The 144,179-nt window shown below is 39.2% G+C and overlaps 4 protein-coding genes across 7 annotated transcripts in view; 3 read left to right on the top strand and 1 right to left on the bottom strand.

Moving 5' to 3' along the window:
• LOC113970095 (aromatase) overlaps positions 1–17,723 on the top strand; it is a 22,751-nt gene extending 5,028 nt beyond the window's left edge. Inside the window, exons 2-10 of the mRNA XM_027688622.1 lie at positions 2,330–2,497; positions 4,126–4,276; positions 6,690–6,844; positions 7,438–7,614; positions 8,302–8,416; positions 9,873–9,987; positions 10,591–10,753; positions 12,053–12,294; positions 14,233–17,723. Of these exons, the coding sequence (XP_027544423.1) occupies positions 2,353–2,497; positions 4,126–4,276; positions 6,690–6,844; positions 7,438–7,614; positions 8,302–8,416; positions 9,873–9,987; positions 10,591–10,753; positions 12,053–12,294; positions 14,233–14,484 (1,515 nt within the window). The 5' untranslated portion in view covers positions 2,330–2,352 and the 3' untranslated portion in view covers positions 14,485–17,723. The remainder of the gene's footprint in view (positions 1–2,329; positions 2,498–4,125; positions 4,277–6,689; positions 6,845–7,437; positions 7,615–8,301; positions 8,417–9,872; positions 9,988–10,590; positions 10,754–12,052; positions 12,295–14,232) is intronic.
• A 22,261-nt stretch (positions 17,724–39,984) lies between these two features.
• Positions 39,985–86,485, top strand: TNFAIP8L3 (TNF alpha induced protein 8 like 3). Its single transcript, XM_027688248.1, has 2 exons — positions 39,985–40,212; positions 83,497–86,485. Exons 1-2 carry the CDS (start codon positions 40,014–40,016, stop codon positions 84,057–84,059), a joined length of 762 nt encoding a protein of 253 aa, XP_027544049.1. The 5' UTR covers positions 39,985–40,013; the 3' UTR covers positions 84,060–86,485.
• AP4E1 (adaptor related protein complex 4 subunit epsilon 1) lies at positions 83,931–110,406 on the bottom strand. Of its 3 annotated transcripts, XR_003534975.1 has the most exons (23): positions 110,244–110,406; positions 109,858–109,929; positions 108,880–109,003; positions 106,679–106,752; positions 104,459–104,580; positions 103,483–103,642; positions 102,811–102,977; positions 102,133–102,206; positions 101,038–101,160; positions 100,843–100,952; positions 100,423–100,562; positions 99,014–99,126; positions 98,754–98,872; positions 97,753–98,055; positions 96,881–96,995; positions 96,380–96,515; positions 95,219–95,471; positions 93,934–94,509; positions 92,424–92,608; positions 91,557–91,714; positions 90,962–91,104; positions 87,967–88,824; positions 83,931–84,016 (listed from the first exon to the last, which is right to left on the bottom strand). XR_003534975.1 is itself a non-coding variant. In XM_027688246.1 (22 exons), exons 1-22 carry the CDS (start codon positions 110,403–110,405, stop codon positions 89,977–89,979), a joined length of 3,456 nt encoding a protein of 1,151 aa, XP_027544047.1. In that variant the 5' UTR covers position 110,406; the 3' UTR covers positions 88,936–89,976. The 3 variants fall into 3 exon arrangements, 2 of the variants coding, with proteins under 2 accessions (XP_027544047.1, XP_027544048.1); XM_027688246.1 differs by lacking the exons at positions 83,931–84,016; positions 87,967–88,824 and adding an exon at positions 88,936–90,003; XM_027688247.1 differs by lacking the exons at positions 83,931–84,016; positions 87,967–88,824 and having other exon boundaries at positions 88,936–91,104.
• A 4,778-nt stretch (positions 110,407–115,184) lies between these two features.
• Positions 115,185–143,598, top strand: SCG3 (secretogranin III). Of its 2 annotated transcripts, none has more exons than XM_027688628.1 (12): positions 115,185–115,388; positions 116,064–116,116; positions 116,671–116,716; positions 116,811–117,026; positions 118,068–118,210; positions 119,401–119,562; positions 119,880–120,057; positions 121,917–122,033; positions 133,283–133,366; positions 133,953–134,081; positions 136,117–136,185; positions 140,311–143,598. In XM_027688628.1, the coding sequence occupies exons 1-12, from the start codon at positions 115,304–115,306 to the stop codon at positions 140,427–140,429; spliced, it is 1,401 nt and encodes a 466-aa protein (XP_027544429.1). In that variant the 5' UTR covers positions 115,185–115,303; the 3' UTR covers positions 140,430–143,598. The 2 variants fall into 2 exon arrangements, with proteins under 2 accessions (XP_027544429.1, XP_027544428.1); XM_027688627.1 differs by having other exon boundaries at positions 115,186–115,388; positions 136,117–136,197.
• The last annotated feature ends 581 nt before the right edge of the window (positions 143,599–144,179 follow it).

Below are 144,179 nucleotides of genomic sequence, written 5' to 3'. Positions count from 1 at the left end.
TATGTCGAGAGTATAAAAAGGAATCAAATTTAATTCATTGCCTTTAATTCTTTTATCTACATGAGAGCACAATCCAGGATATAAAACTTCAATAAATGTAACAGCAAGGTGCACACTGATGTATTGGACATACCACAGAAAAAAGAAAAATTCTTTTACTAAAATGATGAAGTTGGGACAATCTAGAACCTAAAACTCAATCCATTCCTATCAGTATGTTTTGAAAAGACAGAAACCTGCCTCCATGTCTCTGTCAAAACAAAGATAAGCTTCAGCTGTGAATAACTAAGAACTGAGCAAGATCAAAACTCAGGGTTGATTTTCAGAAAACAAAAGGGGGAGTCTCATGCTTGCAAAGTACACCATGCAAACATATCAGGGCCTTGACCTCTGGCAGGGCTCCACCTACGGATAGAATATTGACAGATGCACATTTGGAGGAATGAAATTGGTTTATTTCATAGCACCCAAATGCACAACCAACTACAGACTTCTCTTCGTAGGGAACAGGAGGCAGAGAAACTACTGTACACACAACAGGCTCTTGGAAATGAAAAAAAAACCAAAACAAAAAAACAACGCACATCAGAGCCCATCCGTGTCAATGGAGTACAAAGATGAAGGGGATCCAGAGAAAAAACAACAAAAAAGTGAAATTCTGTGCCTTAAGTGCAGTTATTTCCTTCTATAATGCTGTAAGCTCATATTAGGGAAAGGGACTGAAGGTGATAAAAGTATTTACATATTCCTGCAGGCGTGCTTTTTTTTGTGATAACAAATAGCATTCAAGGAAATCTAAACTAATAAACACCATAACACGATAAAAAATACTTAAATACTTTTGATTACAAAACCTTTTTGTTCACAACATGCAAGACAGCATAACAGCTGGATGTGTACAAGATGTACATGAACACTCCCAGAAGAGCAGTAGTGCTATATATTGGAATACCATGATATTTCTAAAAGGTCATCTGGTAGATTGGTAATTTTGGATCACAGCAATCAGCCAAAACACTGGAGCAGGGCATTCACCTGCAGGTTTCAAGCCACTGTTTGCTCCCCTCCCCAGAGTTTTGCCTGTACTCAGTACATTGTCTGCTTTGACCATAAACAGTCTCCTCACTATCTAGAAAACATCTCTCACATTCTTGGCTTAGTTTAATGTAATTATAGCAGGGATAATCACTACAAAGCAAGTGTAATCGTTTTTGCAATGTGAGACCAAAGCACAAGACAAACAAGAAAGCACTTGCTGAAAGTAAACTGTATCAAAAAGCTTCCTGTTAAGTAAATATAATCCTTCAATTTTGAAATATAGTTGCAGAAAGAAACAAAAGAAATCTGTTCTTGCCAGGGTAGATTCAGAAGCTGTTTTATTAATAAAATACTGGGCAGATGCAAGCAGTATTCTGTCTTTACGAGTTCTCACCCACAGAATAACATCTTCCTTATCAGGTACAATTACCTCTTATATTTTTTGATTTAAGTCAAAAAGATGCAAAGCAACTTGGAATGAATCCTTCTGCTCCCTCTATGCATAACAGACCTGTCCATTTTCTTGGATTTTCTTCCCTGTGCCAAGTGCTGGTTACTGCCTGAGGAAAAATACGGTGACAGATAATCTATGATCCTGTTTGTTGTGGCATATACTATATTTTTCAAAGTACTTAGCAGATGAACTATGAAGAAATGCAATACATCACATTACACTCAAAGGTTGACAAAAAACCCCCAACAAACAAAAAAACCACACCAAAACAAAACCAAATAAAAAATCCACCCCACAACATGTAATAAGTGTTTCAAACAAAAACATGAGGTTTATCTGCATCATTAAAAACTACCATAGTTATTCCGTAAATTCAAGAACTCTGGCACTACAGGCCTACAAGAATAGGAACAGCTAAGCAACAGAGGCAAAAACTTGCAAGTGAACTCATTCAGTGCTTCCACATGTGCTGAAAGTTTAATTTCTTGTGTTTTGGTTAGAAATTTGAGAGGAGTGAACCTCAGTATTGGCCAGCCAAGTCAATATCAGAGATAAAAGGTCTGTCAGCCAAAGTATCCAAAACTATGCTTCAACATCAAGGTCAGAAAATCTTTGTTATTCCCAAGCAAAAAGAGTGTCTGCTGCATGTCTGCTTGGGCTGGGGATGAAGCCTGTCCTGGCAAGCAGTCCCAGCAGTCACTCTCGTTATAAAATAAAGCTTCGTCAAGAGCTAATTTGCTCATTTATAAGAACTACAAAGGGATTGAGAGGTACCTACTAAAACTGAACACATCTGAGCGTTGACAACCTCTGCCTCTTTCCCGTCTCTCTCTAAAGCAAAGCAGAATCTCTTGGAAAAGATGGTCCTGGAAACTCTGAATCCAATGCACTACAACATCACCAGCCTTGTACAAGATACGATGCCAGTGGCCACAGTGCCCATACTCCTTCTCATGTGCTTTCTGTTTCTAATATGGAATCATGAAGAAACTTCATCGATACCAGGTAAATTAACTTTAGCTCTAGTGCCACCTAAAAGCTGTCAGAGTAATTTTTGTTTGTTTCTCAAATTTAAGTGAGAAAGTAATGGTGAATAATGATTGTATGACAACAAAATTTATTATGAGCCAGTTTAAATAATACAAATTTTTAAAGTAACTGATAAAAGAAGTCAGGCTCATTCTAACCTCAGAGCTTCCATAGTAACTCTGGCTTGACCATATAAGTATATGACATTTAGTTTTCACCTTTATTGTGTGTATGCTAGAAAGATATAATAACATTTTACAAACTGTAGTTGTTCACATTTTCATGTGCGTTATAAATTAGTTTTTACATGTTTTAAAGTTTAAATCTTTCTAAATTGTCTTTACTATAAAAATTATTATCCAGGAAATTATTCAGATTTTAGTAGATTCTCAATTTTTTTCTCCATGTTTAGCACTGAAGACCCTCCAGAACAGAACAACATCAAATGGCTTCCCTTTCCCTTCTGTGATGTTTTGGGGGCTCATGGTAGAAATCCCTGAGTCAGCTTATTTTTCATCAGATGTAATGCAATGACCTTCTGCATGAATGAGAACAGTGCACACATCTCCTGAAGGTGTTTGACAGGAATAACCCTAAACCAGATCAGTGACTCCTGATTCAAATTCTGAGAAAAGACCCTTAGCAAAGACCCTTCAAGGAGAAAGTATTCAGGGAAGGTTGTGCATTCTATTTGAATGTTTCATTGTATCTACAAGAAGATAGAATTAAGTTAATATGCTTTAAGTTTTCAGGTATTTAAATAATCTGGGGTCTTGTAATGCCTATTAGCAAAAGTTGAAACCATAAGCAACTTTTAAAATTTTTAAACAGTATACAAACTTGAGTAAGTACTTGAGGTTTTTTATGGAGTCAGATTCATATTTTACAGACCAAAGGGGCAAATATAGCTTTCCCTGAAGAAGGAAACTTCCTTTTAAAGGTAATTAGGGGCAAATTTTCTCTTGCTGTCTCCACTTTGTCCTTTTTGTTGTAAGAGAGAAATTTGTTGCTGAATTACAGTGGAATGATTTAGTTGAGAACTTTGTTGATTAAATGCTTATTAGTACGTTCTTAGCTCTTACTTCAGCATGTTTTCATAAGTTCACAACAGTACTCTTTCCTTTAAATATCTGTTTTCTCGCTTTAGTTTAAGTGACTTTAAAAGAAATATAACAACTACATTTAATCAAACCAAAAGGACACTGACTTTTGTAGGTGTTACTGTGACACTTCTAAACAAAATTCAGTCAAGATCACACAAGGGATTTGTTAAAATCACAAATTAATATATCACACGCATCTTTTCTAGATCATTTCTTCTTTCTAACTGTTGTCCCTCCAAACATATCTTTAAAAAGAGCAGCTGGAGGTTGGACAAGGAAGCAGTGACTGTCACTGAAAGCACTCCAGACTTCCACAAATATTAAGGGAGACTTCACCAATGTAGGTGCAAAGTTCCTCAGGCAGTTTCAGAACAGGATTGTTTGTGTGAACTGCCCAGTGCAGCCTGTGACTGCCACGTTAAAAGGCTCCTTTCAAGAGGGTGATGCTCGGGGATATTTTCTTGCCAGCTGAGACCAAACCTTTCTTCCCGTGTTCCTTAGGGCCAGGATACTGCATGGGAATCGGGCCCCTCATCTCTCATGGCAGATTTCTCTGGATGGGAGTAGGGAATGCCTGCAACTACTACAATAAGACATATGGAGACTTTGTGAGAGTTTGGATCAGCGGTGAAGAAACGTTTATAATTAGCAAGTAAATCCTCTACTTTCTATCCTTAATAACTTGAAAAGCTTTCTCATGTTTTGCAGCCTTTTCGCTACTTTTTTTCTAAAGCTGAACTGATGTTATTATTTTCAAAATTTATCCTAACATAAACCTTTTACTTTTTGCTATTCACAGATGCTTTCCCAATCTTTTGTTTCTTTAACAACTCTGCTATTGAAGTTTTGGTGAATTCTCTTAAATTTTTTGTGGAAAGGAAGATTAAGCACTGTGGCTCAGTCCTAAAAATCATTCATTATTTTACTATTCAATTTAATATGAGAATTACATTCTGTTCAGGAACCTAGACTGACTGCAATGAGGGATTAAGTCAAATTTTAGTTTCCTGTGTTCCTATTTCTCCTTAAAGTGGAAGTAATGCTTGAAGGTTATGGCTCCAATTCAACAATTTAATTAAGCAAATGCAGCTTTATGGGATTGTGAGTAATTCAACTCCAATTAATGGGATTATTCATAGGCTTCAATTATACACAATATTAAACATAATGCTAAACTGTAGCCTATCATTTTATTAGCTCCAGTGGATGTTTGCTTTCTTCTTGGATCTTCTGGATGCTTATGAGTTATACCATGAAAAAGAAAAGGAAAAAAAAGAGTGGTAAAATGTTTACCATGTGTAATCAATAAAGAATCACAACCTTTTTATTAGCAATATCAATCAACCCTTATTCAGCTTCCACTCTGTAAAAGCTTTTGAGAGACAATGCAGCACAGAGAACTATCACAGAATTTGCCATGTGATGCAAGTCAGCTTTATCTCTATTTTAACCTCTGCAGAAAAAGGTAATCGTGACAGGAAAACTATTTACATTCCTACCCTACATAGGTGTTGCAAATATCAACTATTGCAGTGAAATGTTTTGATAATTCTATGAATACTTTGAAAATACTACAAATTCTTACTTCTGCCTTTCACTGTCTGTGCTACCAATTCATCAGAAACAAACCAGGAGTGCTGACAAACAATGCCAGAGCTGTATCAGACTTTACAGTCAATACATTGCTTTTTTACAGATATTTTTTGCTTAAAATCATTGACTGTACATAGAAAACAAGTATTTAACTTTTTTTAAAGAACGTAGAAGAAAAGTTTTCAGCGGATCATAAATTCACTGCAAAACCAAATATAACCTGAATTCTGTAAAAGGATACTCTTTTCACTAATGGCATCTGAATTTTTAGCATCAATTCTAATATTGAGATGCTAGTGCACATAGGGAAGGACTTGTAGTGTTGGTTAAAACAGAAAATGTGTTTTGGAGGACTTCATTAAATAGTTTCATGAGGAAAATCTGCTTATACAAGGTCACTTGATGAAACCCTCCCTTAAAACATGATCCGTCTCCTGCGTAGAGATGTGTGGGATGGAAGGAAGCAAAATGAGCCTGCTGCACCTTTTCCTTCCTGGAGACAGCTGCTATAATTCAATAACATCTTCTCATGTTCAGGAAATTACATATGATGTCCCTTGATGTGGAAAAAACCTTTAAGGTTAACTTTACCTCTGGGTCACACAAAACCAGCACAAAACCCAGCACTGCTGCAGTCAATAGCAAAAGTCACATTTACTTTTCCTGATGGAAAAAATATGCTAAACCCATGTAAGAAGGCCGGGATTTGGTCCATAGGGTATGATACCTGATAAATAAAGTAGCACATTGTTTCATTTCAATCACTCTTCTGATTTTCTTTCTTTTTCTTGGAGTTTGTTTCGTTGGGTTTTCATCACATCCCCATTTCTGAAATGCTGGCTCCCTCTAAAGGAAATTGTATCTTAAAGCAACAATGCTGGTCACAACCTGTCTGCCAGCACCTGCAAATCAACCTGGCCAGCTGTAAAAAGAATTATACATATCAGGGATCTCCCTTACATATCTATTTAAGAATATTTATCTCACACATATCTGCATATTATGATGCTGCATATTTAAGTGAATCATGGATATTTATGCTTTCAGTATGTGTCTGGAAATTACCTAATAGCCACAAAAGTAAATACGTAATTTAGTCCACATCAAATATTTTACCTTATCCTCTGACATGTCTGACTTTGGTCACTGCCTGAGTGTATCTTACATACCTACATATTTCTATGTATACACCCTATTCAGTTTAAAATCTTGGTAACCATTTGCATTTTAACAAAAAATAGTTTTAAGTCTAAACAGAATACATTATTGCTCTAATATAAATTCTGAAGGTATTTATCATCAAGATTTTTAACTATGTAAAAGAAATATTTCACGTTAAGCATTATACTTTCTGCTAAATTAAGAACGCAAATCCACATTTCAGAGAAACTGTAAAATGTCAGAATAAAAATGCTGTGTACAATCTACGAAACGGTGGTTTTGTTTTGGGCTTTTTTCTCATCCTCTCCCAGATCCTCAAGTGTATTCCATGTAATGAAACACTGGCATTATGTGTCTCGATTTGGAAGCAAGCTTGGATTGCAGTGCATTGGCATGTATGAAAATGGGATCATATTTAACAACAACCCAGCACACTGGAAGGAAATTCGACCCTTTTTCACCAAAGGTAAATCAGTGTGTGCTGACACACTGCACCACTGTAGCACAGTCAATCTTTTCTGAAATGCTGTTCTCTCCCCGGGTTCAGTATGTCCCAGTGACATTAGAGGTTGCCAGCAGGTTGCTGCACAGGTACAAGGCTGTTTCAGAGCACCCAGGAGTTATAATTTGAGAAATCTCCACCATCCTCCCCACAAATCTCCAAGCTCACTTCCCTGCTCAGTGTCATTGCAGGCAAATGAGACGGGACATCCACAGAGCCTGTGGTGCAGATGAGGCTGTGGATACCCTCCCAATCAGAAGGGCTGCCCAAATTACGCCAAATATCTTTGCATGACATGGCACAAACCTGGCATAAAATGTGTGAGGTACAAAGTGGATGGATACAAGCAAAGTTCTGGCTTTGGGTTCATCGCCGTTTTAACTCAAAATGCTTTCATTTTTCTTTCAGAGGATGATAAATCAGTTAAGTTTCAGACTGATTTTATACCAGCCACTGACATGATAGCGTTTGCCATTTTATTGACACCGCTATCACCAATTGAGAAGTTATAAATAAGGTATTTTGAATTAACAAATCATTTTGCACGTGTGTTTCAGCTCTGTCCGGTCCTGGTCTGGTTCGGATGATAGCGATTTGTGTGGAGTCAACAGTGGAGCACCTGGACAAACTGGGGGAAGTGACAACTGAACTAGGAAACATCAACGTGCTGAACCTCATGAGACGGATCATGCTTGACACATCTAACAAGCTTTTTCTTGGGATCCCTTTGGATGGTACTAAAAGCTTTATTTTTATGCCTTGTGATGAATCTAAAGTGCTTGCCCAAGGAAAATTCACTGACATCACTCAGAAGTATTGTTTCAAAAAACAGAGCAAGAACAGGCTCTTATATCACCATATAATTAACTGAGAATGATTTATTATCGTTTTAGTTAGAAAAGAGAATTTTATATGACCAAAAATATACATTAGGTTGTCACATTCACCTTAATGAATAGTACCATTTAAAGAGATTTTTATGCACTGAGTTGGTACAATCCCAATATTATCTGCATTAAAGAATCTGAAACCTTTCCACCAAACTAAATTATTGCCTTTAGAAGTTCACCTAAAAATTTATGTCTTCTGCTATTTCTTCAGCCTCAAAGCCATATGAGAGAAATAATATTATCAGGATGTCTAAGTTACTTCATTTCAATATTCTGCAAGCATTCTGCTCCTGCTCTCCTGGGGGAGATTATGTGGCTCTGGTTGACACACCAATATGTCCTTTTAGCTAGTTACCAAGAGTTTTCACAACCATCTATTATACCTTTTCTACAGTGTGCTACAAATATTACCTACCAGTTGTTTATCAAATTCCCATGAAATTAGAGTAGGGAACAGGACCTTATTGTTAATTTTTCAGAATTATTTGTGTTCCCTGACTATTGACTTTTTTTGTTAATATTCATTTTCAGAAAATGCCATTGTACTGAAGATTCAAAACTACTTTGACGCTTGGCAAGCACTTTTATTAAAGCCTGACATATTTTTTAAGATTTCTTGGCTGTGCAAGAAATATGAAGATGCAGCGTAAGTATCAAAGTTTTACAAATCCTTTGCATAAGACTCTTTCTTTCTTATGAAGGAGATATTCCTCGGTGCTTTTCTCTGCCTTTTAGAAACTACAAGATGGTTGCTGAAGTCCCCTGTCCACAGAGCTAAGGTAGAACAAGACTTGCCACTGATGCTACAAGCAGATGATCTCAGGGGACAATTTAAAGTGTCTATTCAGTTCCAATTTATTCACTAAAATATTAGTTAATGCCAACTCCAATGTGAAACTCAGTTAAGATCACTGGTTCAGTTCAGACAAAGAAGAGCCATCATAGGGGGTGAAGTTACATTTGCTGCTTAGTTGAGGACAGTCCAGTAGTAGGTTACAGCTCATCAAAACAAGAAAACCCATCCACACTCAGGGCACAATCCCAGAAAGGCACAGATCTATTTATTGGTTATCTCAATGTGCATTTTTGAGTCAACAACTCAGTTCTGAATTAAACCTCAGTGCTCAGTGTGATAAACCTTTTCAAGGGGTTTTTCCTTAATAAGGAAAAAGTACATTTTGTCATCTTGTTCTTTGCAGAAACACAAAATGTCTCTTTTATTTTTATGATCTTGTTTGCTGTCTTTTGCCAAAAGAGGGCTGGCTCTAAAAAGAACTGGTAATCATTTTTTTATTTTGGATTTGTATTCCACCTAATGAAAGAAATTGCTACTTGGGAAGTGTGTGTAATAAGTTGTTTCGATAGTGCTATATAACATAAAGGTTTTAAGGGAAAGATGGAGGTTCATCTAAAGTAATTGACAGTTCTTGTGAACTAGACACAAGATTTGCCTTCTCTAACATTTGCTTGCTAGTTTTATTATGGCACTGATTGCTGCTTTATCCTGTAATGCAAATAATAGCCAAATGTTATGGCCCAGTTATTACTAGAAAGCCCCTGCAAGCAAATATTGATATTTCAAAAGCTATCCCATTAAAATGGATTTATTCATAAATTTCTACTACAGAGAAAAAAGATAAAGATTGCTGGACTTAAAGTAATGCAAAGAACCATCACAGGATATGAAGACTTCTAATATTCTTCTGATAAATTTTGCAAAAAGGACCATTTGCTTTTTCTAATACATAAAAGATGTTATAAATACTGAGAACTTTACAGGGACTGAAGTTTTAAATGCATTTATACCTACAGACCCAGTCAAAATTTTCTAACAAATGCAAATTAAAGCCTATAGACTTTATTCAAAACCTTTTCAGAATACTTTTTTTAAAAGAATTGCCTTCAAATCTATCTATCTATATATAAAATATATATTATTATTACTACTTCACAGAGAACCATATAACCATTCCTAGGAATACTTAATTTCTGCCATTCTTAGATGTTTTTCCTGGTATAATCTCTATATTTCTAGTCATTCCCTAGTGTATACTAGAAGTCTGCAGATATTTATCAATATGTTTGGTTTCATCTGTTTTCAGCAAGGATCTTAAAGGAGCAATGGAAACCTTAATAGAGCAGAAAAGGCAAAAGCTTTCCACTGTTGAAAAGTTGGATGAACACATGGATTTTGCATCCCAGTTGATTTTTGCACAGGTATTGGAAATGTACTCAAAATATTTCTGAAAATCAACTGATTTTTCTGACATTCTCCTGAACACAGGTTTTGCAACTTAAACTTCATGTACCTCTCTGAAAATCATGTCATCATAAAAGGATGCCATTTATTGGTGTTGTGAAGTCCCTAAAAATGATTTAAATATGAATGCTTATATTTTGTTATCAGGTGCTTATTGTATTTATTTTATGGCTTGAATAACATCCTTAAAACTCTTGCATCTGTCCCTGAATGTCCTTCTGTCTTTCTCTAACCTCAGTGTTTTATCTTGATGTATTACCTTTTGTTTGCAAAGGTTTCAAATACTATACAAATCCTGTCTTGTATAATCTCTGCCAGCTCACAAACTGTGAGGAAAGGCAATAAACTAAGAAGAATCTGAGCTAAGAACAAACCCCTGTTTTTCTGTGAGATAACACACACCCATCAAAACATGGGTTTTCTATTTTTCTCTGAAAGACAAAAAACAAATGTTATTTAGCATGGGATAGACTGTCAAGAATTTGTACAGTCTGCAGGACCTTCGCTGGCATCAGAGGTCAGCAATCAACATTTTCTCCAAAACTTCCATTTTTTTTCAGAACAGAGGGGATCTGACTGCTGAGAATGTGAACCAGTGTGTGCTGGAGATGATGATTGCTGCTCCTGATACTCTGTCTGTGACTCTCTTCTTTATGCTAATACTGATTGCAGAGCACCCCACAGTGGAAGAGGAGATGATGAGAGAAATTGAAACTGTTGTGGGTAAGCAAGAGCTGCAAAGTCAGTGATGTAGGACTATAATTTTGCTTCTGCAGTGATCTAATTTCAATAATTCACAGCCTGAAAATTTTAAGTGTTTTCTTCTAACAGAAGCATTGGCTGTAAAACACATGAACTACCATTATATGCAAAAGATTTTATTCAAGATCAAATGAAAGAAGATGTGCAATCTGTAAAATAAATTAAAGTAGGAATCATCAGAATTGATAATCTGTTAGAAAGAATGTGCTGTATTCTCTCCTCAGCAGCAGCAGTGGAAATCAACATTCACCTCATAAGTTTCTTTGAAATTGCTTTCCATTTACCTTGAAATAGCAAAAGGGAACACTCAGTTCAAATACTTCTAATCACCAATATTTTTCTGTGATAAAATACAGAACTTCTCTAAGTTTCACTATAACTGTAGAAGGGAAAGACTAGAGAAAATTAAAATTATATTCTGCTGTCATCCATTTTGATCTCAAATTGGTCTTCTCAAAGTACTAATTACTAACTATTCAAAACACAATCAAGATATTCCAAATTTGTATTCTTTCCTTTCTCTAGACTTCATTCAAAGCCTGACACTGAACTAATATAGAAACTAATTTCATCCACTCTTATTAGAGATTTACTTCTGGTCTGTTAAACACTGGAAAATGTATAACAAGTCCTTTACTCTTTTTCAAAGGTACTTTTATTAAACCTTATTTTATTGTCCTCATGAGAGTTGAGTGCTCAGCTTACTCCTTTTCCCTATTTCTTTCTGATAGCCTTCATCTCTTAAGGCAGTAGAATGTTGTTGCCTTTTCCTTCAGCCAGTAACCAACAGTGGGTAGCAAACTTTTATCTTGCAAACCTCCTGAGCTGCACATCCAGCCAAACCCATCACGGGGTGAAAATTTAAGGTCCCCACAAAGTTATCTCCCACCTCCAGACTATTCCCGAATTCTGTTGATTCTGTTTGCTGTCAGCTGTTGGAAGATTTATCTGTGTCCTGTTGCTCCCTCATACAAAAGCCAGGGAAGGACTTTCAGAGTTCTGTTGCTGACACGAAAGGAGAACAAAGACTCAGTGTATTAACAAGAAGGTGAGAGATCATAAAATAAACTAGGGTTTGTGCTGATGAACATTATTCAGATTTCCTGAATAACTAAGGCTACATAAAACTCCTTAAAAGCTGTTGGATCCTTCCTACCATTTCAGAACCTGAGAACCTTCCAAAAATGTTTTGATATTTCTATAATGAAGTTATCGCATTAAAACCAACTAACATCTTCACCATCTGCTTTATTCCTCAAGGTGACAGAGACATACAAAGTGAGGACATGCCAAACTTAAAAATCGTGGAGAACTTCATTTATGAGAGCATGAGATACCAGCCAGTTGTGGACTTGATCATGAGGAAAGCTTTACAAGATGATGTAATTGACGGATACCCCGTGAAAAAGGGGACAAATATTATCCTCAATATCGGTCGCATGCATAAGCTTGAATTCTTCCCAAAGCCAAATGAGTTTTCTCTTGAAAATTTTGAGAAAAATGTAAGTTTTCTACCTCATTTCTTATGGAACATTGGGTATTGTTTACTGTTAATGTCTCTTCCTCTTATTTTGATCAAGAACTTCGTGACCGTAAGACTGTTTTCCCTTTGTCTAAGTGCCTCGTCACCTATATATCCTGCTTATTATTATTATTATTATCATCAGATCTAGGCAGATATTTTTCTATCAAAATGCCTTTTAAATAAAAAGTAATTATAATATAGAAAGCAGTTTTTTCCGGACACAATAATTTTGCATAAAAATTTCTAATTAAATTTGCCAGGCACACATAGTTGCCATTATATCCCCTGACACTGGACAAAATAAAGCACAGACAGCAACTTCAGTTTCAAAGAAATAAGTAGATGACCCACTTTGATACACCAAAAATGGACTTATTATTAAAAACACCTGAAAAAATAGTTAAGCAAACAAAGGAACAAGCCAGAAAAACACCTGTAAGTTTTACATATTTCCTATCAAAAAAGCCAGGTGTACCACGTATGCCACACAAAAATGAGCACCAATCAACCTGGTTAGCATTTCTAAACTGCTATTTTATTACCCATAAAAAAACCTCTACTCAGTATTAAAAACAACAGCTCAAGAAAAAAGTCCGTAGAAAATTCAAGAAGGGAGCAAGTGATGAAGTTTATTGAAATTATTATTCACTGTGAACAGATTCCATTTTGCCACCCATTATTTTCATTCCGAGTATTTCTATCAAAATGGATGTCTTGCTTATTTTATGAGTACATTTTGCTACTAAAAATATTTCCCCTTGACCAAATATTTAACCACACATTTTCTATCTGACTTGATGCATTCTGTTTGCCACATAATTATTCTGGCAGGCTCAATTTTCCCACAGTTCCCCAAGTGAATAGCAATCCACAGCATTATTTATGATAAGATGCCATTGTTAGAATCTAAACATTTTTCCATTTTCCCAGGCTGTGCATTTGCCATTGTGCTGTACTGCCAGCTGCTGTACTTGCTCTGTATGATAAACACTTGTATTTACGTATCATTTTTCAAAAAGCACAGCTCAGTTTATTTGAAAAAAAATTTAAACAGAAAACATTTTTCTCAGTCTGAGAATAGGGAGAAAAGGACACTTTTTTCCAGATGATTTAATATAAGCCAACCTTTTCTACTCTATTCTTAGGTTAAATAGGAAATCAGAACACAGCTAATATCTTACTTTTTTAAAAGGAAGTTACACAGATGAAGAAAAATAATTTATTTATAGCCAGACTTTCTTTTTAACGCATCTATTCAGTGTCAATAAAAGTAACAGAAACTGGCTGTGCATTCTTCAATAGTTCTGTGGATCCTGCATTTCATATTTCAATTGATAGGACAGAAGACAATTTTATAAGTATTATCTCTGTATTAGATTTCAAATAAAATTTTTAACATTACATTTTATGAGAAATTAGTTCTTGGGAACATTACCTTTATAATGACAAATGTAGTGGGTATATAGCTTTATGATTATCTTATGATTCTCTTTAGATAAGGCATCAGCCTGTATTTCAGATATTTATGAGCTTTATAATGAACATTTTCTGATGAACTTTTTAATGACCTTTAATACATTTGAAGAACAGAAGCTTCACTCCATTTCACAGCTTGGGCTTAAATCCCTGTAGTTCACAGGACAAACAAGCTGCAATAGGTGGGCAGACTTACATTGTTTAACTGTGCACTCCCTGCCACCTGAGCATTTCAAATATCACATACCCCTGTTGGTGTCTGTAGTTTGGCCTGACTTGGGTGGGAGGGCTGCCCAGTCTGAAACAAGTGATTGCTCCTAAAAAATTACTTCCACAAGTTTTTCCACAATATACCTACTACCAATCTCCGTCATAATTTTGGCTACTTTTATGAATAAAAACTTGTCTTAAATTTTATTCCTCTTGTTATTCCGTGCAGGTCCCTTCGCGCTATTTCCAACCCTTCGGATTCGGCCCCCGGAGCTGTGTAGGGAAGTTTATTGCCATGGTAATGATGAAAGCAATTCTGGTGACTCTTCTAAGGAGGTGCAGAGTACAGACAATGAAAGGAAGAGGCCTTAACAACATCCAGAAAAACAATGACTTATCCATGCACCCCATAGAAAGGCAGCCTCTGCTGGAGATGGTTTTCACACCGAGAAGAAACACAAATGAGGATCAGGGTGACTAAAATGGATCAGCAGTAGAGTTACAGGGTTTTCTCAGCCACAGCCACTAAGAAATACTCATCTTTCCTAGTTAAATACTTAGAGTAAAACGTTTTGTTGTCCCGGGATGACAACTTGTTCTGCCTGTACAGCAGAACCACAGGCCACAGTTCAAAAGATATGCATAATTCCTGACTACTTTTCAAAACCAAGTTCAAAGTTATGCCTTCCCTTTCAAACACTGCAAGTTCAGAGATTTGGGGTCAACAGAAGAACATGCCTGATGTATGTTTAATTCTGGCACTACGTGTGTCCTTTTTCCCCCCACCTCCCTAAAATTTAGCAGTATTTGACTACTCCAAAAACTCCAATCATCTGTTTTTGAAAACAGCTGAATGAGTAAAATTAAAGTTAATTTTAAGACTAAGAAACACTTTAAAATATTTAGGGCATATGTAAGTTACAAAAAAATGTTTGAAGAAGAAGTCATTCAAACATTTTTCCTTACCATGTTTTCCTGTCATACCAAAGACTTACAGTGTCAGACAGACTTTACCAAAAGAAGTAATTTTCAGAGTACTGGGTAATAACAGCAGTTGAGATAACTGCTCTGTGTTTTTAAAACCCAGTATCCCTGCTGCAGAACATCTGAAACATCTTAGTAAGACCAGCTGAGAATGAGGTAATGAATATGAAACATTAACACGAGTGTTACATGGAGGGGTAACACTCACCCTCACCTCATCTGGTTAATTGTAGAAATTTCCCACCTCACTTCAGTTAAGAAGTTTAAATTCTCTCCAAGTGAAGTTGTACCAAATCCTTTCTGACTCGATTTTAATTGCTCAATTCTACTTCAGACAGTAAGATTTGGAGTTGTTGCCCATGTTCCCACACCACAGCACAGGAGTGTGTCCCTCCCTAATTATCCAAATAGCCCCTGCTTCTTCTCCTGTAAGAGCACTGGGCTGTATCCTGCTCTCAAGAATCTTGCTTTATGCCCACTGATGTAGAGAGACTCAGCAGCATAAGAAGAAAAAAAACTGTCTGAAGAGGCAAATTTCACTGGATAAATGCTCACAGTTTTTTAGTGGCAAAGGAGAAAATTTCTGAAATAGCAAGCAGATTTCTAGAGAACATTTTTAAAGGTGTTTTGCATACACAGGTTTTTGTTTTAATTATGAACTAGGCTTACATTTATACTTAGTCCTTAACAGGAAAAAGCTAAAAAACTATCCAAGATGTCTTGTTCAAAACTGACCTGTCTTGAAATCTGTACAACCTGGGCATTGATATCTCTACTTGCCTAATGATGAGTTGGTAGTTTGGTCAAGAAGAGAGAGATCTTCCTGGCTTAACAACAACACTCCTTGACAGAGACTTTGCAGTTTCATTAAGCCTGAGTTTTCATACTGTGTAACACAAAGAGAGGGATTTTCTGGATAAAGTGCCTTGATAAAGACAACCAACCAATGTACAATAGGATTTATATTAATCTTTTCCTTCCAAGTCATTTAAACTATAAAAAGAAGAAAAAAAAAAAAAGGAGAAAAAAGAGAGGAAAATTGTTCACATCTTTTACTTTGAAAATATAATTACAATTAATTACATTAATTAATCTATTCCTTCAGACCACTGATCTCAGATGCAGGTCCAGCAGAGGAAGATCTATCCAGTACCATATAAAAAATGCATAAACCCAACAAATAATCATTTGTTCCAGCCCAGGGTAATGAATTAGGCTGGTGGCCTAGGATGAGAAGAGGAGCTGCATGTTTAGATCAATTCTCACAACAGTATGCAAATTTTCTAGAGCAATTTAAAAAAAAAAAATCAAACTTGAAAGCAGAATAATTTATTGCAGCCAGGTTACTTTTAAAGCTTCCTCCGTAACATTTGCATTGTACCCAAAAGTGACAACTGTGAAGTGCAATCCCACACCACCTGTACATACAGATGAAATTTGGCATTTGAAGACACATAAAAATAGGATTTAATGTCTAAACTCAATGGTCTTTTCCAACCTAAGGGATTCTACAATTCTAGGATTACTATTTTTTAAGTCACAAAGTGACACCGTGGTACGAATCTTTGGAATATCTAATGTAACCCCTATTTTTACATTCTCTGTATCCTTTAAACTAGGATATTGTTAGAGTAGCTGGGAGAAGAAAAAGAACAACAAAAGCCCCGAACACGGTTAAATCCCATTCTTACTTATCCTGTATCATAAAACACTCCAGGGTACTTCAGTGGACAAACATTTCTCATTTGTATGAGAACTCCAAAACCAAATCCACTGAAGGGAGTTTTTTTTCCTTAGGATTAAACTACTATTTTATACACAGGATGCATCTTTGCTTATTTCACACACAAAAGCATTTTTGTAGTGATGATTTACTCTCTGATATTCCCATCTCATAATTATAGGTCTCTCCCAAGTAAAATTTTTCTCAAGGTTGGAATTAATAAATTCTTATTCAAATTTTGAAATAATTAGATGAAATCAAATAGATAGAAAGTGCATGCTGTTCTGATTTCTGCAATGTATTACATTTTGTTGAATTTTTAGGTTGGAATTTCAGAAACATGATTACCATAATTACTCTATGAAAGAAATGAAGCAGTATCATTTTTTACTTTTTTGTAAGCAAGCCTACCAAATTATTTCCCATTGTATTTTAAGTATATTCCTCTGATATGCTTTGCACAGAGCCTTCCTGGTCTTCAGATTTCTACAGTACTTAGTTTTGTCCTCATTTGGACAGCAGACCTGTTAATGAATCTGAGCTGCTAACTAATCTGAGCCATTAGCTCATCTGAGTTCCATTCTCCCTGACTCGATTATGGCTGTTACACAGTGGTCTATTTGCATGAATATTTGCACTATAAGGTCCTTTTCCCCTTCCCATACACTGACATCTGCTTGAGAACTGCAGTTGGTGAAGCAGCATTTCGAAGCTTGCCATGTGGATATAAACAGTTTCCATCTTTTCAATGTACATATACCACTGTACAGAACAGAGCTCTGATTTTAAATGGTGTTTTATTACCAAGTACTGTAAAAATGTGACTTTTTAACCACATGAAGTCTACTGTCATCCAGTGACTATTCCATGAATGTTCAATACATTGACACAGAACAAACTTGACGATTTTGTTTTATACATCGCTGTGATTATGAGCTGCTCACAGGGAATAAATGTAGATGTTGTTAGAAAATAAAATAATGATCCAATAAAAGTTGTATGCACAAAACCAAGTCTAAAGTCATGTTTCATCGTGTTTTCCCAACCTGAGAATCACAAAATAGTAATAAAGTGTGTGTGTCTGCATGCATGAACTGATTACTGAAGTATTAGATACAAGGATGAAATCTGAGATGTTCTAAAATCAAATTTTTCGTTGATTTTAGAGGATATATGATTGCAAAGATATTTTTCATAACAGTAAGAAAATATAAAGTAATTTAAGTTCATACAAGACTCCTTTCCTAGGAAGGCACTTTATCAAAGCCTTAAAAGAAGGGAGAAGAGGTCGTTTTTGGTGACTCTTAAGATAATGGGGATTAGTGAATGTAACAAAAACCTTGGTTTGATGATACAAAGGGCTCAGCTATCTGTGAGAAAAGTGTCTAAAGTAATAAAAAAAATGAAACAAAGAAAATAATTAAACTGACTGCACAGTTCAAAGTAAATTTCATCTCTTTTTCTACTCATAATGAAACGGTGTGACAAATTCAGTTTGCATTCAATACCTACTTTATTTCACTGTCAAATAAAAGCTTTCAGAGTGATAATTCTTACACCTGGCTAAGTGACAGAACTGGAAGGTAGTAAAAGGCACATGAAAGGAAAAAGAAAAATAAATCACAAGAACTCCTTAACATCACCGTAAATAGAAAGATTTTTCAGACAGTAACCTGATCTTGAGACGCTCTCAGTGAAAACACTTATCCTGGAATTTTATGAGCTTTATTAGTAATTTTTAAACATTAATAAAGAATTTTGTTTTATAGATTGTTCACTTTCATTGTTCATTGGATTGTGCTACAATCCAATGTTATACCCTCAGTTAATACCTCATCAAATTCAGTTCTAACTTAAATAGAAAGTTGCAATTGACGGTTTATAGGAGGAAAGGAATATATTACTATTTGATACAGGAAAACAGTTAAAACGTTGGACCAAATCTGCTCAGATCTGTGGTGAAATAAATCCTTCTGTAATTTAAGACTGGAATTTGCTATTAATTAGCAAATTGCACATTTTAAACAGGTAGTTATCTGGGACTTAAGTGGTTAACACTGTTAGGGCTCAAAACAACTTTACCCAGCTACTATTATTGTAAGCCTTAAATTTTATGGTGTCTGTTTATAAAAGTGCTAGGTTTGCATACTGTTATAACTCTAATGTTTTCAATGCAGACAATGTTTACAATGTAGACAAAACCCACCGTAGCACTCATTCCATTCAAACGCATCAATGCATTAAAAAGAAAATCACGTGAACTACAGCCACTCCAAAAAACCTGCTGCTTTCAGAACCCAAGACGCCGTTACGCTGCCCGTGTTCTTGCTATCGCATCTTCGGCTGCAGGTGACTTTATTTAGGTACCAACCGCAGGTATCTGAGCGGGGCCCAGCAGATGGCGCGCACGCAAAATTTATCCCATCCCAAGCCCAGCTCAGGTTTGCCCAAGTCCCTGTTGACGGACCGGAGCTAAAAGCCAAGAGACCCCTGGTCTCGCTCAGTTGTTGAACACTGTTTTAGGAAGACCTGGAGCCGTTCGAAGCGTAAATGTGGAGAGAAAACTACCCACCAACAGTGCGGACAGAACTCAACAGCATTATTCCAGTTGGTACTGGCATTAGAACATTTTCAAATATCACCTTTTGCTTAAAGTGTTCTCCCAGTCTAGTCAAGTGGAATCTGTATGTATCTTTTAGCATCAAGATCGATAGAACTCTACCTAGTAGGGCCTGAGAATGATTTCTGAGAAACTGTAGGGCTTTGCTGGTATTTTAAGTGTAATTCAGCCTAACAATTAATTTGATGTATTGATAATAACACACTTTCTCTTAAGATGATATTTTAATACAATGTTTTCCCTGTCACTTGCTTAATTTAATTTAGAGTGTCTATGGCATTATTCCACAGTCCACAGTAGAACAGCAATCTCTAAGGAAACATTAGGGTCTTTGAAACAAAGTCGATTTTTGTGATTGATCCTTCAATGACTAATGCAGGTCCCAACAGTTCATGCAGCCTCACCACACTTCTACAGTAGGTACAAACTTACTGGGCCAAGAATTGAGCAGATCTTCATAGTAACTCTTTATTCTTTAAATAATTGCTGGTCAAATTCAAGCCAGAGGCAAAAAAGGATACATTTGGCACAATGTGCACGACTCCATTAAACCACCTGATTAGAGCTGAAAATACCTCCAATTGGATTTCAATCATTTAATTCCTCTTTCATTTTAGAAGGGCTGATTAGCATTTCACTCAATGCTTTATAAACTTATCCTTACCTTGTAATGATATGTAGATGGAGTTGAATTTCATTCTCCATTTAGCAGACATTGAAAGATTCTTGGCAAGTAATTATAGATCAAAATAGCTATACTCAGAAACTGCACCTTCTAACACCTATATGCATATTTTTATTTATATTCACCTTTTTTCATTCCAACAAATGTTAGAGGATATTTTCCAGTGTTAAACAATAGTTCAAGAGAGATATGAGAAGAGTATAAATCAGTATTATTATAATATTAAATATGGTGCTAAATGCATTAAGAAAATTGCCACTTACTTCCATTTCAGAAAGCACAAATTTTGCAAAAGAATTAGATCAAGCTACTGAATGAATACTAAAGCAGCTGCAAATGGATCTTTTTCTGTTTGATGTGAAAGGATTTCAAATGGAATTTCACCGGCTCAGATGTATAAATACAAATGAAACTGTATTTATTGGTCTTGTCTTCCTTCTTATATGAAGGACAATGTAAAGAAGATAAATTCATTCTACAGAAAAGTTATCATCCATTATTTTACTTCACCTGAGGATCTCAAAGCATGTTGTATCGATTAAGTCTTTGAAATGGAGCTGACTAGCTAAACCTCTGCCCCAGGGAAAGGTCACAGTAAAAAAACAGTAACTATGTAGCTCTGGAACTTATGGTTTGTGGGCCCCTTCACTCAGACAACCTTTGGTCAAACCCCCAAGACACTGGGGCCATAATCCAGGTTAAATGTCTTGGCTTAGATGCCAGGATATATTTCAGAGTCTGCATCTATGAGGATACATCCTCGGTGTGAGGAAATAAGACGCAGCAAATATTCCTCTAACACAACATAAATCATATGGTCTAACAGTTCAACCAAAGGGTAGTAGAGCAGGAACTATGTGAGTAACAACACCGTGGTTCCAACTCAGAGTAAAACTCAGGGACAGCAGAAAGTTTCCCACTAAACCAAAATGAGAAGTGAAGGCATTTGTTATTGCCCATGTGCTCAAGTGCCTGCAGGGAACCTGCGAGGGAAGGAGATGACAGCACCACCAGGAACAACACTTCCTCTTCAGAGCTGGGGACAGGATGTCATGTTGTGACACTCCACTTAGAAAAGAACAGCCATCAACGTTGGGACTCTACACACAACCAAAATATGAGAAGAACACTTCAAAAGGGATCTATAACAGCCTGTGAAAATGTGCCACTTGTGGTTTATTATTGCTTGCTTATTGTTATTAACCAGTTACCAGTAAATTACTGACTCTATATTATGTGCTTCTCTTTGTTGCAGACAAAGATCCCATTTAAAATAACAAGTGCAAGAACCTCAAAGTTTGGTTGGCTTTTTTTTTAAACTGCTACTTAAAATTACATCAAGGAGTGACAGCTCCCTATTTTTGGTTCCAGCTACACACTATAGCTCTTTGTCATAATAGAATGTCACCTGGCAAATACAAAGGTCTGTTGAAATTCTCTGAAACTTGAGTCTTTTGTCACTAACCATTTCTGAAAGTGCCGTGGAAACTGTAATATGACTCAACAAAGGATAAATTTTTTTGGAGAACTGCATCTCACAGGGTTAAAAGGTTTTCCTACAGCATGCTAGTACAAAGCATTGCCATGAGATAGTGTGGTTCATGATTCGTGGGACAAGGAAGTTCTTGCAGACCACACAAAAAAGTTATACTCCCTAGTGAGCATCCTCTCCTGGGCTCTCATTGTATTCTTTGGATACTGTGCTCAAAAAACCCTGGAAGAACTCGAATTTTAGAAGCTCAAGGCTCTGCAATGTAGCTAATCCTGCTGACAGTAGAGTCTGAGTACATGTAATTGTAAACATTTGTAAAAAAAAACAAAACAAACCAAAACAAAACCCACCAGCATACCAACCCACAAACCACCATATTTTCTGCAAGAGGGGGCAGTGATCCAGTATGCAATATTGGTGTGAAGGAATGCTCTCCAAACTTTAGAAACTCTAGAAAGCCCAATTTTGTCATGTTCTTTAAACTTCTCAAGTTATGGATCATCAATTTCTGAGCAGGTTCAAGCATAATATTGGACCTACTTAAATTCCAATATTTATGCAATTTTCTGTTTAAGTCTGCTAACATGAATCTGTCTCCACATTAATTTTTTATTATTAAATGATTAAATTCCCAAATCTCCTCTGAGAATTCAAAGAGTTCTCCGTAGAACAGAGCGTAGGAACGGAGCACAAATAGAACAATCCAATCCAAAATGTTGCTTCAGTATTTGTCTTCTGAAGAGGTTGATTAATTAGCATAGTGTTTCTGTGACACCACAGTCTTTCAAACAATATACCACAGACTGGACTTGGATCAGAGTAAAAACCCTTAATGAATATTACTGCAGTGAAGCCTTTGTGAATCCATATATTGGTTCACAGTTTGAAAAGTTAAAAAATAAACTGAAATGTGACATTTATTCACCAAGCCTTTTTAGAACTTACAGTGTGTGGTTTACAGGGGTTCATTTCAGTATTCTGAGCAAGTCTAATGAAACATTATGTAAAAATCAGTGGGACTTAGAAGTTTAAGTGCTACAATTGCTCCTGAGAGTAAGGGAAAATTAATTCTAAACATATTTTAAAATTAATAGCAAAGACATCACGTTCTTCTAATTGATTAGCAATAAACAGCAGTACCTATCTACAATGTAAATCCTAGATAAAGTCTTCCTTTGGCCAGTTGTATGAGATACTGTACAGTTTACCTCATCTGCAAAGCATTGCCATGATTATTTTTCATAGTATTTTAATTCTGAAATATTTGTGCCACAATCTGGTTTTAGGCATGTAAAACACATTCAGATTCCCAACTTCCTTGGAGAAAAAAAGGCAGTTATATGTGATATTGTGTTAAAGTCCATTTCCAGTGGATTAAAAAAAAAATGTAACCTGAAGTTAAATCTTAAAGAGTTGAAAAGGTTTACATTCAGTGATGCATTTTCACAGGCTCCTATAGTAGCCAGACATCCATATTAATCTCTGTTAAAAGTATCTAGGAAAGCTGAGGATTTAATTAACACCTCTTAACAGCCATTTCTGAAATTGCCATCTGACCACAGGTATTTCCTAACCCTGCAGTATAATTTTGGGCTTTGGTGTTACAGAAAATGCAGAAATGGACATGCATTAACTATGCAAGACTACAAAGCATATGGTTTCTTGATTACTTTAAATAAGCACTGAGAAGTTTAATGAAGAGAAATAATTGCCCTCCCATTGCTAATGATGATTCTGCCAGGTTATTAAAAAGCTGTGATGCGTTGCATCTTTTGTACGTAACCTAGCAGAATATCAAAATGGAGAAACAAGGGTTGCTTTAACTACCACATACACAGATAGGTGTGGAAATTGAAGAGTAACACATACACTGCTAATCCCATTTACTCCAAATGTTTTTGGTTTTTTCTTTCTGTGCAGCAGAAGTTCAACTTAGGAAGATTTACTGTTGTAAAAGCAGCTCACAAACTCGAATCCATAAATCTAACCACCAGTAGAACATACTCTGAGTTGTGTGTTGAGATGGATTTTGAAGAAAAAAAAAGGCACATTCATTTCAAAAGAAAAAAGTAACACGAGACAACAATATTTAACAGACACAGCACACAAGACAAATAGAATCTCTTTCCAGCCTGTAAGGATGGATTCCATCCAATAGGGATGGAATGTTTGATGAATCTGCATTTCTTTTTTGGTACATAGTGTCTAGTATTGCTGGCTATGTTAAGTTCAATGATTTCATCCTAAATTGCAGTTCTTAGCAGTTACAACAAAAAAATCCACATGATTATCAAACCCTGCTCATAAAGATCTGAGTGAAAGGCCAAGATTTACTTGAGATCAAGACTGGGGGGGGGGGGAAAGGAAATCACAACAGAGGTTTCACACACAGCCCACTGAAGGCACAAGGAGCTTTTCCTTTTGCACACTTTAGCTCAAGCTCTGTATGTTTTATAAAAATAAGAAGAGTGATGAATGACAGGGTGAAGGAAGAGTGGAAAAACATCATCTCAGATTGCAGACATTTGCTACACTGCCAAATGCTGTTTATAAAACCTGGACAAGGTTTCTCTATGACTACCATGCTGCTTGCAGGAGCAGATAATTCCAGTTCATTCCAGGAATGGGTTTCTCTCCTGTTGCTCATCTGTCAGTTTTGACAACCAGAAGTTTAGTTTTCATCTCCTCTCTATTTGTTGACATGTCTAACATAGCCCTTAGTAAGAGTTATAACATGGCCAAGGGTTGTTCTCTGGATCTCTAGGACACACAGGCCCTCTGCACAAGCCATCCTGTTGTCAAACCAATGGAAATAGTATGAGTTTATTCTAAAATTTTAGCAGCTTTACCAGGCTTGTCAGTAATAAAAAAACAAAACAGAAATACTATCTTGATCTAATGATATTGGTTCCATCTCAGTGGACAGCTGAAGAATCAATCAGTAGTAGCTTACATTTTTTGCTATCAAAAAGTCTTGTAAGAATGTCCCTGCCTTTCTATACAAAAGGGTGAGTCTCTGACTTCCCTACCTACAGTCTCAGAAATCAGGATCTTTTCCCATTTAACAGACTCACAGAAACCTGAGGGTCTCTAGCTGGGACATAATGTGTTATTTTCCTTTGTTCAGGTCAGCTATCAGCCAGCAGACAATGGCTGTCTTTTAGCAGTACTAGGAAATCTTGCAGAGTGTTCTCCTTCTCCTCTCCTATCAAAGTTCTCCCTTTTGCTACTTAGACATTTCAGACACTGCAGTTCTTAACACTAGGTATTATATAGGACATATTGTACAGATCTCGAAGACAGATGGCACTCAAGAGACATTGTATCACCACAGCACGTTGTGAAAGGTTATTTTTATCAAAATTATTAAAAACATCCCTTATGAGTCTGATTGAAATAACGTCACAAAAAACCCCAACCCTTCTGACTGCCTGGGTCTACTCTGTCTCCTGATGAGTTTTCACAGAGAGTCTCTGGACAAAGAAAGATCAAATAATCCAAAAACTCAACAAGTCATACTTTCTAAAAATTGTTGGTTTTTCCAGGCAGATGTTCAAAAGTGCTGAAAGGGTAAAATTGGAAACTTCTTTGTGACAAGGTAAAACATAGAAAATGATGCTGACGTAGCTCCACCATCTCTGCTTGACTGTAATGAATTAACAAACTGGAAGCACTTAAGTGCTCAGAATGATTGCATCCAGGAGAAAGTCTAATTAATGCAAATTCTATAAAAGGGGTATTGGATCTTTTGATAATCAAGTTTCATTAGAAATGGAGAAGCAGAGGCATAGAATTAAATTGATTGATTAAATTGATCTATTGTTTTCTGGATGAGAAAGAACAATAGCTAATGTTTGGCACTCACAAAAGAAATCAATTTTTGAGAGACAGAAGGGTAAGACTCTAACAAACCTTGGTAAAAGAATGAACTCTAAAATATACTTTTTTTAAAAAAGGAAGAAAAAGTTTTATATTCCATTGTAACTAATCAGAACGCTTTGGTGGTCAGTCATCATGATACAGCGACCACAGTACCATCCCATCTACCAAATGTGGTAGAAATGCCAATTTCTCAGATTAACACGTAGTTAGACAGTCCACAAAGTGTGAATCAAGGTACAAAATTCTGATATCCTGAATGTCAAAGGTAAATATGTGTATTAACCACCCTTCCTTGGCTCTGTACATCTTAGAAAGGACTGATATTCAACAATCATTTTGATAAAGAAAGCAAAAATAATAATTCCACTCTCAGGGCAGCAAAATAATTGCTCAGCTGGGAATAATTTAGCAGTATATATTTGGTTTATTTACACGAAAAAACAAAATTTGTGTGAGAAAGTTTTCTTGCATTTCAAAGACAACCCTCACCTGTGAGTGGTCATTGGCTTGTTGTCCCTTTAGAGAAATATATAGTGTAAAAAAAAATAAATCCTCAACAAGCCAGCAAAGATCTGCACCACCTACACATAAAAAATTACTTCTTGTGGCATCTTCTCTTCAGCATTGTCCTGTGATATTGCTGACTAAAGAGTTTAATATCAAATAAAAGAGATTTGGATATTAAATATATATGTAAATTATTTCTGAACTGTGAGGAAGGCAAAAACCTCTAAGTTTACAAAGCTACTATCTATAAATTTCATATACTCCCAATTTTTTAGCAACTGGATACTGAGGGCTTTATTCAACCCAATACCGATTTTTCTTCTCTACGTGAAACAGGACAAGTCAAACCTGAAATCATTTATCTGAACATCCTAATTTTCCAAGTTTTTTTAGTTCAAACAATAAAACAAATAATTTTATGAGATAATGGCTCAGAAATAGATCAAAGTAACAGCATTGTGGAATGGGGATTATGTTGCAGGCCTTTATAGATTGTGTTGATGCAATTAAGAGTTGTGCTTCAGATATAAAAGGTGAGCTCAATTCATTGGCAATTATGCAAAGAAAATGGATCAGCAAATGAAATTCTTCTACAAGATAAAAATGGACACATTGATTGAGCTTTTTTTATCAATTTCTATTTTTATTCTGTTCCTGTTTTCCTCTTTGTTCAACAATGAAGGGGAGGGGATGTAGGCATCCAAGCCTGAGACCCCATATGCAGAACAAAGTTTCCATTGCTGCACATTTTCAAACTGGGTGTTAATTTCTTCCAATTTTATCTCAACTTTGCCATGGGACATCTGTTCTTGTTATGTGTTATATTTTTAACACTTTCTACACCCTGTTACAGGAACACAACGTGGACAATAATTTTGAAAGAACGTTCCTGCTTTAACTGAAGAATTCTAGAATGTGCTTTGTAAAAATTAAAATGCCAGTGCAGCTCTCTCATTATGGGAACAGCTGAACATCTATTTCTAAGTTGAGGGAGTAAGAAGAAACCAGATGTAGTGCAATATGCACTGCATGACAAACTCAGTTACTTAATAGTCTGTGTTATACAGTACAAATAGGAGATACTTTGCCCTGCTGAGTGCTTGCAATTTTTGAACAACGCAGCTCCAAATCACTCCAGGTTCTTTTTAAGAGCAAAAACCCAACTACAGTACACCTTCCATCAGCAAAATCAGTCCCACTTTTCTCAAAAAGATTCCCTAAAGATGGAATCAATCCCCCAGATTCTTTCCCATTGAAATCTAAATGAACTTCATTTTTTATAATTAAGGGTAGGCCCAAATTTTTCTGACGCTTCAAAATTAACACTGCAAAGACAACCTTATGGTTTAATCCATCATCCAGCATTAAGTTAGAGCTGGATGTCAATTTGTAGTAAAGATTTGCCTAAACTGAGCATTCTCAGAACAGCAACGTTATTTGAGAAATGGGAAACAGTAATCCCAAAAGACTGGTTTATTTAAAGCTGTTTCTCTCTGTTGGCCAAAGTCTTTACCCTAATGAGCGTTTTCACTATGTTTCCTAGTTAAAAAGAGGTGTTAAAAGGTTTCCAGAGTAACATGGGCTGTGCTAAAACTTAAGTCAGGGAAAACAATGACAAAATATTTTGACCAGATTCCTAAATGTCAGTGTAAGATTTCAAACAGTTTTCACTGGTGAGATCTAGAATAATTGCATTGGTAGCTGAAACCCAAGGCTGTTTTTACACTTAAAAGCTTGGTTGTCTGTTTTAAATTGAGTGCAGAATTGGTCAACATTCCACTGAATTAGGTTGCCAGCTCTTTGGCAGAGGAGTCAGGCCTTGTTTTACATGTTGTAAAGCCTCAAATCACTACGGGCAGCAAACCTCCAAATGGTAAAAACATACTTTTATACTACTATGTCAGATATGATAAAAATGTGGCAGCAAGGCCAATGCAGTATTAGGCTTAAAGTGGGTATGACTTTAAAGTGCAATACCTAATACTAATGAACACATCCTGTGGATGCTTACTTTTATATAAGAGTGATTTACCCAAAATTAGATATGACTGAAAGAAAACATAGAAAGTTACCTTAAAATGTCAGAAGCAAAAGAAGTTTAAAGCTTTTATCTGATTCAAATAAATTTTTAACAAGTGTTAAAAACTGAGGAATATATTATAGGCCCTGCAAGTTCACTGGAGCTGAAGTAAGAAGAGTACAAAATAACTGAGAACTTTGGACCATGTATGTACAGAATGAGTGCTGATTCTCTCCACCACAGACACCCCTGCATTGATCAGTCCAGATATATCAAGGATACAGGAAAAGATGTACAGCACCTTACACATGAACCAACACTTACAACATAGTCTACTCTGATTGACTTAAAGTTGATAAGAGTGAAATTCAATGCAATTTACTTTATCAGTGAACACTTCCATATTGCTTGAAGGAGTTTTATTTCAGTGACTGTCACTTAGAACAAAAGCATGGGAAGTTCTGAAAGAATTCTCACATGCTACAGAACCCCAAAACCCCAAAACAAGACAAATGCACTGTGCAAAGAGTTAACATTTCTACTCAGAGACCCTCATCTGGACAAGAAACAAACCACTGAGATAGATATGCCTTTAATCTTGCTAGCCTGCCAATAATCCAGCTGTGTTATAATGGCAGACACAATGGTATGGGAGTGACATCCCCATCATAATAAACAGCTAAAACAGAGACAATTTCATTACAAACCAAAATGAACATTTTGTCAGCTGTTACTATAATACACAACTGCTGAAAATAGGGTCTCACAAATAATGATAAATATTCATTAGGACATCATTACAAGGCTATGAAAAACATGGCTCAAACAGAGCTACCATTGCTGGCATGTCTTTTTCCAAGTCACTATACCTTCTCCCTAGATGCTGACTCTCTTCACTTATTTTGAGCAATCATTTTTCCTAAACGCCAGTAGGAAACATGAATGTTTAGGATTTCATGACAGACCCTCAGTGCCTCACAGGAGTGAGTTTTTAAAGAGAAACAAAAGGAGAAGAGAGTCTACAGGCAGATGGTAGGCAGCCAGGGGAAAGTCATGCTGTGTTGGCTGACCAGCTAAAAAGAAACAGAGGGAGATGGTCCAGCAGACCCATTGTGGAGGACACAAGGGGAAAACCTGGGGGGGATCACAAACAGCTTTCTTCTGTTGCTGGTGCTCCTATTCCCTGAAGTGCAAGGGATCAGGACACAGTGGAAGTTGGCACAGAAAATGCCACACCATCCCAACAGCACTTGGCACGACTGAATCCTTCCTCTCTGTGACTGCTTAGGCTGTCACAGTTTTGTACTGAAGCTGCTTTGGCCATTCAAGGAGTAAGCAGGTAACAAAATTAAGATATAGGAGAAAGTCTCAGGTTGAATATGCCTGAAATGGAGGGATTACCATATCAACAAGTACTGTATCCATTTGACCTGGTGCAACATGGTTCATGAGAACTTCCAGAACAATGTCTGCAGTAAACATTTATGGGAGAAGTGCAACTGCTTTGTATATTTGTGTACTTATACTGCTCCTGCAACCTCATAATTCATCATTAACATACCATTGCAATATATTGAGTCTGGCAGGTATATTTCTATTATGGGCCTTTGAGTTTTCATGATGTTAAAAAGAAATGCAGTCAACCTCCCCCTGACTCCTGAATATGTTATTTATGTCCTGGCTTTGCAATGATCACCTGGTTTCTAACTACCATCACCACCCACAACGGTTTAAATGCCACAAATGGAGCAATACATAATTGTGAAGAAGAGACAGTTCAAATAATTATAATAGGGTCCACCTTTTAAAACAGATTCTTGTTTTGAAAGAGAAATACGAAGCATCAGAACCGCAGCAGCTTTCCGACAGTCAGCGGTGCGTCTGCCAGGGACGGGCAGCCAAGAACGATTTTAAGCAGCTGGTGCAGCCCTCCATCTGCCGGCTGCACTGAGTGTGTGCGGCTCCCGGGGCACCGACACAAAACTCAAGTGGGAACTCTGCCTGACTTAGTCCTGTTACAAGACCAGTCACTCTTCTCATCATTTATTCAAGGAGATTCTCTCATCTGATAGATTACACAAATTACAGAATCTAAAATTTATAACTATACAAATTCTCATTACAAATAAAAAGCAAAACACCACGCTGCAAAGTTGAACAGACTATTTCACCTCTTTGCCAAACAAGACCTAAATCGCTGTCATAACTATTTGTTCTTCGCTTCTAATTTTTGCATTCTCATCATATTATAATTCAATTGTATTCAAATTGGTCCCTGGCTTTTCAAATAGCCTGGCAAGATAACAAAATGAGAATGCTTACTTTGAGAATGTGAAATGCATAAAAGGCATATTTCTCTTGAAAATCCTTACCTGTAAAAGCCCTTTAACAATAGCACATAAAATCCAACAAGAGTGTAGGTAAAATTTCTCCATTTACTTGAGTGGTTTACAGAGAAAGGAAGTGAAGAAATTAGGGTCAAAAATCCAGATCACTGCCTGGGACAGCAGGCTGAATTTTTAACAGTCAAATACCCTAGACATAAAAATCTCAGGATTGTTCCAGGAAATGAATATCCAACATTCCACACTGAGCCCTGGAACTTCACCCATCTAAATGCACAGGAAAGAAAAGCACTTCTTCATAAACCAGAAATAAGAGAAACAGTGAATAAAGGCTGAGTCATCACAACTAAAACTTCAGCTTCCACCTACACCTCTTACACATGCACATACACAGAAGATGAACAGCATTGTTTATGAACGCTGACATATCTTAATATTGGATGAGTCATAATGCAAGGTACTTCAGGATTCACTTTTATCACAGCATATTAGAGGGATATAACAAATGGGCTGCTTAAATCCAACCCACACATGCTTTGGCCAATGCTGTGTAAGGTTGCCTTTTCATACAATATTTTTCAATATCAAGAACATGTCACTTTAAACAAAAGTCCATTTCTGAGCCTAAGCCAGTAATCTCAAAACAGGTTTGCCGAGTGGTCAGTGTGATACTGTGTGTTCTGCAGTGGTAATTGTAGATATCCTTGTACCTCATATATTTATTTTAATTTCTACCTCTTAAATCTATCCCTAGCTTGAAAAACATTTTACAAGTTACATAATCATTTAACTAAGGATCTCCTCTCCTAACATTTCCAGTAGTTCATATAAAAATTTAGTTGCAATTGTGCCCCAACTGTGAATATTTGACTCAGCCCTCATCCCTACTGTACGATGCTGCGAGGAGGTGTCAGCAACACCACAGGCTCCTTTCCCTCCTTCAGTATTAAACATTGCTTATTAGACCTCTTAAACTCCTAGAACTCATTAGAACAAAGACCTTCAGGAAAAGCATGAGTAGCCAGGCCCAGTTTTACCCCAGATAAGATATTTTTATCTCCAGAATGACATCAGCTACTACTTCAGATCCTTCTCTTTGAATTCCCAGTACATTTATAGCTTCATGGCACCTGGTTGACTTTAACTAGGCTCAGAAAGCTCTGCTTAGAGACATGTGGTCTCATTAATTAGACTGGTGTTTGCTGGGCATAATTTCTTGTCTGACTGGGGTAGAGTCAGAGCTCATTGTCCTTCCAAATGGTGGAAAACTTATTTCTTTCACCTAAAGAAATAGCATGCTTGCTTTAGCACCCTATTGTTCTCCTGCAGCATTTCAGTTCACAGACTTTGGGATGGCTTTCTATCATTCTTCACATTCTTTTATTATAACACCTGCAGCCACTGATCTGCCCTTGGGCTTGTGCTCCCCATAATGAACCTCTGCAGTGACTCAGCTTTCTGCTCACTGTAACTGTTGGTACAGAGCTGAGAGTGGTGTTATACAACCAACCCCATGGATATTATCTGAAATCTGTTCATTTACTTTTGTTATCAGTAATGAACTGGACTTCTTAGCCAGGCACAGAGAGAGCTTGGATTCTCACATTCCAAAACATACAGTGCTGTCCTCTCTTCAGGTCTTGCACCACATGCTGCTGATCTAATCCTCCTCTAGCATCCTTCACATCAGGACTCAGTTCCCCTGTCAGTCTTCAACCCCTTTGTTGTTCTTAGTGTTCCCTGTGAGATGCTGAGCCTCCACTTCTACCTGCTTGTCTGAAAATGGGAAATACTCAGCCTCCCCCGTGACTCAAGCTTTGCTTGGCATTCCTTTCAAACCCACTAGACGTTGCAATTTTAATATGACAAAAGCCTCGGTAGAAACAGTTGTTATAGTAATGGCTGGGTTTTCATCTTTGGCTCTAAATTGCTTTCAGATAATGGATCTCATTCTCTCCTGCCTACAATTTCTGTTCTAATTCTTTAATTTTTATTTATGTGTTTTACAGGTGCGTAACAAACCAAGACAGAATGTGCTCTGCTGACAAGTGTTGTATTCTCTTTCTTTAGCACAGACAAACCTTTGGCAGAGTTCTGCTTTGACTGGTTAACCTCCTGAGATGCCTTCCAACCTGAACTATCCTAGTACTTTTTCTATTACAGCCTGTTCAGACTGATTGGCAGCCATAAACATTACACAAGTTAAATGCAGCACCACTGTATTATACACTGTAAAATCTTGGTTTTTCCTGGTCCTTTCGTCTGCACATATTTCACAAATCAAGCATTAGAAGAGTAAAGGGAGTTCATCATGCAATGAAAGCAATTTAAGCATTTCAGTGTTAAGTTTCCCCACAGCACCTCTGTCCTAAACTCTCACTTTCTAGTCAGGGTCTTTGGCAGGGAGCGGTGATGAAAGCCAGAAAATCAGAGTATTTTTTTGTTTTCCTTCAGGAAGCAGATTAGTATTTCTTTTTCTTGAAGTAGCAGAAACAGTAATCATGATCTCTTCATTTCCCTCATACAAATACTTTAAGAGCAAAGAAACAACTGGCCACGGCACTTTGTGCTTTGGTTTTGGTAGTAAGGTGGTGTTTGGTCAAAGGTTGGACTTGATCTTGAAGGTCTTTTCCAAACTTAATGATTCTATTCTATGATTCTATGCTGGAAACAGGTAGAATTCACATAAAATCATTGAGTAGACATCAACAGACACATTCCACAGTGCTGACCTCAGCAATGTTTAAAGAAAGATGGTCTTCCATCTCAGCTGCAAAAAGGATCCAAGATCTACAAGCCAAAAATTTAATTACACGAAAGTAAAGCCTCTAGGTCTACTTGTTTAAAGATAAATTTGCATTGTCCAAGTTGAATTCAACTCATTCATATATTGTATTTATGGCTACTCTGAGTCCCTCAGTGTGTGCAAGAGAAATAATTCCCCTGAAAGTCATCTGGACAGCAAGTTACTAAGTAATTTCATTCTTTTTACTGGGACTGTTGTAGGACTACATGTAATCCAATTGCCTATGTTGCATGTTCCCAAGACTACCTATAAAATGCAATTTTATGCCTGGGTTGATGATATTCAGTTATTTATAGATAGGTGGGCAGCAGAGGGCCTTTTGCCATGCTCTTGGAAATGGCCATAAAGTAATGCCCACACACTGTCAGAAGAAGATGATGTTACCATGCTGTTCTAAAAATCACATCAAGCTCTACAGAAACCACAAATGAGTGTATTAATATTCTGCCATTTGAGCTGAGTCTGTAGATGTTAGTGAATTGCTCCACTAAAAATTGATTTCTGTCTGTATGATTGCTTCTCAGAGATTATGATTCCCTTTAGTCCAAAGAATGGTACACTTCTTAGCAGAAAGTCTACACCAAGACCTATCTCAGCTGTTGCATCACTATTTCAGTCACAGGTGAACCATTCCTGGCCTGAAATCTGCATCATTCATTCTGTCATCTTTCCAATGTGCAAATACATCCTATGGCTCTAAAATGGGAGTCACAGCATTAAATGTGAAGAAGCACCCAGACTAGTCAGCTGCAAAACACTGTATGCTTTAAGACTTTTCCTGATAACAATTTATTAAATAAATTAAATAAATATTTACAATATTTATTAAATTTCTACACAAGATGTGCAACTCTGTGGATCTCTTGTCTTTTGGGGGAGGGTGGGATCTACCATATCCTAATAACTCAGGATGTCCAGGCAACATTATCATGTGAACAAATAATACCCTTCCAAGTGCAACATAATCTGAAGTGTTTGGTGGATTGGTTTTCATGTGTTGAAGAATAAAGCTATACAGAAATAACCACAGAAAGAATGTATTTTCTGGGATACAGAAGCAGGTAACAGTATGACTATAGGGAAAAGATATGGATGTTTGCATAAAGAACAGGATTATAGAAGTTAATTAATTAACTGATGCTACCTATAAACATTCTGGAAAGACTCTACAGTATAGACCCTCCAGAGTTTCCTAGCAACAAAATTTTCTCTGCTTTCTCGGAGCATTGTGAAGTTGTTGAATCCTCCTACACACAATTTGAAACCAGGGATGAAAACAAGGATGACCCATCTTCCAGACTAAAAGCAGAAAATTGTTTCAAAGCTTACTGGAACACAGCAGCAAGCATTGCTGGTTTAACTGTATTTTATTTGCATCTTAGACGTGGACAAGGACTTAAATGTAGCCATCAGGTAATTAACCTTTGTAATGAAGAGCATAACTCAACAACACATGGAAAGTAAGGAATGAGGTATATTTTACAATAACTTCAGTGACCACCACAAGAATTAAAAACAATTCCCAAATACAGTGGAAGAAAGGAAAAAGATTTTGACTGGCAGGTGTCTCCTTGCTTTCTCTAGACAGCATCAGAATGGGAACAAAGCAAAATACAATCCTGTTTCATCCTGTATTTGACAGTGATTCCCTCGAGAAAAACTCTTTAAAGTTTATTTTCTCAATCCCAGAACAGAGAAAGCAAAATTTTGTTTCAGCTAATCAGCCTTAGTGTGTAATATTATTAAATATTATTATTTCTGTAGTGAAAATTAAAATTGCAAGCAATATTTTTAGTTTTAAAGCCCTGATAGTTACTTACAGTGCCTAAATTCCTGCCCATAGAAACAAGTGAGGCTCATGGCCTAAACAATAAAATTTTCATACAGAATTTCTTCAAAAGGAAGTTCCCACCAACAGAATTAACAGGTACTTTGGGAAAGCAGCTTTCATTTCTTTAATCACTTAGAAAACAAGGTTCAGAATTCAAGCATTTGCCAATCTACAGCAAATTGCATCTGTAACTTGCAAGACTGATATCTTTCTAAGCACAGGACAAATCACCATCTTACAAAAGAATGGTGAAGTATTTTTAGTAAAATAAAACCCAATACCACTGAAGTAGTAGAAAATGATGAAATGCCCAGGCAATTCAAATTACAGCTTAATACAGAAAACTTTATTCTACAAGCAAAATCCTACTATAGGTGAACAGAAGAGTAACAACATCCTCATGACCAAAAAATGGACATGAGCATTTTAGCTGTTCTGTTCTTATAAGAGTCCTGTTTCTATAAGCCAAGAGGAAATGGGACAAGTTACTACTTCACTTTTTCGCTTTATTTCTTTTGGAATTAAAATCTTGTAAGAGCACCCTACAGAGCATTGAGGTGATTGAAGCTAAATTTCAGTCCTATCTTTAAATTGGATATTCCAAACACCACAGCATAGGTTTGCACCATTACCAGGCTGCAATCTCAGTCTGTGATTGCTTCCTCAGCCCTTCTTTAAGAGGAGTGAACACCACACAAAGGCAGAACATAATTCAGCAAGCTCAATGGCTAAAAATGTCCATACCAGGGTGGGTATTCAGAACTGATGCCCTACATCTCCTACTGCTACTTCATAAAAGGGAGAGGGGCAGGAAATACTTCAATCTTCCATATTTATCCTCCCAAACAGAATGTACAAGCACTGCCTACATCACGTGGTACAAAAATCAAGATCTTTGAATATCTACTGGCACATGGGTAAGAATTTAAGTAATGCAGACATCTTGTTCATTATTTGAATACTAAATCAAATAAGAAGAGTGTTTGCAGACCACCAATAGATGCATTATTGCAACTAACATCTCCTAACAATGCGTGCAAAATGTATACCTGTACACACTTGCTGACTGGCTTCCAGACATCAGTAAGAACCTAACTTGCTATCATGACAAAATTGTTGACAGAAAATCTACTGATCCTTCATACCAGTTATTCATGTTTTGGTGCAGGATAGTTTTCTTCATTAAATATATACACACACAACACAAAGAAATTGGGAAAAAAATCTAAAATCTGCTACAGTATATTTCATGAGTATATCAGCCTGTGGAGATGCTTCTCTGTTTAATACATTCAATAGCAATGACACTTGGACATGAAAGATATATTATCATAAATAGAGAAGCAAAATATTAGGCAACAAGTTTAGAAACAAGGTAAACTTATTTAAATAATGGTAAGAAATAATTTGTGAGAAAAAACATGATCTTTGCATTTGGAACCCAGAAGATACAATCCTATTCTCATGTCTGGACAGTGTAAAACAGGCAAATCAAACACAAACAGGTAGTGCAGCTCTGTTAGATATACCAGTGGAAAGAAAAGACAGACTGCTTCATATGATAGGTTTTAAGGCTCAATTTGAAGGAGGAAAGCTTGAGCAGCAAACCACATGGGCAGCTCACTAACCTTTTATTTAGGAGAAAGGGATAAACGAACAGTTCAGCCACAGCCCATGAGATTCAGGTGATAATCTGTGCTCCACATGTGACTTTAAATCACAGCTTCTCAGTACCTTGTTTCCCCTCTCTCTGAAAAAGGAAAATACTATTATCCTTTCCTATTTCACAGCAGGCCTGTAAGGATAAATGTATTAGACATAGATGCTGTGGTAGCTGGTTGACTTTAGCATTTAGAATACGATGAAATTATACTTGTGTGAACATGCAAGTGAGATTTGCCAATAGAACAGTGAAGCATGAATCCTAAAAGCTGTCACAAGCAGATCCCCAGCGCTCATACAATGAGTGGGCAGAGGAGAATTTCAGCTAAGTTCCATATGGAATGAAGATCAAGACCAGATGCAGCTGAAATGTGAATGGAGGAGCCACAGAGTGCAGCCACAGAGCTGCAGGACAGCATCACATAACTGGGAATACATGGGACACGTGGGGCAGCTCCAATCATCTGTGTTACCCCTGGTAAGTCATATCTGTAGATTTACAGACAAAAATATTAACTGAGCCTCGAGAAAAAGCATTCCAGATTCTAAATAGCCCAATCCTTGTAACAAAGGAAACAGTCACAGAGCTACAGTCGCAGGGCTTTAGCTTATAACCATGAATATGTAATTGCACTGTTTGTACTAAATGCAAAAAATAAATAAGTCATGAAATGCCAACTTTCTCCACGTGGAGTTTCATTTAACATGCATCCAGCTAGTACATATATTGCTGTTAATAAACCTTTTGTGCTTTTCTCTGCACCAGTACTATGATGAGTGGAAACTATGAAGTTCAGAGCTCTAAGCATATGGAATTTTCCGGGTCACATGTTAAACCAAGTGCTGGACTGTGCTGGGCAGAGAACACTGAGAAGGAAAAAATCTGAATTCTAACCATATGTTTTGAAATGAAACAATATGCTCATTCTTTTACAGCTGAAAACTTCTATAAATGCCTTACAGTTAGCAGCAATAAAAAGGGAAAGTAATCTTGAAGCAGCATTTACTGTCAAATAGCAAGTAATTACAGCATAGTAATGAGAATGCCCAATGTAAATATCACAAGCATGATGTAATACAATATTGATTAAGTTATACTATTTCCATCATAATATTTATTAGTGTGGTTATACAAGGATTAAAAAACTGACAAGAATTAAAATAAGTGGGACTTAGTTTTCCTTTTAACAATTCCATCTTAAGGCTATTTTTCATGGTCTCTGAAAGATGAAAATCTCTCCTTCTAGTAACTATGATCAGTAGCAGAAAAGTGTGACTATTCAAGAGTTTAAAATTTAATTGCAATTACAGAAAAGGCAATGTACCCCCCCAAAAAAAAATCCCACACAGAAAATAGGGTAAGGCCAGTGCCTAGGACATCTTGGAGAGGCATCCACAGCTGCAGTCCATGACTCAAAATACACTGTACAAGACAGCCCCCTTTGCCAGTGGGGGAGCTGGAAGTGTTCTGCTGTACACACATCCCTGCTAAAAAACACTGTGCTTTTTTGCTTATCTAATCATAGTTATTGTCATAAAAAGCCAGAATTTGTCCAGGTTAGAAATTACCATTAGTGTCTCAAGCAATTAAAGACAGTCCAGAAAATTAATTTATTGCACTCAAATACAAACGTGCTCTTCCTATTAGACTTAAACTGCTCTTATCAGGGAGTTTTTAGGTTGCATTTATGTTGGTAAAAAGCAAACAAGAACAAAAAAAGAGAGAGATACTAAACTCTTTCCAGTTCTCAGATTCTGTACTTGGTGAGGTATCTGGGATTATTTCTGTGACTTAATATTGGGATTTTTCTGTTGCTACGTTATTTCTGTTGCTATGTTGTTTATATTATGCTTGTAGATTCCCCATGTATTCTACAGTCAGATTTCACATTGGCTTTTCACAACAGAATCCTAGAATCACTTAAATTTAGATGCTTTTCCTTATAATGTACTCATTTATGAGGTTATAATCAGCAGTATTTGGAATGTCATTTTAAATTTAATGAAAACAATTACAAACAGAAGTCAGAATTTGTTTTTGTATAATAAAATCCATAAGTGCCTTAACAGTACAGGCTCAAGTTACGACAGCAAGGTTCCAAACTACTTAACAACTAACTTTTCACTCCAGAGGCTGAAGATTTTTGTGACTAAATTGAACATAGCAGCCTGTATATTCCAGGGCCAGAAAGCTTGAGGTTTTCTATCTCCTCAGACTCAACCTGATCTGAAGGCAGGGAAGCATGTTAAGAGTCACTTTAGAACATAAGGCAAACTCTGGCTTTGTTTTTAGTATTGTAGTTCTAATTCTCACAGTTAGCTTGTTCTGTGCAATGCTATCACTGAAAAGAATTTGACAGGGCCCTTTCAGTTTAAAGAGAAACCTTTTTTTTTTAATGTTATGCTATACACTAACAAAGAAAGTCTTCACATTTGTCAAGAGTGTCAGGTTTAGTCTGATGTGATAGATATTTTGCTGTATGCAGCCTCAAAGCAGCATCCAGACACTGCTTTCTCCAGCAACAAGGATCTGCATGGTTTTGGGGGAGAAAGTTATAGAGTAAAGATATCTGTAGTCTACAGCTACAGGCATAAAACTCTGGCTGGAGATTGAGTCTGCTGCAGGCACCGGCTGGCTTTTAGGATGTGACATATTTATAGATATGTCTAATGGATCTTCAAGGTCTGTTTTAGGACAGCAGCTGGTTCCCAGTTAGAAAAGTACTCTTGCTACTACTTGCTAGGGACTTTTGTGCTAGAATTAAAAGTGATCTTTGGTCCATAACAGTAAGAAAAACTAGAAAATAAAGCAAAGGGGAAGAAAGATCTGCCTAACCTCAGAGCTGAACAAGTGGCCTCAATCATCTGAATTAAGGGATGGCTCATGACTGTAGTAGCTTGTAGGGCAGAAGCAAAGCCTGCAGAGTTCAACTCATAAATTTTTCAGACTCAGGAGTTCAAAACAATCCTATGACATTGCTTTCATCTACCACATATTGCACTGTCTGCCTCAGAAAAACGTACAAACAGGCAGCAGCGGAAGTGAGTCCTTCAATATACTTCTGGGCACTAAAACCCAGCAAGAACTGACACTTCCCCATCGGCCTCCACTGTTCTCATCACTAATTTTTGAGGACACATCATTAAGGACACCAAGCCAGCGAAAAGAGATGAGGTAGAAGGTCAGGGGAGATGCCCACAAGAAGAGCGATGGAAAAAATCAGACGGGAGATGCGATGGTAGTGTAAAGGGCTGTAAAGGCCAGAAGTGGCTTCTCCTGGAGCGACCCGCGGGGCGGGGAGGGCGCAGTTGTCCCCCATCCCCGCAGGGCTCTGCGGGCGAGGTCCGGGCAGCCCAACTTGTGTAACAGCCGGGGCAGGAGCCGCTCCCCCGCCGCGCCCCCGCTGCCTCCGCCCTCGCCGCGCCCGCCCGGCCCCGCTCCGCCCGCAGCCAATGGCACTGAGCGGGGTGGCCGCGTGTGGTGGCTCCGACCCAGCGCTCGGAGCGCAGGAGGAGGCAGCGGGATCCGCTCCCGGGCTCCGGGAGCTCCCCCTGCCAGCGCCGGCCCCTCGGTCCCGCAGCCCCGCCGCTACCCGCAGCATGGACTCGGACTCCGGGGAGCTCAGCGAAGGCGAGCCGGTCTCGCCCGCAGGTAAGAGGGGGCTGGACGGGCGGACCGGAGCCACCCGAGCGGTGGGACCGGGGCGACCGCGCCGGGGAACGGGTCGGGGACCCCCTCGCTGCCTCTGATGCGGCTCCCGGGCAGCGCTGCGAGGCTGATGGGACAGAGAGAGGGGAGGGCGAGCCCCGCTCCAGCCGCTCCCAGCAGCAGAGGCGAGCAGCCTCCCCTCCCCTGCCCGGCCGGCGGTCGGGCACGGACAGCCCCGGGCTGGAGGGGTGCGGCTGCCCGGGGTACGGGAGAGCTGCCCTGAGGAGCTCGCCTGTGACGTGACAGCCGGTTAAATCGCAGTGCTGGCGCAATGTGATGCTTTATATCCAGAGGGTGCAAAGTTTCTGGGGCTTTGGTCATGGCTATTCCGCTGTCGCTCCAGGACCACTGCTCCTGGAGACATACCCCCCCCTCCGGGGCTAGCACGCAGGGCCCCCGGGCCACCGGGCTTTCAAGTCCTAACTTGTCAGAAGAACATGCTGTCTGGCTGCTGCAGCGCACATAGTTCTTAGATGAGACGGTAGGGGGAAAAAAAAATCCCTCCTGGCATTTCCAAATCTCCACGTTCTTCTGTCCTACTCAAACCAGAGCATGGCTGATGTGCCGCAGTCAAAGGCCATCCAGCACACATGGCAGGTGAGAAATACAAACTTGTGCGGAACTCAGCGCACGCAGAGGCAGGTTCGCTCTACCAGCACAGCACAGTCCCGGTGCTGGTCCCGAGATCTACTGTGAGCTCACGCCCACCCCCTTCCCCACGCACACCTCGGGGTGTTCGACTCCGGGGTCGGTGGCGGTGTCACCCTGCCCGCAGCAGAGGCCCTGCAGGGGTGTCACACACACGGCTGGCACACGACAGATGCTGGGCTGTCACTGAGGCCAGGTGCAGAAAGGACCCGTTTGACCTCCGGCTTCCCACGGTGGAAGTCACAGGCGTCTTCTCTGAAGCCATTTAACTGGGATCAGATGCAAGCAAGCACAATTGGAACGATGTCTGAAATAGTCCTAGTGATTACAATAAATCCAAATATAAAGTTGATGTGTTCTGTTATGAGACCTTTGAGAAAAATCTTTTCACCGTGACCAGACCAGTTTAGACAAGTACTTTATCGCAGCTCATAGCTCCCTGCACCCTCAAAAAGGAAAGATTTCAACACCAAACAATATTCTAACTACAGCTGGGGAAATATTTTAACTATCCTATTAATGTAGCAGTGATGAACAGCAGTAGCAAGTAATGAGCTAAATAGGTGTTATCTTGTCTAGTCTCCCAGCAGAACATTTTATAGCATAATCTGAAATCCAACTCAGTTTTAAATATTAGGGATATTTTCTCTTGATATCTTGCTTTGTATTTTCTTGCTTGAGATTTAGAGAATGAAATAAGACTAGCAACAGGTCACAGAGCTCCTTATATTCACAGAGCTCTGTTAGGCTGAATTTATTAGCAAAGACCACCAAACAGCTATACTTTTTCATCCAAATAAATATTCCAAGATATGCATGAAGAGCAAGTTACAAACATTAGATTTCTAAACAAATTAATATAACAGAGCTCCTGCCAACAACTTACTCCTGTTCTGAATAGGTTTTCTTTTAAATAAATTAAAAATAACCATGCTTCGAGATTGCCATAAGTGCTTTTCATGTCATCACTTGCTAGCTGCCAAGAGTTGATGTTCATCAGTCTCCTCTCCTCTTTTCTATTCCTTCTTTGTGCTGTCTAAGAGAAGAAAAATCTGGTATTTTGACCATACATGGCAGATGCCTATGCAGTAGAATAAAACTGGAATACAGTGAAAACTTGGTTGTTTTGTCTTAACCAGCTGCAATCTTTTTTTTGTGCACTACAGAATTACTTGCTGTTTACACCCCCCATCCTCTTTGGAAAAAATACATTTTTGCTACATTTCATTTGGTCTTTTTTTCTGTGCTCTGCCATATGTACAGTGCAGCATCGCTCCGTACGTGGGCGTTCAGTCGTCAGGCTGTCAGTCACTGCTGCAGGCACAGAAGCTGAGGGGTTGTAGTGTGGGATTCAGCCACCACCTTGTTCAGGGAGGTGCACACCCCACAGATCCCAGTGACCAGGGCGAGTCTGCCTGCGGTTCATAGGGCAAGGACAGCACCTCAGAGGAATATTCGGGATGAACTCCTAGTAACGGTTTGATTTTGGCCACTGATTTTAGAACAGCTTGGAGTTGGTGTCAAAAGTGACAGCAACTTGAACGTTCACGTTATTTGCTTCATTACCAGTCGTTACACTTCCCCTTTTGTAAAGCAAGGACTTCATCTTACACAGTTAAAACTCCTTGTAGCCATTGCCCACTGCTTAGATTGCCCAATTGTTCAAGCCCAGCATGATACAGTTTACTTTATGTCCAGGGCTCCATGGTGCTAATGCACCACAGATGTTTAAAACATCACCCGTTCAACGGTTTGCGCTACTCCTGCAATAGTTATTCAGCCTTTTGCCATGTCCCAATGGAACGGCACCCCTGCCATTCCTGAGACTCACATGGGTGTGCATGGGGCAGGAGGCTACCTAGTACACCCCCACCTTCTGCCATACACGCTTGGCTTCCAAGAACCAGCTGGAATCTTGCTCCAAGATCCCAGCAGCCTCATTTCCTTTAATAGCCCACTTCAAACTGAGTCTCCAAGGAGGCAGAAGTATTTTTTCTGTGTTTATTCTGAACATGTCACAATAACATCTTCGTATTTCTTTGTTACAAACAAAAACCCCCTTATATGTGAGCAGTACAAGATGTTAGCTGTACTTTAAAGCAAACAAACAGTAAAAAGCACCACACCTCTAAGAACATTCAGCTCCACAGCCTTGGCTCCCACAAGTCTCCCACACCCATCTATTACTGCTTTGCATCTGATCTGTCTATAGGGTCAAAAAGTTTTGATTTTCAAAACAGTTACTCATGAGACAGACTCCTATTAAGAGCATTAAAGAGGTCTTCACAATTGTGAGAAATTTATATATTTTAATGCAAAAGAAAAAAGTTACGTGCCTATTAGCTCTACCCTCAGTGAACCTTCTTGAGTTTCACTGTAGAGGTGACTAGTCATATTCCTTTTCTTATCCTGAAGAACAGCTTTTGAGAACTGAAAAGATAATCTTAAAATAGAACACTGTTCCCTTTTTTCATGTCCACCTATTGAGAGGTTGGTTTTTCAAAAAACCTGTTCAACAGAGCAATGGTCTCCTTTTCCTCAGCTTCCTCATAGGCATCCTGCCACATGAAAGAATGATCCCTCCATGTCATCTTTCAGAGTAACATTTCACAAAAATCCAGGTCATCACCAAGAGCAATGATTTTACAGTGGATTTGGAGATTCTGCATGTAAGAGAAAAAAGGTGGCAGACCTTCCTTTGATGTGCCCTGTCCTAGGTTCCCTACCTGGAATAGGCAAGCATTTGGCCATATAGCTTTTGTGCAATATTGATTTAAGCCTTTCTACAAGCTACTAAGTCACAATATAGATTTCTGTTTCTATTTTCATGGAACTATTATGTTTCACTATTAACATAAGATAACTAGAGGCTCAATTGCCTGTAAGATCTTTGAAACAAGACAGATTATCTTTAGGAAGTTTAATATAATGTGGAGAGCAAATTGTCACTTGTCCCTTCTCTGGGTTTCCTCCCACGGAAGAAGTCAAAAGACATTTGGCCTAGGAAAGAGAGCAGCTTGTGCTCCAAGTTGAGCTCTAAACTAGTGACAGGATTTTATTTTTTTTGTTTTAAGCATTAGCACAGTGGAGCCTACAACTTTGTGTAATGCCATGGATAACAGAATGAAGACAGCCTTATCACCAGGCTTCCAGCCATAAAGGCAGTGGGAGTCTGAATATGACTTCATCATGTCTTCAACAGGGCTAAGATCTTAATGTTTAAATCTGCCGGGTTTTTTAGTAAGTATATATGTATTGTTTGGGGTAGAATTCAGATAATTTATGAAATTTAAATGCATTATTTGCTGTTGTAAAGCAGCCCCAGCAGACAGGAATAATTTTTCTGGAGCTGTAATATTATTTGATTTGCAGTGCTTAGTAAATATTTTTTCTGCAAATTATTTATTGTGCTATGTGAATGGCCAGTAGTTTTGTGATGTTAATCTTTTAAGCCTGTTACGTATTTTAATTAATGTTTTACAGAGTTAAATGCCATTCAAAAGCTAACATATATATTCTTGCAAATATAAAAGGATTTAGCGCTTAATTATTTGAGGCATCAGTAACATGCTTGGGTGATATAGAGTTCAAGTAGGCATTGTATAACTTTTTGCAGTATCCCACCAGTCATTTGAACCATGGTTATCATGACAAAAGGTACACTTTGCCCCAAGGAATACTTGTGTGAACAATGAGAGGTTTGATTTGTCAAAGCCTGGTTTTGATTCTACATAGAAATTTCCAAGTCAGATACGCAGTAATATTAACTGGACTTCAGACAAGCCAGCACAAGTGGTAGATAACATGTTCTAGATATGAAAGCTGGAAAAAAATTTTAAAAGTAAAAGAATTTTTGATGAAGGTATTTCTAACGCCTGTCTAATAAAGGGCTCTCCCTTCCCTTTCTGCTGGAAAATAAGGGAAAAACAAAGCTAAGTGACAAAAAGATGGACAAACAGACATGAACTAGCATGCCATGGGAACCTGAGCACCAAACTCTTACAGGGCTTTTTGGATCACACTGCAGACTGAGGCAAGCACATGTCCAAGGTTCTCTGCCAAGAGAGAGTGGGCAGGAGACACTTTGGGATGAGCAGGCAGCAATTGCCTGTAAGAGCAGCAGCTGGGGCAAGCACGTGAGCCAAGAGCCTGGTTGGGTGATTTATTTTTATTTTTTTTTTAAATCTTTACTGTTCCCTCCAGGAAACACCTGGGCTGCTGATTTGCATACAGACCCCTCATTAGCACAGTGTCTGCCAGTTGGGGAGCTTTGTCCAGCAGAAAAAAAGAAAAAACAAAAGCTTTGAAGGGGGAAAAGGATCTTATCATGCTGTGATGATAGTAAAGACCATAAGTAATCATGCTTTGGCCAAGTTGACTGGGCACCTTAGACCAAAAAAAAAAAAAAAAAATTAGTTCAATAGGTTAATTTGTTCAGACTTCTGTTTTTAAAATCAAGTGAAAATACAAGCTTGATGAAGCTCTGGGTTGAAGCCCAAGCTCACCTGTACAACATCCTCCTCTGTGGATGAGACTGCTAAGCAGCAATAGCTGACAGTGCATGAGGCAACACTCTTTTCAGTAGCTTTGATAGATTCTTTCTGCTTTTGAGAGGATGGCCTGTGAAAATATGTGGCCTCAGAAGGACTTGTCATCACAGGTGAAGCACAATCTCACTCCCAGGTAGGGATAGCAGGCAGATGAAGGATGTTGCATTAGGTTGTTTTAGTGCACAAATATTTTATATTCTTGTTCCGAACTACTCACTTTCAGGACAGAGTACACCAGTGCCCTCCAGACCAGACACACAAAGAGCATGCAGAAGCCAGCCATGGCCTGTCTCTCAGGCAGGGAGGTTGATTTTACACTTAAGGCAATGATGATTTTAAGGGGCTCTCCATAGCCCCAAACCCAGCTATTCCCCCACCTGAAGTTTTGATCTGCCTGCAGTCAGTGAACAGAAAGCCTCTACTTTTTCTAATAGGGGGATATGGACAAGCCTTGATGTGGGAATTTATGATGGCAGATGAAGTTCATAAATAGGAATATGAAGCAATATCCTGCCACACAGCAATTACTGACCATTCCTGTCTGCCTTGCCAAAGGCCTGGGATGAAAGCAAGTTCTATTTAATGTGATATTTTGGCAGTGGTTGAATGACCTGTACAAGGCAATGAGTGCATCTCTTCAAAAACCTCACACTTCTCCTTTGAAGAACTAAATCTTTTAGCCTTTCATCTCATCTACAGCACAGACTAAAGAGTCATGGTTGGAAGGGTAAGTCACCTTATTTTGCTTGTAATAGAAGAACAAAGTTATAAATCTCCAGTAAGAAGAACAACAGCCAGAGAGATGAGAAGGTTTTCCTGGAGACCTGGCCTGTTTGAGAAGCCTTGGGTTATTTGCATTCAACCCACTACATCAGTCTTAGGGTGAAAGACCCGCCCAGGTCCCAGGAAAGTAGGAGAATCCTGTAACTTTCTAGGAGCCCTCACTCTCTTATCTGGTAAACTAAGCAGGACCTGGCTGGGAGCCCAAGCAGTGGTACACAATCCTCTAAACTGTTTATCTATTAATATACTTACTTCCTGGCACTGTGTCAGCCCATGCCAGATAGCCTCCCACAAAATGTCCTGGCATGAGAAAGAGGATAACAGTAGCCAGTATGAATTAAACAACATTTGGAGTGTGGGAAAGAATGCAGGCTATATCCAGATGGTAGCACGATGCACGGACAACAGGTTCTGGGCCAGTTTATTTACAGACCCCATGGTCAGAGCAGGGTGCAGAGATTCTTCACTGTTACTGTGGCTTCTGGGGTCTGCTCAAGGCTGTTCAGACTGCTGGACTGCTTGGGGACCCCACTCAGGGCAGCTGCCTTGGGCCCAGACACGGGTTTGGAGCTTTGCCCAATTAAAAGTGTGTTATTTATTGTTTGTCTGCAGAAAACTCTCTGCCAGATAGATTATGGGAGGTCAGTTTATAGGCTGACAAGTGTAGCTGGAGGAGACTCATGGGAAGCTGAGACTAACTTGTTGCAGTAACTGATTGCCCAAACCTCAAACATCATCTTCAGAAGCCAAGCTGAGCTCAGACACTGGTGGTAGCCAGTGATTTTTCTGCTCTTTAAGGCCATGTTTAATGAAAAAGGCTGAGAACAACAAGCAAGAGTCACTTTGCTGCCCTTTCCAGTGGTCACTACTCCCTCCTTGGTAGAGATGCTAGTTCATGTCAAGTTTTATCAGTTGGTTCTGTTCAGCCTCCCTACAGAGGAACAGACTGACCCTCTGCACAGATGTAGATTTTGGCCAACATGTGTTGATATAACAACATAAAATAGAGCAGGAAGATTATGCCATCTATGATGTGAAACAAACCATGTGAAGACACACTTTGATCTTCTTACTAGTGCTAGTTTACCACGGAAAGTAATCTTCTGAAACGCTAGTAGTAAAAATTAGCAGAATACCTCATTACCAACAATGAGCATCTAATTTTTGGCACTAACTTTGTTTATCCAAGTAGCTCATGTTGCAGGAAAAACTAAATTTTCTCTCCTTCTATTTGGAGAAATGTATTAACAGTATTATTGTGTTAGTGTTTCCTTTCCAGATAGTTTTCCATTTACTTTTAGAGCACATAGTTTACACGGTCAGATCACTGACAGATGTAGATCAAACAAATGTAAGTTTCTTACACTTTTCAAAGTAGGGGATATTTTAATTTTTTTTAAGTTAGGATAAATATCTTTCAGATTATTTTTCCAACAAAAGCTCTGTGCCATATAGTGTTATGCCAGGTGAACATCTGTAGTTTTTGTTTCCTTGAAGTTAATTTTAACTTTGTGTATTTGTGCATCATTTCCCTCTAACTCCCAGAAGTGAGATGGAAGTAGGCTAAAGGTATCAAGAGCGACCTTCATGTTCACTTCAAAGCAAGTTATAGTTGGTGCCTCACTATTTTTATATATTATTTCATTAATCATCTCCACCGTTAGGAGAAATGTTTAATAGTAGATACAAAAGTAATCAGCACAGTAATCAGCTCAGCTACTGGATTTCTTAGAAAATTATAAAGAGCTGGTGAGGAAAAATACTGACTTAAATTGCAGGTTTATGAATGGGATAAAAAGTGCAAGCCTAAGTATATGTAAAGACCACTTCCACAAACTCTTAGAGCGCCACTGTGCCCCTTCTTACCAGTTTGGCCTAACTGGCACCCTCTAATATACCAGAGTATATTTGCCAGGAAGTTTCTGTTCAGTGATTAAACCTCATCTGTACCAGAAACTAGCCTCTATTGTATAAACCTAGCCTGACCTCAGCTGATGTTTCTGTGGCTTGTGTCTTACCTGTATTTGTTTTTAAGAGTCTATTTATTTCCATGCTGGTTCTTAAAGGTCAGTATCAGATTATCCTGCATAAGAAGGAATGACATAACACTTTGCATCCTCGGGGCAGATATAGCTGAGAGTTTACTCTTGCCTGCACTCCTGCCCACCTCTTCCTCCCCTGCCAAAAAAAACCCAAACTCTCAACCCAACCCAAAAGCAGCAACGAGAGAAGAAAACCAAAGGCTGTATATTCATCCAAAAGAGTCACCACTGGCACTTCTCCACAAAGCACTTCCCCTTACAAAAATCATACAGAATTGATGGAAAGCCAAGAACAAATTGTCTCAAGGACAGATGAATACCAATGTTCTCCATAGTTCCATGATTTAACTTTATAGTTTGGATTAAATCAGATGCCTGAGGGCTTAGAGCACTCCCAATACTTAGTGGTTAATCAGCTGGCATCTCTTTATCCTCCAGACCAGGATATCTCCTCTAGTTTTGAGGCCAATTTCCAAACTGTGAGCTAGGGTTCTTTTTAACTAGTTGGCATCATTCACTTCAGCACAACTTTCTCTTGAGCTTTTTGATTTTACTCAGTGCTAGGTGTTTAGAAGCCTGGTTATGAAAAGCCAGAAAACAGCCACTTTCAAGGCTATGTTGCCACGTGCAACAGCTTGTGCCTGTAAAAGTGAGTGTTTTCACTACATCAGGAGCAGCGAGTGGCTCTGCACCCTGGGAGGACATGTGGAAGTGCCTCGTGCTTTGAGAAGAGCTCTGGCACAGGATGTGTGCTGTGGCATGCACAAGGCAGGGAAGGGTCTGAAGTCTCGTTGCACCCTCCCGTTCACTGCCCCGTGCTACCAACGAGGCTACATCCCTTGCAGGAAGGCAGATACCAAGATTTGGGCTGTATTCTCCATCTTCTAACCTCTAGAATGTTTTTCAGTTCTTTCTCTTTCCACCAACAATTTGTGTTCCTTCTCCAGATACCCACATCTTTCTAACATATAACAGATCTCTCATTCCCCCGTGCCTCAGCCAATGTGCTGTTCTTCTCCAAGCCTCAACTCTTCCACTGTTGATCTGATTCTTCTTCCTTAATTCATTTCTGCTCAAGTACTCTTGGTTTTATGATTTCTGCCACTATGGAAGGCAGTAAATGCTGTCAGGTTATATTTCAAAAAAGGGAGGACTGATGGGAGTAATATATTGTCTTGTCTTTCTAATTAAAGGTACTAGAAACAGCTTTGCCTTGCCAGAGGAACTAACCTGCCTCCTCTGGCAAACAATACAGACAGTGGGCTTGCAAGTGAAATCAGTGTCATCTTGATTAGTACAGCATGCTGAGAACAGGAAAGTTAATTTGATTTTGATTTACTGAAACATGTAGATGCAGTATTTGGCAGAACACAATAGCATCTCCACAGATAACAAGAGCTTCCCTGTTATTTCCAGAGTATATTCCTGAACAAATAACTACTTGAAAAAACAGCATATCTTCACCCCTATAAGATCAAATCATTGGGCTTGAATAGCAGGTCCAGGGGAGAATTGTATTTCTCACCAGAGCTGCCTGTGACTGTCACAGATCAAACGAGGTCAGAGGAGGACACTGTTTTCTAGTGACACAGCTTAATTACAAGGAGTAAAGGAAGACAGAGCTCAGGCATTCTGCAGAGTACTGTGATGAACCATGGCATGCAGATCTCCCCCACCTGAGCACACACAAATAGGTATTTCTTAAAAAGTAGCAATATCTTTTCATTAAAAAAAAAAAAGAAATTAGAAAAGAGTACACAGAAGTTGCCTCTAGAAAGTTATCAGAAGCTTTAAACAGCTGTGATGAGGCAGTGAAGGCAAGAGATGCTTCTGGAAAGTAAACTCTTCTTCACTTGGGACAAGAATGACTCTTCCAATGTTCTTCAGCCAATGAGGCGAGGATGAGAGCACAGAAATGCACCCAGGGAGGCTTTAGGAAAAGGGCTGAAGCACAAGAATGGGCAGGCTCACCAGAGCACCAACACAGCACCTGCATTCAGCTCTCCACTCAGCTGGCTGAGCTGAATCAAACTCAAATTGGAGCTGAGCCTGCCCTGTGGAGGGCCAGCAGCCACCCTGACACCCAAGTTTCATCTTCCATCGCCAGGGTGGCTAGAAACAGTGCCCCCATTTTCCACCACAGCAGCTCTCTCTGGATCACTAAATCTGTCAGACCCACCTCATTTGTCCTCAGCCAGCAACCTCTTCTGTGTGATCATCCAGAACACAGGAGGGGGACACAGCCCTGCCCAGCAGACATGGGGGGAGCACAGCTCTGCCCTGGTGCAGCTCTGCCCCACGTGCATGGTGTGGTGCAGCAGGACACACACTCACATTACTTGATTCTGCAGTGAAAATATCTGTGCAGCTTTTAAATTCCCAAGAGCTGTGTCTACACTTGCCCATCCACGTACAGAAGATGAGTAACAGTTGCTCTTGAGCTGTTTAGAGCTCTGTGTATTTACCTTTCAGAACTTCTCAAGCAAAATACTGCCTTGGCAACAGCTGAGTAGTATTAAGAAAGAGATAAGTGGCGTGTAGGAAGAGAATTTAGGGGGATGGTGGTGGGAGAGATTATTCAATGTTTTCCATCATTTCATATAGCAGAATTTAATTTCCTTGAAGCTACTGCAGTCAATGACAAGCAGTTAGAGGTGTGCACGTGAAATACCTCTGGCTGAGCACTGAAATAAAGCATGACTAGACACAGCAAATAACCAACCCATGCAGGCAACCACAGACTGCGAGAGGTGGTTTTATTATATACACTTGTTACTGAGAAGCTTTTCTGTATTTATAGAGTTCCCATTTCCTCATAGCCACATCTGATGGAATTCAGACAGCACATGTGCCATTATGTTAAACAACTGATTTTGGAATACTTCACTTCTTTCCTCTCTTTTACTGGCATTAAAGCAGTAGTTACACTTCTTAACAGGGATTATAATTTAGGGACAGTAGATGCCTATGCTTAGGCACTTCATCAATGACTAAAATGCAAACTGTCTGCTCTACAGATCCTATGTTATTAAAGAGATTGAAAACAAATCTTTAAATATGCACTTTGCTTGCTTTTCAAGCAATGTGGCTTCTTTACCATGATAAAATGATAAAAATACATATGACATCATAAAGCTCACAGTAATTTTGTCGCTGAAGAAGTTTTACAGCTATCTGCTTGAATTCATTTGGTTTGAAACTTGCCTTGGTATAGCATTTTTTTGAGTTGAAAACATTTTTTATACAAACATCATGTGATTGAATATAACTAAGGGGTTTTTTATACATATGTAAAGTGGACAAAAATAATTTTCCCTAAGTAAGGAAATGCTATATATAGAAGAAAAGCTGGAGACTTTCAAGTCACAGACTTCAGTAGGTTTTTTGACATCATCCCGAGGGAGGCAGAAATACAAACAATAAAAAAAGCAGTTTCCTTCATGAGAACACACAGAACATCAGAAACCATAGGTAAAGAGAGCAGTGTTATGCAGAATGGAAGTCATTATCCTGTTGGCTCACGTTTTTCACTCTAGTAATGGCCATTCCCTGTTATCATGAATGAGAGGTGCACACACATCAGTAGCTAACACTTTAAAGCTAAGTTTTAAATATTTTTAACAAACGTCACGACCTCAGTAAGTCAGAGAAAGTGCAGACTCTGCAACTCTTGAGAGGTACAGTGTGGAATAACAACTCTGGGGAAGGAAAGAATGCTACAGGGCATTCTTGTGCCATCAGAATTGCAGGCTGATTGGGGGTAAATCAATCTCTGCCCCCCCCAGCTGCCCCTGGTTGCACCATGGCTGGGAAGCTGCTTTCCCACAGAGACCTGCACAAAAAGCTGCTGCTGCTAAGGGGGAAAAAAAACCCTGCATCTTGACTTTCATCAGCTTTTTCTTAGATCTTGAGAGCAGCAGATCTGGATTGTGCTAGGAGTTGGAGTAGGTTTTCTTATTTGGTTTTTTTTTCCTGCTTTGTTGGGTATTTTTTGTGTTGGTTTTTGGGATAAGCAAACAGACAAAATTTGTATTCAAAGTTACTTTCACTTGGGCTCATATATAGACACAGCTTTCCTGATGATAAGGGGGAAATAGAAGCTAGGTTGTCTAAGCCAACCAATTTACAGAGAAATAGCAGATAAAAACTAATCTCAGGACAGCACTACCTGAGCCAGGGAAAGCAGGGTGACTGATTCTGCAATAGTACAGCCACTCAGGTAGAACAGACATCACAGAGGAAATGTTAGATGGCTACAATTAGAGGACTTGGGGAAGAGACTGGGATATGCCCAGATATGTTAGATTTCAGCAGATGGAATGTTGGTTGGGGTTTATGTAATTCAGAGCTGTTCTGACAGAGCACTCGGGGATAGACATGTGAAGGGCAGTATTTAAGAAGCTTTGCCGTGTTTTCACACGCTCATTTGGAAAAAGATTAAAAGAAAATATCCAAGTAAGTTTTTTTCGTCATTAAAAAAAACCCCAACCACAAAACCCTGCAAACAAACAAAAACCAACAGTGGCAAGATTCCTTTCTTCCTGTAGCATCCTGGTAATGTAATATTATATCCATATTAAACCTGGGCTTCCATATGGACAGTTTTTTCATCAGTTTAGTACATTTTGAAAGGTGTCTGTCATTTGTATATCTTTAAAGTGATGAAGTTTATTTTAAGATTTCTATTAAGTAACACCTTCCTGAATTTCAAAGCAAACAGGATTTAAGGACATTGCAAAGATGTCAGGCTAATTTCTTTGTGCAACCTCCCATATGATGACCTTTCAAAATCTGGTGGATGAAGTACTGGGCTGACAGCAGGGTCTTAATCACAGCCTTAAGCGAGTTTTTCAGTTGCATCTATTTCTCCTCCCATTCCTGGTCTTCTTTGTCTGTTTACCTTTACTATTTTTAGGTCAGAAGTGTCTTTTGTTACATTTGTGCAGTAAGAACCCCAAGATGTTTTATTAAAAGCAAGTAAATATTAATATTAATATCAATGCAGAGCATGGCCACTGAAGATATTTTTATAGGTATATTGTGAGTGGGCTTCCATACCCAGGGGAAAAAAAAATGCACCTCTGCAGTTAATACATAATCCTAAATATGAAAGATATATATATATGCATTCAATAAGGTCTTCCAGAAGTCTTTTATGAAAAAGACTGCAGTTTGAGCACTAATTTATCTTAAATGCACACGACTTTTTGTCATATTAAACAGATGACTGCAATTATTTTTTCAATAAGCAGTGCTACTGCATATCATAAGGCAACAAAGGAATGTTACAAACCAAAGTAGAAAATTCATATTTTTAGCAATTCAGCTAAAGAGAACATACTTATGTTTTCTCCTCCACTTTCTATTTGCTTCTGATTCCAACTGTTTAGCTTTCTGGCAGTGAAAATATGTTTGGAATAAAAATAGACCCCACATTTTGAAATTATCATGTGTAGCTTTGTTTTGCTTTTCCCTTCAATATATTCTTACTGAAATGAGGAAAGCCTTTCACCCAAGGAGAATTCACCAGAAAAAAAAGTTTGGCAGAATTAACCTGTTTATGACTGCTGGCATATTTTCCAGTAGAAGTCTTTCAAAATACAGTGGTGGGATCAAGCACAAAAAGAGATCCTGATCTAGTGATAGGACTCAGACTTTCTTGCATGACCATCATACCCACACCATGGTGAAAGACAGCATCCCTAAGAAACCTCCTGTCATTCACAGAGTGAAAAGTATTCCTCACAGCACATAGAGTCACTTTGCCTTATACCCCAAGTTTCAGTCCTTGCACATAAAACAGTTTGGGTGGACTTTACATATATAACCCACCTACACCTTAATCTTTTCAAGAGGTTGCTTCCTGCCAAGATAGCTTGTGTGCAGGCCAAGGAATATGGACACTTTCCAATCCTGTCTGTTAAGGCTTCTCTGCAGGAAGCTGGCTTTCTAGGGTGTGAATTTGTGCTTTAAAACCATCTGCCCTATGTTGCTCTGTCTCAGTGGAAGAAATAATAAATCCTGTTCAAAGGTGACAAGGACTGGTAACCTGTCACTAACCCTCAAATTCTAAAAAGCCAGATGAAACATGGCCTGAAATATAACAAACTCCAAAATCAGGTCCATCCAAGGCATAGTTTTTCATTAAGAGAGCTCTGACAGTCATCTTGTCTGTAGAAACACAGGTTGAATATTTGCTAGTAAACAGCTGTAGTGGATGTTGTTTTCATTCTCTCACTTCTCAAGATCAGTAAATTTAATCTAGAGAATAGATCATAGCAGAACAATGTTTTCTGCACACACACATCCTGGAAAAAGGCTAAAGGCTGTTACTGCACACAGGGATCGATGTCTGCTGGAGGCAGAACAAGAAGTGCTCAGCATATTTGCAGCCAAGGAGATTTAGCCCGACATTAGGAAAATCTTTCTGTCAGAGTTGCAAGCGCTGCATTAAAACTACAAAAGAATGTTGGTCTTTAGAAATAGATCAGACAAGCATCTCTTCTAGCCTGCTAGACTTCTCTCAGAGAAGGAATGGGTTAGATGATTGATATAAAGTTTGTTCCTTCAACTCTAGGTTTTTCTATGACACTGAAACAACACACAGCAATTTGAAGTTTAGCTCAGTGATAGAAAAAAAAAAAACCAAACAAAAACCAAAAAAACCCCAACTTTCTACACCAAACCTGACTTCACTTTCCACGTGAACAGATAGAATAATCTCTGCCAAAACTCTGTCCTCAACTCCATCTCATTGTAAATACCAACAGTCTTTTAGATAGAGCCTCCAATCTTTCTGGAGTGCCATTACTTCAATTAATACCTGTGTAAGTAGCCCCACTCCAATCCTAACACTGGCCAAACACCCCTTGCCAGCTGCAGCTTTAGAGCTTCTGAGCCTTGTTGGTTTATCAGTTACCTAATCACCAAATTGCAGGTCATTTTTAACACAAACATTGCTTTCCAAAGTGTAAATGCAGACAGTTCAGTTGCAGGGGCTCATAAAGACACAGTTGGAAAAAAAATGAAAGAAAACCACTTAAATATCCTTATCCCTCCTCTCTGCAGCAAGACGAAAAGCACAGCCCTTATTAAACCACACGATCAGGGCACAGCACCTGTGTGTACGTCACTATCACAATCCATTCTCATCTCCCCGGATTCAATTCAGACAGATTCCTCCCAGCATCACCTCAGGTGTTACTGATCCTTAATTGCTACAGCAGTTGCTGCTCTGCAGACTGTGCACTGCCCAACCTCTCCAGGAGCTAATGTTCCTCAGGTGCAGTCACCTTCTGTGCCAGCTGGCTTTAAAGCAGAAAAAAAGCCAGTCCAGATCATCAGCAAATTATACTTGGAGGTCTGTCAATAACATTTGTATTTACACATCATGTAGCCACTAGCCGTTATTGACACCTCATGGCAAACTTCCTCCCCTTAAATTATACTAAAATACAACTGTCTCCCAGAGATGGCTGTAGACACAACTTGCCTAATACCCACTAGAAGCACTTTGTGGGTGTAAATTACACATGGAAAAAAGGAATGTGGATTTCAATTAAAAGTACACCCTCTGCTCCCAGCCTACAGACTGATTACACATTGTTTTACAGCTCAACAGTGCTGTGAGGCCAGGAGATGAATTAATACCAAGTGTAGTTGCTAAGGACCAGATTCACTTTCTGTCAAACCAGACAATGTAATTTTATACATTAAACATCTGGACTTTTGATTTTAATCTTGGTATAACAAAGCCATATATAGCGGAGACATAAAAGTCTTACTAAAGTAGAACTGTTCCTGAAGTGACATAAGATAGACTAAACAAACCATCTGTCTTAGGAATCTGATTTTTAACCAGAAAGAACCTATGAATTATAGTTAGCTTTACTCCTTTTTTCATTGTGCTATAACTTTTCCCTGGAAAAATCTAAGCTGACTGAAGGAGGGGGGGAAAAAAGTTTTCCAAAGTTTTATTGTCTACAGAGGAGACAAGGGAAAAGTAATTTTTCCTCTCAGGGAGTGTGCTACAGAGTCACTCTGGGCTGTGCAAGGAAAGCACATCAGAGCAAAATTACTAAAGTACAATGCATGAACAAAACTACCAGACAAAGCAACTGGGATAATGTTTAGCTGTGCTGCTGCCAGAAATAAACTAATCAGGGCTTGATGATATTCATTTGAATACTAAAGGAGTTACACATTCATTTCTCTCTTTGATGAAAATAAAATACCTCAACAAAAGCAGCTAAAATATAATGGAATGGTATTCCCAAGGACTATGTGAACTTGCACTGCAAGAAAACACCATTTCTGTGAACACCTCTTGAGCATGGAGCACATATTTAAAGTAGTTAACCCAACACTTTCCTCTCTTTCTTTCAGACTACTAAAGAATATCTCTGCTTTAAAAAAACCCAACAAACCAATCAGAAGGAAAAAGAAACCCAAAACAAAACACAAAAAACAAACAAACAAAAAACCCCCCCAGAAAATCACACAAGCAAGCAAAAATCCAAATGCTGCCAAAATAACCTTACTTCTAAAGTCACAGAGTAAAGAGATGTCCTTTAAATCCATAGTCAAACAGGCTGGAGGATGTGTTCCCCACACATAGTGCCAGCAGAGTTGATTCCTTGGTTCATGCAGGACTTTATCAAATGTCCTGCAAGACACCCCTGTAAGTTCATGACTAAAGAATTACAGTGTCAGATTTTTACTTCTAGCTTCTTTCAGCAAAAAAATCAACAACCTATACAAATAGCTGGATTCATTCTCAGTTCTATGAGATAATGAAACAAAACAAAACCGTAGTAACCATCCAGACAAACCCAGGTTCCACCTGTGCCTGCTACCAAAGCAACAAAAAGGATCACAAAACCTCTACCCTATGCAGACCCAGTAGTGCTGCAAAAAAATCTCCTGCCTCCCACAGAGATTGTGTGCTGGGCTGGAAGGAGCCTTGGTCCCACTTGGGGACTGTTCTGTGCAGCCTGCAATAGTACATGGGGCCCACAGGCACAACGTCTCACTGCAGCAAAAACCCAGACAGGAACAGAGCACATTGTGATACCAGCAGAACAATTCCTCACAGCCTCCAACAACAAACAGCCCCAAGCTCTCCCAGGCAAGAACGTCAGCAATACCAAGGAGCTGCACACCCACCTTGCAAGTTGTGTGTCCCCTGTTCCAGCCTCCTGCAGCTCCCTTCTCCTGCACGCTGCCCTGCAGTGCACAGCACGTCCTGCTCTGCCTCTCTCCCCTTTTAAGCACCAGGTGAAGCTGGTCAGTGCAGCCCTTAACCCACTGACGAGGAGCACTTGGTGCTACAGGTGAGACAGCAGCACCGTGCTTTGGCCAGGGCACTCTCCCAGGAAGGCTGCAGCAAGGCTGGCAGATGACCATGTTGCCTCCTGACCACGTTGCCTCCTGGCACCACTGTTCTTCCCTTGGTGCCAAATGCATTTGCCATCACAGGCTACAGCGCTGCCTTGTACAGTGGAGGTGCAGACGTAGGAATTCTGCATCCTGGTTGGGGTTGTGACCCTCAGGTTACCCACGAGACTACCAGTACTTAGGCAGACCTCCATCCCTTCCAGCTGGGGCTTTGCCAGCTCCCAGGGGCTGGGAGAAGAAGCCGTGTTACCACGTGTGTCTCCCGTGACTGCACGTTCTGTCTGTCTCAGATGCACAGACCAAAATGTGAAATTCTTTACAGAGAGGGTTATCAGGCATTGGAACGACCTACCCAGAGAGGTGGTGGATTCACCATCCCTGGAGGTTTTTAAAAAGAGATTGGACGTGGCCCTTAGTGCCATGATATAGTAATTGGAGTTGGATCAAGGAGTTGGACTTGATGATCTTGGAGGTCTTTTCCAACCTAATCTATTCTATGATTCTACAAAATTCATCTTATTTTGAGCCGTTAATTTTTATCCCCACTTTGGTACTTTAAACTTTTTTGGTTTTCCACTTCGGTTGGTCTTCCACTTTGGTCATTCCCATGCTCAAAATGCAGAATATAAATAGGATCACAAAGACCAATCTGCCGTTTCTTCCAGAATAAAAATTAAATCTGCACTATTGACATTATATGCGAGTAGCAATTGCTGAGCAGAACTACAGAGCAAGTCATAAAAAGATCCTGCAAGTATTAAAGGAATTCTGTTTTTTATTGGACTTTCAGCTGTCAGACTGTTTTTTAAATTGTCGATATTTTTGAAAAGCAGCGACAGCATTGTTTGTCTTGCAGTGTAAAGTTGGTTAATAGGTGAAATAAGTATCTTCAAATAAGAGTAAGGCAATATAAATGCTCAAAATACTTATGAGCATTATGTAGAAAAAACATAACTACCAATTTGCTATTAATAAAATAAATTTTTGTTTATTATGTAACACTGAAGCAAGGCCTAATCTTGCAGTTTTACTTCAGTAAAACACCCATCAAGTGAGGAATTAGTGCTAGACGTAAGTCATTATGTGGGAAGGATGCAGGAAAATATTTTTCTAATGAAATTTTACAAGTTTTTTTGGAGTAGATAGCAGGTATCATCAGCTCTGGGGAAGTTAAATGCTTAAGTGCCATCTCGCACTGTAAAAATCACACTGTTAGAGCCTGCAAGAGACACAGCACTGGAGTAGGCAAATGGAAATTTAGAATTAATTTACTGTCCCACTGGTAGGTTAGTCTAGGTGGAAGTTCTCAGTCTGGAAATGATGTTATTTGGGTCTCTGTTTCACACCCTTTACCATATCTTTCACGGTTGCTAAGAAACAGCAGCATTACAGCAGAGCAATCATTCCTACTTCAGTCTAAATTGTAGTTAATTAGCCTACGTGTGAAATGGGATTCCTACCAGGAGAAGAAAGAGATACAGTTTATATTTAAAAACACAAACCAACACAACTGACAAACGGATGAGTCGTTCTAAATGAAAATGTTCAAATGGCAAAAAGGTTTGGAAAGTTTACATTTCCCAGAATGTTTTGTGCTACTTGAGTAGAATAAAGGAGTCGTGATTAGCTGTGTCCCAAAATCTGTCCTTTTGCAGACCTTAATGAAAATTCTCAGCTTGAGTGTGAAATCTGATGGGTGCAAAAAAAAAGGTGATGTGATTGGATAAATTCAAACAAAAGGGATTTGTTTTCTGACATGGATAACGTACAGGAGGATGAGGTTTGCAGCCCAGGAGAAGGTAGGAAGTAGAAGATGCTACCGGGATTTTTTAGAAAATTTGAAGATATACTTTTTATATGGAAATTAGAAAAAAAAGAACCAGATACAAATTATTTTGGAGTAAAAATGTTTAGGTTGCACAAAGATAGCTGATTATCCTTGTCTTCTGCATTTCTGATTTACCCTAACAGGTGTAAATATTATGGTCTTGAACAGAAATAAGTCTTGGCTGTGTCATTTGCCAGGGAAATTTCTAATTAGTGCCTTTGTTGTACATAGCTGTAGTCAAAGGATTTTGTCATTTGATTTCCAAACATGAGTGAAAATTTGGTATTTCATTAGGAAAGAACAATGAACAAGTGTCTGCCATTTGAAACTCAGGACAGATCTGTCATTCTCTTTCTAGCAAATTTGAGGTAGCAGTAATACTGCTTTTTAACTGAGTCAAGTAAGAGAATTTTAAATACCTCAGAAACTGATTGCTGTGAAAGCAGTTTTTTCCTCTGTACAAATTTATATAATATACCATTTTCCTAAGTTCTGCCCGGACAGGAAAAGAATAATTTGCTTCAGTGTCTTTTCCTATTTCTTTTCCAAATATGGATGTTATAGGAAGACCTGTAACACAAATGCAGTGGAGCTCTCATTGAGTGAGACTCTCACAGATTATGTAGGTGCTAAGTGTTAACATTAATAACCATCTAGATCTATGCTCTGTCAGACAGCCTTCGTTTTAGTGGTTATTTGTAAGAGCCAAAATGCTTTGTGTGGATGGTTTATTAAGCAGAATATACTCTGCAAACAAAAAGATACTTGTGTTCAGTGTGCTTTGAGAGCTTTCAGATTATAAAAATGTAGAAAATATGTTTTAGATCCTTTTTTGTTAAATATACAAGTATTTTTGTGCGTGTGTTGCTATTTCCAGACTAAGATTCAAAAGTTATTACTCTGATAGTCTCTAAAGCCTCTATTTTCTTTTCTCTCCCTAATGTTAAAAAGATTTATACATCTTGTAAGAAATCAATGTTTATTTCATTTTACTACTGACTGGGATGTCAGAGGCCTTTTAAGATGTATTATAAATAAACACTTTGACAGAGGCCACATTGTCTGTGTCCCAAAAGAGAAGCCATGGTAATTTTTGGAGCACTCAGTGCTATTTTGGAAGTGAGATGAACGATTGTCCCAGGGGCATAAAGAAGCTAAAGTGTATGGTCAGGGATGGATGCAGCCTGACCTGGGAGAGGAAAATACACTGTACAGACACAGGCACATAGTGAAATGAATGAACTGAGCAGAACTGGGGGGGAAAGCGGGGTAAGACTTTCCCTTCTCCCACTCTTTCCTCTGTCCATCCCAGCTCTGGCTGAAATTCATATGGGTAAAAAAGATGCCCATAAGATACATTTCAGTAAGGACCTAAAGTCTATATACTGCTAAGGGGTTATGTGGGCCTTAAGAAGAGTTTTTCAGGGATTCTTTGTATATCCTATTACCCCCCAGATAATAAAATATTAAGAGAATCTTCAATTCTAGCCATAAATGGTTGTCCATGGTTGATCATGGTTGGTAAGAGTTTCATAGAAGCTTGCTGGCTCGTGAGAATGCAGTTTTGAAAAGCACAGTGCACATTCCACAATCTGTTTAAGGTTATGTGTTTAAAGTACATAAATACCTATTTTAGAGTGCCGTTAATCTTTGAATGTTGTTTTGAAAATGTGGCGAGGTGTGGTGCAATTCAGTGAAATGGTGAGTTTTGCTGTCGATTCCCAAATCTAATGCATCATTTGATTATAAGGAATGTTACTTGAGGGACTGACAGCCCTACCTGTGCCTAGCAGAGTGGCTTTAAATTATTTTTTATGAGATTAGGCTGTGAATAAAACTAACCATGAGTTGGAATAGCTCAACTATAATAATGACAAACTGATCCACTGTCTCATGAGTGCTCTTTGGCTAATGCCTCACAGACCACCTCTCTCCTGGCTTGCTCCTCAGGACTCTCAGAGTAAGAACTGCATTGACCAGGAGTAGCCAGGGTTCTGGCTGCCCATCTGCAGTGTAAAGGAAATGCAGGGATATTCTGCACATGGTCAGAAACTGTCCTCCCCCTACCCAAGGCTTAATTCTGTCAGTCTCAGCAAGAACTGCCATTGTATGGTCTCCCACACAGAGATGGTTGCAGTGTCCTAAAAGCATCAATTTAGGTGGTAGTTCTGTGCCCAGAAAACTTGAGATCCTGTAACCAACCCAAAGAAACCTTTATTGAAAGCAGTAGAAAGGTCTGTAAGTGCCAGTCCCGTAGTATAGGGTCACACAGAGCAGCATGGCAGGGTAATCCCACCCTGTAGGAAGGAAGGTGTGTGTCAACCCACACTCTCCCTGCAAGTCCCAGGACTGTTGAACGTTGTTTCTGGGATGTTCTCGTAAAGGCTGGTGGGGATGTGGACGTGTGACAAACGGATTTGGCTTCACAAATCCTCTGGCTGAAACTCCTACGTATGGCATGGGTAGCAATGGCCACTATTACAACATCTGAATTGTCCCAGCAGAAAGGGAGGAGCTGGCAGGACCTACAGACACTAGGCAAGGATTGCATTCCTGCATTCCCAGTGGCAGGCTCTGGCAGATCTCTGTGCTCCAGTGTTTCAGCTTTCAAAAGGAGCTTTTGGAAAAAAGGCTACGAAACAGCCACTCGGTTTCCACTTGACAGAAAGCAGCAGTTCAGCCTAACTGTGGATTCTTTTTTAGAGAACAACCCTAGAAATGAATCAGTGAAAGGCGCAGCACAGAATAGGCTGCTGTTTCAACTGGCAACTGCGGAATACACTTGTGTTGGGCTATTTCTGTCTTCCTTGTACAAGAATAATTTCCATCATTTTAAACCATTTTTCCAAGTTACACAAGCTGGCTTCATTTTCCAGCACTAATGGAGGATAAATAATTTTTATTTAAATCTCGTATATGATCATCGGCAACCAGACGAACCTGTAACAGAGCTGAATAAATATGCCAGATACACAAATGAGCTTGTGTATCTACTCCAAAGTGCTAGAAAAAAATAAATAATTCTGATTAGATCTTTGAGTGGCAAACTTCCAACCCCAGCAATAAAGGCAGGCCCTATGTACTCTGGAGCTGACATATTTCTGCAGCCCAGAACAAAGTGAACTCCAGCAATGGTGACTGTAGCCAGCTATGGAAAGCCTCATCTGCCAAGGAATAAGCACTCGATAGTCTACTGCACTGTTTTCAATGTTTTGTTTAATTTTGCAGATTACTTAACCTTTCTTCAGTTCAGAGTGCTTATATAGCGTTTAAGCTTCTGGAGACTTGACTAGGTTTTCATATTTACCTTTTTCACTGACATCTTGCAAAAAGTTCGTGGGCTGCTCTGGTCTGGGTACATCCCCCAGGTCTAGAGTCTGGGACTCAGCCTGGATATGTAAGTTTTTTAATATGCTTTACCCAGGAAATGAACTCAGTCCTCTGTGGAGAGCTGTGAATGTTTTCTGTATCAAGAGCTGGTACCAGTGCGATACAGCACGTGAGCAGTGCTGCACAACCTCACTCTAAACATCTGAGTTTCATCACATGAGTAGGGAAGAGAGTGCCTTATGGTTTAGTGGACTTTTTTGTTCTTTTGTTTTCTCTTTTTTTTTTTTTTTGTAATTAATCTCTCTTTATTTCCCTGCTAATAAATTAGGCCACGGACTTTCATCTGTCTCTTTGCATAACCTGAACAACACAGGCACTACCATGGAAGTCAATGTTTTTGGCTCTGCACTCTTTCCTGGAGGTTTTTTAACACCATCATTATCAAAGATTGAACAATGCAAATATAAATAAGCCATCAGATGTTATAAGCTTTGAAGCTTTGTATAAGAACCGGTCCTAAAGAAAAGCAAGAACTTAAGAAGCACCAGCAGCACTTAAATGGACAAGAAAGGAACCTTTCATGTAGTGAGTACCTGCAGAGAGACTCCTACTGATCACCATCACATGAAAGGATACCAAAGAGGAGAAGTGTGAGACTTCAGTTGTATGGGGTTAATACATTATCTATTTCCATCATGAAAAAACAGGAGACAGAACACAGGACACTGAGAAGTTAAAAAAACCAACTCAGCCTGATTTAATTGGAAAGCATCACTTGGCTGGCTTCTTTAGTAATTGTTGGAAGCCATCCCAACTCTCTATATATTTAGAAGTGATACAATTCAAGTCATAAATAATTTTTAATAAGCAACAGTGGTCCCAAAGTATGTGATTTAACCCTTCAGGACATGTGAGAAATAAGGTTGTTCCCTTCACACCTCATACATTTAGAACATTTTATGACAACAATAATTTTTCCATTGTATATTTCAGAAGTAGGTTATCACAATAAATGCATTTGGTATCCTATGAAATGACAAAGGCTTTGGACAGTAGGTAATAACAAATGCTGAAATAATTGATATTGTCAGTCCTATGGTGTCACAGAGATGAAATTACAATATCATTAGGGAAATCTACATAAGCATATGCAAGATTAGACCTGATTAAAAGGCAGTGTTGACACTACAAAATCCAGTGCTGCTGCGTTGTCATTAAGAATGAAAAATTACCTGAGAAAATTTAAAAATACATGTGTGTGAATACATATGTATGCATGTATATACCTACATTTTTCTGCTGTGTCTTTTTTATTTGTTTGTTTGTTTGTTTTTTCCAAAAAGACACTGAGTTTACAAGACCAAGATTTTTGGGGTTTTTTTTTGTCTACAAGACAATCAGCTCAGTTAATTTGAGCAGGAGCATTGAGTTGGATTCCCTATTGCACAAAAGGAACAACTCACTTTTTCAGCCAAAATCTGTGCAGCAAAGCTAATTAAAATGGCAGACACAAAAAGGAAGGGCTGTCTGACAGCCTGGGAGATTGACAGGAAATCATATGGAATTTTAGAAAAAAAATACATGCGTTTCCAACAATATTTCAACCAGCCAACATTTTCCATCAAAATAGCTTAATAATAACAACATTGCCAGCTTACATTAATGCTAGAGATAGCCCATAACTTGTGCTTTTCCCTGTTCTCCATTGCATAAGCAGATAACAGCCATAGTATTTGTATTTGTTCAGGCTTAAGTCTCATTAGGTGCAGAGTGGTTATTATTCTTCAGTCAACCTATTAAAACTAAATCTGTTGAGGAGAGTGCTCCCTCACTGGGTATAGAACTGCACAAGTTTCTCAGTGCAGGTGTACACCGTGCCAGGATTTACACCAGAGGATTTACCTTCTTATTTTAAAGAAGACCAAACAGTTTCAGAGCCTGGCTCTGTACCTTGGGACAGAGGATATAGGAAAGACCACAAATTATTTTTGATTCAGGGGTTATGTTTTTCTATGACTTCAGTGCAAATTTCAGCCATCCTGTGACTCATCTTTGGGATATTATTCAATATGGCTATTAAACATTAGATTGCATGAACAGGGTTACCTTAGCACAGGCAAAAATTTAGGACGTATTTGGCAAGATATGAGGAGATGTGGAAATCAATATTTTTTTAATTTAATTTCCCAGTAACGTCTCTTCATTTAACTCAGAACCTAACCTATAAAATGACAAAGCTATTTACATTAATAAGTTTAAGCAGGGCTTGGCTGTGAAATCCCTGGCTGTTAAAGAAGCGTGTTTTCATTAGTTTCAAGTTGCTTTGGTTTTAAAAAAAGCAACAAATAGTGCTGAAAATCAGCGAGGTGCCAAGGCTGGCAACGGGGAGTCCCCTGAGCCTGCAGCCATTCTAACCAGGGTACAGCTGAAAAGCACTGTTTTGAGAGCTGTTCTCTGGCAATGGAGAATGAAACGGCTTTTCATTCACTTTCTTCCCACTTCAGTGGGTTAGTCAGGACTAACCGAGGAGAAAAGGCTCATTATTGCAGCTGTTCAAAGGATGAGGATTTTATATTTTTACGTGGAAGTGGCTTTGCTGGTGTTGCCAACCACTCACAGTTAGTTAGTGCTTCGAAAGTGTTGCTTTGCTCCACCTACCACCTCGATAGTTCAGGTTATTTCTGCACATTTCAAGGAGGGAAAGCAAGACAGAGCAGCTTTACTCTCTGGAACTCATTCATGAGTCTGCTGCAATGTTGTGTTGTAAACTCCGCAAGGAATCGGAGGAAACTTTTCTCACTGAATCTTTTAAAGGTTCCACATAAACCTTTGAAGATGAAAGTCCATTTTTCTTGTATAACAAAGAAAGGGGAAAAGATTACATAGGCAGGACTTGAAGAACAGAGTGTGATTAGAATTGCCCATATTTAACACATTCACTAGCCAGGGCAATGATATCAAGAAATAATATAGAACTAAGACTATCAGAGATCTTATAAATCATGAGAGCTTGGTAGAATTAGCCTATTCTATTTCAAAACTTTGGGGGTTTTTAATCATCCACTGCACACATTTCTTCATTCCTATCTCTGAAGCTGTTTTTTCATTTAATGTTTTGGTGACCTGTGCCTGTTGTCTCTTCACTTCTGAAGGTACAGGAAAGACAATGCCACTAAAAGTCACTCCTAAATCTATGCATTGACACAAGTAATTTATATTCCCATATTCCAGATGATTTGTATTATTTTGTGGCAAAAAAAAGAAAAAAAAAGGAGAGATGAGGCAAGAACAGATACAGGAATATTTCGGCTTGTTCTCTGCTTGAGAAGTTGTCATAGTGAAAAATAAACATAACTAAAAGAAACTGGAAAATAGCCCTTCTCTTCATTTACTGATTCAGTCCCCAGTGTGGAGGATGAGAGCCTGAGCATGACAAAGATATAATTTCTGAATTCAGAACATTAATTCAGGCAGGAGCCACTGTGCAGTGCATGATTATGCTCTGGTAGCTGTGGAAAATCAGGATGATAACACCAAATATCCTGTACAGAGACAATACATCCTGAGAAACACAATGCAGGGAATTATGGCTGATGGGAATATGTCCCCTTTAAAATTCTCTAAAAGAATTAGGAAAGAGAATGTGCTGGATATTAAGTCAGTCCTGGATGAGAAATGGTTGGAGTCAAACCTAAGTACATCATGGAAAAATAAATTCCGTGTCATCATACATGACATCATAATTTTACATGGCCAGTTTAGGCCATCATCACTGATATCAGTAAAGACTTTCTTTTATGAAACTGTGAATATCGCAAAAGAATTCTGTAGGTAGAATTTTCTTGTTCATATGTAACCTTAAGATCTACAGGTATTTCAGAGACAGATCCTGACACAGCAAATGTTCCTCCATAAGGTAGCATTTTCTTTGCATTTGTAAAGAAAAAAAGGACAAGTACTTTCTTTAAACATTTTGTTTTCTGTAGCTCATCCCAGCAGATACCCAGGTGACTTTTTGTTACCACAACATCTTGGCCATTTGTTTCAATTTTTGTAAATTTCTCTTTTTAAAGAAAATGAAGGATAGAGCTGCCTCCAAATGCATATAGCTTCATTGATTGTAAAATAAAGAGCTTTTATGTGTAAATATAAAATAAGAAAGTAATTAAATGACACTAGAAGAAGCCATTACAGGCATATCCAAATTAAGACATCCAAGTGTACGCTTTTAAAATACTGAAATATGCTACATTGCCTTTATGGTGTTGCTCTGGTTTTTATTCTGGAATAAAGCAGATTGCTGTAGAATTGTCAAGCATCTCTAGAATTTTATGGACCATACTCATCACAATGTTAATGAGATTTATCAGGTTCCATTTGACCAGTTTACAAAGCAGTATCATTATTACGACTGCCTAGATTAAGAAAATCAGTGCTGCCCTGAATACATTGTGGCATATCATCACATTTATAACTTGTGTTCGTAGCATTAACAGCCTCACTTCACTAAAAATCACAGGATAAAAAGCTCTCTTCAGCTACTATCTTAGGATGTATCCTCTGTGCAAGTTCCAGGAAGAAAATGCACCAGCCAGCCCTGAACATGAACACGAGACCAGAGCACAGGCAATGACAGCTGACTGTCTTATTTTTACCCCACTGTCCAATTTGTCAGAAATCGTGCAAACTCCAACATGCTGCTTGGATTTCTAGGCTTTATCTCCCTATAAAAGAGACAGAGTTCTGGTATTTGGAGTTTTATTTCGCCAATAAAAGCTTTCCACAGGCAATTTCTATGTATATTAAAGTCAAATAAATGTCCACTGAAGCAACATTAAGCTGCCATCACTGGGCTGCACTCAGTGAGAGTTCACACAGTGGGAAGCAGGTCTGGCAGGGCTCACTGGGGTGTCCACTTGCCACAGGAAAATGCAGTTTTATCACAAGCATATTTTGCATTGGAGGGATGGTTGTTAAGCCTGTTGAGAGGGTAAAGCTTCTGCATGTGTTTTCTCTGTAAACATGAGAGTATTTAATATTTGGGGAGAAAATATTGAAAAGTAGCAAGGGGTAAATCATCACCTGGCTTTGGGCTTGAAAAAAGGACAGACAGCTGGCTGGTGGGGTGATGCTGGTAGCATTGCTCCTGCAACAAAACTTGAGAGACCTGTCACTAGGGAGGGCCCAGTGCTGCCAGGAGCTGAAGAAACGCACATGAGCAAAGGCAAAGGCAGCTGGAAAGCCAACATTGTGCCAAGGGGACCTCAGCAACAGCATCAGGCCCAGAGGAAGAGAGCAGATTGCTGCAAAAGAAACTATTTGAATAGGCTTGGGTGGGAAAAAGAAGAAAAAAATAAAGATAAAAGAAAAGCAGGCCAGCTCTTGAGTTTGGCAGCAAAACCAGCTCCACTAAGGTGAGGCCTGCTGAGCTAAATTGCTGCTCAGTTATTTGCCAAGGAAAGCTTCAAACATATTGAAGTGTAGGGCTTAACAGCAGGACACTAGCAGCTCAGATTAGCATTAGTTAAAATGAAATAAGAATAAACAAAAGGGCTTCTCTTCCAGACCTTTCCTGTTGAATATGTAATGTGTGATGTCTCTATGGGGAGGACTGCAAAGGTTCTCTCTTTTGGCTTAAATCATCCTGGGAAACTTCATTAAATTAATAATGACTGTTGGTAAAAGTAAAACAATTATTTTAGAGTATCACTTAGCTTGATGATAGAGTTTATTTAAATGTTCCTGCTACCAGTTCATTCCCCCTGAGCAATACCTGTGTTCAGAGCACAAACACTGGATCATCACTGTCTGGGCTCTCTGGTGCAAACCCACAGGAACCTCAACATTATTTTAGTATAAGAAATAACAAGAATGAATGACATGCATACAGTCATTCCTTTTAAAGACTCCAGTCTCTATATAAAAGCATAGAAATGTCTCATTTGATCAAAGGCTCTCTGCAGCAGTGATTGCTTTCTGCTCATTCCTTGTGTAATTAGATGTGGATGCCCCTGGGTTATGCTATGGCAACTGCAGCAGCACAGAGCAGGAACTACAGATAGAACTTGTTTCAGGAAAATCTCAACCCTATAAAATGCATGACCACAGGAGTCTTGTTTCTGTAGATAAGCATGTGATAGGGGTTGTTAGACCCACCTGCTAAAGGGAATAAGACCAGTTACCAGAACTGGGGTCCAAGTGACCTGGCCCATCCCTGCCTGAGAAAGTCCTCTCTGTGGACACCAGACATGCCACAACTGGTCAAGTCTCCCTTCAAGAAAGGAATTTACATTTTTCTTCATTGTAGAAAAAGTTGAATGGGAAACAAAGGATTGGGCAGAATCCATTTTTTTCCTACAGGAGTGATGAGAGCTGAGCAAGAAGTGGATTTTGTCATGCTTCTCCAGTCAGAAGGAACCCAGCAGAGCCTTAGAGCAGGACTAAGACATGCAAGATTAATTCTCTAGGAAAGAAGGATTTGCCAAGTCCTACAAAGCAGTGAGAGGAAACTAAGTAGTATTCCCCCTCAGGTGCCTGCTGAGAAAGTTCCACAGGCTGTTCACTCTTTGAATGCCATGTCAAATCCAGGAGAGATAAGAAGGGTCTAAACTCACTCTTGTACTTTCTAGATCAGCCTCAAGAAGCTGCCTATGCTTAGAATGGCTCCAGAAGGACAAGGAACTTGGTAGTGACTCTGTTTCTTCAGCATGTATGACAGACACTAAAAATTCATGCTGGAGATTAAGAAACAGCAACACTGACCAAATTCCCTTCAGAAGTAGAGGTTGTTTTGGTGGAATGAATTTTTGTTCTTAAGCACAGTTTTTCATCAGCAGTGTGGAATTGTCTATTATTCTATTACCAATAACCAGATACAAAGGCAGCAGTTTTGCTGGCAACTGGAACAATGAGGTGATAACAAAATGTGTGTTGTGCTGCATTTCTTTCTCTTAGTATCAGGCTGGACCTGGTTCAGGTCTTATGGAGTCTCTCTCTAGAGACTGTTGTGTTCAGAAGTTACATTTGTTGTATTCAGAAGTTACATTTCTGCATCACCCTGGATATTCAGCCGGATACTTTCAGTACATGTGTGGTATCATCACAAATCAACTCAGTACAAGTGTGCTCAGAGATTTCACGGAATTGAAACCACGAGGGATGGCACATTTTGCTTATCTGTGTTTGTCGTTGAGGCTTGTGCTTTCAGGGTTTTCTTTAGGTAACATAAAGGCAGTGATTTTTGCTTTTTTTTCCTCTGCAAATTCAATCCTGACTCCTTATAGCTGCAATGTTATGTAATGAGGATATGTACATATATATATATATAAACCCCACACAACACATTGCTGTTACTCACATGCCTCAGAATAATGAAACAGACCTTCTAAGAACTGTCTTGACCATTTCAGTATTTTTTCAGCATCTTCTCCATTTCTGCTTTCCTGAAATAAAGAGTTGCTCTGTGAGCAAACTTCTGCGCCAAGGGTGGTTACAGCTGCTGCTGTTAAACTGTTATTATAAACTCCCTGATGACAGCAAAAGCATCCCTGTTATCAGGATATTCCTCCTGGCATGATGTGTTTTGCAATATGTATACACACAACGAACAAGCTAAAAGTGCAAAACCAGATTATCTTCACTAGCATTTATCCTCTAAAGGAGCTCTGGCTGTCAGATATTATTTACACTGCTTGGGTCAGTTACCTCACTGTGAGGGTATTGGTGCCATGCTTAGCAATTTAATTTAAACCCATAACAAGGAAACTATCGTTTGTAGTCCAGTTTCTCTTCCTTTTTTTCCCCAGTGTAAACTCAGGATTTTTTCTTTCATTACCGTAAGACATAAAGACACCAAAAGTTTTGGCAGATATTGTTAATGCAGATTTTGAACCAAGGAGGAACAGAATTGACCTGCAGATCTACATTCCCAAGTTTTTTATATTTCCAGAGGAAATAATCTTTTGCTTGTGCTGTAAGGCTCAGTTTATATTTTCATTAGCCTAGACTAAGATTTTCACAATGGTCATCCTTCATGACAGGATTACAGAGGACGAGTCTGGAGAATACAGCAGGTGGTCTGGTTCGTGTTGGATGGATAGATATGTATCAGTTTGTGTCTTTTCTTCCACAGGGATGGAAGTCATCACATATTCCATTGTTAGTGTTTTGTGCATCTTGATCTTGACCTGACACTATAGTCAAGCAGTGTAGAGCAGATCACCCAAAGGATATAATAAAGCCCAAATCAGGCTTCATCTTAAACAGGGTTATAGATCACATCTGGGGCATGAGGCAACACGTGCACTCTTCCTACCAGTAAATCCCCAATCAGATGCACAAAAACTTGTAAGAGGTGGAGAGCGTGATGAATCCCAGCTGCATTGACCAGCATTAATTTTTCCTTTGCTCAGGAGTTTTCCATTCAGAATCTGGGTTGGCTATCTCCCCAGCAGCTAATCCTCCTCTAGGGACAGGGGGAAGAGAAAAAAAGAAAAAAAAATTAGTCAAGGATTCTACACAGCCTAATATTCCGTAACTGTAAAAATGTGCTTGGGGTGTTTGGTTTTTTTCTTTTTAATAACCAGGCAAACAGTAAAGCATTGTTTAAAACAATAAGTAGATGAAGACTCTTGTAGAAATCTTGCCCTCTTTGGGGAACAACACTAAACAGTAGACTCTTTTTTTCTTTCTAAGTATTCATGAGTTTTGTCTTTTCAGTTTCAGCTTTGCTGTTGTTAAGAAATTATTTTCTACCCTTTTCAGACTGAAAACAAGGCATTGGTTTCACCCTGGATCAAAAGTATTGACATACTGAATTTAGATTTTTCTTATAAAGGTGTGCAGATCTCTAGGGCTCATGTGTGAGCAGCTATTTCAGTATAGCACATTCTTAATCTGTTTTCTGTTGAAGAAGGGGAAATAAATTGCTAAACTGCAAGGAAAAGGAATTTACTCATTTTCTTGTCAGTCAGGAGAAGCAGATGACATTTAAAAATAAAATTTATAACTATACCATCGAACTAAATCATTGTAGGAGGATTCTACAATATCCATCCTGGTTATAATCAAACAGCAAGCAGGGTTTGTTTCAGCAAGGCCAGAGTGGGATTGTCTGTTGGAAGTCTCTAAGGAAATTGTCAAACTTTTAGTAGGGGAAAAATAATACTTCAAATAAATTAAAAGAAACCAGAGCAGGCACCATTTGGATATTGATATTATCAGCAGCTCTTACTCAGAAAGGAAGGATGCCCTTAGGTCTTTTATGGACTTGCACAAGCAACATTCCCATCTGGTATTGTGCTGGGCTCATAAAGCTGCAGCAGAGCATCAGCTGACTGGGGCTGGGTGAAACAAAACTGCTTCAATTGGCAATGAAATCCAGCAATGAAATCCTCCCTGCCATGGTGGTGCAGGCACAGCACGGACCTGCATCCAGAACCTGCTGTGGGTGCAAGGGTTTAACCCCTGGCTCAGAAGGGCTGATGTTCTGAGCACCCAGCAGTGGGGCACAGAGCAGGGCACAGCCCTGGGGCAGGCAGAGCAGGGATGCTCCTCAGGCAGGAGGGGGGACACTGGTAGTGGGAGTGGTGAATTAATCAAGAGCATGTTCTTTACCCCAAAAGACTTCACAAGCTGCAGTAACTCTTCCAGATCTGTTGTAGCCCTTTTTTACCTCCTGCGTATTTTCAGAATAGGAACTAAAATGTTGGGCTGTAGTTAGTGATACATTAGGTGCCTTTACAAATCTAGGCCTTTGCTTTCATGGAAGGAGTGAAAACTGTTATAAATACACAGTATTTATAACAAGAGACAAGTAGCACCCACATACCTTGTAAGTAATGATGCTGTGACATAGACAATATTTAGTTATATGACTCAAGAGGAGGGGCAAGAAAAACATTTCTTTAGTAAGTGACTTACACACCTGCAGAGTCTCTTCTATCAACAGATTTGGTTTGGGTTTTTTTAGTGGGATTTTTCTATTTCGTTGGGGGGTTTGTTTGTTTTGTTGGGGTTTTTTGGTGGTTGCTGTTGTTTGATCTGTTTTAAAAAATCAGCCATAAGATAAGCCTCACTTGAAACAAAGAATGTGAAACCTGCTGCAACATGAAGGCCTGATAGAAGCATAAGGGAACTTCTTTAGTGATACTCACATCATGACCCTGCCCTTTCAGCTGTATTATAGCCACAGCTGTGCCTCTTTGTCAGCTGTCAAACACCAGGCCCAAATGGGTTATAACCTGTAAGCCCTGATCTTCCATAGCCCTGTGATTAGTAAATGATTTGGAAGCACTAATCAGCATCTTCAAGGTATTTTTTCTTTTTATTTAATTGGCTCTCCCAAAACACAAAAATAAAGAATAACAATGAGACAATAAATAGTCTATGCTTCAGGTTAATTAAACTTTCTTTTCTTATTAGTTTTAAACGTTCTGATCAGTCTAGAGTGTCTGTTCCTGACTTGGGAAAGTGAACTGCTGTCACACTTCTTGCCACTATTATCCTCTTCATCTTCCCCTTATTGAACTTTGTTCTCTGGTATAAACAGTTTGAAAGCATGGCTGGAATTAACTGGAGAAATTCACAGCTCCTCTGGTGTTTTATTTAGGGATCTAGGGCATGTTTTTCCACTTGTACCTGATCTCTGCCATTGCTTTATTCCCCTTCCATTCATCACCTTCTTAATTCAAAACCAAATGGTCAAGCAACCAAATACCAAGGTAGGAAAACAATAGCACGGTGCTCATAAAAAGAATATATCCCTCATTTGCCAGATACGCAGATACCATTAACTTAATAGCTTAAGCTTAAGCTTCAATAGCCTTTCTCCTCCACCCCCCACTTCCCTTGGCCTCTCCTCATTTGCACACACACACTGTTGGGTGTTACCCCAACCCTCCCAGCACTCACACGGTGTCCCTGCACTCAAAGCAAAGAAGACTCAGTACTATTGTCAGAGAGTTTGCTTGTTTTTAAAAGACACCAACAAACAAGAAGAGTGAATTACAACTGTGCTTCCCACACCCAGAACGGCCCACCTTGTCCCAGGGAGGGGAGTATCTGGACAGCATGGCACAGGTGGAGCTCTGTGGTGCTGGATCCTGTCCCTCTGGACTCGGGGAGCTCAGCTCACACAACTGGGCAACCCACTTGGTCAGCAGCAGCTGGACACCTGCCACAGCTGCAGCCTAGTGTGGGTTCCTTGGAGTTTATTCACCTTGACCTTGTTTAGCAGAAATACTTATCCCCCTCCCTTTTCTTTCAGCCTCGTATTAAGCTACAGGGAAATGCCATCTCAGAGTTTCACAGCATCTTCAGACCAGCTACCCTTGGGGTCCCAATTGCTTGCTTTCTCATGGAGTTTTGTACATCCCTAGAGCACAGACGTGGTTATTTTTCATGCTATTCTTAATATATTACAGTCAAAAATAGAATTATTCTATGTAAAAGGCAAGGACGTTTTTATCTCTGGAGAAAGAGCAGTGTACTGCAACAGCAAGCAATTTGAAGGCACAAAAATAAACCCTCAAAATTTTCTTCCTGAAAGGATGAGAAATGGGTGGGGGAAAAAATAGAAATCGGGGGAGCAGCATCAAATAGCCTGTTCCTTAGCTGCACTTTATCTGTTTAAAGCATACAGATTGCACGGAGGCCGTGTTTAATATTTAGGGCTGATATTGCCAGGCCTTGCTTTACTAACAGCATATTATTTTGTTCCTGCTGGGAACGACCAGCTCCTGCATGCTAAAGAGACTTCTGTGGAAGGAACAGAAAGCATTCGAGCTGCAGAAGCACAGGGAAATCTGAACTTCCTGTTAACCAGGAGTGGTGCCTGGGGTAATTGCCAAGCACCAAGCCCACAAAAGTACAGATGCCTCCAAAGCCCTCCCCTTTCCCTCACCCTGCCAGAGGAGGGGTTAAAAGAATACATGGAAAGCCTTATTCACCCTGATCAAAAATCCAAGTCATTCATGAAATAGGACTGAAAGCCCCCAAGTGTGAGTGTCACAGTGTTCAAACACCTCTTCAAGTTTTTGTTCAAAGCAGAATCTACCAGTTTGGGAACTGGTGATGAAGTAACGCTGTGAGTAAGATCATTGACAAAGAGAAGTTGCTACGATAATTGCATCTGGATAAAACAGGACAGCTGCAAGATCTTGAGAGATTTCACATGACTTGTGAGAGTTTCAGTGGCAAATAATACTTTGGCAGGAAAATCTTTTCTTTCCAGGATAATTTTTATTTTTGTGTGGAGGAACGCAATGGTTGTATCCTTTTAAAGAAGCCTATGAGGCTTTTTTCCTTAACAAGATACTTGTTTATCATTCATTATATGCCTGATGCTCCCCCAGAGCCTCTGTCCCATCTAAGCAATAAACAGTCCCTTAGCACTCATCAAAGAACTCGTTAGTGTCCTGTTGTGCAAATTACATGGCCAGACATTAAAACAAGCATCATTTTCCTATAGAGATAATCATCATTTTGTTAACTGCATATTTTTGCTACATAGTCCCCATGATAGCTTCTTTTTTCAATGCAGTGTCTTTTTGAAAGGACAGTGTAAGAAATGTGGTAATTGTGGAGAAGGCAAAGGACACTAAACGCAACATGTCAGGGACCAAAGTCTTCAACAGTTACTGCCCATGATTGGCTATAGAGCATATAATAAAAAAAAAAAAGTCACTGACAGTTTGAAGGCCAAAAACTCCTGAATAATTCAAGATGTCCCCTAGTGCCACCAAAGTGTGGTCTGTTGGGCTTGGTGAGCTGTCCATTCTTAAGTAAGATCCTGCTGTAGTGTTTGGGGTATGTCAGCATGCCTCTTTGCTGTAAAAGACTTCTTTTTACCAAAACTAGCATTTAGAAAAACATACCAATATAATCATAGACACCTGTCTCAAAAGACAAGAATAGGATTAATAGGTCATTGTAACCAATCCTCCCTCATCAAAACTCTGCTGTCAGTGTGGAGGCTTTTTGTTGTCTTGAGTGTCAGGCAGAGCTAAATCAGAATTTTCTTGAGCAGGGTTATTGAGTCTTTTCAATGTATTTTGCCCATCAGCATAATGAGCTGACCTTGAAAGACTTCAAAATGCGTATAAAGTACAGTGGTCAGTTTATCAAAACCTCTTTTAGTTGCACAGTAAAGCTTAAAAACCCGAACACCACAGTATTTTACTATCACTCCTGGCAGAGGGACTTGCAACTCCTGAGCAGTCTCAGATAAGAGCAAAGCCTTGCTCCCACTTCACACATGTGCCCTGGGGTGCTGTGTAAGCAAGCTCTGCATCATTTACACTCGCTGCCAGTTGCCAAGAGCTAACCAGATGTGTTTGCTGCCTTGGCAGAGCCTCCCCACACACTGCAAAATTGGCGTGAAAAGTTGAAAATGAACACTTGAAATTCACTCTGCAGAGGTGCTGTTCTCTGTGCTGCAGCCTGGTTCAGGCTTTGGTTCTGATACGTGTTATCAGGTTAATAAAATTAAGAGCTTTAGTAGCCACTTCCAAAGAGGTGAGTGCTGCTTGTGTGTGCCAACTAGTCCCTGGCAGGCTGGACCCAGGGCTGGGTCCTTACCAAAGCAGCTGCTGCCTGGTACAGCCACTGGGTTTGTGGGACACAGCACAGAGATGATCCTCACTGAGCCCTTTTGTCAGGGAGTGGTTTCCTCTCTCACAAGCTGGATGTGAGCTTTCAGGATATGACCAAGTGCAGTATCTCATTTGTAATGTCAAATAGCAGCCGTACAGAATCACAGCATGGTGTCAGCTGTGCCACAGATCCAAGGGAGTGCCTGTGAAGCTTTCCACACCGTGAGCCAGGCTCAGCTCTGGGACAGTGCTGTCATCCAGACACCACTTGCCAGCTACTGCCTTCAGACGCAGGAGAAGAACACACCAGTGTAGTTCAATTCCCAGCCAGCTACCAGGGGCAGCAGGAAAGCTCAGCCAGCCCCTTTCTTGGCAACTCCAGCAGAGCTGATGGAAACTGCAGCTGAGCTCCTCTTCCCTGGATAGGTTCCTGGAGGCATTACCCAGAGGAGGACAACAGTTTAACTGCTCGATCTGCACAGCTACTCTGAAGAGAAGGGGCCCCCCAGCCTACCATCACCTCCAGTAGGTATTGAAAGGCAACTCCAGTATGTAGCAAAAATATAGTACTAGTGAAGTAAATGCCAGATTCAAGCCAGCTGCTGAAATAAGACTATCCATCAGAGCCTCCAGTCTGTAGGTTCCCAGACAGAGCTTTTTTTGCAGCATAATTGCTGCTCATCTAAAGCACTAAAAGGAAAAAATGTTCTCTTTTCCATTCAGTCATGTTCCCTCTGTACAGGGCCATTTCTGCCATTTCCAGCATGTCCAAGTTTTGCTTTCAGATGTTTGGATACTGGTAAGTTCTCCCAGGGTCGTATAATTATCAGTCTGTAATCTCCTGTTCCACTGCGGATATGAGCAACCCTTTTATGTTCACAGTAACAATTTAAAAGTGTTAAAGTTTGAGCACTGGGCCCCCGGTGCTTACACATGTTTAAATTGGCCCTCCCTGAAAGCTGATATATTCCATCTGGTCTATTGGATTTCTTGGCTTAAAGTTACTGGAAACACTGAATGTTTCTTCTGCAGTGATCCTGTAGCTGTCCAAGAGTAATACACTCACAGCTCGTGCCCAGGCTGCTCAGGACTAAAACACTATGGGAGAAGTGCTTTGAGTGGACTTTTTTTCCTGTCTGCTTTTAGAGCTATTTTGAAATCTGAAGTTCTGCAATTCGCTTTTCTAATCAGTCTTATAACATGTAAGTGATACTTGAAGGATAAATAAAACACACACATTAGCAGCTCATTACTGCTAACATTTTGCCTGAATGCTACAAATTAAGCAACTAGATTTTTTTTTGTATTTATGTCAAGAAAAAGAACCATTACAAGGAACTCTGTTATAATGAAACAAGCTGCCACCCCACTTAATTATCAACACCAGCAGCAACACTGGATTAGCCATTCAGATATCCACTGTAAGAGCTTCACAATACAGCTGCCTCCTTGACGTTCTTCCTCATTGGCATTCCCAGACTCTCCAGACTCAGGGGCAGGTATATCACCAAATTAAAAGAGAGAGATACATTCAAACTGGATCACAGAAGTCATTAAAACAGTCCGCTCCTACAACAATTTTCACGACCCAGCTATCTCACACTGTAGCAGACTCTGAGAGCGTGCCTGGCCCTTGGCTTAGTCCACCTCCCACAAGCCTGAGCAACTGCTTGCAGCTGGAGAGGAGCCCACATCTCCAGCAGCACTGCTGACTCCTTAAAGCCTGTCTTTTGCTGCAGAAGCTGTGTTGCATTTTAAAAGTGAAGATTCAGGGGTATTAAAAATATTTTAGCCTCTTCATCATCTTTACTTTCTTATGCATTTCCGTCTTTTTCAGTTAAGATTCAGCCCTTTGCTTGCTTCCAGTACAGCTGGAGCACAGGTGCAAGGACCTTTTCTGGTTCCCATCACCTCCCCTTCCTGCCAGGCTGCAGGAGCCCACTGCAGTCCATGTTTTTATCTCAAACCTTTAACTTAAAACAGCTCAACTCACCTCTCTAGGATGCTCTCAAGATAACTCAGTGCCCCCTACACGTACATCACTTGGCTGGAAAACACAGCCACCACCAGCTGCTGGGAGATGGAGTTATGCTCACAGTGTAGGTGGGAAATACACGCCATGTGTGTCTCACTTTAGAGTAGATGAAGTCAATGGCTGAGGTAACTTATTACCCAGTACAAGCTGCAGCAGGCACTGGGGTAACAACTGCCTGTCCGCTATAACCACACGGGTGCCACAAAGCCAAAGAAATCCCTTTTGTGTCCCTTCCCTCCAAGCCAGCCTGCTAATACAATAAAAAATGCACTGGACAAACTCCACAGAAACTCTTCAGATCAACTCCCTCTGTCTCCATTTTTGTGGTCAAGCCACACTCCCTCCAGATTTCACTTCAACATGACTTTTAGCCATTTGCCAGGGGAGAAAATATCCTGGCTGCAAAATGGTATTAAGGCTTTGACTAAGTGGCTGACTGGGAGGAAAATGGATTCATGTGCTTAGGGGGGTTGTTTCCATGTCCTCATAATTGCTCTCAGCCAACGCCGACCATGCTCTCCCCTGGGCATAGTGGGAGCATCTTCTGGTTGACTGGTTTCGCCGTGTTGTTTTGTACAGAGTGGCTGAATGCGTATTTACATGAAAATAGTATTGCTGAGTATTTAGTTCTGACCATTTTGTACTTGGTACAGCCATCTGCAATCAAAATATTTCAAGAATATTACAGATGTTCTTGCATTTCAGTCTCAAAAACTCCTAAAATATAAAACTCTTACATCCGCTCGCTGGAGTTGCCAAACTTTTTCCGCACTTCTGTTATTAAGCAACTCTGTTATTAAGCAATCCTGTTATTAAGTTTAGTGGATGTGAGACATCTTTGTCGTGTTCAGCACCGTGTGCCAGAAGCTGGGCAGTCACTGGTGGGGAGTGGTGTGTCCTGGGCACAGGGAGCCTCTCCCCTTCCTCCTGCCCACAGCTGGGCATGTGCCATCCCCTCTGCGGGCATCACGGCAGGGGAAATACAGGGCTGAACAGTTGCACTTCTTGAAGGGTTTGCTATGGGATCAACCCCATCACAAAGGGCTTTTTAAATAGCTTTTATCATACATAGCTCTCTAGATGACAGAGAGAGGGCGAGAGCAGATCTGAAGCAGAACTGGCCCTTCCTTTGGTAAAAACTATTTTCTATACATATTTTCTATAATGGAAGCTAATCATTACCCAACAAAGCAGTATGCTTGGCGGGTGGTTTTTCATTTTTAGCTTTGGTGTAATGTTCCTGAAAGCTAATAGCATCTATAATGTCGTTGCTGATTTGTTTTGCTATATGAAAGAAAGCAGAAAATAGAATTGCCGTATGTAGGAGGTGAAGATGTATTTTGTGTAGTGAGCAACGTGCTGCAGTAAGAGAAGGCTGCCACAGTAAACCTGCTGTCCCCACGAAAGCCTGAACGTAATCATGTGGCTTAAACACTTGTGATCTTTGAAAGGCAAGGCGTCACCTGGGTGTCTGGGCACGATGTGATTTTGCAGGCAGGAATCCAGGCAATCCATCCAAACAGCCTCTCTCACTCTCCAGTGCACCCTGAATTTAAGTGAAGCCGAGCAAAGCCGAGCACAGCCTTTGAGAGCAGCCCCCACGCCGCTGTCTGGGCTGCACAAAGGGGCTGAGGGCTGTAGTCTGCTCTCCTCCCATCACACACACAGCTCTGACCCCCAGGCAGCTGGAGGCCAGGACAAAGCTCTGCAGAGCGCCCACCCTGGCAGCTTGGAATGCACCCCTCGTCCTCCTCCTGAGCTTCTCAGCAGTCCTCTGACGTGGTGGAGGGATCATGGCAGTGGCTGCAGCTTCTGTATTTATCAGAGCACCACAGTATGCTGCAGATCTGTGCCCCCACCAAGCCCACCGGCACCTCTCCTGCCTGGAACCGTTGACTGGGATGGAGCACATGATCACCAGCTCCTACAGATTGTACAGTACAGAGAGCAGCACAGGTCATGGAAGGAGTCGGGAGAAAGCACAAAGTATTTGGATCTGCCTGGTTTCTGAGGGCTGGCTTGGCTTGGAAGCCAGAGATGCCATGGCTGGAGAGACAGGAGCACAAAATGGGGAGGGGGCCAGAGCAGGCATAGGAGGCAAGAAATTGGGGTCCTGGTTTAAGTAGAGGAGAGCAAGAGCTACAAGAGGAGGGGGAGGATATAGCACAGTTGGTTAGAGCATGGTGCTAATAACACCAGGGTTGTGGGTTTGATCCCCATATGGGCTAGTCACTTCAGAGCTGGACTCGATGATCCTTGTGGGTCCCTTCCAGCTCAGAATATTCTATGAGATCTGTGTGTGCTCAAACTCTGTTTAAAAGGTAAGAGACTTTCAGACCACTACATAGATGAATTCAGTACCTGGATAATTCAGTACCTGTGAAATTACTAGGAAAGGAGAATATACTGATGTTTAGCAGCTCCAGTGCAATAACAGATTTCTTTATTTTACTTCTAGAAAGATGAGGAGCTCAGTCTCATGATGTTAAATAGCAGATTCCACACTTGGGAATTGCCATGGAAAAATACTCCAGCCTTAAGATTCAGTTAAACTCAGACTGCTGCTTTCTGTCTGGGCTGCCCCTTTCACAGCCTGCACCTTTCACTGGGAGCTGTGTCATCGTCATCTGAGCTACCAGACCCAAAGGTGTCATGCAGAAACAAACCCACCTTTGAAGATCATACTTTGTTCAGTTTTGTGGGTGAGAGAGCCAGGACTTTGAACAGAGAAACATACATCAGAACTATACTTTTTTTCATGACAGAAAACCCTCACTTCTAATAACTTTATTAGAAGCTTTTACATGCTAATTTAGCATTTAAGTTTGTCTCTCAGAGATCACATAGATGGGAGAGCAGCTGGATGAGTGTGTGTTTCAGAAGGTGCTGGTGGTTGTGCTGATCCTGGGTTCCCCAGTGATGCACTGGTGTCCCAAAACCATGGGGGGTGTGATGGGGAACGTGGTGCTTTGCTCAAGACAGCTGCTGGCTTTGCTTCGAGCTGCAGAATTGCCACAGCTCTGCAGAGATCTCCCTGCAGCCTGAGCCAAGCTGGGCTCTCACCTGGTGAAAGCGATACAGAGACTGAAGTGTCATGAACTTCAGCAAAATTAATATTCTAAAAATCTACTGCAATTATATTCAGGTTTTGATCAAAACAGATACTGAGCAACTGCATCCACTTGATTAATAGAAACACTACAGAAACAGACACTAACCATCTACCATTTTACTGTGTCAAATGCACATAATTATTCATCATGGATACTATTTATATACCCACGTACTGCTAAGTGAAAGAATGCTTTCATCCTGGTTTTATCATTTCTAGATTAAATCACAGTTTTTCTATTTCCTTCAGACAGCAGCTCAGCCCCACAATTTTCTCTCCAAATGACAGGCAATTCTTTTAAGCACATTGAATTATTTTTTCCAGGTGGTGGTTCAGTTGAAATTAAATGTTGCTCTTTCAACATTGCTCTGCAGTACAGCTGTAGCACACAAAGAAAGATGACAACTTTAATATTCCAGCTAACTTGAAAATCAGGATTTAAACAGAGGACTTTAAATTCAGAGCGTTATTTATTTGAAGTGTGCTGGCAACCAGCACCTCTTTTTCCCTCACCCAGGGGTGGAAGGAGCACAGGGAGGAAGAAGAGGCTGCCATGGGTCAGGCTGTGCCACGAGCAGCAGCAGACAGCCCTGCACTGCGGGGTGACACTGTTCATGGGCTGAGGATTGGAAAGGGACTTGGAGCTCACTCCACCAGCTTAAGACTCACTCAGGCTCCACAATCAAATCAGTCCTGGAAGAGTTGATTTTTATTGTCATTTTTAATCTCTTAGGGGTTTGATTTCCCAGCAGCTGGTGAAGGATGCAGTTACCTCTATCCCTGGCTCTGGTCTCTCAGTGAGCAGAGCAAGGTCTCCAGCTGGCAGGGAAACAAGGGCACCTCCTTTGCATGAGCAGATACTGAGAGGAGATGTGAGGGAAAGGTGAGGAAGGTATCTCGTACCAAAGAGGCCACTCTGCCATCAGTCGGAACTCACCAGCTGTACACCCAATACACACACTCATCACTGCTTGGCTGCAAGGACAAAGTGCCCTTTGATCCAACAGAGACTTCACTTCCCCAGTATTAACCTGGATGATTATTTCATATCCATATTTCCTTTACTTTGTCCATGTAGAGTCAGTTAGAAGCCAACATTATTGTGAAAAACAGAAGAAGGTCAAATTAATCTGTACCAAGCACTAGAGAAACCCACGGGATAAAGCCCAGCAGGAGTAACCATGTGCTGGGGTGCTCTGCTGAGGGAAACTTGCACAGATGGGTAAAAGATAAAAAATCCAAGATAATTATTTGATAAATGTAGAGCAAATAGCTCAGGTATTTTTGTCTGGCAACAATCACATGCACAGAAGCACCAATGTTTTACAAAAATCACATTCTGTAATTTTGCAAATTGGCAACAAAAGGGGAAGGAATTATTATTACTAGAGATCAAGGCAAAATAAATCCTTGCTTACGGATCTGCTTTATTAGCCCTTATGTGAGATGCTGCTTAGCATAACTGTGGCACAACAGTGCCTCCCAATGACCAAAGTGTAACTCTCTCAGGTTCATACATTGCTTGTCAGTATCTCATTTTGCTTGTCTCTGATATTTTATGCATTGTTTTGACCACAACATCTCAGCAGATCTCTCTGCTAAGAAAGCTTTAATATTGAACTTCAAAATTAAAAGACTATCAGCGTATCAGCATAGATATCCCCTGCCAGAATATTCTGTTCTTTATGTGCGAGCAAATAAAGTGATAGCAAGACTTGAAACATGGCTATCTAAAACCCCAAGGATACCTGAAAATAATGTGTTGGAAGTGTTCCTGTTACTGCAGTCATGACTATATGTCAGTTAATCAATGTCTCAGTTAAGCATGTGGGTACTACTTTTCTTAACTGATTGCAAAAATAATTCAACAAATAAAATAAACATTTTCTCTTTTTTTCTATCCCAAACCAGGTCCTGATTATTTCAGTTCCAAGAATCTTGCATTGCAAGCCCAGAAAAAGATCCTGAGTAAAATGGCAACCAAAACCATGGCTAACATGCTGATCGATGACACGAGCAGTGAAATCTTCGATGAGCTGTACAAAGTAACGAAGGAACACACAAGAAACAAAAAGGAAGCCCATAAAATAATGAAAGACCTGATTAAAGTGGCAATAAAAATCGGGATCCTCTATCGAAACAATCAGTTCAACCAAGAAGAGCTGGAGATCGTAGACAAGTTCAGGAAGAAGCTGAACCAAACTGCCATGACAATCGTCAGCTTCTACGAGGTAGAGTACACTTTTGACAGGAATGTGCTTGCAGAACTTCTCAATGAGTGTAAAGATCTTGTGCACGAACTTGTAGGTCGACACCTGACCCCGCGGTCCCACGGGCGCATCAACCACGTCTTCAACCACTTTGCGGACGTGGAATTTCTGACTGCCCTGTACAGCCTGGATGGGGATTGTCGGCCGTACCTCAAAAAGATCTGCAATGGCATCAACAAACTACTTGATGAGAAGGTTCTTTGAAGCTACGCTCAGAAGCAAGAAAACCAAACAAAAACTTCTCTCTAGGACTGGCCACCCTTCATGAGCCGTGGTAGGCAAGTGAGCTCCCTTCCCATCAGTCTTACTACAGCCCCAGCAGGGTCCAGAAAGTGCTCACCAGGCTCATGATGAAGTGGAAATCTTAAATCAGAAAGCTATCAATTTTAATGTTCTGTTCAGATAATTCAGTCTTTCTCAAGGAGCGGAGTGAACAAGACTGCTGATAGATGTTGTTCAGAAAGAGATTGCCATACCCCAGGATCTTGCTAGCTTTGTGTTCAAGGCTGAACACAAGAAAAGACAGGAAACTCATATGCATGGCTATGTAAAAATAGACAGGTGAAGGCAAGAGCAATGCATGGAATTTACTCCCAGGCCCTTGGTGTGTATATTTTTATTATTTCCACACTACCTGAAAAAGCTTTGACAGAAAGTAGGGCTGTAATGGATTGAGTTCACTCCTTTCAAAGGGATCAGGAATTAATATGAGAAGACCTCTCTTAATTTTAATGGTATGTAAATCTAATAGGGGAATAACAAATCATACAAACTGAGTAGAAGTGGGAGACAATTTAAAGAACTGCTCGAGGAAGCAATATTTTCAGAGTTTTGTTTTATACCTGCTAATAGAAGGTTTCATTTTAATTTTGAAAATGAGCTCAGTGCTTGAAGCTCAAAGGTAACCAGAAAACTAAAGCAGTCCAGCAGTTCCCCCACACTCAGGGTTTGTGTATTGGGTACCATCAGGCAAGTTTAGGCTGAAGGTTGTGCTGCTCTTTGTGCTCTTACTGTTCTGCCTGACAGAATAAAATACTCTTTGTGAAGATTTTGAAATTCCCTCGTGAGAAGCACAATGGACACCGTTTCCATCCCCTGTCCTCAGCGTATTCAGCCTCGATACCACTCGTGGTTTAATGTGCCCATGACATTTGTGCCTACAGTAATCAGAGGTGGGATACAACAGGATGCCCATCCACCATTCTTGCAGTGCCTCTGAGTGTAGCATATCCACAGTAGCTAAACGAGAGCAGCCTTAGTGACTCTGGTGAGCTTCTGGAATGAGTTTTGTTCTGAATGTTTTCAGTGGCTTTTTTTTTTTATGTTTTCAAGCTGAAAACATTTTGCCAAGAAAGAGTGGGGTTTGTACAGTCCTTTTAGGATGAAGGGAGGATGGGAGCAGAGCAGATACACCAGCTTTGCCACTTGTAGAATCTGGGTAGGTGCTGACTGACCCAGAGTAAAGGAAGCACGTTCAGAAATCTCTCCTCTCCTCGCCTTCTACATCTTAATCTCCTGCTCCAGCTCCTGACACTGCAGTATCAGGTACCCTCTCCTTTCATCTGGCACAGAGAGCAGAAAATGCCATTATCTAGAGGTAACACCTTCCCTTTCATGTATATATAATACAGAGATGCATGTACTTGAAATTTGACAAAGACAAGAAAATATATTTGAAAGCCATTTCTCTCTTAGGGAAGCTTACAGGATTGATCACTCACTACTTTAGGATAAGAAAAAAAATATTTCATTTAAACTCTTGAATACTATGGTGGTGGAGAAAACTGTTCAAAAACTTTATCGTTCTTCTGTCTTTCCTCACCCCAGATATTTTATCTCTTGCAACAATTTTTACTATCACACCTTTATACAGTTGAGAACACACATACCCGGGTCACATATTCACTTGGGTTGTGCTGGATGGATTTGTATCTGTTCCCAGAACTCATTTGAACCACTGTAAAAATGAAAGACAGTAGCAGAGCAGTTTGTAACAATGTAAATTTTCCCCACCTATTTCCTTTAACCATGAAAAGTGTATTTTAGTAGCAGTGAAGGTGGACAACTCCTTTGCAAAACAGTAATGGAATACCAACAGTTGGGGTTGCAAGTTCAGCCATTTGCAGAGCCATATTTCCATGCCCATTACCTGCATTTCTTCCAAGCACGTACTTGTCAATTGATGCTTTTGAACAGTATTTATTGTATCCAATGCTCCTGTCCCAGTGCACACACGTCAGATTTTGCGTGTTTCATTTGTGGCAAACAAATTTAAGTTCTTTTTTTTGAAAGCCAGAAAAAGAGATTATTCAACATTCAAGATGTCCAAAGGAAAGGGATATCCTGTATCTGTGACTTTTTGTGTGTTGCAAGTATCAATATTCAGATTCTGGTATTTTAGACACACCAGCTGAACATCTGTTGTTTTATTTATAAATAATCTGAGTAGCCTTAAAGGAAGAGGTGTTTTCAAGTATTTCTCATACTTGCATATCCTGTATATTCATTGTTTACTTTTGTACCTGTAGCTTGGTATGTAATAACATTGCTAAAATATGGGCAATGTTCAGGTCACCTTAAGTATATTATGTATTATCACATTTGTGGATTAAAAATGTGTGATTACTGCCTTTTTTGTTTCCTTTTGATTCATTTATTCTACCATCCTTGTTGCATCACACGCACCCAACACCAACACGTGTCAGCAGCAAATGGAATTTCTGTTTTTCCACAATGTTCTCCAGGCACTTGAGCTACCAAACGACGCTGACTCAGTGTGTTTAGTGGAGCAGCCCCATCACCAAGCTCAGAAATTCCCTCATAAAGCCACGGGGAGGAAATGGCACAGACTTCTTGCCTTTAGGTACCACTTCTCCCTGGGCTCGGCCTGAGCCGGTGCCTGGAACAGACACGAGCAGCCTGGGGCAGGGGCAGAGCACGTTGCAGGCCAAGATCTCACTGTCCTTCTTGCAAGCACCTTCTTGCAAGTTTTCCATTAATGTATTTAGCTCAGTTTAGCTCCATGTGATTTAAACTACATGGAAGACACATCCCTGGCAGATTTCAAAGCCGTGCCCTGAACACGGAGGTGCTAGAACCTACCAGAATGTTTTAACAACAGCAAGCACATATTGTCCCATCCTTATTCCCAGAAAAAGCAAACTGCTTTGGCTGAAAGAGCTCAGGATTTGCAAACAACTCACATGGCAATTATACTGAAAGCAATTAAAGGCTGGCACAAAGAGAAAACTGACAACTACCTTAAAATCTGAGTTTAAAGCAATCTTCCTAAGTGGTGCTTTGAACCTCCCTGCTGGTGAAGCATTGCTGTCAAGTTAATTTTATGAATCATGTCATGGGAGGACACAATATTCTTTGCTTCATCACTGCCAGCTTTATGTAATAAAGAGAAAAATGTTAATGTTCAAGAAACTCTCATGGGAGTGACCACTTCTGGCACTCTGATGAAATGGTCCCTGTACCACTGAGCAGCACTTCACACTGAACATGTGACCTGATTTGTGCTAGAGAAATGTTCTTAGAGAAAGGCACATAAATAGCTGACCCTGAAGAGAACCAAGAGGTAAAGCACAATTAACTCTTACCACAGCAACTGAAATGCAAAAGCAACTTTACCTAGATGACTTAAGCGGATCTATTTCTGTTTTTACATAAATCAATGCCAGAAAGAGACAATGCACAGTCTTACCCACAAAGAAAAAGATAACACAGCTTTTTAGGCTGAAAAACTACTGGTGGGATCCTATAGGAGATAAACACCTTTCCAATATTTAGAAACCATCAGACAATGTCATTTATGAGCTATTTGCAAGTACAGGAAAATCTCAAGATAGTGCCATCCATTACACAAATTTACCTCTTCTAGGTCCTTAAAGGATGAGGAGGATTTGGGAATACCTAGCAGAAAGTAATGTAACACAAGAGATTTGACCTATATTTAGGAAAATACCCTACATCATACTGCCATGCTGCACTTCTGTCCATTTTCCTACCAAAGTATTTGTTTCATTAAAAATATCTGAAAATACTTGGGGTAAGGAAGGAGGAGCTGACAAAACAGTTGGAATATGGATCCAATACAATCACTTACCTGTTGACTCCCAGATGTTCAGAACTCCAAGCTGCCCATGGCACACAGCAGTAAAACAGTGAGGCCTCCTGGTGCCCAGGGTTTGGTCCAAACATTGTTAACCTGCCAGTTCAGAAAGGTCAGTTTATACTGACTGGCCTCTGGTTGCCTCTTGAAAGCAAACTTCTTCATATAAACTGGTTATGTGCTCTCTTCCTTCTAGCCTGTTTCTATACACCTTATTTCCCTTCCCTAGAAAACAGCTTAAGCCTTCAAGATCTACCAAGTCACACAGAAAAGTAACTGGGAACACCACGGAGGAGGAAGATAGTCACAAAAGGATTTTCAATACGGAACTAGATGGAAAAACATTCCTTTGTATTATTATCTATGCAGTCACATTTCAGAGACAGCTAGATGATGGAAGATCAGAGGGAGTTCCAGCACTGAATTGCTGAGGTCTCAAGGGCCTGAGCTCCCCAGCTCAGCCAGGACTCCTGTTAAGCACTGGCAGCTTTTTTACACAGACCCTGACTTAGACCAGGGCTGCAGCCACCTGCAGTTCAGCTGCTATGTCCAACTCCCCAGGCTCCCAACTCTATAGCAATGCTTTCTTATGTCAGCTCTGAACTTGAAAAAATGCTATTCCTCTCAACTATGAATAACAAGAGATACTCAAGTCTCCTGTGATGCCTAAAACCAAAACACACAATCTGGCAGAATTCCAAAAAGAGGGTTGGACAATGTGAGCTGGCACACAGAATGCTGTTCCAAAGATCTAAAGTGTAGTCTTGCAGTCTTCTGGTATCTCCAAGTGAGACACAGGATATTTAAATCACCAATGGACTCAAGACTTCTGTAGTGTTACATTCTTCATCACTGTCCAGATGTAAAGAGAAACAATTAAAATAGAAACTAGTTCTTAATATGCAGAAACACTGCTACATGTGGTGACAAAGAACATGTAACAAGTATTAAGCTCATTTTTTTAATAAAACTGAATTTAATTAAACTGCAAGAAATGCAAAGATGGTGATAGATTCAGAACAACATTTGCTGGGCAATCCAAAAATAAAGACCAACACAGGTACAATTCCCTGCAAACTCCTTTAAGTGGTGTTAATACCATAAAGCAATTAGAATATTGACACTTTGACATACACTATTCATACAGTGAAAAAGGTTACAAAGAACATTACATGTACAACAGAAGGCATTGCTGTCTTTTGCTGTTCTTTTTAAACACTAGGACAGTAACATCTCATTGCTGAAATGGTTTGAATGCATAGGCCACAAACAGATACTTGTATTATAGTTCCTATGATTACAGAAGTCCAATTGCATAACACAATTTACCAGCAGGGAAATAGTTTGCTGGAAATTATTCCACTATAAATCAGTTTTCTTTTATATAAACTGTCTTCAAGTGCCAAGTAAACATTAAAGTATGCAGAACATTAAATATATTTACAGGTTCAGTGCACTTTAAATTCCTCAGTAAGAGGGTACTGAAACAGCAATAAAAACAGCTTTGCTTATATGATTATACTTGTGATAACACAAGTAGCATGACTTAAAAAAAAACCCAAACTATCAGCACATTAACATTCTTACGACAATTTCATCAACATTTACCAAAACATCAAAGTAACAATACTTTATTTTTCTTTACAACCAGTGCTTATCAGGTGAGAATCGGTAATGCTGAAATATAACAGAGAGTTTCCTTGTTACTATTAAACACACAAAGGAGAGAATTCCATTGTGGAATCCATTTATACCATGTCTGAACCGTGTGTACAACCTTTGATGTTTTTAATAGAAAACATGACCAGCTATAAATAATACTAAGCAGTACTAGTTTTCATTTAGCATTTAAATAAATTAAGATTGCTGGATTTTCAAGACTCTGAGGTTATTTCAGGAAGAGAAAACAACCTCCTCAGACACAGTTTCCATGTATACTGCTCTGATTTAATCTCTCATGCCTTGCTGCAGTTCCTAGCAGTGCACACACAACATCTGTGCAAGTCAGAGGTTTGAGGAGTCATACTGAGCCTATAAATAATTAGAAGAAAAAATAAATGAAAGTTTTCCCCATGTGAATTTTCATGGACAGAGATATTGGCCAGATTAAGTTTATAGGATGGACTGGACAGCAATGAACATGTTTCACTACCCAATAACCAAGGTCAACATGTCCACAGCCAACTATCCCCAGCTCAGTCACCTCAGACTTGATCCACATCAAACTTTGCTTTAGAGATGCACAAATATTCAGTGACTGTCACAGACCCCTATGGAAAGGGAACAAGACTGAAACATGAGGCAGGAAGAACTGCAGACAGGAACTAACCTGAGGGGCCTTAGATCATCCCCCAGGAGGTGCTTCCATGTGATCTCCTATCAAAAACTGTTTAGATGTTACCACTTCCATGGTAAATATCAAAGATCATGGGAAGTGTTTTGTTCCCTAGAATCTTTTAACTATTTTAAAACTGTGTATTTGTTGCTACATAAGTTACTTTATACAACCACCAGTATGGGTCTTGTTGCCAACAGTGCTTAAAAATAGCTTTAGAAAAATTACCAAAATAAAATTAGATGATCCTGATAACTGATCAAGTCTGACCCTATAATGGAAATATGTTTTTCTTTAAAATCATATTTAAGTAGTTGCCATGAGAAGTAATCATTGGCATCTATAAAAGCTGCATAATAAAAATAAATACTTTCAGTCATTTACAACAAAATTAAGAAATATACATTTCACTGAAACAGGTTACAATACTTTAATGTACTGTACAGTCCTGAGCATGTTTTTGCAGGCGTAATTTAGGTCATTGTTCTTTCCCCACAAGTCCACATGACACATGCCAGCTGGAAGAAAACTTCTAATACTTCAAGAAGCAGTATCTTAATTTAGCTTTGGTAATTATCTGTGCAACTGTATAAATCTTTTCACACACCAAACAGATTAAGGCAGGCACTATTGTTATTAGGATTCCCCCATCACCTTTTGACACTGATAGAGCAAACCATCTGGAAGAGCAGCACAAGGTGACCTGAACCACACAGCCAACATCCCTGAGTGAGTACGGCAGTGCAGCAGGCAGGGCACAGATGGAAGCAGCTGGCATGCCAGTATTCCCTCATTGCCTTAAAACAAAAAAGACCACAGAAAAAAAAAGTAACAAGGAACAATTGCTATAGTATACTTCATAAATGTATCTTTCAAACTCCACCTGTGCTGTTCTCTTCTACCCTTCCCTCTAACTCCTCTAACAAGTCACCACAAATCACGCTAAAATCCCAGCTTCATTTTTGTCCCAGAGCTTCATTCCCTTCTTTCTGTCCTATCCAATACTCTTCGTAATGCAAGTTTCCTCCTTTGTAAGATTTACTGTTTGTTGTACACTTGTATCTTTATATCACCTTCACAAAGAACCCCAAGTAAGGCAAACAAAGTCCACAGGAAAACAGTCCCCAGTTTACTGTCCTCCCAAACATTCCCTGCCTCAAACTCTAAGATACTCACTTCCATGCACTTATTTTCGTGGGAAAAGTTGTATATATTATATGTATACCATATATAATATACTTTCACTTACCTATAATGTCAACTATATGGAGTTTCAGCTTCTGTTGCAGTGTGTTCAAGGCTGTTGAAAGGGAATCTTGGGAAGACGACATTTTTATGTTCTGTTTCACATCATTGGAAAGGGACAACCACAGCTTTCCAAAGTCTTCTGTAGTCATTTCCATTGGCCTAAAAAGAAGATCACCACATATTTTAGCAAAATGAGATATGTAAGTCAGAATATATTTGGTCACAAAAAAAATCATATCTGGAAGCACCTGGACAACAGAACAAGCAATAAGCAAATTCATGTTAGTTTAAACAAACTCCTCTTAACATAAAAGTTTCTATTCCTTGCTTTAGGTTTCTAAATTTTAAAGGAATAAATATATGGATTTCACTTCAAAAGAAAAGTCTGCTGGAAAAAAGGACACTTGCTTTTTCTACTCCTAAAATAAATGCAGTGTTCAGAAATTAAAAGGATGAGCTTTCTTCCTCCCCTGCAAAAGTTGTCAGCCTTTTCATATAACATTCTGGTCTCTGCACTCAAATCACTTCTTTCAGTTTGACATGTTTACATTATGCCATATTTTAAAACAGCATGCCCTTCTGTTCACTCAGTTTTCAGCCTCCTCAAAAACACATTCTGTAGTTCAAGGCTATTCTAACCTGCAGCTACTGTCACTATTCTCACTGGATTTGTACTTCTTGCTGGAACTTTTCCCCTCTTTTGGAAGTGTAAAATAACTCTTTATTATCTTCAACAGTAATCTCAGATTAAAACTAGCTGCTCAAGAAGGAGCCTTATATTTTCAAAGTCAATACCCAAATCATCCTGACCTTGTCTAATACTGAGTCGAGTACAGGTGTCTTTAAAAAAATGCAGCTTTTTATTTACCTGATGAAGTCCATCAGTGATAAGGTTACTGAAAATTCAAGGCGAGTTTCCATCTCTGACTGGTAATTAACAGAGCCAGAAAGAATTCCCTGGGTACAGATTTTGTTCATCCTCACACATTTCTGGCAATGTTCCAAACTTTGAGCTTCAATTACAGGAAACTGGTGGGTGGGACTCTCCAAAATCTATGTGATGTTTCAAAAGGAATATAGAACGTAAGTCTTGCTGTCAAGTTTCGCAAGTGATAAAGATACAGCTAGAAAATTGTGTGCCTTTTATTTCCATTGATTTTTCCTGGACTATTTGATAAGTGAACAGAACTACTATTTCTCAGCCCTCATGAAGGATAAATCAATAATTAACATCTACAAGTGTTCTGTGAGAAGTAAAACAGTGGTGAAACTCATCTCTGACAATCGGCTTCCCCCACCTCTGAATAACTGCACCAAGAACCTGAATTCTGTAGTTCAGTCTCAAAATATAAGCAAGCAGCATTTTCAACATACCTCAAGCTATATGCTAAAAGGAAGAAGTTGAGAAATCCTCCCTAATAAAAAGGATGATTTCAAGATTACTCAGCAGTCCCCAGCCTCTCCAAACAAACCAGTAACATACATTCTATCCATGGTAGTGGTCTGTGTGGGAACTTATTACAAGAAAAAACTAGACATGAAATACCCACTTTCTAACAAGGACAGGTTTGATTCAAGTCAGAAAAGGAAAGGAAGGAGACTCCATAACCAATTAGCAGTTCCTTTCCTGCTTATTTCTCTTTATCCAGTTATCATTTGCTGAGTGTTTAATAATTCTGTGCTCCTTGAGCAAAATCTGTGGATAGTCATGCTGACTGGCAATTCCTAGCCACCTTTCCAAATATTTAAATGAAGTTTCAATCAAGACTCTAACATGCTTTTACCAACCCTAGTTAAATCCCAGATGTAGCCAATGCAAAAAAATAAACTGACCAACTCTTCTGCACCATCAGCATGAGAATGAAATGTGACTGGTAGCTTTGGGGGAGAGGAGGAGGGAAGAAATCAAAGCAAGGCTACACAAATTTTATGTCAGGGAAGCAACTGCATCATGTTTGCCTATCAGGTAAATACAAGTGAAAGCACAAGCCCCATAGTCATACCCAGTCAAAAAAAAGTTACACAGTGATTTCTTTAGCAACTCAAGTCATCCCACTCTGAGTAAAACTGGTTGGGTTTGCATTCAGAAGTGAGAAATCACACGGATTTGTTATATGGAGGCAAGCACTAGGAAACAAAGTCAAGGTGAATTAAAAAAGTAAGATGCTAACTTTTAAACCAAATATCACTAAGTTTATATTGAGATTTCTTTCACTGGCCTTCAGAATATGTGTAACAGCAGTAACCACAAGTTTTAAGGAAATACTCTGGAAAAAGGCATGACTATTCCATTACAGCAAGCACTGCATAGTGAAATGCAAGAGAAAAGCAAGAAGTTCCACATGCATTTCAAATACAATGGAAACACAGTTTCTTACCTGAAAGTGTTCTGTTTCTTCAAACACTAAGTTCACAGCATTAAGTGCAGAAGTGGTTTTATTGGAAACTAAGACAGTGAGCAACAAAGAGTCATCTGTCCACGCCTTACATAAATACAGAGCTAAGGCATCACTCTGATGAAGTTCCAGTACCTCAGAGTGAGGAAGCTCTTCAAGTTCTTCTGGTAAGGAAGGAACCAATGGTGTTTCACTGGCACTTTCACATTGAGCACTTGGAGAAGGCTGAAAAATTTCAATATTACTATCAGCAAACAAAGATGACTGTGACAGCCTATTATCTGAAAGTCTGTCATCCAGCACAGATTTTTTAAGGGACTGAGGTGTTTCAAATGCTAAATTATCTTCTACAATATCTGAAGAGCACAGGGAGGCTTTCCTTAACCTTGTGTGTGTACTTTCCTCAGTGTCTTCTGTGTTAATAGGTACTGTATCAAGCAAGGGACCAAAATCTGAAGCAGCACTACTTTTGAAGTCTGATGCCTCCTCACTATGTTGAGTTTCGTTTATCTTTGATTTCCTTTTGAACTTCTGGGTAGCTGTGTCTGCTTTCCCCATCTGAAAAGAAAAAAATGATTCTGTTACTATTAAAACAACGAAACAGTGAGCAGAGACAAGGAATCAATACAGATGACAAACAGATTCCAGACATTTTAAGGGATTCAGGCTTTTGTTGTATTTCTTACAGGGTACTGAATTAGCTTATAATGCAAGTATGACTCTAGGTTCTCTTAACAAACTAAAAGCTCTTATTAAAAACTAAGCACAGCTAAACAGTTTCTGGTTAACCAGTGATAAATGCCAAGATGTGAGCTGGCTAATAAGATGCCAGTCTTAAAAAGATTACCTAATGGTGAATTCTTATGTTCCAGATACTACCACACACATATTAAAAATGGTCTTGACACAAGGTCTCAAGCTCTAGCCTTACTGCCAAATGAATGGCAACAGCTCTGCAAAGCTGGGTCAAGGAACAGTTGTTCAGGAAAACTGTGACTTCAAACTTGAAGCACAACACATAAACAGAGGGAAGTTCTAGTTACCAAACCAGATCTGCTCCAGATGTTGCTTCATCAAGTAATATCCAAGCTGTTTCATGTTCTTAACAAATTAACAGATTGCAAAAGTAATTTTCAGTAGCTTTTCAGTTACTTAGGGGAAATTTGTCTTATCACTAATTTGATCTTCATTTGCATACAAATATCTATAATTTTAGATAACAGTTTAAAGTTTACATATATCCTTAAGTCTCAAAAGAGCCACTTACCAGACTGACACCAGCACTTGATCCCAGCCCAACAAACAAAGTTGATGCTAACTGCTGCTTCTCTTTGTCTTCCTCAGTGAGGTTGGCACCTTGATCAGACCTCAACACAGGAGGGTCACCTGCCTGTCCTGCTAATAAGCTGTCACAAGAAACTGTTTGTGGCTCATTTTCTTTCCCTACTTTTTCTTTCTTTGGAAGATAACCTTCTTTTCCCCACAGCTTACGTACTCCCTCAAGTTTCAGAGTATTTGTCCTAAAAAAAGCAAACAAAACAAAGCAGGATCAGCCATATGAACATCATGTTCTTAAAAACACACCAATACTCAAAACACCATTCACAGCTTTGGTACTTTGATAGACACAGTGAGCAGTGAAATATAAGTGAACACTTGCATCTGCATGAAGTTCTATGTTAGTAATGCTACATTACTTTTAAAACATCCCACAAATGTAAACTTGGACCAGGCTATACAGGACTTCAGTACAGACCTATATTAAGCAGCATTAAACACCTGCAACCAGTAGCACACTGTGTTTGCCACCTCCACCCAGAGTTTCAGACTACATTTATAATATATTTGAGTAATTTTTTAAAAAGTAAATATAAGCAACATGCTATCTATCTTTCTCCCCAGGAGAGAGGTTCTGGGAAGACATTTTCCCAGAAAGATTCTGAAAAGGTTTCCTGCATACCAATTTACAGGACTATGAATTATTTTCTTAATTCGTATGAAGTTATGGACCTGGAATAGTTTGTAGTGTTCTAAAACTTACACTGCAAATCTTAGCCTTGCTTTTATCTAAAAAAAAAGTTTCCTTAAAAAGGCCCATTATTAAGTATTTTTTCTCTGTCATCTTTTTCTTACAGGTTACACTTGTTTTTAATGGGAATACAATAAATTAATTATCAGGTAAACTTGTCTCCATTTTACTGCATCTACTACCACCTAATTTGTGGTCTGTGAAGAAAGCAGAAAAAGAGTCTAACCACATTGTTTTTTCTAATAATTATAAAGATGCCACTATCTGAATTTCTTTTTACATGACAGATGTTTCCAAGTTCAACTGCATTCTTTCTAGTTCCATGTAATGAAGCAGCAAAGACATGATACCAACAAACAGAAGCTTAAATTGCTTCATTTCAAACACAGATTAACTCACTCTTTGTGCCCTGTCTCAGCACTATTACCAGATGTATCAGAACCAAAAGATAAACCAGTGGGGGACTGTCTGCCAGTGACACCAGATGAGGACACACTTGAAGCAAAGGACAATCCATAAGGTTCAAAATTCAGAGCTGCAAGACAGACAATCTTAAAATTACAATGAGGCATCAAAAAAAGGAAAGAAATCTGTTTTCTGAAAACAAATATCCCTGTACTGCTGGACTTCTCAGGCTTTCACTTTAATAATCCCCATAAATTTCAAATCCTACAGACCAGCAGAGATTATAATAAAACTTTCTCCCATGAAGAATAACAACCTATATCCATCAGCTAGACTGATGTGGAACTAAAATCTAAATTGAACTTAGCTCTTGTCTACAGACAAGAGATGTATTAAGATACTATTACTTCAAGAAAATGTATTAAGTATTAACAATTAAAGTGTACAGTTATCAGTTAATTTACCAGCTATTAAATAAATGCTGTAAACTTTCACCTTTTTCCTGAGAAAGTTTCTCCTCTTGCCTCTGGTGATGAGGTTTATATGGTGCTGCCCCACGACCAAGTCCTTCGGCCACAAACCCATCCAGAAAAGATAAGGAAGCATCTACCTACATGGAATTAAAAGGAACGAAAGGGCAATGAAAATATTTGCTATATCTGTTACCAGTAGAATATTGTGTCTTATCATCAGATCAGGATCTTCACTCTCTCATCTCCCATATCTACCAGTAGAGCTGCTGTATTAACAGCAATGGTTCAGCAAGTATGTTTAAACAGACTTTGAGCTAGAGATTTGTAACTTAACTCCTCCACTGTTTGACTTCTTTATTAATTTATAAAACAAGAAAAAAGAAAAAGAAAAAAAGCAGAGTTGAATCTTCCAAAAATGGTTGATACTACCATTATACAGCAATACTGAATTCAAACAAACCCTCTAAAAAACCTCAGCAATATCAATCCTCTTTTCCATTATTTTTTCCATTATTTCATGATCAAGTTTAGTAGTTTCTAAGTAGAAGAAAACTCTATGGATTAAAAAGCAGTGCTATATCACTAAAGCAGGCCTACCATGTCTTTAAAAAAACCCAAAAGACAACTACAAATAAACAACTGCATGAAAAGATCATTTTCTTAAAAGCAACTCCAGCTTACTTAACACTGTGGTTCTTTATCTTTCAGTACAGAACATTAAGATTCACCACATATGCCTGAAAAAGTGTTTCTGAAAACTCACTTTAAGCAGACTTAACTAACACAAGTCAGAACTGCAAACACCATTCATTTTGAAAACACGTTTTTACCAAAATATTCAACCCCCTGAACTATAAAGAGGTTCATGAAAAACAAACAGTGCAGCTGTCTTACCACCATATCATTGCAACTAGCATCAAATGGAAGCAAATTTTTCATCAGTGCTTTGTCTTCACAGAGATGTTTCAATTCAAAGGCATATTGTCTTATGCAGGTATCTAGAGAGCTGCTAAATTCTTGGATTAGTTTGTCAACTGTTTCTGAACAGGAGGTATGTGATGCTATCTTGGTGACTGCAGCCATTATCCACGCTTTAGTTTCAGAAGTAACATAAGTCTTCTTCAGCAGGCTGTGGAGTTTTGTCAAAATAACTTCTGGATCAACATCTGTAACAAGACTGAAATATTCTCCCAACACCTATTCACAGAACAGACAAAATATGCATTTAGTCACACAGAGCAGTGCTTTCAGTTTTGAAATTAGAATATAGTACTAAATAACACAATAAAAACCACCTCACATTCAAGAAATTATTATTTTAAACATCTTCTAAATTATTTCTTTACCATTTGGTGTTTTAAATGTCAAAGGTTTGAAGTTATCTTTGTATTTACCTCAGCAGACTCCAACTTTTAGCTTCTTAAAAATCCAGTAGCTGTCTTGGGAAGAAAGCTAAACATAACTAGGCCCTGAGAAAACACAATTTGCTCACACTGCAGCCTCTCCTTTGGGTGGAAGCTGAAGCTTACCCAGGCACCAGATAATACCAGCACAGCACCTGGTCAGGCATTTCCAAGGTTAAAAATGCATTTCACAACCACATCTGGCCTAGTTCTGATGAAGACAGAAAGGCTCTCAACATGCAGCCAGGTTCAGGTGGTTGCTAAGCCATTCCAACAGTCACCTGCCTTAAAGGGAGCTTTTCTACAAACTACAAGTAGTCCTTGGTCACCAAAGAGGTCACTAAAATAGGATTGCAGCATATTAGCTTGATTTCAAGTAAAAAAAAAAATACTCATGACTAAAAATACAAGAGTCTAATAAATATTTATTAAAAACATCACCACCTTAGACAGTTTCCTCATATATGGATTTTGACCATGTGTCTACCTTACCCAACTCATAACTTGAAGGAATTTCTGTGGATACAATGCATCTTCCTCTCCAAGTAATGATAAATAAGACTGCACTGCATACATCCGTAGCTGATGATCCTCCTTTCCATCATCAAATCCTAGACAGAAAACAATATCTAATTTCCGTGAAACACAAATAACACATCCTACCAAATATTTTGAAGTACATTTTAAGAAAAAAAAAACCAGATTATCAAGGAACATGTCTGATTCTTCAGAGCACTCAGGGAGTTGCTCACCTTCAGCCAACAGCCTCAGAAAGTTGTTTGGGATATCAGGATGCACCACATCACCTCCAACTGAAAACACAGCATTCATGGTCTGGATGAACCACTCGTTGTTAGGAGCATACGTGTCCAGAGGTTAAGGAATGAAGTGCTAAGGCACAACTTTATGTTTCTTACTTGTGTGTTTCCTAAGGAACATTCATCTTAATCTCCCCAGTAAGCTGGAGATCTGATGGTCAAACGCCAGCTCAATCTAACTGAAGAGAAAATATCCCTGCATCTTTTAGAAAGCATTTCCCATAAATTTCATGGAAACTGGTAGTCAGGTAGAGAAGTGTTAAGTTGCTGCCCTGTTGAAAAAGTTGTCAAGTAGACCTCACACAGTAGGAACAGACATGTTCACATATGTAAACTACTCCATTTTAAGCTCACACTTGTTCCGTGCTGGGCTTCCAGCATGATCTTTTGAGTTTGTTTACCCAACATCACTTGATCAATGATAGAAAAGCTGTTATTTTCAGCAGTGCTTTGCTGTTGACTTACAGATTTTATGAAAATAATGAACATTTTGAAGCACTCCACAGAAAGAATTACTGGCTTTTTAAACACATTTAGAAGTTTTTTAATATATTTAAAATTTGATCAGCCTTTGCTAACTTTGAAAGTTAGCTTCTGCCTTCCCTCAATCAAGTCCTGAAAATGCAGTTACTGAATAGACATTTTCAACAGTATAGAAACATTGATATTGCCTTATTTTTGCATACAGCAGGACAACACAGCTTTTTTTTTTGTACACTTCTCTGTTCCAAGCAGTGTACAAATAGGATGGTAAGGTAGCTTTCTGTTAAAAAGCACTTACAACTCAAATCATCAGACAGAAATACACACAGAAAATCATGCAATGGCAGGTCTAACGTGCCAAATCCCTAGCCAGCACTTCCACCTTTTTGGCATTGTTAAGAATCTTTTCCTTATTTCTATCAAAGTGTGTTATTCTTCAAATCCATACACCAATGAAGAGTTAGTTCTCTGACAGAAGATCATTTCCACAATTACAGAATAGCACTCCCTCCTGTAATAGTGTAAGACTTCCTAATTTGAATTTAAAAACACAAGGTTTTAATGCTAAACTCCAAAATAAAATATTTTGAGTGCCATTACTTCCTCTCAGTGAAATACAAGTAACACAGCAGTCATGTTTGTATGTGTTGTCTTTTGTATACTTTTTTTTTTAAATAGTGGAAAGCACAGCTGTAACACTTCCTGTTTCAAAAGATCATGAAAGATGCTTTGAAAGGTATAAATGTTACATATGCCTGAGCTCTGACTTCAAAGTTTCAGAAAAATAAAAGGGTATTTCTCAGCTAGTTCAGAAAAATAAAAGGATATTTCTCAGCTAGTTCAGAAAAATAAAAGGATATTTCTCAGCTAGTTCTGCTACTTTGGCAACTAGGTTGATGATAGCATATTCTTCTTTACTTTCTTTTAAGTAGTCAAGCATCTTTTGAACTATGACAATGACATTCTGTCCATTTGTAATCCTATAGAGAAGCTCTAAAGTCTGCAAGAGAAAGCAAAAAAAATCAATTGGTTCTGATGACACAAAAAAGGAAGCAGGCAAACAGCAAAATTAGTATGATGCCAAATTGAGTAACTATCTTTATTTACCAAGTTTTAAATGAAATACACTGATTACCTACACAGCTTGTCACATTAATATTGTTTTAACTACTCTCTCACAACAACTGAAAAATAATATCCCTTTTACACTACTAATTTCAGAAAAACTATCACCCATGTTAAAAATTAACCTAATTTCTGACATTTGGAAATTCACTCACCTCCCTTTTAATAATGGGATCTGGATGGTCCAGACATTCAATTATTGTCATCTGGTGCTGAAGGGCCAGATTAGGATCCTGCTGGATAACATAGGTCAGAGCCTTTAAACCTAGAATGTGATTGCAAGTGATTTAAGACAATGTGTACAACTATGGCCACATTCAAAGCAGCATAATGAAATCAGGCAGCCTTACCTAAGTACTTCAAATTAATTTTGGGTGACAAAACAAATTTTCCAATGCACTTGGCAGCTTTTTCAAGTAGTTCAGTTTTGGGATAAATTGTATAAATTGTTTGGACACATTCAAATAAGATGGCTGCAAGGGAGGGAAGACACATTATTAGTGTGTATTAAATACTTCTATAATTCAAAATTTTTTAACAAACAAGCTCAGTGACTGTCTCAAGGAACTGCAGTGCTGTCCCACCCCCACTGAATTGAATCACAGAGTACCCACTGACATAAGGAAAAACAAGATGAAAGCCTATCTCTTTTACTATATACATATTTTTATTAGCCCTTGCCACTGTCCATACAACTTTCTGTCCTTAAAGTTCTTCCAGCCTTGAAGTCTCCTATAGTTGCTCAAAGCACTGGACTGGAACAGTCTTCAGAAAGCCAATGGGCAACTCTTAAGGATTTGAGACAAAATATTTTTTGATAATTCATATGATGTCTTAGATTCTAACAACAGTAAAATCATCCCAAGAACAGCCTTGTTAAAAAAAAAAAAAAAAACACGCCAAAATCAAAACACAAACAAAAAAAACCTTTGTAGAGTTGTATGAGAAAAATCTAGAAGTAAACTGAACAACACACAAAAAGTAATTAATCCTTTGTGGCAACAATCTGGGCAAAGATTCAGAACAAGTTAGTCTCCCAAGTTAATTAGGGCTTAAAATCATGATGTAATTTTCCGTTTTTCTTGTAATTCAGTCACTAACTGAACTGTCCAGTAGACAACCCCTTCTTTTAAAGTGTTAAAAAACTAAATCTGAGGAAGAGTAGCACATGAATAACTCAACAGAAAGAAGAACATGCAACAATCAATTACTTCATATAAGAAAGAGTAATCACTCATAACCACATTTTTCTTTTGTCCGGATCAAATGGTTTTAAAGAACACTTAATCACTTGTTCTACTATTTACTAGTTGGACATTCAAGAATATTATTAAGAAAATAATTAGATATTTCTCAAGCACTAAGTAAGTGTTTTGGCACAATCAACTACTCACAATTTTCAATCTTTTCAAAGACTGATAGTTACACAAAATAACCTCACCCACCATATGTAATGTTATGATTTATCTCTGCTCTTCTTAAAGATTCATCTAGAACATCATACATCAATTCACTTGTCCTGTTTAAGAAAAAATATTTAACATTAATTGCAGCACTAATAAGCATGTGGTCTTTTTTTGCCACTCAAAGCTCAAAGACTAGTATAGAAATTGGAACATTATTCATATCCACAAATTCACTTTTACACAGAGGAGCTCTATAACATGAGCCTAAATGGCATTTAACAAGATATTTGCAGCTTTCAAAAGAAACATCTACCATATCACAAGAATGAAAACACTTCTCTTACTGTTGGTATAAATAAAATGATCAACAGGAAAAGGATCACAGACGACTACATCCTCACAAAATGGCAGCACTTGTAAAATAGCTTTACTCTGGATTTTCATACAGTTATTTGGTAGCCTTGTAATAGAAGTCCCAGCAAAATATATATTTTAAGCATATTCCACAATTGTTTAGCCAATCCAGAAGCTAAGAAACAAATTTTGCAGAACTAGTCTGCTCACTAGTCTTGATTAATAACAAATGTATAAGAACTTCGACACTGAAATCCTCCTAAAAATTACCAACCAAGCAAACCCAAGCTGTCTGTGAGGTTCAGGCTGTGACTGTACTCTTTGTACCTTCAAATTATTAATTACAGAGAAAGATTTGGTTACCTTGGATCATCTTTTCCTAACAGCCCCAATATTCTTAAAAGCTGAATTTGTAACCATGGTGCTGGCACACTGTGATAGTTGAAGTCAGAAGAGAGCTTTCCTCCCACTACCTGCTTTAGGATGGTTACAAAACTCCCAGTCAAGTCCTTGTATCCAGATGAGTTTTCCTATATAATGAAAAACAAACACAATTCAAACAGTTTGATGCAGCAACTCAAAATTAAAAACAATCAAAAACTTGTGTAGGATCAAAATATCTATGCTGATGGTTCCATTACTTTAAATTAAACTTCTAGTCTCATTCCCCAACACCCATAAGCTCTTCACTTTAAACCTATGCTCTTTTCTCACACATTTGGAAAGGGAGCAGATGTAACACATTCACAAGCAAATTCCATCAAACCCTTAAACACACTGTAGAACTGAGATCCTCCAGGCAAGGATCCAATGATGCTGAGCATTCAGATCATGCAAAAAGTGGATCTGCCAAGCTAAATGGAGAGCTGGCATAAACAAACATAACACAGAGGCCCATGATCACACAAATTACCTTTTCTAATGATTACAAGTAAGTTTTTTCTGCAAAACTTCCGTATGGCACGCTGCGGATTTAAAATGAAAACATAGAAAAATATCTCCCAAGTTCAGTTGTGTTTCCAATTCTTTGCCTACCTTAATCATTTGAAGATAAATATGCAGAGAAGCAGCCATGACTCCAGCATCCCTGTCACATAAGGCTTTCCGGAACTTATCGTGGATGTGCTGAACTTGGTTAGGAGCGATGAGATAGAATTTATATAAAGCCTGAACAGCTTTTCTTCGGATAATTTCCCTGAAATGAGATTTACACTTGGCAAAATGAAGCTGCTTGTGCATTTTAAGTCCTTCACAAAACAATTTGCGCTTTTTATTTCTAGAGCACTGTAAAATCAGAGAGATGAAAACCTGTGTTTTACATATTTGGTAACAAATGACTTTGCAAATACTACCTAAGTGAGGAAGTGACAAAGCAAACTTTAAAGCCTAGTAGGGCTTGATGTCAGATTGATTATTCAAAAGAATGGCCAGCAAAAAAACAATAAAATAGGCCATGACTAATCTTTTGTGGTGGTATGTCCAGCTCCAAAAAATACGTGTCTAGAAGTTACTGAGTTCATTCTAATTCAGTTCTCTTTCTAATCAATAAAACAATTACAGTATTATCCTCTGTGTATGGGATACTATTAACTAAGATTCAAACAACTGAACCAAGGGTATTCATATCTGTAGATATACTTTTATCAAAGTTTCTATAAAGAGCTTTATTAAGAAAAAGTATCAGTAAAGTTCAAGGATCCTAATCTGCTTCTCCACCTACTCTACAAACACTTCTTCATCCCTGTTCATTAAAAGGACTCCAGGAAATAAATTCAATTACATTTACCTATGAAGACTGGCTACGAAAAAAATTAATACCCATCCAGTACTCAGTCAAGGCTGCAAATAAACGAGATTATAATCCAAGACAAAAAACCAGGAGGAACAATTTCCAAAGGTAATGATTAGAAAGACCAATTTAGAAAAGACACACCAGTTTACTAAAACTACCTACAAAATTAAGTTATTCAACCACACAAGGCCATTTGAAATTCTGTAAATGAATACATACTTGGAGTGCTGGAGCTTGTCTTCTATTAGGGGAAGAACAGCTGGAATCATTTCCCGTGGAAAGATCTGGCTGACAACAGTTAATGCCATGCAGACCTCTACTAGATTAGTGCTCTGTAAGTCCTGAAATAAGACAGTAATTTTTTACTTAGACTTTTAAATTCCACACAGACATACCCCAAATCTTTCCCAAGCAGGTTGGATCTAGCCCACCTACACAGCCCAGTCACTGCCAGCATCCTGCTGTCTGCTCATGTTTGAGATGTGTCACCTCCCACTGAGCTCATCAGGTTCTCTCCTTCTCTTATACAGCAAGAAGGAACAGGCATCTCCTCACACTGGTGTTATAGAGACGTGTACATTTAAAATATGAATGTAGGATTAACACATGGAGCTACAATCAATTTTTGTTTACTCAGATAGTTGGATGATTGCAAAAATATATTGAGCCCCCAGCTGGATCAGGGGGATGAGTCACTCTCACAGAATTCAACAGTATTCTCTCTAGTGCCTTTGACTGAGCCAAAAGAATTAAAAAAAGAAACAAGCAAGCTCAATAATACTGCCAATTATGTATTTGTACACTAAAATACTACCTACTCCCTAAGAAGCAAATGCAAATTACATGTAGCATTCTACTAAAGAAAGAATAAAAACTAAATCTGTTCCAAATACAATTAAAACCAGTAGATAGAGCTCACTGTAACCTTAAACCAAAAAAGGATGGATGAATTAAGGAAAAGTAAGACTAGAATTATTTTTCAAAACAAATTAAATGTGTAAGATCTCCAGTTGATATAACTTGCTCTGTCAATTTGCCCCAGATAGGTTTTAGTCCTCATTTTGGTTTAGTTCTTTGTGGACTCTCATTTTTCACCTTTTTCTACACACTTAGGAGTTTCAAGTCATAGTTTTAAGTATTATAAAACAGTTTTCAATCACAGCAACAAAATGAGCATCACTTTCAATCTATAATTTATCTGACTTTGGCCTACTGCAATATAAAAGTAATCATTACACAGAAGAGTTTGTAATATAAGTCTTAACTGCTCCATGTAAGAGAAAGTAATGCAGAAGACAACATCTATGAAATACTATTAGGTAATAGATTTTCAGTGTCAAACTCCAAAGCATGTTTCCATTTTCTGTCAAAGTTATCATAAGAACTCAAAGAAGGCAAGAGGTACTTGCCATCACCTAAAAGCAAAAGCTGACATTGCAGTATGCATCCATGGCTCCTCCTGGAGTTGAGGTACATAGTTGGTACATTTTATAAAGGCAAGTTTATAGCACACCTCCTTCAAAAAAAAAATTAAAACATGGCTTCGACAGCAGGAATGCCAAGATTAAATTAAAAATACAGGAAAAGCCATTTCAAGTTTTCATTGCTAACCAAAGCAACAGCAACTTAAGAGAGGAAGATATAACTAATTAGTACATAACTTAGATATTGTACAACAAAACAGGAAGAATTGGTTCAATTTACAGAACCTCGAATTGTTTAGGTTGGAAAAGACCTTTAAGATCATCAAGTCCAACCTTCAACTCTGCACTGCCAAGTCCACCATGTCCTTAGGGCCACATCTACATGTCTTTCAAATCCCTTCAGGGATGGTCACTCTATCACTGCCCTGGGCAGCCTGTTCCCATGTTTGACAACCCTTTCAGTGAAGAAGTTTTTCCTAACATCCAATCTAAATCTTCCCGGTGCAACTTGCCATCATTTCCTCACCCTGTTGTTTATTACGTGGGAGAAGAGACCAACCCCCCTGAGCCTCCTTTTCTCCAGGCTGAGCCCCCTCATCACAGTTGTGCTCTAGAGTACCTGCACCAGCTCCTCCAGTCCCCTGGGTGGATCCCACCCAGTCCCACAGACGTGTGTGTGTCTCAGGGGTGTAACAGCTTCCTGACCATTTCCCCTTGGATTCATTCTGCTCCTGTCCTCCAGCTCAGGGACTGGGTACCCAGAGAACTGGTCTTACTAACAGAGACTGAAGCAAACAAGGCTTTAAGTACCTCAGCCTTTTCCTCACCCTCTCTCACTATGTAGTCCTCCCCTTCTTCCAAAGATGTAAACTCTCCTTTTTTTCCCCTCAGTTCCAGATAAGGCCTCTGTTCAACCAGATCTTCTTCCCTACCAGCTCATCTCTTGGCACATGGGAACAGCCTGTCCTGTGCCTTTAAGATTTTCCTTCTTTTTTTACCTCCAAAAACACTGTACCTTCACAACTGTGTTCACAAGTAGAAGCAGCAGTTCATGATTTTCATGTAGAAATAGAGAAACTGCCAAGTAGCCTATAAAAGAAAGCAGCCTCCATTACTATTTTCAAATAATAAGCAAATTGAATATAGAAAACTTAAGATTGTCTGTAATACAAGAGTTGAACAATTATGAAAACCCAACAAAAAAAACCCAGTTGGATGACAGTTGCTCATTTTTTAAATATCAAGACTTTTTTTAATTTCCGGGTAAACCAGTTATATTCAAGTTGCAGTAAAGCTCAACAACTAACAGCTAAGACTTCCTAAGTTGTGAAAAGTAAGAAACATAATGACAATGTTATAGCTAAAGAGCAGTCAAGATCACCATGAGAAATCACTTCCTGGAAAACCAGTATCTTCTCTGCACAGAGCAGAGTGTTTTACTTTTAGACTACACAAAAAGTGCACTGCCATGTTTCTCTTTTTTTTTCCAAATAATAAAATTTCTTTTCAAACAGATTTTCAAATTGGAATACAGAAGAGTAAATCCACCATCCTATGCCAAAAATTCCCTTGTTATTTCTTAACAAGGAAGAAATCATTCTGTAACCCCAGAAGAGAAACTTGCTAAAAAGCTTTTTCTTCAAGACCCCTTTTCCTTTTAAACTAAGGGACTTAAGTGAGGGGTAGGGAGAGTGTGCCATAACTCACAGTAATAGCTGTACTACAAAGACAGATCTTATAGAATTCTTAGTTCATTCAGGGTTTAGGGATCAAAATTAACAACTTTGATATAAATCACTGCATTGTCTGGGCTATCAAATTGACCTACCTGCTTATGAACCCAGGGCTGTGATCAGCTTAGCACACACACAAAAACAGAGTTCACTCTCATGAATGGAGGCTCACATTGGGTAAACAAATAATCCCTTGACCAATTCAACTGATAACAATTCCTCAACAAAAACTTTGGTATATTGCACCAAGAACTGACAACATCATCCTCTATATCACATATAAATGCAGAACAACAACAAAAAAGAAACCAGCATCCCCCTACACACTCTTGGTAACATCCTTTTACCAGATCAAAGCTGAAGGGCACTTTTTGTCTGGAGAATTCTAAAGCCACCTACATAGAAAATAAAAATGCTACTTCACCAAAGCCTTCTCCAAAAGAGCTCTAGTATGGAAAGGTCTCAAACCTATTAATAACAAGGCATATTGGATCTTGACACTTAGAGAAGTTTTCTTCAAAACAGCTGACAACCTGCCCTCCCAAGTTTGGTGAAGACAAAATTTCTCAATCCCTACCAGGGCATCTGTACACTGGCTTTCACTATTCAGGGGAAAGCTTTAATTCATCACTTCTATTCTCTCAGAAACTCCAATACTTGGGTAGATGATCCAGATGAAATTCAAACAAAGGATATCAAACAAGCATATCCCGCAAGACATTGCCTTCCTTCTGTCTATGCAGACATGGTATTGCTTGGAGTTAAACCACTTTCTCTGCAAACAAGAAGAAATGTCTTCACTAGGCAGCTGAATCAGCAACTGCAAGGAAATTCTCCAGTGAGACAGGCTGAAAGATCCCTCAAACTAAATCTACTGGAAACAAGGTAATAGCCACACTGGCAGGCAAGGAAATCCCAATGGCATGAAATTTCAAAGAAATCTGAACTAAACTTTCAGATTTCCTCAGGAACTTCTGCCCTATGCTGTAAGGATCTCTCTATTTGCTTCATTCCCGACAACTGTTTCCAAAGTAAAAAAAAAACAATAATAAAAAAATAATCCTACAAGCACCAAAATAGAAAATGTGCCTGACAGGTGTCCGACATCACCATCTTTATCTAATCTTGTACCATAGTACTTAAAAAAAAAACCCAGAGCTTGAGAGAAATTAATTTTCTGCTTGATGTGTTTAACAAACGTTCTCTTAAATTATTTGTTTACTGGTGCCGCAATTCAACACAATGAAATTGTGATGATTTAAAATAAAATTCATTTCCCCTGCCTTCTGTGCTTCAAGCACATTCAAAGCATCACACAAACTAAGGATTCAGCTAATTTCAAAGATTAAGAGACCATGAAACAAGATCAAGAAAGCAGAGGAACATTTTAAGTAAGTTGTATTTTTAGATGGATTATAAATCCTGAGAAACTTCAAAAATAGCATTTGAGAACATTATTAAGGTTACAGCTCCATGCACATACCAACTCTCTTCTCCAAAAGATTTCCTTGCTGTGCAAGCTTGATTGCATGGATATATCCAAAGGAAGACTCGTACCCCAGCATTTCACAGTAGATGAGTCTCACCATACATTCTTTCATCAGTTTCTGAAATAGCAAATATAAATTATTGAGAATTTTAAGTCAGCCATGTTTTATACTCTTCTTCACTGCTCTAATGAAGCAGAGAACTGTATCTGACAGAAACATATCTCCATTCACATATGTTTTCTAAAATCAGGGTATTTGTGATTTTTCTTTGCTATGAACCTCTTCTGAAAAATCAATATTAATTTCTGCTATAAAGGCAGAACTTCCCATATATGACCCTTAAAAAATTCTTATTTTGATTAGCATGCATGTGATCAACAGTACATTAACTATGACCAACATAAAGAATATGAATAACCAGAAGCGTTGAGATGATTCACACTGTTAACACAAATTATTTTTCACCAATTGCTACCCTGACCCAGGATGGCTTCTCACTATGCATAGATAAAAGGCGATTTTTTTCCCCTAAAAAAAGTCTCCTGTATGGGACTGAGACAAGCATTAACTAACTCAAATCAGAATATATCATCTCCCGCAACTCAGACGCGATAACAGTGCATACAACAAAGCACAGCTTCTTACAGAGCACAAACTAATTATATGAACAATGTAAGCCTGCAAAGAACATGATTTGATGGAAGCAGTTCATCTGCTTTGTTTCAGAAACTACAGAATGAGAGATAGTGCCATACTATTACAGTTTATTCACATCAAACAAAATCACAGTGTTATCACTATTCTAAATGTGCTGCAAAACCACACATATTGGTATCTTTTAATGCTGATGATCAAAGATCTATAATGCAGATAACCTGCACATCCATCTCGAAAAAAGAGTGAGAACACTGCTGTACTTCACCTTTGGTGTGCTGTTCCCACAGCCTGTAATAACCACTAACAGAACTTACAAGTGTTGTGGTGGGGGCTGAAACTGTTGCTTTCAAACTGGTTAGTTCCTGCTGGATCAATTTTTCTTCTTCCTAGAAGAGAGAGAGATCAAATCTCGCATAGATTTCGTAGGCAAAATACGTAACAAGAACATAAGGTGATGAGTTAATTTAAGTGTCCACACTCTTCCGAAAGCAGCGGGTGCCTCGCTCAGGGGCTGCTCAAGCACAGCAGTGTGGCCGTGCCTGCCCAGAGCAAGCACAACGCGGCACGGCAAAGACTCATCGTGGGGCCCCGAGCTCAGCCAGACCCAGGTCGAGAAGAGACACCGTGCCCAGGGCCCCCAGCCCAGCCCCGCGGCGGCTTCCCCGGGCAGGGAGCGGAGCCCGGCCCCCGCAGCCCGTACGTGCTTGGAGGTGAGCGCCGTGATGCTCCGGATGAGGCTGCCGAGCCGGGAGGTGGCCGACACCCTGGCGGGGCCGCCGGCACCGCCCGGGCCCGTGCCGGGGTCGTGCTGCCCCAGCAGCCCGGGCAGGGCGCTCAGAGTCCGCTCCACCACGTCGCTCATGCCGGACCCACCGCCCCGGGCCGGGCCGGGAGGTGGAGCTGGAGCCCCGCATTCGGAGCGGCCTTCAGGGGCACCGCCGGGTGTGCCGGCACGGAGCCATCGCCGCGGGGGCTGCTGCTGGCAGCATCGCGGAACAAAGGCATTTGAGGGCGGGTTTCGAAAGAGCAGAATGTAGCAGCTTATCACAGAATCAGTGAGCGCGGAAAAGGCCTCTGAGATCGTCGAGTCCAATCTATGACCGAACACCACCGTGTCAATTAGACACCAAGTGCCACATCCAGTCTTTTCTTAAACCCTTCCAGGGACGGTGGCTCCACCACTTCCCTGAGCATCCCGTTCCAATATCTAATCACCCTCTGTGTGAAGGAATTATTCCTCATGGCTAGGCTTCGCGAACGAAGATTTGGGAAAGAAATTATTCCTAGTGTACAACGTAAACCTCCCAGACAGGACAAGTATTATTCTTAAAGTGAGGGTGGGAACACTGAGAAGTCGGTCTTGCCTGAGAGGCTCCCAGTGGGCTGTTCCTGAGGGGATTCCCGCTCCCCCGCCTGCGGTTTGGCCTCTTGGGAAGGTTTTCACCAGGGAGCTCCTGGGAACCGCCACTGCATTTGCTGCTCTTGCAAGTGAAACAAAGGATCTCTTACCTACAAACAGTAATGTTCAAGATTACAGGGGTTTCTGGCTCTCTAGATACCATTTTTGCCATTCTGTTATGCTGTGCCTTTCAAATGAAGGTTTGTTTTATGGCACCGTAGCTGAACAGGAGAAGTTGCTGATGCTAAATGAACAGAAGCCTTGTTACTTTTGGTCGTTTGGTACCCAGAGAAGTGATTTCAATTAATAGAAAAAGCTCCTCCTTTCTTTGTCAGACACGGTCACATCCCAGCTCTGCTCTGACACACTGACGTGCCCTCTGGTCTGTAGCTGCTGCAGGACTGTGGCTGGGATGGAACTGGGCATTCACTGGCAAAACAAGGAAATGAACTGCGAAAGAAGGATGACCAATAACTTTTATAGATACTTCACACAACAAGGGAAAAAGTGCCTCTAACCCATTCATGTTTACCCGATCTGTTGGGATATGCCTTTCCAAATAAGTGTAATGAAATATTCAGCCTGTTGCAAAAAGATATATTCAGATACTCTCTGCTGTATTTTCTAACAGAATTGTTTTTTTCTCTCACTGTTTTTCTTGTGAACAAGGGGAAAGCATAGTGCCACTTAAATATGTGCATCAGCCGTCCCACCAAAGACATCAGACTAAAATAACACTGTATCTATAGAGTTTTGCATGCTTAATTCCATTTTAGCAACCCACATGAGCCTTTTCCAGTCACATATACTTTTCTGAAACAAAATTAGTTGACATTTTCTGGTTTGTGTTTCAGTTCAAAGGTGGGTTGTTTTTTTTTCTAGAGAAGGTGGGGAAGAAACTGAAGTAATCCCTTCTGAGTTATGTGTTTCCAAGGAAAAAGTATCCCTCCATATCCAACATACGTCTGGCCAGAAAATCATGCTGACAATCAGAATTGTAAATTGGTTTATTATCAGAAAAAAAGCCAAAGTGGAACAAACTGAAGTCAGTAGGTTTAAAATTGTGAGAAGTTGGTGTTTCCTTTTTTCATTATTTTTATCGATTCTAGGGTCATTAAGTCCTTCTCTTTGCCTTAAGTGTTGTAGAAATAAATGCTGCATGTAAAATGACTTGTAGAGCACAAACCCTCAGGCTTGTATGTGGTTAATTTCTCATGCTGTTGATGAGTGCATTGAAATCAAGAGGACTATTCATAGTGCACACATACGTGCAAAATACATGACTTATTGTCAGATGATTATAGATATGCCTAATGCCTTGCATAAAGATCACCAGTAAACTTTCCAACATTTTTTTCCTTTTAAGCACTAGATTATTTAGTATATAATTTACATAAAAGGAGATAAACTGAGACAAGGTAGAAAATGAAAATCCACAAAAGTAAGGAATATCTACCACATAGGCATAAACTTGGCAAGGTAGGTTGTTGGCTTGTTTGTTTTTTTCCTGCTTTCATCTGCCTACTGTTTTCATCAGCTAGATGAAATACTTTGAAGTGTGGTTATAAAACAACTGCAAAAATAGCACTGAAAGGCTGAATTTCAGTTATTTCTCTAGGCTTGATATCAACTGCTCTCACCACAGTAAGAAACATTCTAATTGTCATTCCTGCAAGTTCTCCTTGGCATCTGATAGGCAAGTGGTATTCTTTCTGGCTCATGAATCATCACTGCAAATAAATAGTTCTAGAATAGAAAATTGGGTTGATTGTGTATGAGCCAAAATAGAATCCAAAATAGAAAAGCTTATGCTCTGCACCGTGTTGTCTCTGTGCTGGGCAGAGGAGTGTGTAGTAGTAGATGATATAAATGATGCCAAATGAAAACAGATGTAACGAGAAACAAAGACAGCACTTTTACCCATCTTTTTTCTCTGATGATTAAACCTATTTTGTCATAATTAGCAGAGATTATGTGTTATCTGTCACATGTCACACAAGCTCACCGGGAGTGAGGAGCTCAGAGTGCCAAAGCAGAGCGGGGCAGGGCAGGTGTGCTCTGTGCTCACAGCTGTGTCTGTGAGTGCGTTGCCTCTGTGTGTTCCCCATGAGCAGGGAAAGGGGTCATGTCCAAGGTTTTAGTGATGGTGTTGCTGGTTTCCAATTCTTTTCTCTCCCCACCATCTGTCCAGGCCCCTACAGAGTCCTTCTGCATCACTCCTTGTTAGAGAGGCTTGGCAAAGCAAGAGCTGATTTAGTGCTAAGGAAATAAACTATGGATCTGGGAAATAGTATGGAAAAGATTTCACAGAAATAGAAACGTTTATCACATAAACAGAAGTATATCCTGTAAAACAAACACATTTGAACACAATAAGATGTGTCATTACACAAAAAGCCATATGGAGACATATCACATAAACAGGTGTATTTTTGACCTGCACCTTCTTTGTGCTGTTGTATCCAATGAGAGTTCCTTTTCTGATCTCCCTGCTTTACAGCTACCTTGATTCCAGCAAGGTTAAAATACACTTATTGCTTTTGTATTGTACAGAACTTTTGTCCAAATGACTAAATGGGCAGAGTCTTAGCAATGGATGTGCATTTACAATGCATCGTAGGAAGTGTTTGAGTGGAATAGAAGTAAATACCAGGAAGGGTAAATGGAGAGAAAGTACACATTTTTGTAACACTGATAACATTGAACAGGCAATGAACCACTGAATCAATACCAAAATGGGATAGAATATAAAGCCACATGGAAATAAGAATTGATCTTTTCATTTGTCTGTATCAGCAACATCCTGCAGTTTTGAATTCTTGTTGCTGTACATACACATCTGCTAAAGATGGCAGGGGAAAAGGTTACCCTATGCTTCCTTGTAGAAGCTGCCCATCTTCTGTGCTTCTAAGGTGAGGGAAGGTTCTGGTTAGTATAATAGTTTTCCTTGTAAGTCACCAAGCAAGCTATTTTTTTCTTATGTACAACACACTGCTTGAAATGTTTTTATCCAAAATACCCTGTAATTCCGAACCCTGGTACAGCTCCAAGAATAGAAGCCTAATGATAGGTAAGGATTCTGGGGTTACCAGTACATTTCTGAGAGTTATTTTCATTGCTCTGGATCTGTGGAAGACTAATTTATAGAAGTGAGTCTGATGTAAGGTAGAGCACTATTTCATCTAAATTATATGCAAAGGCTTGACTATGAAATAGTGGTTGCTAACGGGGGAAAAAAATGCAATTTTTTTAGTGCTTGTGGTCCAGTTAATTATCATTCTCCTACTTTTTTTGTGTGTTCTCCACAGCTTATACTACAGTAATATTATATATTGATAAGGGATTGAACAGTTCCACTGTGTTCCTGGCTTTCAGTTGTGAAAGCTCTGATCTTTTCCATCTCTTCAAACAGTGTTTAGCCATTTTTTTGACAGTTAGCAAGCACTGAGATTTCTAATATTAAAGTGTTTTCATCTGCCCACTGCATGCATGCACTTGTGACTACAAAACTATGAGGTCTTTTCTGAAGAAAAACCACCGGGATTTATTTTGGAAGCAGACCCTGTAGTTCTGAAGAGCTACCGCTGCGATCCTTTGTTCTGCCGTGAAACGGCAAAAATGTCTTCCCCCGATCCCTACGGATTTGCTGGTGCTCTGTGCCCGCAAGGGCTAAACTTTAATATTGAAAATGTTGAGAATTATTGTCTTTTAATGATGCTTATCGTCATTTGCCCTACTGCCTTTTTTTAACCCTAAATTTTAAAAGAGTGAGACGTGCGATGATTAAACTTGTGACGTCCTCTCTTTGTAGTGAAAAGAAGATGATGATGAAGATTGATGACGGTGCCTTTGCTGGAAAGGGATGAAATAGGTGGAAGTGATTCACGGGCCTCCCCTGAGGGGACAAATTCCACCTCTCCAGCTCCAAGCGCGGGTGCGGCGCAGCCCTCGGAGGCTGATGGCGCTGCCGGGGGTGGTCGCGCCGGGCGGGGGTGGCCGCAGCCCGTGGCCGCAGCCCGTTCCCGGAGCCCTGCCCGCCCCTCTCCGCGCACCCCCCGAGTGCCCCACAGCCCCCCGGGTGCCCCACAGCCCCCCGGGTGCCCCACAGCCCCCCGGCCGCCCTCCCCGGCGCCGGGCAGGAGCTGAGGGCCGCGGGAGCCGCGCATGCTCCGCGCCCGGCCCGCCCCCGTCTCCTCCCCGCGCCCGGGGCCGGCGGCGGGGCCGGGCTCGACCATTTCTGCGGGCGCGGGGACGCGGGGCCGAGCCCCGGGCAGCGCCTTCCCCGAGCTTCAGCACCGCGGGCCGGACAGCGCCCGAGCGGCTCCCGCGGGGCCCCGCCGAGGGCCTCGATCCCCCGCACGATGTTCCTCCGGCTGGCGGTCGCGGTGCAGGTGCTGTCGCTGCTGGCGAGCCGCGCTCACGGCTTCCCCAGACCCGCGGGCAAAGGTAAGCGCCTGCCCCTCAGAGCCCGCTCCGCGGGTCTGCGGGTGCGGAAAGTTCCGCGGGGTGGAGAGGGAGGGGAGAGAAAACTTTCCTTCCACTCGGCGAAAAGCGATGAGGTCCCAAAGCGACAAAATTCCCGGCACTGATCGCTGAAGTTGCAATCTGATATTAAAGTGAAGGGAGAGGTGCTGGTAGAGGGAAAAGCTCTGAATTTTTTCGGTGTTCTCCAAGCAGTGTTTTCATCCGTTCTACTGCGGCGTTTGCACGAGTCTTTCTTGCTCCCTGTCTCCCCCGGTATTCTGGATGGAAGAGATTTTTAATCTCTTGGTTGTGCCAATCCGATTATTGCTATTTTAGTCGATCTCTTCCAGCATTTTTCTCCAATTTGTGAGTTTTCTCATCAGAAAGAGGTTGATGAGTCTGTATCTCTATTTCTATTACATCTTCTGCAGAACTTCTCCCTCTGCCCCAATCATAGTTTATTTAAATGTTTGACTTTTTAATTGTGTTCTCATTCTTCTAGGAACACTGATTTTTTTTTTTTTCAAGAACCAGCAGTTGGCATCCTATTTAAGACACTGTTTTTTATGGGAGAAAACTATGAATTAAGAAAAAATGTGCCTTTTGTAGTCGCATGTACCATATAACTGAGTATATATGTGTGTGTGTTTATTCTAGATAAAGCTATACACAACAGACAATTAAGTGTAGAAAGACCTTTGGAGGAACAGGTGAGTGAAAGAAAAAATATTTACAATGGTTTTTTTGTTATGGTATTCCCATAGAATTTTGAGCCTTTCAAGTACCGAATCCCTGAATATCCCTGAGTTAAAAGTAGATATGTCAGTAAAGTGATTATTTATGGTGTTGAATACAAAATATAGTTTCAATAATTTTTAAAAACTGGAATATGGAGTTTCCCTGTCCAGCATTCCAAAAACAGGTTGTTAGCTCCAACAGCTCACAGGTGTGCCACCCCTTTGTATTGACATCCTGTGGGAATATAGCATGAGCTTGGAATGAAGAAGGAAAATGTAACTGGCATTTATCTTAAAATGGGAAGTTTGTTGCAGCTTCTTGTAGTGTGTGATTCTGATCAGAGATGGGGGGTACTGACAGAAAGTGCCAAGTGCTCAGTTCTGTTCTACTTATTCAGGCAAACTTCTTAATAATATTGAGTGAAAACCAGACACTAAGGATTCTGCTGGTATTGATAAATTAAGAGATCACACATTTTATTCCTTCTGCCTGTTCTTGTTTTATTTGTTTTATTTTTGTGTATTAGATTGCTGAAGCTGAGGCAGACAGGAATAGGAAAACAACTCCCACAGGTAAAATATCTTTCCTGGTTTTATAGCAATATTCGTAATGGTATTCAAAGAGGTGTAAGGTTTTATGTTATGTGTGCATTGATATATTTTCCAGAAAATAAGCCAGAGTTCAGGAATTATTCCTTTGTTGATGACCTGAACCTGCTAAAATCAGTAGCAGAAAGAGAGAGGAATGAAAAGGAGAGGGAGTCAATTAGAAGCTCTTTGTACGAACAGCAACTGGCCGTTGATGATGCAGACTCCACCAAGAACCGCAGGCTAGTGGATGACTATGACTCCACTAAAAGTGGGCTGGATTATAAATTCCAAGGTATTCAATAATCATCTTTCAGTGACTTCTAGGTTAGACTTCTCTTGCAAAGTGACTGCTGTCATGAATGTTGTACTCAGCACCAAACATGAGCTTTTTGTGTTACTGGAGTGCAGTTTCAATTATTTCCAGTTGTGGAAGCTTGTTGTCTTACAATTAGGTTTTGAAACACCGTACAAAAGAATTGCTGTTGATTTTCAGCCTTCTTCCTTGGAGGAAAATCTAGCTGTGTAATTTGTATTATGTGTTTTAGTAATTTAGATTTGATGGAAGGAAAATGGGACATATTTTTAAATGAAAATCTATTTATTCTGGTTTGAGAGGAAGAAGCACCTTTACATGCAGCTAAATCACATATATTTATTCCAAATGTTATGTGCAGTGTTAGATAATTCTCCTCATCATAAAGCTAAAAGAAATTACCAAAGGCAAAAAAATACTTGCCTTTGCTACAGGAGTGTTTAATTGATTTGTAGTTTAAGTGAGTCCTCTGAGAGTTGTAAGCAGCATTTAACTCAGGATATTTTTAATTATATCAAAGTATCCTGATCACAGATCAAAGCTTACTCATCATGTTGTCTCTCCCATTGTCATTATGATATTATTTGCCATAAGTCATGATTACATAATTAAAAGTTTCTTTTCTGAAATTCAAACAAGAAGATCATGTGCAGTTTGTCATGATTTGATTTCATCTAAGTGGCCATACAATGAAATTAGATACCAGGAAGGCACATATAAGTGAATATGGGAGCAGTGCTCTCTCATTCTTACAATTTTTTCTATAAACAGGAGAGTATGCTCCTAATATTCATCTCTGCTCTTTTGACAAAGTTGGTCAGAAAGATATTTTTCAGATATGGAAAATGGACACATTGTGATGTAATGGCTTGCAAAGTGTGTATCAAAGTATAGTCCTAGTGTGTCTAAAAAATGCAGCTTTGTTCTGAAGAGAAGAACATGTGGGCAGATATTTTTACAAGATGTTTAATCCAAATTAGTTAGGACAGTCAGCACACAGTTAAACTATAATCCTTTCAGATGATCCAGATGGCCTCCATCAATTAGATGGCACTCCTTTGACTGCTGAAGACATTGTTCAAAAAATTGCTGCAAGAATTTATGAGGAAAATGACAGAGGAGTGTTTGACAAGATTGTTTCAAAACTTCTAAATCTGGGGCTAGTAAGTATCTTGTTAATACTTCATTTAGCAGTTTTGTGGGTTGGTTTAATGCTCTTTTAAAAAACAATTTGGGCAAACACTGTGTGTAATACTGACTTGAGTGAAAATGAATGGGATTCAGGCTCTAGGCAAATTTCTGAATTCATTTGGGCACACTGGTTTAGTTCTGCAATAACATTGCTGTTCCTGTGGTGGCTTTGCAACAAAATAGGCCAAACTGCAGAATGTTTCTGGTATTGAGAAAACATTCACTGGTTGTACTCCTCCCATGTCTGCCCTCATTTTTACTTTAACTTCTCTTCCGATTTTCACTGAATTCTTCTGTACTATTAATTTCTGTATTTAAGGGGGAAAGGTTTGAGCTCATTCTTATCCACCTACTAATTAGTGTCATCAGCAAACATATCATGTTGCTGGTTTGTTGAGGTTATATTATGTCACTGATTTTTAGCAAGACTGGATTTGTCTCTGACCTCTGGATGTCTCAGTGGCTTTAGCCACGGCCATGTGGGATTCTTGTATCTTAAAATATTGACCTGATGTTTTCTGCACTAGATTTTGCAGTTAGCTATTGCATGCTGCACCCCATTGATTACAGAGGGAGCTGTGGGACAGATGCATAGTAGAGTTCTTTTTCAAGTGGCAGCTGTTACAAAGCAAAGACAAAACATTTTGATGATGCCATAGAAAGCTATTTGTTTTTTTCCCTTTCTATATCACTGTATATAGATGTGTTGCAGAACTGTACATAGATGTACATAGATGTGTTGCAGAACATACATACTTTATATACACAAATGTACACACATGTAGGGAGGTATGACACACTTGCAGTTCAGTCTTTCAAGCTGCACTCCATTGTGTTAAGCCCTAAATAGATTTATTTTCCTGTTGAAGGCTGTATCTGTGGATGGATGGGTTTTATGTACACACAGTGTATTTGGTGTGTGTTTCTATGTGTGTATATATGTATGTGTGGGTATGTTTATATAAATATAGACATGTATATATGTCTATATATATACATATATACACACACATTGGTGAAGATACCACGCCTAATTTGGTTGTGCTTTTTGTGAAGCAAACATATTTAAAGCAATCTATTTGCAAAGCTCGGGTTTCATATTGATGTTTCATCTAGGAGAAGCACAGTATTCTATGAGTACTCTGCACAAATATTTCAACAGATCACAGAGAGTCAGGCCTATACCCTGGAGGATGAAGTGGCAGAGGTTTTACAACAGCTAATTGCAAATGAAGCAAAGGAACGTGAGAAGGAGTCTGAAGACTTTGATTACACTGCAAGCAGAGCAGACAGTGATCCAAAGGAAAAGCAACAGGAAAGAATGGTAATTTCTTAGCTAATGATTTTATCTTCCTTGCCAAATAGTACTAGTAAACCAATACACTGCTTCCTTTAGGGAATAATTAGTTCAATCTGGAAACTAAAGGGGTTCTTAAAGAAATTCTGTTAGACACAAAATGAACCGTGAGTTTGGAGTTTAAGCCAGATGTCAAATTGAAATAACTTTGAGAACATAGTATAGTCTTCACCTTGCAATTAGGAACATGTTGGCATGAGGTTGTGATACAATTTCTTGCTCTAGTAACTCTCTCACCAAAAGCAATGTGCTTATAGATATCTGTTTTTATATCTTTTGTGGAGACACCAAGCAAATCTTATCAGGATAGTATCATTAATGGAGAGATTGATGATACACTGGATAACACATGGTCATCATCTAATATCTTGGAAAGAAGAAATGAGCTGCCTTCTGAAGATAATTTTGAAGACCTCCAATACTTTCCAAATTTTTACGCACTATTAAAAAGTCTTAACTCAGGTGAGCTCATCATGTATTTACAGAATTATTTAGGAAAAAAGAAAATTAAGATTCTCTGTGTTTTCTCTTTTCCCTTCCCCACAACTTCCCTAGTTGCAAGACCATGTGCTTTGAAAATGTTCTCTAATACGTATAGCAGAAACTAATTTGATTAGTAATTTTGATGGCAAAACATTGGGAGGAACAGCACTCAGAACTGCAAAGAGTGTGACCTAGGCAGCCCTTCCCATCTTGTGCTGTGTGATTCAGGAGTCCTGAATTCTTTTCATTCCCGTAAGGACATGGTGAAAAACTGGCAAACTGTTTTCTCCAGAGATCATTCCAGTAACATTTGAGTCTTCTAAGCCAACAGAGGTACAAGTAAGCCACAGCAGAATTCTCGCTGTGATGGTACCAGTAAATGAGTCTGAGCCTTCCAGCCTTTTCACAAACCACAGGTTTGCTGTTTATTGCAGTGAAAGCTCTGCACGTCTCTTCCTATTCCGGTGCTGGACATCACTGCCTTCCAGTCATTGCAGGCAGGACTGTGGCACCTTGCCACAGCCCCTTTGTCAGCACCCACTCTCTGCAGCCACACACACACACACACACTTATTTTTGTGTGTATGTGTGTTCATTCTGTAGATTCTCTGTCCTGCAGGAGCCTTAATATTGCTTCAAACTGTCCCCATAAACACCTGAGTGGAGAGCTAAAATGAAAAACCCGAGGGCACATTTTGCTCAAGTCCAACCTACAGACTTCATATTCTTCCTGTTCTTTTCATTTTCCCATGGTGGTTTTGCATGCTAGCTCTTCTCCTTTTTCTGCTCACAAAGCAGAAAGGTGTGTTGGGTTTAGCAGGTTATCAAGCAAATCGAGCCAGGTCCCACTGGCTGCACATCCCTGCCTTGCCTCCTGCTTTATGCTGTTCTCCTGTCAGGTCATATCAAGCTGGAGGAGAGGGATTCACTTGCATCCTACAGCTGTGGGATAAATTGCAGGCAGCAATAAAAAGCCTGTTCAGCAGCCCTCAGAGTGGCTGGCCCTCTGCCAAGGCTGGGAGTGTGTTTCTGGCTGTCCCTGACTGACAGTGCCCCTGGCTCTGTTAGGTCCTTGTGTGATAACCTGGGGAGTGGGAACAGCTTTTGCAACTGTGTAATGGGGCAGTTTCATGCTGCTAATGCAGAAATAGCAGCAACATTGTTCAGCTAAACAAAGGTATTGTTCAGGTAAACACAGTGGTAAAAGAAAAGCTAAGAAGCAGGTAAGCATGGGCAAGAATGGGTTTTTATAATAGAAAATAATTGTTTGTATCACTTCCTGAAGTCATGATCCTCTCAACCATGTAATATTACGTTGTCCCAGTACATGAGTCATGGACTTGTGCGTGGTAACAATCTCATTTGAAACACTTTATATTTTTATTATTGAACCCATGGATCTTGTAGGAGAAAGGATCTCTGAACTCATACAGAGCCAGACTGGTCTACAAAATAGTTCACAAACAAATAAAAGAAAGATGAAAGAAACTGTAGAAAACTCTACTCTCTGATCAGCAATTTGGACTGTCAGGTCACTTCATCTCAGTGTGTTTAGTGTTCTTAGCTGTAAAATGGAATGAATACCATTGGCCTTCCATAGCACAGCCCTTCAAGACACAAAGCTGTAAAGAAGATCTAAAGCCTGAAGCTTTAAAGTATATTCAGCTGTGCTTTGCAGGAAGAGTTTATATGTAAGTTCTCTTTGCTAATCCAGCACAGCATTTTCTCTTTCAGTGAGTAGGTCATTCTTTATGCAGGAAGTTTGCACCGTTTGCAGAACTGAGTTTTCCCAAGTTGCCTGAAGTCTCTGACTAATTTTGCTTCATCCCCTCACACAGAGACAGAGACAAAAGAGAAAGAGACCTTGATAACTATCATGAAAACCCTGATTGATTTTGTGAAGATGATGGTTAAATATGGAACAATCACACCAGAAGAAGGAGTTTCCTATTTGGGTGAGAATGCTATTTTCTTACTCTAACAACAGTGATAACTATCTTCTCATCTTCCTTGCTCTTATAAAACCTGCTTCAGCTTTGTTCATGTTTTAAAGCTGTACTTCTAAATGATTGATCATCCACTATAGTGTGTTTAATTCCATACTGCTTTAATACTTCCATCTAACGAAGGGAAGGTAATTTGTGTCACATGTAAGTAGCCAGAATAGATGGGACTTAATGCTATGATTGTCTACCAAGTAAAACTCCTTCCATCTAGGAAAAGTGTTACATTTTGGCACAGGACTCTTTCCTGGATCCATTTTAGAGTCTGTGGCTATGTAGGTATCGTAAAATCGTTGTAATTTCCCAAAGAGGGAATTTGGAACACCCTGGTTTTGTTCTTGTTTTGTTTTGTTTTGTTTTGTGTCTCACACACCTTTCCTGGCTTTGACAAACTCTCTTCCATTTACTGTTGGTAGCCTTTCTACGTAAACAAGCAGACCTACAGAAGAAGGGCTCATCTGCATAAATTCTGCACAATCCTTTCATTTTTCTGAAGTTTTCCTGGTCTGGCTTAGTCTGAAAAGTTTTTGTTTACATCAGGGCAATTTCTCAGCTTCATAAATCAACCTGTCACAGAGATAGAACTGGCAATGATCTTTCATGGCTTCTCCAGGCTTGTCTGATCTGAGCCATTGCAGATACATGGTTGATGGATGCAACTGTAACTGTACAGACTGATTATCACTTACTTGGCTACAAAAGATCCAGTGCATCATGACTCACATTCAGTACATGATTGCACTTCCTCTCCAAAGAATTCATTAGATCTCTGACCAAGACTATCCTTTTATTTTCCATGAGAAGTCCTTGAATTTTGGAATATCTGGACAAGTTATGCTGCAGTTCAGCTCTTTATTTCTCTGTCTACCCGTGCATTTAAAGAAAGATGCACATAAAGAAATGGTGGGTTTTAAGCACAGTTTTTTTGGTGTCATTCTGCAAATGAAGATAGTATGACTTGAGCAGATATTGCCCTCACTGATAGTGTTGTGCCAAAACTTAATAGGCCACATTCATCCCTGACACAAGGCCACTCAGATAATGGAATTATTTCCTACTAAAATTCAGAGCAGTTGTTCACGTTGGCTTTACTTTGAGTAAATAAATACTGTAACCCTGGAAACAAATTGCCACGATGACATAGTACAGAAGGCAGGGATTAGGTTAAGAGTTTCAGAGGTCTGATTTAGTCTGGATTTAAAGTAAGACTATCAACTGATGTATCCAGACTCTGCCTTGCAAATGAGTGATTTATGCAGAGATGGGTTTTTTGCTCTATCAAAGGAACTTACTGTAGTGGAAAAAGCTTTCTCATAGGTCTCAAGTTGCTTCTGTGGTATTCTTTTTTTAGACTTGCTGTTGAGAAATTACTTTAAAGCTGACCTTCATTTATTGAACTGATATTCTCAAATACTCAAGGAGAGCATCCACAGGAGCATGTTAGCCTCTTGCACTATCCTTGAGCATGGCAGCAATTTTATTGCCACTCTTATTCAACTAAAAGTTATACACTAAGTAATACTTGGATATGTACTGTGTATCTTGGTGCAGGTTGGGTCAAGGAATTGATGCCCAGCTGTGTTTATTTATAGCAGATAAGGGAATTAGTATGAATATGTCTCAGAGAGAAGAATCAATTTTAAAAATTGGCAGCTTTTTGTTGTTCTCTCAGTCCAAAATCAGTGAGCAGATTCCATGCTAGTTGATGGAAAATACCTACTGGGTCAATGCAGATGGATTATATCCTCTTTCCGTTTTATTAAAGTAGGAAACTGCCTAAGTGAATTTTTCCCACTCTGTGTCTGAAGCCGTGCACAAGCTATGTCTGTGAATTATACATTCAAAAAAATAAATCATTTATTGAATCAAGTCACAAGCCTTTTTGCCTTTCACAGGGGTGCAGAGACAGTGAATTTGAATGCATATACCAGTAACAGCTGGCTTGGGATTTGGAAACCACAGCATTATGTCATCATTGTATCTTACTCCAGGGGAAAGTATTTTCCTGCTGCAGTGACTGATGTTATTAGGTTTAGCTTAAAGTTACAAAGGCTCTAGCTGCAGTGTGGTGCAGGAAAAATGCCGATGCACACGCATGAAAAACACAAGGAATAAGTTCATTTTTTAATACACATATTCAATATTACATAATAGATATTTAGAAGCTTTCCATATGCTAAATGTAATCTGTAACAGAACACTGGAAGCCAAAACCAACATATTCATATATATGAAAGACAAGAAAAAATAATGCCTACATTTCCCAGTATGTTTTCAGAAAGTATAGCTCTGGCAGCATTAAAGAGAGACTCTAACAAACTGATATAAAATGTGTGTTCAGCTGAAATGCATCATATTTGATAATTTCCCTGCTGTGGCAAAATGCCACTATCTTCCATCACTCTTTACTTTCTTAGAAATGAATGCTGTATCTTGATGTACAGAGAGCAAATTCTCCTGTGGAGTGAAAGTCTCATGTTTCTAGCCTGCTCAAAGGCTTTCAGGAATCTTTCTAGAAAACCCATCTGCCCTTTGAAGATTGAAAGCTGCTTTAAAATCACTTTTGCAATTAAAAGAATGGGCAAGCATTATTGCTACAGAAAGCATAAGGTAATAAGTCATGACACAGGATCACAGTTACACAGGTGGCTTATGAATGAGATCCAACTGTGGTATCAGTTTACCCAACTTTGGGTTTGTTGTCAGGATCCAGCAAATGCTGCCCAAACAGCTGAACTCCCCTTGCTTGTCCCAGCCTGCTGGAGGCACAGACTGTTATCACTGAACAGGCTGAGTATTGGAAAGGACTTGGGACAGTTACTGAAATGATGTGGCTGTTGGCAAGGGTGCAGTGACAGAGTGCAATGGAAGAGCTGGAATAACTCCACATAGTGACCAGCAGAAAGCAGCAAGAGGCTTTCAGATAAGTTATGACTGATTCAGCATAAAATATTTCATTACTCATGGCATCCATATACCGTTTATGTTGCATAAATAGTTGATACTGATACTGATGCACAACTAACTGATACTCCATGCAGAACTGAAAGGACTGTGTCCTTCACGGTGCTGAGTGCTTGAAGGGAGAAAGTGCTGTTCGAGCCAATAGCGAAACTCACTTTGGTTTCAGCAGAGCAGAATAAGCCATGCATTGCACAGGTACTTGTACTGTCTGAATATTAGGTTGTGAATAATATCCTGCTTCATTTTCCTTCTGTCTATTGTGTAATGTCATGGTGGAGATTCACTCTGATAGCTTTTCTATCAGAGCCATCTATCATAGACCAGATAAATATTAAGGAGATGCTTCATCTACACCACGCGAAGAAGAGGAATTTTTTGTGTGACAAGTGACTTTTCCTATGTATGCCAGACTATATAGCTAGTTTTAAAATGAAAGCATATCAGTCCACTACCATCCTGGTAAAAGCTCTATTTTTAGTAATTATGTAAAGTAAACAATAGTTTTTTAATGCATTTATTTTAATAATATTGTTGTCAGCTTAGAAACAGGAACAAATGTTTTCTGCCAGTTTGTTCAGATACATTTGAAAATCTTTTCCACTAATAAGATTTTTAGAACCATTCTGGGAAATACTTGTCATTAGAGGCTTGTGGACCATAACAAAAATAGAGTTTTCAGAGATGATAGATAAACTCTTAAGAGGCACCAGTGTGTGTATATGAACTCTCTTTACACAGTCCATTAATTACGTTCTCCTGCTGTGCTCTGCTTACAAGAGTAGATCGGTAGCAAATTTACCCACTGCCAACCCAACCAAATGAAAGTTGTATTATCCAATGAATTATTACCCTAGAAATGCAAATTAGTTACATGCACATTATAATCTTGTGTGGAGTTCTCATTTATTGACTAGTACATGTAGCACAAACTTTTGCCATCGGTACTTCTCTGTCTCACAGATACCATAGAAATCTTTGCCGTGATACTGCATAAAATGCATATTTTATCTCATCTTATGATTGAGTTTGGTCATTTTGTTTTCAGTTTCTAAATCAGGGCTTCTGTATCTTCCACAACTGGAGAAAAGAAAGGGACAAAGGGCTGGGAAGAAAATTAAGTTTAAGAATTCTGTAGCCTTGCTCTCTCTGAAGGGGATCACACTTTTTACCTCCTTGCAGTAAAGCATTTAGATTCCTGGAGCCACAGGGTACCACACACAGCCCACAGCAGACTGGCTGGGGAGCAAATCCCCCTTATTTAGGGGGGCTCCAGCTGATCACTGTGCAGTGTTTGAGTCACAACTGCCTTCCTCCATAGACCAAACCAAAGCCACCTCTCACACCTCCTCCCTTTGACTCTGACTCACTGTCAGAATCCACACTGTCCCCCGTGACTGAGTAGGAGATTGTGTTGGTTAGAAATGAGCGTGAACAGATGTCTCTGTTTACCTTTTCCACCCCCATATCATTTGTTCTTCGTGGACAACAGGGAAGAAGAGCAAACTGCAGGGTACACAAGGAACAGGGAGATGGATGGGTCATTGGTGAACTCTGGCTGAGGTATATGAACACTCATTACTTTGGTCCTTTTCTGAAGAACTGTTGGGATATTGTTTTGCTATAATACTCTCTTTTAGGCAGACTGAGGCTGCATGAAAAAAGTCAGGTGAAACAGAAGAGGCAGAAAGTCTCCTATGTGGATTTTTAATATGTCTCTGCCTCTCCATGCTAAGGAATATGAAATAGCTGTTCTTCTTCTTGTGTTCATGCTGTGGTGTCTTCCACAGCTCCACTTGTGGTGAAGGCAAAGCTCTGAAATTTCCCCATTACAGGTCAATGCATGGTAGACACAATCTGGCCTTTTCTTGGGAGAGGAGAACTCGTTTGAATAGTGTGATAATGCCTGAAGTTCTCATCAGCACAGATGCTGCAGGCCAAAGGTCTGATCCTGCTGTTTGTTTAGTCAGCCAAGAACAGGCACAGAGCCAGGAGTGTGAGGCAAAGAGCAGATCACAGCCCAGACTGGCATCATCTTTCCCCTCCTCACTGTGACCCTAAGCTGCTGCTCCCTGATACAGACTGGGATTTCAAAGGGCTGAGGGAAGGTGAGGCTAAAGCAGTGCCAGAGGCTACAAGTGGCATATGAACAGTGTCATGTGGACTTTTTGTTCTCCCCTTCATTTTGACCTGGGTGATGAAGGGCACTGACAATACTTCATACAGGGAACCTATCATGTGTAACACCTTCTTTTTCTTTTTTAAAATTATTTTCTTCAGAGGGCTCTTTCTTGCTACTGTAGGTTTTCTCCATAAGCATTAAAATATTTAACAAAATTTTCCCTATCTGAATTTCCCTTTGGTGATTTTCCTTGCCCAATATTACTTTATCATATGACTGATGCATACAGCTGCCAGTGGGAGTTATTTAATTTCAGGCAGCTCTCTTTTTTCTGCTATTTATTTTGTATCTGATGAACTAAGGTCACACAGATGCCAGTATACTGTGCTGTATGTGAAAAGCACAAATCAGGGGCACCTCAGATGGTGAGAGTGAGCTGAATACTGAGGAGCAGCAGTGATAATAGAAAGTATATGTGAATAGTTAAACTCCAGATGAATTTGCATGGAGGTAAGATAAAAGGATATGGGGACAGAGAGTGTGCAAAGACAGGCAAGACTCTAATCTAGGAATTGTGTTGGCTGCACACACCACTGCAGCTTGAGCTTTTCTTTAGTAGCCTCATCCATGTCTGTCCCATGCTACTTTTGCATTTGCACAAACGTGTGAATGTGGGTTTTTTCCCCCACTACTTAGATCTTATTTCCTATTTTCCCCCATTCAGACTCTCACTGCACAGAAAAACAAATGGGTAGCTATGGCAGCTGATCTCACAAGTCCTAAGAAGCAGGACACTACACACTGCAGTGAACTGGGCATCACCTGAGGGTGACAGTATGTGTGAGAGCATAGTTTTATCAGTATCCATAGGCTCTAAATCTTCTCAGATATGATTTGGGAGAGATCCAGTAGTTTAAGTATCACTATTTGTTTTTCCCACCACATTACATGACTATCAAATCAAGTGTTCAAGAACCCCCAGAAAAATTTTACAGTTCATTCCTTTGCTTATCACAGTCTACCTTTTAAATTTGCAGCTATTTCTTGCAAACAAATTGCCTCTTCTTCCATTTCCTTCACTGCCTCCTTTATGCTTTCCAGACTGGATGCTTAGTAAGAAATCTCCATCTTCTCATAGTGTCTATTTTGACAGGTGCATTCCTTAGTTCCTGAAAATCTAGCTTTTGCATCCTGCCAGGTGGTTTATGTTTCTAAAGGAGGGCAATGCTTTTTATTTTTTTTGCACTGTATTTAATAGCTGCATAAAATCCCCTGCTTTCTGAATTCAGTATGTCTCTGTTGACAGCTGAGCACTGAGCCCATAAGTTCTGATTTGAGATGATTATGTGGGTGCAGGGTAAAGAGAGTGTCACTGAACTTTCAAAACTGAGCTACATCCCACTCCTGCAGGAGAGGCGGCTCTGTGCTGCTTCAGTCCTAAACCATCCTGTTATAAAGGGCATGCTATCAAAACATGTAAAATGTGTCCACAGCTCATGTAGCAGCTTCAGGATGGGAACAGATTAGGAAAGAACTGCACCACAGAGCTCTAGCAGACCTGGAATAATGCAAAGGAAACACTTACAGAATATTGAAAGGATAACTCTGAGAAATAGTCCATGAGGTAGGAAATTTAATAAGGATAATAAAGGAGACTTGGTCAGAGCTTTCTTTACCTCAAAACACATCTATTTAATTATGTTTTGCTTTTGGAGTTGCTTTTAACCTGATTGCTAAGTGATACTGCTGCTGTTTTAATTTCAAGTCACTCTGACCATCTTGCCTGTAATCCATTTACGAGGAATGCCATGACCTGGAGTTTGTCACCTGACATGTCATTCCTCATGGCAGCATTAGGTTTCAGACACACCATCTCAACAAATCAGTCAAACAGGAAGATTCAGAAAGGAAATGCCATATCTTGACATGTAAGCCAGCGAGTTAGAGAGGAGCAGGAGGTTTGCAAGGCTCAGACCCATCTCTATTTTCACAATGGAGGGATTTCTCCTGTTCATCACAGTTTAGCAGTTTATGTGACATATGCATGATATGTATATGAGCTGACTAAAAGTCTAACTCTGCTTTTGGCTACACTGTTGAAAATCCCGTGGATATTGACAGTTCTTGGACCTGCACTCATGTAAAGTAAAAGGCAGATTTGTCCAAAGAACTAATCAGACATGCTCTTCCCACAGAACAGTCACAAGCAAATGCTGTGTTGTCCTGACATTTTTCACAGATGGAAAAAGGCCTTGCAAACTCTTCAGGATCGTTTACTGCAGGAGACAGAAGAGCCCTGGGAGAACTGTGCTTTTTTAATGCCTGCAATATGTGCATCTCACACGAGCAGTCGTCAGCACAACACTTTGCAGCTGAAGCAGTTGTAGTGTATGAACTCATTAAGTAAACTAATTTTTTCACTATCATTAAGATTGATCTCAGGTACCTTGGTGATCCCTTTTCTGCTTTAATAAACAGTCTTTTTATGCTGTATGGAAACAGAACAGCAAAGCAGGCCTTTCTGTGGAAGTTTAATGACATAAAATCTCAGCTTCAGTCAATTTGATGAGGATAGAATGTGAAACTGCCTCCCGGGTACAAGACAATTATGCAGAAGAAAAAAACCTTTGCAGGAAAATTTACAAGAGTCTGGAAAACACCGTGAATCTATCAAGAGAGAAGGGTCCATTTCAGGCTTCCATTACCAATTCCATTAAATACTCAAATGGTTATGTTAGTTTCTGCCCCTCTAATAAGAACAGAGTAATTTAAATTGTATTTTTTTCATGTAGTATCTTTTCCCATGGATTTAGAGGGCATTGCCACAGTGCATTCTCCCAGAGATAAACATTCTGCTTTTATGCAGTTCAGATTTTTGGATATCCATCTTGAAGGACTTCAGAGTTTCCAAAGTGCTGGGAATTTGCATTTTCAGATGCAATTAAGAGGATCTATCAGTGTGTAGAAACTGGACCTAGAATGCCTCAGAATGCCTACTCAAAATAGGAGCCCTCCTGCAGCATGAGTGCTTTAGTGAGTCATCCCAGATCAAACAGTGAGTTAGAAAGTGAGGCAAAGCAGAAACCAGATCTCCTGACTGTGGGTGTCTGGTTCCAGTGATGAGATTATCCTGCTTCCAGAGTAGTGACCTATTTACCCACGTAGGTCACTTCCATTAGCTCAGTGGTTATTGTTCTGTTGTTTTAATTAGTGCCATTTCAAATAAGTGGCCATCTCTGTGGAAAGGTCAGTACCTTTCTAAACTCTTCCTCTGTACAAATGACATTGCTGGGGAAACAACACCGGAGAAGTCATCAATCCTTGTTAGACCTCTGAGTACGACATGCAGTTGCTAAGCTGCTGGCCAGGCACATCTCAGTTGAGGAGATGACTCACTCCATCAGTGTATCTCAGAGCAAACATTGTTCAGCCCTGGCCTAGCCACACATGACAAGTACAAACATGTTTTGAAACAATACCAGCTGTTAAAGCATTAATTCTGAAGCGGGGGAAAGGGCAATAAATCCTGTTCAGGAAGAACTGGGATTCTGTGGTAATATCCTCTCTAGGATATTTATGTAGGTACACCAAACAATCCCCACAAACATGGACAGGCCCACAGAATTAACTCCTCTCTATCACAGAGGAAATATGTCTGCTTATAAATCTTCAGATCCATGTTGATGTGCCACCCAGCCAGCAAGGCAGCTTCGCCATTTCTCCTGTAAAGTGTAGTCCTTGTTAAAAGGCCTGTCATGTCAATTTGTCCATATGTTTACTGACAATAATAAAGCTTTAAAAATGGAACACAGTTGATACCATGTTCAGTCTGGCTTTAGTGGCAAAGCTCAGATCATTAGTGGTCAACGCTGCCTTCATGTCTGCACATGGCTGGAAAGGAATACTGTACTGACAAAGGAGTCAGAGTGAACTCAAATAAAATTGTGAGCCAGATCAAAAGGCTCAGAGAAACTGTAAAACTCCTGATGTGATTTATAGAAGTGACTAAATAATGGAGAAGTATAAACCCGGTTGCCTTCAGTAGCACATGCTGTATGTGGATATGTGTACAACTTTTAAACAATTTATCAACATGAGAAAAACTTTGGAAATATCAGTATGCAGACATTGAAATCTAAAGTTGTCAAAGTAGGTTATAAATCTATCTTGTGGTGAAGTCTTTCTGTTTTCTGCTAATAGAAACTGACTGCAGCAGTGCCTAAATGCAGACACTTTAAAGAAAGAACATGAAAGGCATTTATGAATCAACAGACTTATGTATGTGTGACATTTTAAACTTTTAAATACTCCTATTTCTTTTAAAATACTATATTTAGACTTAAAATTAGGCCTAATTTAATAGATTTTGCCGGATTAAACTCTAAAATCAGTGACATTTTTGCATTTGCATGAATTAGTGAAGGAGAATAATCTATTCACTTGAGCTTACAAAGGGTTTTTAAGTTCTTGACTGTATAATCTTATCCTGAAAACTGTGCCTCTTGCAACAGAGAAATCCTTATATTCCTGTTGAAATACTAGTATGGTACTGATTCAGGATAAAAAATAGAATCTTAAGCTCAGCTGAAAGAAATGTTTATGGTCCTTTCCATAAGCTTTGGATCAAGTGATTAGTGAGGCATCAACACCACCACTATAATTCTAGCTTGTTTTTTTCTTCATCAGTATGTCTGATCCTGCTTGTAACACAGCCCAGACCTGTTTTGTTTAGGACATATGGCAAGGTCAGGAATCACATTGAAAGGATATGTACCAAAATGAAAAGAATTGTCACAAAAACACCATCATGTGATGTAAAATTGAGAGGGTGCAATCAGGCAGGATGCCAGCAAATACTGCTTTCATTTTAATTTTATGTAAATAACATACTATAGAGGACTCAGGCAGACAGGATTATGTGATTTCTCATCAGATGACAGGCACAATTGCTTATGCTGATCTGCCACAAAGAGAAATATGTTTGCTGAAAAACTAGTTTTTAGGTATCAGTGCTGTGTATCTTTCTGAGAAAAAGGATCCTCTCAACTGATGGATAAAATGTTGGCATTACACAGAAAATACGATCTAAAATTTTTACTAGCCCTATTATGTCTATTCTGTCCCAGTTCCCACATCCCATAATGAATATTTTAGCTGTTCATATAAAAGGAATTTTGATATTTCAAAACCAAATCTCTCAAAAATACCCACCAACTAGCTGATATGCATCAAATTTTGAATCCATGTTTAACTGAAGCTTTAAAAAGCTGATAAAGGGAAGGAAAATTCTACACCATGTCCATAATATGACTGAGGAAATATGGCAGATACTATGATGATCTGTATTTTGCATATCTACTGTGGTATCAAAAGGACTTTTTTCCCACATAAGCGTACAATATTTATGTCTGAAACATCCATCTTTATGAAGAGATGCTTTTACTTTCAAATTAGATGAGTTCAGCCCTGAAATTTTCATAGAAATACATTTTCTAATCTTCTAGAGCTGTATACATGGCTACAACTGTCCAGTGGGTTTTCAGGTAAATGCTTGACTTCAGCAACTTTGGAAAATATTTGTTTTAATCACTTCAACTTACATATTTATTTCATCTAAGTATGATTTTAAACATTTTATTAGACTTCCAATGAAACCACATAAAATCCAGACATATAAGCAGTTTGGGATAGAGTTTTTCCAGCAGGATGAAGCACATATTTCATAGTCTTGTATTCTTTGTGAAGTTAATTAAAGCCTTTCATTGCTTTCATGAGAATAAATTGCTACAGATAGTTATCTGTAGTTTGTGAGTTACGTGACTGAAATACAGAATATATATGCATACTTTTACTGTCTTTATGTATATTGCTCTATTTGGTGCACCTATTGTCATGATTCAGTTATTATTTTTTTTAAATAAGATTGATCAATATTCCATAGAGCTATTTGTTTGTTCTTTTACTATTGGCTCTGCATTAATCCTTCAGAGGCAAGGGTGAAGGCTGTTCTTTTAGGTTTCTGCTTACCACTCAGACTGGTGCTGGGGAGAATATAGTGCAGATTCTGCATCTTATCCACTGAAGAATAACTGGGGTTTGGTTTTGTTTTGCTTTCTAGAAAACTTAGATACAATGATAGCTGAGCAGACAAAGAAGAAGCTTGAGAACCCTTCCACTAAAACCAGAACAAAACTAACAGCAGGTACCTATTCTACAATTTTCTCTCCTGGAATAACACATTTTTTTAATCTATTCAGTTGAAAGTATGCTAATTGCTGTAGCATCCAGACTACTGGTTAAAGCTACAATCCCTCAAGGACCTATAGCCAAGCTTGGTTGTCTAAACACACAACAAGAGAGAAATTTTCACTTAATAGTCCAAAGTTTGAGAAGTATATTCCCTGTCTTTCTTCAGTGGAGTCCATACATTACACATATACAAAAGCTTTTCATAATAATGAAAAAATGTTATTTGTCAACTTTGGATCTAGTGAATGTAAATTTCATATAATCTTTCTCTGCACAAAGAAATGTGCCTTTATGAACTATGTATTATTGCATTGTAGTCACCTGTGTTCAGCTACTGTTTGTAAGAGCAGAAACAGACATTCCAATTTCCAGAGGTCTGGAGCAGAGATGAACTTTAGAAACCACTTTGAGACAGACTCCAGTGAGGCTCTTCCTCAATCATCAGTCAAAATGTTTTACTTGCCAAAGGTTGCTGGTGTGATTGAGAAATGCTTTTGGTACATTTGATATAAAATTGTTTGCTCTGGTCATTTCTTTAGACAAGAGTAGTGAAGAAGCAGACAGTACAAAGGAAGAAGCAGCTAAAATGGAAAAGGAATACGAAGTTTCAAAGGATTCTACAAAAAATGAAGGACAAAATGCAGCAGGAAACAGTGAAGAGTCCGGAGGTACCAAATAGCCATTGCTTTTCCTACTGTGTCTGCTCCAAGTGATTGGAGTCTTTTCCTATCTTTGGTATTGTTTTTCCTTTGTGTTAGCATAAATATCTTCAGCTTATAGTCACTGGGAGTCAGCACACAACAGCTTGATTTGGAAGTGTACTTATTTGCCCAGTTTTAAACGTGTGACACTATATCCCTTGCTGAGCAAGACCATAGTCTTTCACAAAATTCATAGCCCCTTGTGAGAACAATATGAAATACAGGTTGACACAGTAGTGCAGAGAGATTTTTGCTTCTTTGCATCTGTGCTTTTCAGTGAAATCAGATGATCAGAATATCCAATAATCTGAGTGGGCCCAATGATTTCTATAGTTTGTGTTAGAACAAGCTGGTACTGGAAGGTACTGGAAAGTTCTGCATTGACAGAATGTGCATTGCTCACTGCCAGAGGTTAGGGGTTATCAGCAATTAACCTGTTTTACATAACTTTGATACCTGTTACAGTAAGTTAGTGTCTCCCTAAGCAAACATAGCACAGTAGTGCTGTTATTATGCCAGTTGCCTCAGCATGACACATAATGCCACGTGCTAAATTAGACTGTGCTAAAGTCACTTGGGTAAATCAGCTACTATATCTCAAAACAAATCTGCAGAGGACATTGTGCCTCTTTATTGTGCTGAACTTTTGAAGGAGAATGTTTGTTAGTGCAGAAACCTTTCAGTGAGTTCTTATTGCTAAGGATCCAGCAGAAGCATCTATGTTTTGTAGTCAGTTGGCTAAACAAAATTGCTTATAATCTGTTTTGCACCAATGCTGTTTAATGCTCATACTTTTTGGAATGCCTGTGTGTCTACTGCAGCCTGCTCAGCCATGAATGGCAGAAATGAAGGCTGCAGTAGATTGTAGAGCAATTGGCACCTGGGTCAGTCCTGTGGGCAGTGCAGCCACTCACAGATGGAAGGTGGCATTTTTTTCCAGCAGGTCATTTTTTTGAGCCAAGAAGAGGAAAATTTCTCAAGATGGTTGTCTGATTTCACAGGAAAAAAAAGTTGTCTCAATACCTGTGGGAAGTGATAAATAACACATTTTGCTTGCCTGTGAAGATTTCTCTTTCCAGTTTGGTTCAGGTTATTTTCCTTTACCTTCAGCCCAATAGCTTTTTAGAAATGTTAATTGGATAAGTATTTAGTTCTTTATATCATCATGCAATGCCCTTTGCTCTTTCACAGAGTAACTTACTATAAAGTTACTGCACTCCCAGCTCAAAAAGTATGATATATCTAATATCCATTTAGTAATAGAAGCAGACATGCATAGTTGGCACTAGTAATCTTTTACATGCTAATCACACTAGGTTTTTATTCCTTATAAATGTAAGAACATTACATCAATAAAGCTCCAGTCAAGTTAAGAATTCAAAATCCATTAGCTGGAATATTTCCTTAGGGGCCTTATTAGGTAATCCTTGAACTAATTCTATCCGGTGTGCTTTCTGGTCCAAAAATAGCCATCACTTTAAAATTTCAGCTATAACAAGGAGTTATCATGGTAATGTTAATACATTCCTTTTCTCAGTAAATGTGGTAGCTACACTTCCACTTGTCTTTCAAAATTTTGAAATTTGTTTGCCATGTGCTGTTAGCACTACTGTATGGAAGAGTTTTGATACTCAAAGCTCTCAGTTTTAATTAATTCCTTGCTATCTCAACAGCTTCATCTTTGCAGAACAATAACGATGATCAAAAAGCTACAGGCTGCCTTTAATCCACATAGGCAGTTTGTGTGGATCCCACCAAAAAGCTATGTATAAAGATCAAAAAAAGCCACAATCCTAAATTTGTGTATGACTAATCTTGCACAGACAAAACCTTCTAGCTGTCTGTGGGAATTTTGCCTGACTAAGTTTGACAGGACTCAGCTTTTAAACAGAAACTAAGAATAGTTTTAATCTGCCTTTGCTGTGACCACCTTCACCCAGTTAAGCAAGCTGCATCAATCATTGATGCAAGTGCCTGAATTCTCTCTCATCCTTTTCTCCAGGGAAATCTGAGGCATATTTGGAAGCAATCAGGAAGAACATAGAATGGCTGAAAAAACACAATAAACAAGGTAACAAGGAAGGTATGCAGTGAAAGGCCTTGACATTGGGGTGGGCACCATATACATTACAAAGCACGTAATTCATATTGTGGTGTATGACTTAGCATTATGTTATAAGTTAAAAAATAGTGATGTGAAACTGCGCTTGTCTATGGTGATAGTTAGTGTGTTAAAGTTAAGTAAATGTCAAAGTTAAATCAGTGAATGAAAATAGTAGACTAAGGCAGATTAATGTAAGCTGGCTTGAATGGCTGCTGGCCACAAAACACAGAGACCTGGTGGTCTGCCAGTGTGGCAGGTTTGTCTAGTGCTTCATTTCCTATTTCAACATGCCTTTCAATTATGATTTTATAAATGATAGGAATGTATTTTAAACGTCTGGACGTGTCTAGAAGAGCTCGGTGCATCTGGCTAACGTGCCTTCATAAGCAGCAACGTACTTTGTTTCATAACCGGGAATAGTTAAGATACAAATTTAAGTCACAATGTAATACATTGGATTACAGCCCGAGTCAACTCGAATGACTTGTAGCTCACACGCAAAGCTGCGCAGACGGGAGCAGAGATGGAAGCAGCTGCACGGGGTGTGCTCACCAGCTGTCCCTCCGTTTGACTCCTCCCCGGGGGCAGGGCTGTGAGCACTGGAGGCAGGAGAGAACAGAGCAGCAGCAGGATTTCTCGCTTATTTTTCACAGATCTTTGTTTATCTATAGCAGTTCTTCCCTCAAGATCTTACATAAAACCAGCCTCCTATCCCTTTTCTCTGCCATGGCTGTGTGTTCTGCCATCAGCCTCTCTGGAAGTGAAGGCTCCTAGCCAAGGGATCCATCCCTGGGCTATGACTGGCGCCTGGTGAGAAGGATCCTTCTTTGCACCAGCCGATTTGAGATGAGATTAGCCCTGGGTAATCTAGCCATCCTCTCTGTGTGTTGAAGTGTATATGAATTACATTTCAGACATGAGTGCATGCCTATGGCCCAACACAGGCATTTTCCTATACAGAAACTGTAATAGGAAGGACTTGTAAAAAAAATTTCCATCTCCAAAATCGTTTCCTCACAATGGCAGTGATGGCAATTAGCAGCAGGCACACATATTTGCTCAAGAGTTTGCCTGCCAATTCTAATAAATGGTTCTGTTTAGCTGTGTATTCATTATGGTCATTAGATCTCAGTCATGTGTAATTATATCCCTATATCACACATACTGACTGGGCAGCCCCTCACTCCTCTTCATAGTAACCTCTGCACTGGTACAGTCTGAAAATGGCTGTGACTGCAGATCAATAGCATTTTATCTGCTTGTGACTGCATTAAGATATACATTTCTGTTTAGATGGGTTTTCATTTGCACTAAAATATCTTTATTGTCCCCTGGCAATGGAAATGAGTCTTAAAGTGAGTGTAAGTTACGACAAAATTAGAATAGTGTTCTTACTCTTCTGATACATCATCTTTATTGTGCCTTTCCATACTTTTTATTTTTGTAAAATGCTACTTCAGGTCCCCTGGGCTGATGTTAAAAGAAGTGCAGTCAGGGTAAGCTTATCTAACCGTGAATGCATTGCAGTGTGTTTCTTTGGTACAAGATGAGGTGGTATTGGTGTGCTCATCAATCATTTCTCCACTTCCAGCTACCACCTGGGAGCTGGCAGAAAAGTAATTCTCAAAGTAATTCATGTATTAAAATGGCCAGTCTTTCCCACCCCCACTCATGGATTGGTTTACTTACTGAATATACTCGAAGAGGTTTAGATTCTCTTCAGGCAAATGTTTGTAGATCCTTATCTTTGTATGAATTTCAGTAGAAATTATTATTTGTTCAATGACTAATAAGCCTGGAAATGTTAATTTTCATTTCCCCAGTTTAAAAATATCAATTTCCTGTTAAGGAGGCAGGTAAACTTGAGGGGCTGGGATGATCTAAAGAGAAACATCAAAAGCCTGGATTTTGGGCTGATGACCTTTTGTGTCCAAAGTTTGGTTTGCATATTTTCAATCTATAGGCTCTGTGGGCCTGTCCTTTGTATCTCCCAGACCTGGCTTGATGATTGAAATGCTTTTCAAGAGGAGCTCCCCTCCAGTGTAAATCAGCTCCCCACAGTAGCTGCTGGGTGTTCTATTGCAGTTGGACTCCAAAGCACAGAAATGAGGCATTTAACTGATACATGTGGATTTTTTACCAAATACTCAGGCAGTTTATAGTTTCATAACACTGATAGTAGCCATTTAGGAATGAAAGTAAATTCTGTAATCAATTGCAATGGCAAATGGCTTAATTTGAATATGCAAATAAGACCTCACTTCATTTACTGTAGCAGTTTCACAGCTCAATGAAATGCTGCAGCTGTTGCGGTGAATATAACCCCAAGCTGATTTTTCTAATTACAATAGGTTGTAAATAAGTATTAGAAATTAGAGGTTATAAATTTCTAGGAAAAAAAAAATCAAATTAGATTGCAATTAGATATATAGCAAATTAGCCAGAATTGGATAATATTGTAGTGGTTGTAATCCCGTACAGAATGTTTAGTAATTAAACATTCACATTTCCACATAATGATTTGAAATTATAAATAGTATTCTAGAAGTAAAATAAGCTCAGGGATTTTAATGTGAATAATGTGGATATCATATTAATTTAGTGTTTGTTCTTCCATTCATTTCCATCCTTGATATCTTTCACCGGGGACCCTCATTCTGTCAACATGAATGAAATCTCAGAACCTCATTATGAAATTGCTGGGTACTATTTGTCCCTATTACTCACACAGGCTGGTGAGACAAGCAGGTTACATTCTCTTAAGTAATGACAGTGGCAGATCAGACAAGAAATCTTGGCCTCAGTACAGTGAATGGCAAAATTCCTGTTAACTCAGACATGGAAAGACACCTCTGCAGGAGTGGGGAATTTTGAACATCAATTTTATGTATTACTCATTTGAAATTGCCTTATGCTGTTATAAAAATGATTGCAGGCGTCAATTTGCTTCATAATGTCTTTCTATTTCTATCCAATTTTGGTCACTGACCCCTAAAAAGACAGGAAGTCATTATTGTCTATTTTGTTAAGAATGTACAGTTGGAAAGAAGGTCCTTCCACGTATTAATCTATGATGTTATACTTTGGACTACATTACAAAATCAGTATGAATGCATTCTGAAGGCTCTGTCTGTGGAATAAGTAATTTACACTGAAAATATCAGAATGTATCTGTTCTCGTGAAAGATGTTCATTTAACTTAGTGTGAACCCTTAAAACATTGAAGTTCTTCGGGTTCTAACAAATTAACTTCTGATTCTATCAAATTAAGCTTTACATTTTATGCAGCAAATTAGGTAGCTAACTGAAACTTTATTGTGTTTATGTGTGAATATACTGAATCTGCTGCCAGAGTTACAACTACACAATAGGTTACCCCTTTATTTTATTTGAAAGATTGTTTTGCAGTAGAATTCTTTTCATGGAAAATAGTGATGTTTTCCAGCATGGGAAAAGTCTATTTAACACATAGAGATGCACTCATCCACTGGAAAAGGAGGAAGGATCTTTCAATACTCTATTGCAGAGTCTATTTGTCAGTCAAAAACTGACACTAACACTGTCACAAAGACTGCTCACTGCAGTATTTTTCAAGTCAGAATATTATGTTCTGTATCAAGGTGAATAATTGTATCGAGCTATTTTCAGGAAGTTCATTTCTTGAATTTTCACTACAGTGTTTGTAGTAAGTGGGAATTTTACTAAGATTTCAATAAGAAATAGTCCATTTAATATTTTCTTTTGATTCTGTGACAGCTGTGAAAATAATAGGGTTCTAACAACAGGTTTTGCTCTGCAGACTAGAACATCAAATCTCTGGACCAGAAAATATTGTTACTTTAGCATTTGACAGCAATCAATCAAGAGCAAGAGATGATTATTCCTCTTGAATACTAAAAGCACCATGATGTGTAAAAACACTTTGTGGAGGTGTTTTGGGTTTATTTATTGTTTTCACAAGCTGCACTTAAAGTGAATTTTCTTCATGTTTGATCAAGTGCATTTGTTGGATAAACTTTGCAATGACATTTCTGTTAGGTGAAGCAATGTAATGGCAATGACTCATTGTGCAAATGAATTCTTATTTTTCAGACTATGATCTTTCAAAGCTGAGGGAATTCATTGATCAGCAAGCTGATGCTTATGTGGACAAGGGCATCCTGGACAAGGAGGAGGCTGATGTAATTAAACGCATCTATGGCAGCCTGTAAAAAGTCAGTGGCTGCCAGACATGTAGAAAACTAGTCTAGTTTCCCCCACTCCTGGCTCAGTGACTTATGATCTCTTAATTTGAGGATATCATTAGAAATGCTCTGTTTACATTGTACTGACAACTTTCTAGACAGCAATGAAGAGCTGTAGTGCTCCATTCACCCCCTGCATCCTGTATTTTCCTACATTCACAAATCAACCCTAAACACCAAATTCTGACAGTGAATTTCTATTGGATAGGGTCCATATTTCTGTAATGCTCTCTTTGATTTATTATTTGTGTTTGGTTTACTTTTGTAGATCAACCAATTGTTTCTGATGGAAAGTTCTTTTAATGCTACATCTTTTTGCTCTCACTCAACAAGCTTTCTATAGATGCAACTATGTAAAGGGCATTATTAGAAAATAGTTCATAGTTCTCTAAATAAAATATTTGAAAATAATTTACCTAATAAAGTTTTCATTAATCTTAATATTATTTTATATTCAGAAATTTTGTGTTTAAATCTTAATATCTTTTTTTTTGATCCTTTTTTATTTCTTTAATTCTGTAATTTGGACTGTAGTGACCTTAGCTAACTGATAAATCTTTGACATTACCATTGCCTTTCATATTACAGAGCTGTATTCTCTTCTTCAGCATGTATGAACATTCTCTTTGGTGCACCATTTGATGACTGTGCATGCATAATTAGTTGAATTCCTGATGTGAGTATCCTGACAGCAAGTGTAAATAGCCATTACTTTCTCTAAAGAAAAAAAAAAAAGGAAAGCAATTCAAGTTATTTTGCATGGAAAGGGAAGTTTGCAACTAGAGATGTTTTTAGGAACATGGGCCTTGCTTTTCAGAAAGACTTAAAGAACCTATCATATCTCAGTATCTCTGAATATCAAGGCTGTGGTCTCTTTTCTGATCTCTGCTCTGTGTTGAGCAGTATCATCTTGTAAATTTTCTTTTTTTTTTTTTTTTGCCTATATATGTTGTCATTAGCCAAGAATTTGGTACTTCCCAATGAAAAAGGAAAACAAAAATATCACCCTCGTTCTTCTTCCTGAACTTACACAGTTTTGGAAGAATGGCTTATGGGGTCTTTTGTCTCTAAGTGAATGGATAATTTTATATATGAAGAACTCATAAAGCAAGATCAAAGGTAAGGAAGTTTTTAGAAAGGGAGATTTTAAACTGAGTTCCAGAAGACATAAGTCCTGAGACTTATCACCTGCAGCAGTTATTTGTGTAGGTGAACTCCAGGAAAGCCCTGTTCTCTTTATTTACAGATTCTTCCTTGATAATTGAGGTTATCCCTCTCTGATTTTTTAAAAAACACCTTATGATATCTCTGAGATTGATACAGTTAAAAAATGTCAGTTGATGCAGAGGTTGGAATCTGCCTGCAGTGAAGGGAGATACTGACTTACAGCACTGCCTGCACAGCACAAAGTTCTCTAAATGTTAAAACACTTCCTTGGGTCATTTCCTTTCTCATTTTCTCAGCACAGCTGGAGATCAGGGAGGAAGAGATTTGAGCAATGAAGTAAACTCTGGAATCCCTGAAAAACATAAACGATCAACTGATTATTGATAAATTCTCAATTGATAACCAATATTAAGTGAATGTGATGGTAGTGAGGTATAACAGCATAACTCTTTGCAAACTGATGACACATGAGCCAGTGGATGGTTTCTGGCAGACACAGAGCACGTCACTGCCTGCTCACACACATCCTGATATGAATCACTGAATTGCAGGATCAGTCACTAATGTTGATTTATTTTTTTAAGGCAAAAACTGTATCCAAAAACGTAGTCAATATAAGCTTCCTCTTTAAAAAAATAGTCCCTTAGAAACTCTGGAGAAAATAATTAGGGAAAAGAATTCCTGTTGGTTTGAATCGGTGTGTTTGTTCTCATCCAAACCCTCTAATTTGTTTATTGTTATTTGCTAATGTTCCCAAAGATCCAAATTTCTTGTCCCTGTGGATCTCAATTGTGTTCTGCAACAGCTTGTGACTTATTTTCCTATGTGACTATCACAAAGGAAAGCAGACTGATTCCCAAATATGGATTTTTGAAAGAAATCAGGAGAATGGTAACTAACTAACTGTAGACCTTTAAAGCAGTGATCCAGGATCTGCACGTGAAAAAACAAAAAAGGACAAACTTTTCTTCCCCAATGGTTACTTTAAAAAAGACCCCAAATTTTCTTCTCCTGTCAATACAATGAGTAATATAATGATATTTTCAATTTTCATTGTAAGTTAGTTTCTTGCTTTGGTCTCTCATGAGTCTGGTACTAATGGGAAGATGTCATCAACCAGTGACCTGTGATTATGAACAGTATGTGTCCATGAAAAGGGTGGTGCCATATTTGTTAATCTCTCAGTTTTGCAAATTCTATCACTTCAACAAAGTATCAATGACATAATTTAGAGGAAAAAAAAGTCCCAACAATGGGTGTGACCTGATTGTATTTCAGAGTATGCATGTTCTTGGACTGTTCTTACACTGCTGCTGTGCATCACTTGGGGTACACACTTAGATAATTGGACCAACCTGATGAGTAGCTGAGAACAGAGAAGCCTCTGATGGATAAACCAGCAATCCCAGCTATGGTTCCTCAAATTAGATTCACTTCCCAGCCTGCCCAAGCCCACTAAACTTGTTATTTGAGTGCTTCACATACTGGTTTCATTGCTGGTACATTGGATGAACATCACACCTTTCAGAACTAGACAGTGAACACCCAGCCAGCCTGATGAATCATCCTGCATTTTTAAGGGGCTGTGACTTGTGCTAAATAAAATCAAACCAAGTGACGCAGGTTTCAACCTGCACTACAGATCAGTCCTTGTTTTTCTGGGAACACTTCGAGCACATTAGGACTGGACATCCCCTGCTGATGTGTTTAGCCCATAATTAGTAAATCTAATTATTGCATTCTTCCTGATGAGAAAGGTATCTTCAACACCTGCATGTCTCTGGTTCTAAACTGACAAAAATTGGTTTCTGTGTTGTTTATATCTCTGCTGGATCCTTCAGAAATCCTTCAGTCCTAAATTATCACTGAAAATGTAACAATACAATATATATGGTATTCACCTTTTGAGCTTTTCTAATAGACTATTGTTTCTGATACTGTACTTTATTAAACACTTTACTACAAGCTACATTAGTGTGCTGGTTTTGGCTGGGATAGAGTTTATTTTCTCCATAGTGGCCAATATATGTTTTGGATTTACGCTCGAAACACAAATGTGTTGATAACACAGAGATGTTTTAGTTCCTGCTGAGCAGAGCTCACACTGAGCCAAGGCCTTTTGTGCTCCTCACCCACCCCACCAGCGAGGAGGCTGGGGGTGCACAAGAAGCTGGGACACAGCTGGCACAGCTGACCCCAGGGATATCCCAGACCATGTGGCACCATGCTCAGTGTATAAAGCTGGGGAAGAAGGAGGAAGGGGGCGGGATATTGAGAGTGATGATGTTTGTCTTCCCAAATAACCGTTACTTGGGATGGGGCCCTGCTTTCCTGGGGATGGCTGAGCACCTGCCTGCCCGTGGGAAGTGGTGAATGAATCCCTTGTTTTCCTTTGCTTGTGTGCACAGCTTTTGCATTACCTCTTAAACTGGCTTTATCTCAACATATGAGTTTTCTCCCTTTCACCCTTCTACTCATCTCCCCCATCCCACTGCAGGGCAGTGAGTGAGTGCCTGCGTGGGGCCGAGCTGCCAGCTGGGGTTAAACCAC

This window comes from Neopelma chrysocephalum, unplaced genomic scaffold (assembly GCF_003984885.1).
Source record: "Neopelma chrysocephalum unplaced genomic scaffold, ASM398488v2 Primary Assembly neopelma1_75, whole genome shotgun sequence".
NCBI lineage: Eukaryota > Metazoa > Chordata > Aves > Passeriformes > Pipridae > Neopelma > Neopelma chrysocephalum.
The sequence above is the reverse complement of the archived record's forward strand: the minus strand, read 5'-3'. Positions and strand labels throughout refer to the sequence as shown.

Excerpts from the sequence above, each read along its gene's own strand:
- TNFAIP8L3 (XM_027688248.1), top strand. The coding sequence starts at position 40,014 with ATGGCACTGAGCGGGGTGGCCGCGTGTGGTGGCTCCGACCCAGCGCTC. Across the intron at positions 40,213-83,496 it reads CGAGCCGGTCTCGCCCGCAG|GTCCTGATTATTTCAGTTCC; the intron begins GTAAGAGGGGGC and ends ATCCCAAACCAG.
- AP4E1 (XM_027688246.1), bottom strand. The coding sequence starts at position 110,405 with ATGAGCGACGTGGTGGAGCGGACTCTGAGCGCCCTGCCCGGGCTGCTG. Across the intron at positions 109,930-110,243 it reads CGGCGCTCACCTCCAAGCAC|GAAGAAGAAAAATTGATCCA; the intron begins GTACGGGCTGCG and ends TCTCTCTTCTAG. Across the intron at positions 99,127-100,422 it reads GTAGCAGAACTAGCTGAGAA|GTATGCTCCTAACAACGAGT; the intron begins ATATCCTTTTAT and ends ACCTCTGGACAC.
- SCG3 (XM_027688627.1), top strand. The coding sequence starts at position 115,304 with ATGTTCCTCCGGCTGGCGGTCGCGGTGCAGGTGCTGTCGCTGCTGGCG. Across the intron at positions 116,717-116,810 it reads TAGGAAAACAACTCCCACAG|AAAATAAGCCAGAGTTCAGG; the intron begins GTAAAATATCTT and ends TATATTTTCCAG. Across the intron at positions 136,198-140,310 it reads TAAACAAGGTAACAAGGAAG|ACTATGATCTTTCAAAGCTG; the intron begins GTATGCAGTGAA and ends CTTATTTTTCAG.